The 144,179-nt window shown below is 42.2% G+C and overlaps 1 protein-coding gene across 4 annotated transcripts; it reads right to left on the bottom strand.

Annotated features, from left to right (window-relative positions):
* Positions 1-51,885: 51,885 nt before the first annotated feature.
* ZPBP2 (zona pellucida binding protein 2) lies at positions 51,886-127,422 on the bottom strand. 4 transcript variants are annotated; one of them, XM_075215342.1, is made up of 8 exons: positions 127,294-127,422; positions 122,250-122,327; positions 104,704-104,829; positions 96,889-97,050; positions 95,527-95,745; positions 68,238-68,314; positions 62,561-62,738; positions 51,886-52,420 (listed from the first exon to the last, which is right to left on the bottom strand). In XM_075215342.1, the coding sequence occupies exons 1-8, from the start codon at positions 127,352-127,354 to the stop codon at positions 52,323-52,325; spliced, it is 999 nt and encodes a 332-aa protein (XP_075071443.1). In that variant the 5' UTR covers positions 127,355-127,422; the 3' UTR covers positions 51,886-52,322. The 4 variants fall into 4 exon arrangements, with proteins under 4 accessions (XP_075071443.1, XP_075071446.1, XP_075071445.1 ...); XM_075215345.1 differs by lacking the exon at positions 95,527-95,745; XM_075215344.1 differs by lacking the exon at positions 96,889-97,050.
* Positions 127,423-144,179: the final 16,757 nt, after the last annotated feature.

Here is a 144,179-nt window from a genome sequence, read left to right as displayed (position 1 = left end):
CTAATCGTATGCCCAAGGTTTTACAAAGGGCCCGCCAGAATCTGGAAACGAATTGTACTCCTCTATCTGACACAATCTCAGACGGACATCCATGGATGCGGAAGATTTCTTTAATGAAATGTTCAGCCAGAGTAGACGAGGAAGGTAAACCGGACAGAGGGACGAAATGAGCCATCTTCGAAAATCTGTCTACCACTACCCAAATAGTATTGTGATTCTTACTTGGTGGCAAATCAGTAACGAAATCCATACTAATATGGGTCCAAGGCTTGGACGGAATGGGTAGTGGTCGCAGCAACCCTGCTGGAGTTCTGCGGGAGGATTTGAACTGAGAACATAAATCACAGGAAGCAATAAACTCTTTGACGTCTCTCCTCATTGAAGGCCACCAGTAACTACGAGAGAGAATCTCAAAGGTCTTATGTTCACCGGCGTGTCCAGAAAAACGAGAGGCATGGAACCACGAAAGGATTTTCCTCCTCAGAGTAGGAGGCACGAGGGTCTTCCCAAATGGTAGCATTTTGGTGGATGAAGCAGCCAGAGAAATACATTTGGGGTCTAGAATAGCATGGTTGGGAACCTCTTCTACATCAGAGGACGTCACAAAAGCTCGAGATAGAGCGTCAGCTTTCTTGTTCTTAGCGGCTGGTTTGAAGGTTATAATTAATTCAAAACGGGAAAAGAAAAGAGACCATCTTGCTTGACGAGGGTTCAAGCATTGAGCAGATTGCAAATATGACAAGTTCTTATGATCCGTGAAGATCGTCACCGGATGGCGAGCTCCTTCCAACAAGTATCTCCATTCCTCTAATGCAGCTTTGATGGCCAGCAACTCCTTGTCCCCGATAGTATAATTTTTTTCTGCGGGCAGAAGACCCCGAGAGTAGAAGGCACAAGGATGTAATTTTTGTTGCTCCGAGCGTTGGGAGAGAATAGCTCCTAAGCCCACATTAGAGGCATCTACTTCTAGGAAGAAGGGGAGTGTCACATCAGGCTGTCGCAGAATGGGAGCAGACGAGAAGGACTCTTTGAGGATTTGAAAGGCTTGGAGAGCCTCAGATGACCATTGCTTAGTATTAGCCCCTTTCCGAGTTAGGGCCACAATAGGAGATGCAATGGATGAAAAGTCTTGAATGAAGCGTCTATAGTAATTGGCAAAACCTAAAAAACGCTGGATGGCACGAAGAGTAGTTGGCTGAGGCCAATGTAGTACAGCATTTACTTTGTCTGGATCCATCTTCAGGCCAACTCCGGAAACTATATACCCCAAGAATGGAATCTGGGGTAACTCGAATGAACATTTTTCCAATTTACAGAACAATGAGTTTTTCCGTAGTCTGGAGAGGACCTCTGCCACATGTTGGTGATGAGAAGGCAGGTCCTGTGAGAAGATCAATATGTCGTCCAAGTAGACGACGACACATACATATAATAAGTCCCGAAAGATCTCATTGATGAAACCCTGGAAAACAGCGGGGGCATTACACAGCCCGAAGGGCATTACTAAATATTCGTAATGCCCATCTCTGGTGTTAAACGCGGTCTTCCATTCGTCACCGGAACGGATTCTAATTAAATTGTAGGCACCACGAAGATCCAACTTAGTAAATATCCGAGCTCCCTTGATGCGATCAAATAGCTCAGTGATCAGCGGAATGGGATACCGATTCTTGATAGTAATGGCATTGAGTCCACGAAAATCTATACAAGGGCGTAATGATCCATCCTTCTTTTTGACGAAGAAGAACCCAGCTCCAGCGGGAGAGGTGGAAGGTCGAATGAACCCACGCTGGAGATTCTCCTGTATGTACTCAGAGGTGGCTTGAGTTTCAGGTAACGAGAGAGGATAGACCCGACCCCTGGGAGGAGTCTTGCCAGGTAGAAGGTCGATCGGACAATCCCAAGAACGATGAGGAGGAAGACGTTCAGACTGAGCTTTATCAAACACATCGGCAAATGAAGCATACTGAGGAGGGAGTCCCGGGGAGGAAGATGAGATGGAAGATTGCTGTACTTTAAGAGGAATAACTTGAGAGAGACAACGATGGTGACATTCAGACCCCCAAGACGTAACTTGAGGGGTGCGCCAGTCAATCTGGGGAGAGTGACACTGAAGCCATGGAAGGCCTAAGACAATCGGACTTGTCGTAACTGGAAGAATTAAAAACGAAATTTCTTCATGGTGTAGTACACCAATCTGAAGGGTTACTGGAGACGTACTCTGGGTGATGAGACCATTGATGAGGCGTGATCCATCTATAGCCGTCACAGTAATGGGTGTTTTTAAAGTGATCACTGGTAGGGACCATTGATTCACTAGTGATTTAGAAATGAAATTTCCTGCTGCTCCGGAATCAATCAATGCCTGTGACTCAAAGGATTTGGTAGCAAAGGAGATCGTAACATCAAAAGCGCAGACTTTAGATTTCATAGACAATGGAGAGGACTCCAGGGACCCTAACTTCACCTCTCCAGAACTAGTTAGGGCCTGGCATTTCCCGATCTCTTAGGGCAAGAGCTGAGCATATGCGTGGAATCAGCACAATAGATACAGAGTCTATTCTTTACTCTTCGTTTCCTCTCCTCTGAAGATAACTTGGAACGTCCTATCTCCATGGGAATCACAGAGGATGGAGCTGGACGAAATTGAGGGTTTGAACGAAGAGGTGCTTTGACAGCCGTTGTTTTCTCAGACTCTCTTTCACGAAATCTCATATCTACACGATGGCAAAGAGAGATCAAATCTTCTAGTGACGAAGGAAGCTCTTGGGTAGTCAGTGCATCTTTAATTTTATCGGAGAGCCCCTGCCAGAAGGCGGCAACTAATGCTTCAGTGTTCCACTGAAGTTCAGAGGCTAAGATCCTAAATTGAATGACATACTGTCCTACTGTATGGGAGCCTTGTCGCAAACGAAGAATGCTGGAAGCAGCGGAGGTCACACGACCTGGTTCATCGAACACACTTCGAAATGTAGCAATGAATTTGGCACTATCTTGCAATATTGGGTCGTTTCTTTCCCATAGAGGGGAGGCCCAAGCCAGGGCTTGTCCAGAAAACAAAGAGATAAGATAGGCCACTCTGGAACGATGGGTAGAAAAATTTTGAGGTTGGAGCTCAAAATGGACTGAACATTGGTTAAGGAAACCCCTACAAGTTTTGGGGTCCCCATCGTACTTTGACGGAGTAGGCAGGTGAAGCGTAGAAGCTGTAGACACCTGGGATGGCACTGGGGAAACGGAGGAAAGCACAGGAGCCTCAGTAGTAGCTGTCACTGTCTGTCCAGATGTTCCTTGGGAGGTTAACAATTGATAACACTGAAGTAACAGCTGTTGGCGGGCATCCTGTTGCTCTACACGGCTGACCAGATGCTGCAGCATCTCTTTAGCGGTAGGTTCCGTATCTGGGTCTGTCATGGCCTGATCTTACTGTCACGGGCACTAGGAGTCTTTACCCAGGGATCACCAGGTGATAGGCTTACCAGAGCAGTATAGGTGGTAATATGGTACTCTGGTAGCAGGGTGATCACGGAACAGGAAATAGCAGATGATGAGATGCTCAGGAAAGTCTATGACTAGCAGCACTGGCAATATGGAGGTAGTAATACACGAGGAACTGTATGGACAAAGGACACGTGAAGGTAGTCAGTGGTCTGCGGTAGCAAGTTGTACCACTGCTATAGTGAGGAGGAATGTCCAACAGAAACGAGGAGGTGATGAGAGTCAGCGGTCTGCGGATAGCAAGTTGTACCGCTGTCTGAGTGAAGGAATGGAATCCAAGTGGAGGTATCCGGGGAGTCAGTGGTCTGCGTTAGCAAGTTGTATCACTGCTATGTGAGAGGATACTGGAACAGGTGAAACTGGAAACAGGGGTCAGTGGTCTGCCACTAGCAAGTTGTACCACTGAATATATATGTGAGGAGGTGCACGGGGAGAGACTGCAACACAAGATATACACGGGCACCTTGACTTTGATCCACAGTAATATGCACAATATAAATGTATATATGACTGAACAACACTGCCAATATAGAAAGTCTCTTGAAGTAATCCAGCACGAGATAACACAGTCAATGATGGCAATAGACTCAGCGGATAGCAAACTCCAGAGGAGAACCAACACAGTCCAGCAAGGTATGCAATACACAGCACAGTCAATGAGAAGTATGCATACCGTGGTTCAGGAGAAGGCAGTCAGACAGGAGTGCAGAGATACCTGAACGGCAGGAGGCCGGCAGGATGCAAAGTCCCTGGATGGGTGAAGAGGTGGTCTAGTAGGTGCAGCGCACCGGTAGGTAGACCAGCAGGGAACACAGGAAAGCGTGGAGAGCGGATCAGCAGCAGATGGATGAGTAGCGCTGAGGAGTAGCAGCAGCGGGTCTCTGCGGGAACACGGAGGTAGCCAATAGCAACCAGCAGGTGCAGTAACGATGGAACACGGGAGAGCAGAGTTGAACTGGAACTGTTGATCACGGAGAGCAGCGGGTAGCAATAGTGGCAGCAGACTCAAGGAAACCCGGGAGAGTAGACAAGAACTGAAGACTGAAGCGCACAGAGGCAGCGGATAGGAATCAGCCAAACAGTCACGATGAAACACAGACGGATTGCAGGTTGAAGACTGTAGTGCACGGAGGCAGCGGATAGGAATCAGCTAACAGTCACGATGATGAAACACAGACGAGTTGCAGGTTGAAGACTGTAGTGCACGGAGGCAGCGGATAGGAATCAGCTAGCAGTCACGATGATGAAACACAGACGAGTTGCAGGTTGAAGACTGTAGTGCACAGAGGCAGCGGATAGGAATCAGCTAACAGTCACAATCATGAACAGGTGAGTGGATGTGGATGAAAGACTGTAGTGCACGAAGGCAGCGGATAGGCATCAGCTAACAGTCCCAATAATACATGGTAGAGTTGAAGTGGTTAGAAGACTGTAGTGCACGGAGGCAGCGGATAGGAATCAGCTCACAGTCACGATGATACAGTAGATGGTAGAAGTGGTATGGGAACCACAGTAGTAGAAGTGGTTTGGAAACCACAGAGGTAGAAGTGGTTTGGAAACCACAGGAATCAGCTGGGCTGAATAAACGAGGAAACACAGGAACACCTTCAGAGACTCATGGGGAATGAGACTCCAAGATCAGGCAACGTGGTGTTGACCACAGGTGCTTAATATAGGGAGGTTGCCTGATCTGCCAATTAAGTTAAAGGAACATACACTGAAGGTTTAGAAAGGGCTGCGCATGCGCAGTCCCTCAGGATGGAGGACGGCCACGGTTCCTAAATGTCCGGGAAGAAGCACTCACAGTCCGGTGAGTGACATCTAGCTACCAGTCCCACCTTACATGTCATGCACATTACATGCCAAGCTACCAGTCCCACCTTACATGTCATGCCCATTACATGCCTAGATACCAGTCCCACCTTACATGTCATGCACATTACACGCCTAGCTACCAGTCCCACTTTGCATGTCACACCTATTACATGCCTAGCTACCAGTCCCACCTTACATGTCATGCCCATTACATGCCTAGCTACCAGTCCCACTTTGCATGTCACACCCATTACATGCCTAGCTACCAGTCCCACCTTACATGTCATGCACATTACATGCCTAGCTACCAGTCCCACTTTGCATGTCACACCCATTACATGCCAAGCTACCAGTCACACCTTACATGTCATGCCCATTACATGCCTAGCTACCAGTCCCACGTTACATGTCTCACCCATTACATGCCTAGCTACCAGTCCCACCTTACATGTCATGCACATTACATGCCTAGCTACCAGTCCCACCTTACATGTCATGCACATTACATGCCAAGCTACCAGTCCCACCTTACATGTCATGCCCATTACATGCCAAGCTACCAGTCCCACCTTACATGTCATGCCCATTACATGCCTAGCTACCAGTCCCACGTTACATGTCTCACCCATTACATGCCTAGCTACCAGTCCCACCTTACATGTAACGCCCATTACATGCCTAGCTACCAGTCCCACCTTACATGTCACGCCCATTACATGCCTAGCTACAAGTCCCACGTTACATGTCACACCCATTAGATGCCTAGCTACCAGTCCCACCTTACATGCCACACCCATTACATGCCTAGCTACCAGTCCCACCTTACATGCCACACCCATTACATGCCTAGCTACCAGTCCCACCTTACATGTACAGAGGCCACATGGCTATATGAATGAAGGTAGCTTCCACAAAACAATAGTACAAAGTACCTTGGGCTGCCTTGGGGGCCATTCAGTGCTGGCTTATAGGTGGGTAAAATGGGTGATAATTATTTTGTCCTAAAACTGGTCCGTGTAACTGATTGCAGTTTCCTACTGGTCCATGCAGTCACACACCACCGCTCCCCCCAGCTTTAGCAGAGGGGGACAAGAAGTTACTACACCCGGACCCAAACTCTTTTTCAGTAGTCTTACATATGACATCTGCTAGCACTGAATCTAGCAAACACCATTGACTTGGGGAGAGGTACGCTGGTTCCCCTGGAGATGCAGTATGACATCAAATACAATAGTTTTCAGAGATACATCTGAGATTCTGAATAGAAATACACTCTGGTAAAAGTTTTTGAGTGTAGAAGATATATGTGCACAGCCGTACTGAAAAAAGAAACACTAATTTTGTAACATTTTGGAAGATAATAGGAAAGCATTCCAACCAATCTCTTATTATTAAAGTAATGGTGCCAAATCTCAGTTGAGCTTGTTAATCCCAATAGATGTAGATCCCAATATACAACTTTATTATTTCCACAAGAAGTTTGAGATAGTTTATCTTTGATACGGAAGTTGCTGTGTGCATTACAATTACCAGCTGTAGTTAGTTCATGGAGCATTCAATCCAGAATAGAAAGTGGCTTCATAACTAGTTACCGTGATGCAGTCAGATGACCAACGAAACGTGCAGAAAATACAGACTAACCAACAGCACAGAGCTGGTTTAACATTTCTGGCATGACTGGGGCCAATACTGTAGAAAAAAGAGATGGCAGCTAAACAAGTAGGACGACACAGACCTCATTCTGGAGCTAGGGAAAGGAAGTGTGACCAACACAGAACTGTGTGACAGGCATATTGTAATCTACTCATTAAGTGTATTTGTTTTACTATTTAGTGGCCTATTTTACAAGTGTTGAAGAGCCAAAATGCTGGCATAAATTTTATCAAAAGGCTCTTTCACCACCTTTTCTTATTTATCAGGAGCTTAAAAGGGGCATTAACCTAATTACCAGCAGTTACCACTGTCCCAGTAGACCTCTAAGGGGACAGCAGCATTAGTTAATTTATTAAGCTAAGAAAAGCTATGCCGTCTCAGGGTGGCATTACTGGTATTTTTCAATGGGATCCTCTCTGACTTTGCTGGATCCCTCCTGGGAGAAAGCAATACGCATATAGCACTTACTCTATTTGCTGGGTAAATTACATCGCTGAAGAGGGGTCTACACTGGGCTACATTGCAGCAGTACTTCATTGTGTGGCCTATCGTGCTGGGTCACAAATAGACTCCTTAATGCTGTGATACTTTGACCATGTATTGATTTTCTGTCTTTTCTCTATGAGATGGACACAATCTGCATGTGAGGTGGCAATGGTGAAAGGTGATAATGAAGAAATTTATTTAAACATAGTTGACACTGGAGACATTTATATCCACTTGAACTCACTGTGAGAAACAGTGAGTTTATCAAAGTACTGGTTAATATCTGTTAATATTGCCTCTGAATACTGATGTATACTAATGTTGCAGTGCCCAGAGAATGACCTGAGACATTGTTTCTGTATTTCTCTAGACATTGAGAGTTTGAAGCTTGGACAGACTATTAGAGTGAATCAAACTTCTACCCAGCTATTTTTGGCATACCATTAACTACGTGTAAAAGTCATTATACATGCTGTATCAGATTGCTGCTAACTAATCTTCCTTTGTTTGTATATAGGTAGCTTCCTCTGTTTGTGGGCCTGACATTGAGTGTATTAAGTAGAGATGGGCGGGTCCGGTTCCCCGAGAACCGAACCCACCCGAACTTTGCCTATCCGAGTACCGCTCGGTACTCTCCCGCCCGCTCTGAATCCAAATCGAGGCCGAACGTCATCGTGACGTCGTCGGATCTCGGGGCTCGGTTCTGGCGATACTTCAAGATTATAAATACACGCCTCCACAGCAATCCATCGCCATTTGACAGAGGGAGAGAGCAGGGTGTAGTCACAGGCTGATTAGAGCAGGGACAGAGAATCCAATATTCTTCTTGCAATTGCTGTAACAAAAATCGCTAGAGAAGAGAGGAGGATAGAGGTTTATTATTTTTTTTTTAATATTTGGCACTCCCCAGTGCTTTTGGGGTGTCCCCCATAATTGTGCATAAATATTTTCAGCTGTCGAAAATCATATCTGTCAGTAGTATCTACCAGTAACTACTTATTACTATAAGTGAAGGGTGTAATATACATCCAAAGACGATGGCTGCATTGCCAATATGCATAGATGGAGAGGAAGACAATCTGTTTTGTGTGTAGAATAAATGAAGGCCTACCTACCAGGAATTAAACTGTTTTTTGGATGATTTATTACCTCTACAATTAGATTACTTATCTATGAAACAGTTGGAGCACTAAATTGGGTTATTTTAGGCCCAAAAACATTGAATTTCCAACAAAATAGCAAACCAAAACCAAACAAAACCAAAACCAAAACCAAAACACGCAATGGCGGTTTTGCAAAACCAAAACCAAAACACGATGGTAATCCAGATCCAAAACCGAATCCAAAACCAAAACAAGGGGGTCAGTGACCATCTCTAGTATTAAGTGAGTTCTAATTGGAGGGTGGGACACTTCCCTTACACTCAGGTAATTTTGCAGCAAATAGGTGAATTCGTCATTGACAAGAGACTAGTACACTAATCCAAAAGTTGTTGTTTTGATGGATAGGTGATTTGGCATACCTCTTGGGCGGATTATCGCATTAAATGGTGTTCTGCTCTTTTTGTACTGTACCGCTCCCCAGCCCTTCAGTGATCAAACTGCCTTCTAGTACAGCCAAATATTTCAAAATTTGACTCATCAGTTCAGAGCACCTGCTGCCATTTCTGCACCCCAGTTCCTATTTTTCATGCATAGTTGAGTCACTTGCCCTTGTTTCCACCTTGAAGGTTGGCTTTTTGGCTGCAATTATTCCATGAAGACCACTTCTGGCCAGACTTCTCTGAACAGTAGATGGGTGTACCTGGATCTCACTGTTTTTTCCAATTCTGAGCCGAAGGGCTGGAGAGCAGTACAATAATGAATGTCTGCAGGCAATAGTAAAGCATGGTGGAGGTTCCATGCAAGTTTGGGGCTGCATTTCAACAAATGGAGTTGGTAATTTGGTCAGGATTAATAGTGTTCTCGTACTGAGAAATATAGCCAGGTACTTATCTATCATGCATTACCATAAGGGAGGCATCTGATTGGCTCCAAATTGATTTTGCAGCAGTACGACAACCCCAAATATACAGCCAATGTCTTCATTGCAAAGAAGAACAAGGAGCCCTGGAAGTAATGATATGGCCTCCACAGTGCCCTGATCTCAATATCATCGAGTCTGTCTGGGATTACATGAAGAGACAGAAGGATTTGAGCAAGCCTACATCCACAGAAGATCTGTGGTTAGTTCTCCAAGATGTTTGGAACAACCTTCCTGCCGAGTTTTTTCAAAAACTGTGTGCAAGTGTACCTAGAACAATTGATACATTGATGCTTTTTTGAAGGCAAAGGGTGGCCACACCAAAAATTGATTTGATTTAGATTTCTCTTCTGTTCATTCACTTTGCATTTAGTTAATTGATAAAAATAAACTATTAACACTTCTATTTTTGAAAGCATTCCATTCTTACTTTGCAGAATTTTTCCATACCTGCCTAAAACTTTTGTACAGTAGAGATACAAACACAAACACACACTCATTAATCCAAAACAAGAGTTTTATATATATATATATATATATATATATATATATATATATATATATACATATATATATATATATATATATATATATATGTATATATACATATATATATATATATATATATATATATGTATATATATATATATATATATATATATATATATATGTATATATGTGTGTATATATATATATATATATATATATATATATATATATACACTGCTGATAGGATCTATTAGTTAGATATTAACATGTTTATTAAATGTGTAATTGTTAATGATCAGGCCTATTACAGTATTGCAGGGGCTAATAATACAATATGGGTTCTCTATTAAATGTGGAGGCTAATAGCTTAATGGCGGAGTTCGGTGGGGGTCAGGAGGCCTATTTATTAACTATAGGTGCTATTGATTTAATGTTGGGGGAAGAAGTGTCCCTTTGATACTCAGCTTTGCAGGAAGTAAATAATACCTATACCGTTTCCAACAGGGTCCCAACATTCCAAGATCTGTCTGGGCAACAACAGAGATTAAGACATCAGCAGCAGGTTGTCAAAGCTTCAAGAGCAAGTGCAAGACATCTGATGGTGGCCTGGTCATAAACATGTAGCAATGTGGATCAACTCTTGTTTGGTTGCCATGGCCTTGGTTTGCTTATGCGGCATCTCCAATTAGATGACCTGAGAGAAGAAACCAGAAAGTAGGGTTGCCTTGATTTTTTTCAGTATGAATCAGCACTTCCTGTATACAAGACATTCCATTGGGTGCATAGGCAACATACTGCAAGAGAGCGACATTTAATCCCCATTATCATGTGCAGAACTGCCAAGAGGAATTCAGGACACTGGTACAGAAACTTCATGGCGCCTCCCTTATAGTTGAGCATGGTAAAAAAATTTACGCAGCTGCGCATAAGTATGAGTAGTCATGCAATTGGGCCGTGGCTAGCAGGAGAAAAGTGCTGGGCCACCCTCCTACAGAAAAAAACCTGCATTGCTGTGTACACCATTGGCACAAAAGACATCTAGCACCATAGTGTAGTAAATAAAGAATGCAGTGTGTACATAAAGAGTTCACAGGCTTGGCCTGTCCCTTACATTGGGCAGAAAAGTCACCAACAATTGGGATTGTCTCACTAGAATCACAACATTTCAGACTGTCCTGCTCTCTCCTACCTGTTCTTGTCACTTTCACCACCTGTGGCTGCTGGTTTCTTTAGTTGCAGCTTGTTTGGGTCCCTGAATGTTGGGGGCCCTATATGCAGAGCCGTAACTTAGAATTCTAGCGCCTGGGGCGAGAAAGACAAATGCCGCCCCCCAGCCCTCAATTTTAACCAAATGAACCTAAAATATTCCTAAACTGCGCCCTAGTTACGGCCCTGCCTGTATGGAAAAAAAATGGGAACATTTAGAAAATTCCAACCAGCTCCAGCGTTAAATCAATAGCTTCCACGATTAATAATTAGGCCTTCCTCCAGCCCAAACAATAAAATAATAGTAGTATTCCCATTTAAAAAATAAACCTATTTCCCTCCCTAAAAACAGCCCCAGCAATAAATTAATAGTAGTTACATTTCATATATATATATACCTATTTCCCACAACCATCACTGCCATTAAATAATTCATTGTCACATTTAATAAAGAGACCTCATTGCCACAAGCGCCCTGTGCCATCACATGCCCTCCATGCTGCTTTTCCCCCTTCACCTGGCCCTATTCATCACACTGTGCCATGCTGCCCCACCCTTCATCACTGTATGCAATTTTGTTCCCCCGCTTCATCACTCTGTGCCATGCTGCTCCCCCCCTCCTCTTCATCACTGTGCCATGCTCTCCCCCTTCATCACACTGTGCCATGATGCTCCCCCCCTTCTTCATCACACTGTGCCATGATGCTCCCCCCCTTCTACATCACACTGTGCCATGATGCTCCCCCCCCTTCTACATCACACTGTGCCATGCTGCTATCTCCAAATAAAGGAGAAAATGGATTTTTCCCATTAGATAATAGCAGGGGGCACCAAATAAACTTTTATGTAACTTAACTGTTGTTCTGCAAAATGAAATCTCATTTTTGCACTGTTCACCAAACACCCTCGCTTGACTCTAAATCTCCTTCCATTAGATGGTGCAAACTCTGTAAACGCACCATCTTGCTCCAGAAATGAATGGCCTTTGGTGAATATCAAAGTGTATCAGCGCAAATCAAGGAATGTGATATAACTAAAGAGAATTTACACTGTGCAATTTGCAATCTGTAAATAACCGCCTGAAATGGTGTTTTCTCAACCCTTATACAAAGTGTTATAAATATTTGAATTCAAGTTGAATTCACTGTAAAAGCTAAATATTGTGACTTTAATTATTAAAAAATCTACCAACATAGTGCAAAGCACTAATGTAGGCTTCTGCAGATAGAAAATATGCATTTTCTTTAAATGGGTGCTCTTTATCTAGCTGGCCCCCCAAAACTTGCTGCTTGAGAGAGCTGCCTCATATAGGAACATCCCTACACTCAACCATCAAGCTGCCACTAAACTCACTGGTCACACAGCAAAAGACTAAACATAAATTTAACCTGCATTTAAGACAAAAATAAAAGTAGAGATATTTGTTGGCTAATTTGCAGATGCATAGAGTGCTGCCTTCACTAACTGGCCAATTATTACCACTTAACTCCAAAATTTTGAACATGATCAATATATTGCAATGAAAAAACACCAAAGGGCCTGAGTCATTAAGAAGAGCAAAGCATACAAAAGGAGTAAGTTTGCACCTTGGCAAAACCATGCTGCATTGTAGGGGGAGGTAAATTAAAAATGTGGGGACAGATTTATATTTGGGATAGGGCATGTCCTAGATCAACTTTAAATTTCAATGTAAATAAAATATTTCAGTGTAAAAATAAAACTATCAAGTATTTGTGTGCTACATGGTTTGTCCAGGAGCAAACTCCATATTTTTGCTTTGCTCTCCTTAATAACTCAGGCCCCAAAATATTTATGTCAAATAGATATGTGAAATAGAAAAATCTGTCCCATACGTGTAGTGTATCCCATGTACACGAGGGGGTTAATGTCAGCTGTATGTTATGCTGTATTTCCTATCCCTCATATAGTATGCACATCATTAGATTTATTACCAACAGGACATAATTTGCTCTCCTCTCCCCAATGGAATCCTCTCCACCACCAGTGTATACTCTCATCATTAATTTTTCAGCTGCTGATAATATCACGTATATATAGAGACATGTGTTAACCCTATGCTACTAATGGGGTTGGGGTGAGTGAATCAGCTAGTTTCCTATAAGTGGTATTTGGCCTATGGGGTTGAAGTTAAAAAAGGGACACAACTCTAAAAAGTGAGATGGATTGAAGTATGATGATTTATTTTGCACAACTTTTTTGATATTATATTAGGAATTAATTATTAGTTCAATACTGACCCGACATATGTATTTAGAGCTGACACCTTTGCATTGTGAGTAAAAAATGTAATTACACACCCTTGGCCTGATTCATTAAGGAGAGCAAAGCAAAATAAAGGAGTAACTTTGCACCTTGGCAAAACTATGTCGCATTGGAGGAGGGGGGGTAAATTTAAAATGTGGGGACAGATTTATCGTTGGGGTAGGGCATGTCCTAGATCAACTTTAAATTTCAGTGTAAGAAAAGAGCTATCAAGTATTTTTGTGCTAGATGAAAAAGCAGCCAGTATTTTCCTTATGTGCAAAATAATAAACTAATTTGCACACCTTGCATTGTAACATGGTTTGCCCAGGAGCAAATTTACTCCTTTTTCTGCCTTGCTCTCCTTAATGACTCAGGCCCTCGATGTGCTTTTGTCCCCATCCCTCAATTATTCATGCTTACTTGGTAAAAATAGTTGCAAAAGAACATTGAAGTAGTTAATGAAGTCAAGATAATTTCTCTGCTCTTCACTGAATAGCATAGTTGCTTAATAGCAAAAGGGAGACTCCTGAATTTTTGGCAGCTCTCCCAGACTCCTGGGAGAGCAGGGCAACCCCCGAATCCTGCCCTGCTATAATAGACCGAAAATGGCATTGTATAAAAGGGGGCAGGGTCTAATGATGTGATTAGCGTGACCACGCCCCCACGCCACGGCCAACTTTGGAGATCTCCCGAAGGAATGCTCTCCAAAGTTGGCAAGTATGCTGAATAGGCATAGGCCTAGTTTGTCTATTTGTTAAATAAGAGCCTGGACCATAGGTTGTAAAACTGACTCTGCAACTTTACCTGCGTCAAAAAAGATTACGAAATATGCTCTTCTTCCATATCCAATCATTCTTTAATTCTTATTAACAGTTAAGTAAGTCACTGCTTGAATTTATGATCTGCATAGAAATCAGACTACATACTAAACCTCTTTTCATTGCTCCTTTTGGCTTTTATTGAATTAGTCTAAATAAAATGGTGCATTATAGACATCTTTTAGTATTTTTCATGTTGCCTGTTATCAATGTTCAAGAGGGGAGAAAATAATTTAGCAGAAGGAAAAGAAAGTGCAGATTTACCAGTCGGTGTTCCTGATAAATAGCATACAGTGGTCTGCAATTTAGCGGACTGGCTCTGAGATCATTCAATAATTGAGAGGGATTGTAAGACCAAACACTATCTCGCTCTACAAGCCTTCAGGCCCTGCTTACATCCATTTGTTTGCCTGCTGCCAGGCACTGTCACTTCTCTCCACATGTTATGGAGCATTTGCTATCCCGCTGGCTCCAGCTTGGCTGGGAGATTCGTTTGCAATTGACAATTTTTGAAATCTTCTAAAGCAATTACTGATTTGCTGCACAGCATGGATTTTCTTCATTTTCACGGAAATATACTTGGACAGATAGGCACCACAAAACATGAATAAAACGCGTTAAAATCTAAAGTAATTTAACACCACAGTTTAGTTCATTGTAAAAAAAAATAAGGAAGGTGCTTCTATTGATGCCATTACATATTTTTTAATACATTAACTAAAATATCCCAATAGGCAGCAAGAGCAACATTAAGAGCTAACGATAACAATACTAAATGAATGGTATCCAAAATAAATTTAATTCTCTAAAATGATTCAATATATATTTAGATAAAATTTCTCATTATTATGATCTTAAAAAAGAAAACACACATTTGTATTAAAATATATTTGCATACTAGTATTATTAACATTTCTGCTGATTTCTGGTAAAAAAGAAAAAGAGCATATCCTAAATTTATTTCTAGCATATCTACTTGTGAGCAGTAGATTTCAGCTGACATTTATCAAGTTAGTTTGAATAGATTGTAGTCCGAGCTTTGACATCACCCTTTCATTATGCAAGAGGGCCTAACAATTCTGTGACAGGTCCTCTTTAGTTATGTACAGTCTATTTAAAGTGTATCTGCCTAGGAGAGACTTAGGGGTATATTAAAGTAAACTGCGGGTTTGAAAATGTGGAGATGTTGCCTAAAGCAACCAATCAGATTCTAGCTGTCATTCTGTAGAATGTACTAAATAAATGAACTAGAATCTGATTGGTTGGTATAGACAACATCTCCACTTCTTCAAACCCACAGTTTAGTATATATACCCGTTAATGTCTTTGGTAATTAGCATGCTAATCAGGTTGTTTACATGCCTATCAACATAGCTTCTCTGCAAAACAACATCCCAGTCATTCTGACCATGATAGGAGTCTGGTAAATATATTTCTACAGGAGTGAAACTCATGTCCTGCTGCCCTATGAAAAGTATATGCAAGAGTGACTGTGATTAGTATGTGGGCTAGAGTGTCTAGTTTTCATACTAATCATAGCCTCCATGTCTGCATTAAACACCAGTTAGAAGAACCATAGGGGAGCAGAGGGCTGGTGATGGGGCATTGTGCTGCGCTGAATTAAATTAAAATACTGAGCATGCTTTCTCTCTATCCCTCTCCTGGGTGAGATTGGGGAAGGGAAGGAGTTAGTTATTTGTTTGCTACAGGCTTTGAATTGACTATACATAAGACCAAATAAAACCTGTTTTACATTAATATATATCAAAGACTGTGTATTACTAAGATTAATAATAAATATGATATGACTGAAATGTTTATATTTAACGAAATAATTGCACGTTTTTAACGCCTGCAGCAGGTTGCACATGTTAGAAGGAAGGAGCTTCTCTAACTGAGCAGGCAAGCAGTGACTGACAGTCTTTTGAACTTGTTGTACAGAATTGCACTGTGTGGAATGGTGGATTTATATATAGGGGCAGTGATGTCACAGCAAATGACAAATTATTATTATTATCCTATTATTTATAGGGTGTCACAAGAGGTCCACAGCTCCATACAGAGGTAAAACAACAAGACAGTACATGGTATAACAGTACAATAGTGTAAACAAATAACACTACAACTCTCAACGCAGCTACTGGGGTGCAAGAGGTATATTCAGCGCAGGCATAAACCTGTGTCCATTAGCGTGGGCATAACTAACAGATTTAGAGCCTCGAAAGAGGTGCAAAGACAATGGAGGAGCGGAGCCTATGGGTAGAGAGCCCAATGAGGAGGTGCGCAGTGTAGCTGGAGCACAAAAGTTATAAGTAATGGAGGATAAAAGAGGATGAGGTATACTACATGGTGAAATGGTGAACGGAAGTACTGGTAAGCTTTTCCAAACAGGTGGGTTTTCAATAGAGATGAGCGCACTCGGATTTTGTGAATCCAAGCCCACCCGAACCTTTCCGATCCGAGTCGGATCCGAGACAGATCCGGGTATTGGCGCCAAATGAAAACTTGAAACCGAGGCTCTGAGTCATAATCCCGCTGTCGGATCTCGCGATACTCGGATCCTATAAATTCCCCGCTAGTCGCCGCCATCTTCACTCGGGCATTGATCAGGGTAGAGGGAGGGTGTGTTGGGTGGTCCTCTGTCCTGGTAGATCTCGTGCTGTGCTGTTTAGTTCTGTGCTGTGCTGTTTAGTTCTGTGCTGTGCTGTGCTGTGCTTTGCTGTGCTGTGTTCTGCAGTATCAGTCCAGTGGTGCTGTGTGCTGTGCTCTGTCAATTTTGAGTTCAGTGGTGCTGCTGGGTCCTGTGCTGTGTCCTGTTCAGTCCAGTGGTGCTGTGTCCTGTGCTCTGTGCTTCTAAGGGCATAGTTATTTCCCCATTATTCCCAAGTGTTTAAAATTTTTTAAAAAAGTTATAAAAAAAAATACAGAAAAATAATTAAAAAAAATAATAATTACAACCAAATTTGCAAAACCAATCCTGCAGTATAAGCCCATTGGTACTGCAATATTAACAAGTTCACACATTCAACAGTAAAAGTCCAGTGGTGCTGTGTGCTGTGCTCTGTCAATTTTGAGTTCAGTGGTGCTGCTGGGTCCTGTGCTGTGTCCTGTTCAGTCCAGTGGTCCAGTGGTCCTGTGTCCTGTGCTTCTAAGGGCATAATTATTTCCCCATTATTCCCAAGTGTTTAAAAAATTAAAAAAAAGTTATAAAAAAAAATACAAAAAAATAATTAAAAAAAAAATCAATTACAACAAAATTTGCAAAACCAATCCTGCAGTATAAGTCCATTGGTACTGTCTGCAATATTACCAGGTTCACACATTCTGCAGTATCTTGTGCTACATATAATGGAGACCAAAAATTTGGAGGATAAAGTAGGGAAAGATCCAGACCCACTTCCTCCTAATGCTGAAGCTGCTGCCACTAGTCATGACATAGACGATAAAATGCCATCAACGTCGTCTTCCAAGCCCGATGCCCAATCTCCTAGTACAGGGCATGTAAAATCCAAAAAGCCCAAGTTCTCAAAAAAAAGCAAAAAGAGAAACTTAAAATCATCTGAGGAGAAACGTAAAGTTGGCAATATACCATTTACGACACGTAGTGGCAAGGAACGGCTTAGGCCCTGGCCCGTGTTCATGACTAGTGGTCCATCTTCACCCAAGGATCTTAGCCCTCCTCCTCCTCCCCCCCCCCCTACAAAAAATTGAAGAGAGTTATGCTGTCAGCAACAAAACAGCAAACAACTCTGCCTTCTAAAGAGAAATTATCACAAATCCCCAAGGCGAGTCCAAGGGTCTTGGTGGTTGTCAAGCCTGACCTTCCCATCACTGTATGGGAAGAGGTGGCTCGGGAGGAGGCTATTGATGATGTAGCTGGCGCTGTGGAGGAACTTGATGATGAGGATGGTGATGTGGTTATTGTAAATGAGGCACCAGGGGGGGAAACAGCTGATGTCCATGGGATGAAAAAGCCCATCGTCATGCCTGGTCAGAAGACCAAAAAATGCACCTCTTCGGTCTGGAGTTATTTTTATGCAAATCCGGACAACCAATGTATGGCCATATGTAGCTTATGTAAAGCTCAAATAAGCAGGGGTAAAGATCTTGCCCACCTAGGGACATCCTCCCTTATACGTCACCTGAATAACCTTCATAGTTCAGTGGTTAGTTCAGGAACTGGGGCTAGGACCCTCATCGGTACAGGGACACCTAAATCCCGTGGTCCAGTTGGATACACACCAGCAACACCCTCCTCGTCAACTTCCTCCACAATCTCCATCAGATTCAGTCCTGCAGCCCAAGTCAGCAGCCAGACTGAGTCCTCCTCAATACGGGATTCATCCGAGGAATCCTGCAGCGGTACGCCTACTACTGCCACTACGATAGTAGTCACCCTATTGCAAAGCGTTTAACTGCGGCTGTAACTGCAATGTTGGTGTTAGACGTGCGCCCGGTGTCCGCCATCAGTGGAGTGGGATTTAGAGGGTTGATGGAGGTATTGTGTCCCCGGTACCAAATCCCGTCGAGATTCCACTTTACTAGGCAGGCGATACCAAAAATGTACAGAGAAGTACGATCAAGTGTCCTCAGTGCTCTAAAAAATGCGGTTATACCCACTGTCCACTTAACCACGGACATGTGGACAAGTGGTTCTGGGCAAACGAAGGACTATATGACTGTGACAGCCCACTGGGTAGATGCATCCCCTTCCGCAGCAACAGCAACAGCTGCATCAGTAGCAGCATCTACAAAATGGCTGCTCGTGCAAAGGCAGGCAACATTGTGTATTACAGGCTTTAATAAGAGGCACAACGCTGACAACATATTAGAGAAACTGAGGGAAATTATCTCCCAGTGGCTTACCCCACTTAGACTCTCATGGGGATTTGTAGTGTCAGACAATGCCAGTAACATTGTGCGGGCATTAAATATGGGCACAGCCACCTACGACAATTGTGCAAGGTTCTCCAGCCGTTTGAACTTGCCACACGAGAAGTCAGTTCCGACACTGCCAGCTTGAGTCAGGTCATTCCCCTGATCAGGCTGTTGCAGAAGCAGCTGGAGAAAGTGAGGGAGGAGCTGGTAAAGCATTGCGATCCAACAAAGCATGTAGCTCTTGTGGATGAAGCCCTTCGTACGCTTTGCAAGGATCCGAGGGTGGTCACTCTTTTAAAGTCAGAGGAATACATTCTGCCCACCGTGCTCGATCCTCGGTTTAAAGCGTATGTTGTGTCTCTGTTTCCGGCGGACACAAGTCTACAGCGGTGCAAAGACCTTCTGGTCAGGAGATTGTCCTTTGAAGAGGACCGTGACATGCCAACAGCTCCACCCTCATTTTCATCCACATCTATGGCTGCGAGGAAAAAGCTCAGTTTTCCTAAAAGGACCGCTGGCGGGGATGCTGATAACATCTGGTCCGGACTGAAGGACCTACCAACCATTGCAGACATGTCTACTGTCGCTGCATTGCATGCTGTCACAATTGAAAAAATGGTGGAGGATTATTTTGCTGACACCATCCAAATAGACATGTCAGACAGTCCATATTGTTACTGGCAGGAAAAAAAGGCAGTTTGGAAGCCCCTGTACAAACTGGCTCTATTTTACCTGAGTTGTCCCCCCTCCAGTGTGTACTCGGAAAGAGTTTTTAGTGCAGCGGGGAACCTGGTCAGTGAGCGGCGAAGGAGGTTGCTTCCTCACAACGTTGAAAAAATGATGTTTATAAAAATGAATAATCAATTCCTCAATGAAGTACAGCACTGCCCTCCAGATAGTACAGAGGGACCTGTGGTTGTGGAGTCCAGCGGGGACGAATTGATAATGTGTGAGGAGGAGGAAGTACACACTGTAGGGGGAGAGGAATCAGAGGTTGAGGATGAGGACGACATCTTTCCTCAGTAGAGCCTGTTTAGTTTGTACAGGGAGAGATGAATTGTTATTTTGGTGTGGGGGCCCAAACAAACCAATCATTTCAGCCACAGTTGTTTGGTAGGCCCTGTCGCTGAAATGATTGGTTTGTTAAAGTGTGCATGTCCTATTTCAACAACATAAGGGTGGGTGGGAGGGCCCAAGGACAATTCCATCTTGCAACTATTTTTTGGGCATTATGTGACCATTCAACAGTCGTTTGCCATGTTCAAAAAGTAAAACAAAATGTCAACAAATTACAAAAATTTAATCAAAAGTTAAATGCCCTGTCATTATTTAAAACAAGAGGGTTTGACGTGCTAGAATTAGTGTAGTGTTAATATGTTATAAACACTACACTTGGAACTTGGAGGAGGTATTGTGGGCCAGGTATCAAACTTAGTACCGTGGCCACCCCACTACACAGCCCAGAATTTTTTTTGGGGGAAATTCAGACCCGTGGAGGGTTTTTTATTAATTATATTGTGGTGACCACTCCTCTACGCAGTCCAGATACATTTATTGGTGCGAATCATACAAGTTCAGGGTTTTTAAATTATATTGTGGTGACCCACTCCTCTAAGCAGTCCAGGTACATTTTTTGGTGCGATTAAGACCAGTTGATGGTTTTCTTATTATATTGTGGTGACACACTCCTCTATGCAGTCCAGATACATTTATTGGTGCGATTCATACAAGTTCAGGGTTTTTAAATTATATTGTGGTGACCCACTCCTCTACGCAGTCCAGGTACATTTTTTGGTGCGATTAAGACCAGTTGATGGTTTTCTTATTATATTGTGGTGACCCACTCCTCTACGCAGTCCAGATACATTTATTGGTGCGATTAATACCAGTTGATGGTTTTCTTATTATATTGTGGTGACCCACTCCTCTACGCAGTCCAGATACATTAGTTGGTGCGATTCATACAAGTTCAGGGTTTTTAAATTATATTGTGGTGACCCACTCCTCTACGCAGTCCAGATACATTTATTGGTGCGATTAAGACCAGTTGATGGTTTTCTTATTATATTGTGGTGACCCACTCCTCTACGCAGTCCAGATACATTTATTGGTGCGATTCATACAAGTTCAGGGTTTTTAAATTATATTGTGGTGACCCACTCCTCTACGCAGTCCAGGTACATTTTTTGGTGCGATTAAGACCAGTTGATGGTTTTCTTATTATATTGTGGTGACCCACTCCTCTACGCAGTCCAGATACATTTATTGGTGCGAATCATACAAGTTCAGGGTTTTTAAATTATATTGTGGTGACCCACTCCTCTACGCAGTCCAGATACATTTATTGGTGCGAATCATACAAGTTCAGGGTTTTTAAATTATATTGTGGTGACCCACTCCTCTACGCAGTCCAGATACATTTATTGGTGCGAATCATACAAGTTCAGGGTTTTTAAATTATATTGTGGTGACCCACTCCTCTAAGCAGTCCAGGTACATTTTTTGGTGCAATTAAGACCAGTTGATGGTTTTCTTATTATATTGTGGTGACCCACTCCTCTACGCAGTCCAGATACATTTATTGGTACGATTCATACAAGTTCAGGGTTTTTAAATTATATTGTGGTGACCCACTCCTCTACGCAGTCCAGGTACATTTTTTGGTGCGATTAAGACCAGTTGATGGTTTTCTTATTATATTGTGGGGACCACTCCACTACGCAGTCCAGAAAGATACCTCGTCGCAACGTTTTGGACTAATAACTATATTGTGAGGTGTTCAGAATACACGGTAAATTAGTGGAAATGCTTGTTATTGAATGTTATTGAGGTTAATAATAGCGTAGGAGTGAAAATAAGCCCAAAAACTTGATTTTTGAACTTTTTATGCTTTTTTCAAAAAAAAACGGAATCCAAAACCTTAAATCCGAACCAAAACCTTTCGGCAGGTGTTTTGCGAAACAAATCCGAACCCAAAACATCGCGGAAATCCGAATCCAAAACACAAAACACGAGACACCAAAAGTCGCCGGTGCACATCCCTAGTTTTCAATAACCGTTTGAAGCTGTACAGGCTAGGGGATAGACTGATAGAACGCAGGAGATCGTTCCAGTGGTAGGGGGGAGGGGCAGAGAGTTCTTGGATAAGGGAGTAAGATATGGTTACCAGAGGGGAGGAAAGGCGATGGTCACTGGCCAACCGTAGAGGACACAATTATGTAATTGCAGCTGATGAAGCCTTTGCACTGCAATGTAATATTTTAAAATATTCCCCCAAAAAACTGTCACACCTGAAAGGAGGATCTGTAATTACCGATTAGCAAGAACAAGGTGAATAGTGGAAAATGCTCTGGGTATATTGAGTCATTTAGTTAGGATTTTCCATGCCGCCATAAATCTTTACCTTGACAAAAAAGACAAGGTGGTGATGGCTTGTTGTGTTCTACACAACTTACTTAGGCCAAAAAAAACCAGTATGCACAGTACAGCTTCGACTATGGAGCATACTGTAGAAGCTGAGGAACTGGTGGGGTTGACACCACTGGAATCTTCCCAGATGAGAAATGACAGCAAAACAGCAAAGATAAACAAGGAGGAGTATTTGGAATATTTTAATGGTAAGGAAGCTGTGTCCTGGAAGAATGAGATGCTATAATGTATGTACATTGAATTCTGTGTTGGAAGTACTCAGGTTTACCAATATGTAAATAAATAATGTATGCATTCTTGATTTTGTGTTCAATAGAAAAAAATGTACAATTATAGAGCTTCTCCAAAGGCTGCCCAGCCCGTATATATTGGATTTCACTAAATCCAAATACTCATAAACTCATTTACAACTATACGTACATTAGGCGCTCATGTGATGTAAGACTTGGCCTTCTTATATGTTCACGTGATGTTTGAGGATTTACATGAAAAATACAAAATAAAACAATATAGTACAATAAATTCAACCAATATTGTCAAACACCACAGGTCCCAGGAGTTCCCAATAAAATTGGTTAAATAATCCAGTTCTTAGGGGTGAGAGAGAATGATGAACTCATCAACCATGTGCATGTGCCTAAAGTTCTCTTTCAATAATATGCTTAAAAGAAGCTTTCTTTAATACTTGCAATGTATTTGCAGATTACTTGTCCTCCAAATGGAATGTAGATGTGTAAGGATGATTTGATATCCTCACACCAGTGAGAATGAAGAAATGGAAAAAAATTTACTAGTGTATTATTATTTTTAATATCACAATTAAATTCTTAAAAACATATATTTGTATATACATGTAACAATTAAAAGAACCCCTATTATTAGGATGTGTACCCCCTACCTAAAGTCCGGATTTTAAAAGCTCTTAAAAGAAGGTATGGATCATCAAGATGTTGTAAGCTGTCCCTTCTACAATAGATGTGTCCAGCCAGGATAGGGGTCCAAATGAATAAACTTTCCAACGTGTTTCTACTCTTTACTGGAGTCTTTTTCAAGGCAAAAAATAGATTTCCTACATTCCTCCATCTGGCTCTTTATACCATCTTAGTCCAATCAAACCCTCTGTCACTCACCGGACCGTGAGTGCCTCTTCCCGGACATTTAGGAACCGTGGCCGTCCACCATCCTGAGGGTCTGCGCATGCGCAGCCCTTTTCTATACTTCAGTGTATACCCCTTTAACTCAATTGGCAGATCAGGCAACACTCCCTATATTAAGCACCTGTGGTCAACACCACGTTGCCTGATCTTGGAGTCTCATTCCTCATGAGTCTCTGAAGGTGTTCCTGTATTACTCGTGTATTCAGCGCTGCTGATTCCTGTGGTTTCCAAACCACTTCTACTACTGTGGTTCCATACCACTTCTACCATCAACTGTATCATCATGACTGTTTGCTGATTCCTATCCGCTGCCTCCGTGCACTACAGTCTTCTAAACCACTTCTACGTTATTTTACATCTATGTGACTGTTTGCTCATTGCTATCCGCTGCCTCCGTGCACTCCAGTTTTTACTTCACTCACCTGCTTCTCATCAAGTCTGTTTGCTGATTCCTATTCGCTGCCTCCGTGCACTACAGTCTCCTGCTGGCAACTCGCCTGTGTTCAACATCGTGACTGCCAGCTGATTACTATCCGCTGCCTCCGTGCACTACAGTCTCCTGCTTTCAACTCGCCTGTGTTCAACATCGTGACTGCCAGCTGATTACTATCCGCTGCCTCCGTGCACTACAGTCTCATCTCATCTTTGCTGTGACTTCCTCGAGCCTGCCGCTTTCATTACCATCTGCTACACTTCGTGATCAACAGCTCCTGCCCTGCGCTGCACTCCTGTTTCCCATCGCTGTTGGTTCCTGTGGTTGCTACTGGTTACCTCCGTGTGCCGCTGAGTCCTGCTGCTGTGGTCAGCGCTATCCTCCATCTCCTGCTGATCCACTCTCCACGCCTTCACGTGTTCCACTGGTCTCTACCCTCCTGTCAGCATTTGATTTGTATCTCATCTACTACCCTCTGCTGGATCATCTCCATTCTCCTGGGTCTCCTATGAGTCCAGTTCCACGTGTTGCTGACTCCTGTGAATTCGTGTCCCTGTTGGTCTACTCACCTGTGCGCTGCACCTGCTAGACCGCTGCTTCATCTATCCAGGGACTTCCTATCCAGGCGGCCTCCCGCCGCTCAGGTACCGCTGCTATTCCATCTGACTGCTACTGCTGAACCACGGTATGCATACTTCTCATTGACTGTGCTGTGTATTGCATATCTTGCTGGACTGTGTTTGGTTCTCTCTGGAGTCTGCTATCCGCTGAGTCTATTGCCATCATTGACTGTGCTGTGTATTGCATATCTTGCTGGACTGTGTTTGGTTCTCTCTGGAGTCTGCTATCCGCTGAGTCTATTGCCATCATTGACTGTGTTATAATTGTGCTGGACTACTTCAAGAGACTTTCTAGATTGCAGACCTGCTCAGTCATTTATATCTATATGTATATCTATATTGTGCATATTACTGTGGATCGTGTATAAGGTGCCTGTGTATATCCTGTGTTGCAGTCTTCCCCTGTGCACCTCCTCACATATATATTCAGTGGTACAACTTGCTGATGTCAGACCACTGATCCCTGTTTCCGGTATCACCTGTTCCATCATCCTCTCACATAGCAGTGGTACAACTTGCTGCCGCAGACCACTGACTACCCGGATACCTCCACTTGGATTCCATTCCTTCACTCAGACAGCGGTACAACTTGCTACCCGCAGACCGCTGACTCTCATCACCTCCTTGTTTCTGTTGGACATTCCTCCTCCCTATAGCAGTGGTACAACTTGCTATCGCAGACCACTGACTATCTTCACGTGTCCTTGTCCATACAGTTCCTTGTGTATTATTACCTCATTATTACCAGTGTTGCTAGTCATAGACTTTCCTGAGCATCTCATCGGCCATCATTTCATGTTCCGTGATCACCTAGCTACCAGAGTATTCGATTACCATCTACATTGCTCTGGTAAGCCTACCATCTAGTGATCCCTGGGTAAAGACTCCTAGTGCCCGTGACAGTAAGATCAGGCCATGACAGACCCAGATGTGGAACCTACCGCCAAAGAGATGCTGCAACATCTGGTTAGCCGTGTGGAGCAACAGGATGCCCGCCAACAGCTGCTACTTCAGTGTTATCAGTCATTAACCTCCCAAGGAACATCTGGACAGACTGTGACAGCTACTACTGAAGCTCCTGTGCTTTCCTCCGTTTCCCTATTGCCATCCCAGGTGTCTACAGCTTCCACGCTTCACCTGCCTACTCCGTCAAAGTACGATGGAGACCCCAAAACTTGTAGGGGTTTCCTTAACCAATGTTCAGTCCATTTTGAGCTCCAACCTCAAAATTTTTCTACCCATCGTTCCAGAGTGGCCTATCTTATCTCTTTGTTTTCAGGACAAGCCCTGGCTTGGGCCTCCCCTCTGTGGGAGAGGAACGATCCAATATTACAAGATAGTGCCAAATTCATTTCTACATTCCGAAGTGTGTTCGATGAACCAGGTCGTGTGACCTCCGCTGCTTCCAGCATCCTCCGTCTGCGACAAGGATCTCATACTGTAGGCCAGTACGTCATTCAATTTAGGATCTTAGCCTCTGAACTTCAGTGGAACACTGAAGCCCTAGTTGCCGCCTTCTGGCAGGGGCTTTCCGATAAAATTAAAGATGCACTGACTACCCAAGAGCTTCCTTCGTCACTTGAAGATTTGATCTCTCTATGCCATCGTGTTGATATGAGATTTCGTGAAAGAGAGGCTGAGAAAACGACTTCTGCTAAAGCACCTCTTCGCTCTAACCCTCAATTTCGTCCAGTGTCACCCGCTGTGATTCCCATGGAGATAGGACGTTCCAAGTTATCTTCTGAGGAGAGGAAACGAAGAGTCAAGAATAGACTCTGTATCTATTGTGCTGATTCCACTCATGTCCTCAGCTCCTGCCCTAAGAGATCGGGAAATGCCAGGCCCTAACTAGTTCTGGAGAGGTGAAGTTAGGGTCCCTGGAGTCCTCTCCATCGTCTATGAAATCTAAAGTCTGCGCTTTTGATGTGACTATTTCCTTTGCTACCAAAACCTTTGAGTCACAGGCCTTGATTGATTCCGGAGCAGCAGGAAATTTTATTTCCAAATCGTTAGTAAATCAATGGTCTCTACCAGTGATTACCTTAAAAACTCCCATTACTGTGACGGCTATCGATGGATCACGTCTCATCAACGGTCTCATCACCCAGAGTACGTCTCCAGTAACCCTTCAGATTGGTGCTCTGCATCATGAAGAGATATCGTTTTTAATTCTTCCTGTTACGACAAGTCCGATTGTCCTAGGCCTTCCATGGCTTCAGTGTCACTCTCCCCAGATTGACTGGCGCACCCCTCAAGTCACGTCTTGGGGGTCTGAATGTCACCATCATTGCCTTTCCCAAGTCATTCCTCTCAAGGTACAGCAAGCTTCCATCTCAGCTATTTCACCAGGACTCCCTCCTCAATATGCTTCATTTACCGATGTTTTTGATAAAGCTCAGTCTGAACGTCTTCCTCCTCATCGTTCTTGGGATTGTCCGATTGACCTTCTTCCTGGCAAGACTCCTCCCAGGGGCCGGGTCTATCCACTCTCGTTACCTGAAACTCAAGCTACATCTGAATATATACGGGAGAACCTCCAGCGTGGGTTCATTCGACCTTCCACCTCGCCCGCTGGAGCTGGGTTCTTCTTTGTCAAAAAGAAGGATGGATCATTACGCCCTTGTATAGATTTTCGTGGACTCAATGCCATTACTATCAAGAATCGGTATCCCATTCCGTTGATCACTGAGCTATTTGACCGCATCAAGGGAGCCCGTATTTTTACTAAGTTGGATCTTCGTGGTGCCTACAATTTAATCAGAATTCGTTCCGGTGACGAATGGAAGACAGCGTTTAACACCAGAGACGGGCATTACGAATATCTGGTAATGCCTTTCGGGCTATGTAATGCCCCCGCTGTTTTTCAGGGCTTCATCAATGAGATTTTTCGGGACTTATTATATGTATGTGTCGTCGTCTACCTGGACGACATATTGATTTTTTCACAGGACCTGCCCTCTCACCACCAACATGTGGCAGAAGTCCTCTCCAGGCTACGGAAAAATTCATTGTTCTGTAAATTGGAAAAATGTTCATTCGAATTACCCCAGATTCCATTCTTGGGGTATATAGTTTCCGGAGTTGGCCTGAAGATGGATCCTGACAAAGTAAATGCTGTACTACATTGGCCCCAGCCAACTACTCTTCGTGCGATCCAGCGTTTTTTAGGTTTTGCCAATTACTATAGATGCTTCATTCAAGACTTTTCTTCCATTGCATCTCCTATTGTGGCCCTGACTCGAAAAGGGGCTAATCCTAAGCAATGGTCAACTGAGGCTATTCAAGCCTTTCAAACATTAAAAGAGTCCTTCTCTTCGGCTCCAATCCTTCGACAGCCTGATGTGACACTCCCCTTCTTCCTAGAAGTAGATGCCTCTAATGTGGGCTTAGGAGCTATTCTCTCCCAACGCTCGGAACAGCAAAAATTCCACCCTTGTGCCTTCTATTCTCGGGGTCTCCTACCCGCAGAGAAAAATTATACCATCGGGGACAAGGAATTACTGGCTATCAAAGTCGCACTAGAGGAATGGAGATACTTGTTGGAGGGAGCTCGCCATCCGGTGACGATCTTCACGGATCATAAGAACTTGTCATATCTCCAGTCTGCCCAATGCTTGAACCCTCGTCAAGCAAGATGGTCTCTTTTCTTTTCCCGTTTTGAATTAATAATTACCTTCAAACCAGCTGCCAAGAACAAAAAAGCTGATGCCTTATCTAGAGCCTTTGTTACGTCCTCTGATATAGAAGAGGTTTCCAACCATACCATTCTAGACCCCAAATGTATCTCACTGGCTGCTTCATCCACCAGAACGCTACCATTTGGGAAGACCCTTGTGCCTCCTATACTAAGGAGGAAAATCCTTTCGTGGTTCCATGCCTCTCGCTTTTCTGGACACGCCGGTGAACACAAGACTTTTGAGATCCTCTCTCGAAGTTACTGGTGGCCTTCAATGAGGAGAGACGTCAAAGAGTTCATTGCTTCCTGTGAATTATGTTCGCAATTCAAATCCTCTCGCAGAACCCCAGCAGGGTTGCTGCGACCACTACCCATTCCGTCCAAACCATGGACCCATATTAGTATGGATTTCGTTACTGACTTACCACCTAGTAAGAACCATAACACTATTTGGGTGGTAGTGGACAGATTTTCGAAGATGGCTCATTTCATCCCTCTGTCTGGTTTGCCTTCCTCGTCTATTCTGGCTGAACATTTCATTAAAGAGATCTTCCGTATCCATGGATGTCCATCTGAGATTGTGTCTGATAGAGGAGTACAATTCGTGTCCAGATTCTGGCGAGCCCTTTGTAAAACCTTGGGCATACGATTAGCACTCTCATCTTCTTACCATCCGCAATCCAATGGACAAACCGAACGTGTCAATCAAGATCTTGAGACTTTTATAAGGATATTTTCATCAGCCAATCAAGACAACTGGGTAGAGTTACTCCCTTGGGCTGAGTTCGCCCATAACAACATGTACCATGAGTCATCATCCAAAACTCCATTTTTTGTGGTCTACGGTCACCATCCGTCTTTTCCGGAATTTCCTGCCCTCCCGCCCACCCAAGTTCCTGCGGTGGAAACTGTTTGTCAGACTTTTAAAAATATCTGGTCTCAGGTCAGAACCTGTTTAAAGAAGACATCTGTCAAATATAAATCTTTCGCTGATAAGAAGAGGCGGGCTATTCCACCACTAAAAATTGGAGATCGTGTCTGGTTATCCACAAAAAATATTCGTTTGAAGGTTCCATCCATGAAATTCGCCCCTCGTTTTATTGGTCCATATAGGATCATTCAAGTTATCAATCCAGTATGTGTGAAACTCCTTCTTCCTAAGAGTCTTCGGATTTCTAATGCCTTCCATGTATCCTTGCTCAAACCTCTTATTATCAACCGTTTCTCAACTCCTCCCTCAGCTCCGCAGCCAGTTCAAGTTCATCAGGAGGAGGATTTTGAGATTACCGAGGTACTAGATGCAAAAATTTCGCGAGGAGTCCTCCACTTCCTCGTTCATTGGAAGGGCTTTGGTCCTGAGGAGCGCTCTTGGATCAAAGCTGAAGATCTTAATGCTCCTGCCCTTTTGAAGAAGTTTTACTCCAAAAATCCGGACAAGCCCGGTTCCAGGCGTTCTGTGCCCACCTTTAAAAGGGGGGGTACTGTCACTCACCGGACCGTGAGTGCCTCTTCCCGGACATTTAGGAACCGTGGCCGTCCACCATCCTGAGGGTCTGCGCATGCGCAGCCCTTTTCTATACTTCACTGTATACCCCTTTAACTCAATTGGCAGATCAGGCAACACTCCCTATATTAAGCACCTGTGGTCAACACCACGTTGCCTGATCTTGGAGTCTCATTCCTCATGAGTCTCTGAAGGTGTTCCTGTATTACTCGTGTATTCAGCGCTGCTGATTCCTGTGGTTTCCAAACCACTTCTACTACTGTGGTTCCATACCACTTCTACCATCAACTGTATCATCATGACTGTTTGCTGATTCCTATCCGCTGCCTCCGTGCACTACATTCTTCTAAACCACTTCTACGTTATTTTACATCTATGTGACTGTTTGCTCATTGCTATCCGCTGCCTCCGTGCACTCCAGTTTTTACTTCACTCACCTGCTTCTCATCAAGTCTGTTTGCTGATTCCTATTCGCTGCCTCCGTGCACTACAGTCTCCTGCTGGCAACTCGCCTGTGTTCAACATCGTGACTGCCAGCTGATTACTATCCGCTGCCTCCGTGCACTACAGTCTCCTGCTTTCAACTCGCCTGTGTTCAACATCGTGACTGCCAGCTGATTACTATCCGCTGCCTCCGTGCACTACAGTCTCATCTCATCTTTGCTGTGACTTCCTCGAGCCTGCCGCTTTCATTACCATCTGCTACACTTCGTGATCAACAGCTCCTGCCCTGCGCTGCACTCCTGTTTCCCATCGCTGTTGGTTCCTGTGGTTGCTACTGGTTACCTCCGTGTGCCGCTGAGTCCTGCTGCTGTGGTCAGCGCTATCCTCCATCTCCTGCTGATCCACTCTCCACGCCTTCACGTGTTCCACTGGTCTCTACCCTCCTGTCAGCATTTGATTTGTATCTCATCTACTACCCTCTGCTGGATCATCTCCATTCTCCTGGGTCTCCTATGAGTCCAGTTCCACGTGTTGCTGACTCCTGTGAATTCGTGTCCCTGTTGGTCTACTCACCTGTGCGCTGCACCTGCTAGACCGCTGCTTCATCTATCCAGGGACTTCCTATCCAGGCGGCCTCCCGCCGCTCAGGTACCGCTGCTATTCCATCTGACTGCTACTGCTGAACCACGGTATGCATACTTCTCATTGACTGTGCTGTGTATTGCATATCTTGCTGGACTGTGTTTGGTTCTCTCTGGAGTCTGCTATCCGCTGAGTCTATTGCCATCATTGACTGTGCTGTGTATTGCATATCTTGCTGGACTGTGTTTGGTTCTCTCTGGAGTCTGCTATCCGCTGAGTCTATTGCCATCATTGACTGTGTTATAATTGTGCTGGACTACTTCAAGAGACTTTCTAGATTGCAGACCTGCTCAGTCATTTATATCTATATGTATATCTATATTGTGCATATTACTGTGGATCGTGTATAAGGTGCCTGTGTATATCCTGTGTTGCAGTCTTCCCCTGTGCACCTCCTCACATATATATTCAGTGGTACAACTTGCTGATGTCAGACCACTGATCCCTGTTTCCGGTATCACCTGTTCCATCATCCTCTCACATAGCAGTGGTACAACTTGCTGCCGCAGACCACTGACTACCCGGATACCTCCACTTGGATTCCATTCCTTCACTCAGACAGCGGTACAACTTGCTACCCGCAGACCGCTGACTCTCATCACCTCCTTGTTTCTGTTGGACATTCCTCCTCCCTATAGCAGTGGTACAACTTGCTATCGCAGACCACTGACTATCTTCACGTGTCCTTGTCCATACAGTTCCTTGTGTATTATTACCTCATTATTACCAGTGTTGCTAGTCATAGACTTTCCTGAGCATCTCATCGGCCATCATTTCATGTTCCGTGATCACCTAGCTACCAGAGTATTCGATTACCATCTACATTGCTCTGGTAAGCCTACCATCTGGTGATCCCTGGGTAAAGACTCCTAGTGCCCGTGACACCCTCGCTGAAAACCTGGAAGTGATTTCTGAAATCAAAGTTGACTGCAAGTCGAAGCGAGGCTTGGATATATGATGGGATATCTGAGACATCAAAACGAGGCTTGAATCCCTCACCATTAGACTACAATGAAAATACTATTGAGTCCATAGCGAGGCTTGGTTATTGGTCAAACTGAGGCTAAATATTCTCATCATAAATGAAATGTATAGCATATACTTTTTCTAAAGATAAACATGGTAAAAAAATCTAAATAATGATAATCAATTCCTATACTCTTCTATGTGATCGATTATACAGATAAGATTACAACCATATATAAGCTGAACAATATCTGCAGACTATATCATCTCACAAAATAAACATATAGATATACTGAAAAAATTATCTATTCTTCAGAGTAAAGGTTCTTAACAATTCAGAATAATTGCCCCAAGTCATGGTTATTTCCTCCATGGTCCTACAAATGAGTCATAGACTCCAAAGACAAACAGAGAAAGATATAATCAATACCAACATATGCATTTCAAAAATTACATTAGATGAACCATTTAAGCTCAATATGGGAGTTCAGGCCTCCAGGAATCATAGTACTTAATGTATATATCCAATGCATCTCTGCCTTGGCTAATCCATGTTCCTATTTCACCATTGAAAATCGAGGTTCACCCCAAACCGAAGCGAGGCTTAGATATATGATGGGATAACTGAGACATCAAAACGAGGCTTGAATCCCTCACCTTTAGACTACAATGAAAATACTATTGAGTCCATAACGAGGCTTGGTGATTGGTCAATCTGAGGGTAAACATTCTTGTCATGAATGAAATGTATAACATATATTTTTTCTAAACATAAACATGGTAAAAACTTCTTAATGAAGATAATGAATTCCAATACTCTTCTATGTGATCGATTATACAGATAGGGTTACGACCATATATAAGCTGAACAATATTTATAGACCATATCATCTCACAAATAAACATATATCTGTTTGGAGAACAAGTACTATGCATATACATCGCAAGTATTAAAGAAAGTTTATTATAGGCATATTATTGAAAGAGAGCAACATTGAGAGAGACCATCATTTATAGTGATTTAAAAAAATTAGACCAAACTATACAATGTGCTTTGGTACGATAAATCATGATCATAAGAGCATACACACTAATGCAATATTAGACCTACCAGTCGTTTACCGTATGACCTGTAGTATGTACCCAGCTTAAGGTTTGGCAGAGAGGGGAGGCAGATGTGGAGCATCGAGAGAGGAAAATAATTTTAGCTGCAGCATTAAGTATAAATTGAAGAGGAGCAAGATGGGAGCAGGAGAGGCCAGTAAGAAGAAGGTTGCAGTAGTTGAAATGAGAAATAATCAGTGAGTGGATGATCAAGAGTTTTGTTGGTATCTTGGGAGAGGAAGGGTCTGATACAGGCAATGTTGCGGAGCTGGAAGCGCCAGGATTGGGCAAGAGATTGAATGTGAGGGGCAAAGGAGAGGGAGGAGTCAATAAAGACACCCAGGCAGTGGAGTTGGAGAACAGAGGGGATAGTGGTATTGTCAACAGTGATAGAGAGGTCGGGAGGGGAGGAGACTCTTGATGGAGGTAAGACAATGAGTTCAGTGTTGGCCATGTTAAGTTTGAGAAAGCATAAAGAGATCCAAGAGGAGATGGCGGAGAGACAACAGAACACCTGAGAGAGGTGGGAAGGGGAGAGATCAGAAGATAAGAGTTAGAGTTGAATGTCGTCTGCATAGAGGTGTTTTGGAGGCTGAAGGAACTGATACACGCATACAGAAACTACAAACAGAAAGCGAGAAGCAAAGGGTCGGAGGAAGTTGGGAGAATGGGGGACGATATTTGTGGTCAATCTAGAAAAGGAGTAAGGGGAGTGCATGTGGAGTAAGTGACCTTCGATGTCCACCCACAGTCTAGTGCGTGAGTGCGAGTAAGCAAACACCGCCTGTGTGAGATGACAGCTGGATAGTACTTGTGCAGACAGGGGAGGCCCAAACCGCCCTCCTTCGAGTTCCTATAGAGGACCTTGATGGGTACTCTGGGTCTTCTGAATGCACAAACAAAGTGTGTAATGGTGTTTTGAAGGTCTTTGAGAACAATCGATGGAACTCTAATCAACAGGGTTGTGATGTCAGGGTTGTTACAGAGTGGGCCCGACAGGGGTTCCATCATTAGTGCAAAAAGAAGGGGAGACAACGGTCACCCCATGTCTGGTGCCGTTCTATATCTGGAGTGTGTTCGATGTGTAACCGTTGGCCAGGATGAACACTATGGTGCTCTAGTAGAGTACCAAAATATCCCTAAGGAATGGGCCGGTGAAGCCCATCTCCCAGGCCACCCCATCAAACACCTTCTCTGCATCAAGGGCCAGCACCAAGGTGGAGGTTGAGTTCACAGTGTAGATCATGTCGATGACTTTGAGAGTGTTGTCCGCTGTCTGATGGCCAGGTATGAATCCAACTTGTTCGGGGTGTACTAGGGTCGGAAAGACAGAGGTCAATGTTAGGTAGCAATTTAGCACAAATCTTAAGGTCCACATTTAACAGCTGGAGCATGAGAGGGGTTCTCGTCCCTCCTTGGGGATGACCACCATGTCCGCCCTGTTGGTGGCCCTGTCAAATTTTCTGCCTCTGGGAATGGAGTTGAATAGCTTTAGGAGAAGGGGTGAGAGGGAGGGGAAGAACTTTTTGTAGTATATGGCAGGGATGCCATGGGGGCCTGGGGTCGACATGTTTTTGAGTGACTTGATGGTGAGCTTCAGTTCTTCCACAGGGATTTCATTGTTGAGGGGCATTTTCTGAACTCAGGTGAGCTGGCATTTCTGCGAGTAACTTTTAACCCAGAGGAGGGTTTTGGCCGCACTCGTGGAAAGGAACTGATTAAGCTGACTGTACAGCACCTGGAATTTGTGGTAAATTTTGCGCTGAGGTGAGTGTTGGTGACTCTCCGTGAGGGTGGCGATAGTGGACTTGAGGTTAGCAATTTGTGCGTGCAGTTTCTTCTTTGCTCCATTAGCTAGCGCAATGAAAGTTCTATAAATAGTGGCCTTCCGCGCTTCCCTTACTATCCGAGGGAAACTTCTGGTGAGGAGTTATGGTTCCTGAACTCCTTGATTGCCTGAGCCACTTGGTCTCTGATCTCCTTCTTGAGGAGTATGTAGCCTGGCAACCTCCAGTTGAAACGTGAGGTGGCTGGGGATCTGAGATCCACATCCAGTGACACTGCTGCATGGTCTGACCAAGAGATAGGGATGGTACCTGCATATTAGTGTGTTTTAACATAAGTAAAATATTAGTGTTTTTTAACATGAGTAAAATCTTATTGACTGCAAAAGACTCCATACCCACTTCCAGCTGTGGTTGGGAGTGGCGGTGGTATCTTTTGGACATTGCTTTCTGCATTCATTGCAAGTGAATACAAGAGGATCAATTTAGTATCCTCCATTGACCCCACTGACCCCAGTAGTGGTGTTACTGGCCTGTATCTTGCTTTCAGCCATACGGATACAGAAAAGTATATAACATATCAGTGGTTGGTATGGGAATTTAGAAGTGGCCATAGGAAAAATGTAATGGGAATGTAAGTGAATGGAATTTGATAGTTTTACAATGAGGGCAGTAGGAGAAGTGGCAGTATGGCATACCACCGTATAGACCCCAACTTTGACCACTGCATATTATTTTAATATGTTCAAATGATCTGATTCAATTGGAGAGTGTCAATTTGATTACAAAAATGAGTGGATATCTCTTTTAAATGATTTTTAAAATTGAAGTTTTTTTTTTTTTGATCTATATTTTACCGCATGGAGTTGCAACAAAAAAATCTCTCAATTAAAAGAGTTTACATCTAAAATCTATTTTGCATTGTATAGTATCTCTTTACATCTGTTTCCTACTTGTATTTGTACTGTACATAGGTCAGCTTTCCTCAGTATATCTGGAGTGTCACCTTACCTTCTCTTGTAAAACAATACAGGGCAGCAAGACTATCTCTTAGCTCCTATCTCTAAAGTAGAACTGGCTCACTGTAGCCATTACCATAAAGCAAAGCTGTAAACTGCAATACTGAGCAAAAACTGTTCTAGGACATCACATTTTATTTGATTTGGTATGTAAGCACACTATTTCATCTATTTTGCCTGATACACCTCTTTGTAGCCATGTCATTTATAAACAAGCTCCAACTATTGGACTTCACTTAGGGGCTGATTCAATTAGCAGTGAAGAACTGCAGTGCAAACCATGTGATGCTTTGGTAACGCTCTCCACTCTAATTTTGCGCATACCTCAAAGAAGTGTGAGCAAAAAAGAGCAAAACTTTCTTTACTGTAAGTGTCATTAATTTCCATATGAACATATCCGTGTAGTTATTACAGAACCTCGCCTCTAATTGAATTGGCCCCTTAGCTTTTAAAATGCTTAGGAAACACACACACATTGATATAAGGATGATCACATATAATTAATTTTTTCCGTACTTCTCTTTTCCTCTTTTCACAATGTTAATTATGGTCTAGGATATGCCAGCATTGTTCCAGGGCCTGGGAGACATTATACTGTACAGGGTTTCAATAGAATTATGTTGAATGTGTATGAACTTTGTTTCATACAGAGGTGCATTTGACACTACAATCTGCTTGTCTTTTCAGGAAGTGAATGGTACCCATCCTTTTTTGACTGCAGCTGCTGTCAATCACCAAAGTTAAACTCTCAGGGCCCGATTCATCAAGGAACGCAAAGTGAACGCAATTTGCGTTTTTTTTAATTGGACGGGATTTGCACGCAGGAACCGCCATATTCCAGTACAAGCAGATCTCAAGAAACATTTTTAGTTGAATACAGGTATAACCAGGTTCTGATTATCCAATAGGCTGACTAGTCCTGAGTGTACAAAACTGTGCCAAGGAGAGGCATAAACTGCAATTAAATTTAAAATATAAGATAATAGTTGTTCTCCAAAGTAAAAAGAAGACATGAAAGAAAAATTTAGTAAGGTTTTAATCTTGACATATTCCCCTTAACATTGAAGACAAGTAGTTAGTAATTCTTGGGTTTGAGAATAAGTGAGTAGGAAAGACAAGGGCGGCGACAGGCAGGGCCGCCATCAGGGGGGTACGGGGGGTACTGTTGTACCGGGCCCGGGCTCACCAGGGGGCCCGGTATAACAGCTCAGCACAGACTTACCTGGGGCCCGCCGCTGGTCTCCGCTATTCTGTCTGCAGCCTGGCTGTCACCGTGACAGACTCAGAAACCCCCCCTGCGTGCGCCACTGAGTAGCATCTGATAATAAGTGCAACCGAACGTGTTGATGTCTGATGGCTCATTACGGGATTTGAATTCCCCCCATAGACAATTATCTTCACTAAATCATACCTCCCAACATTTGGTAGGCGGCATCTGGACAGGGGGAATGGCCACAAAGAATTCAGAATCCTCTACCATCGCCAGAATTAGCAGAGCCACATTTACTTGTGCAATAGTGATGCATCAATCAGCATGTAATGGCAATGACACAGGAAGCATCAACAGATGAAATCAGTCTTGGTAAAGGTGGGTACACACTACAGGGTTTTTGTCCAATAATCGGCTCAACCAGCCGTCATACGACCGCTCGTTCGAAGGCTGGGTCAGTGTGTGTAGTCACACGATGGTCGAAAGTCTGCCCAAATGGATGATTGTCGCCTCATGTGATTGGTCGTACCATTCAATATTTTCATTCCAATCTCCTTTCCATTGTGTATTGTGTATAAATTTCCGACCGATCCACGACAATCCTCCGATACTTCCTAAACCTTAGGGGCGTGTGTATGTAAATTTGTGATGTCTGTACCAGTCCCACGTACTGCGGTATCCACACATCACAGACTTGTGTTTTGTATAGATGTGTATTGCACCTGTCTGGTTGCAGACCATTAAATTTGTGTAATTACCCTTTGCATCTATGTTGGGAACCTATTCATATTTACCCTTTATAAACTTATACCTTTAAAAACTAATAAAGTTATATTAACCTTTATTAACTAATATTTGTAAAATACCCAGAATAAACTACACAGTGTTCATGCAACAGTTTTAGTGCAGGAAAAAAAAGTACAAAGATTTTTATTGCAGAATATGAAAAGTGACAAGTGAAAAAAATAGTATTACACTTTAAAGGTGCTAGTGGTTTGTGGCAGAACAGTTCCAAACAGCATACACATTTAAAAAAAAAAATTCTCAAGGTTTTTAATTTTTTTCTTGATGTCACTTGGGTTTCTATTCCCTTTGATTTCTTTACCTATGAAACAAGGAAATAAAAATTATTTGCCATTAAACTTCTATATCTGTAATTTATATCCAACACCAGAAATACTCTAATTTCCTCACCTTGCACACTGCTCGAGATCAGTTTATGTTGTGGTCCCTGTGGTGCAATCGCAATAATAGCGGGCTTAACCTCCATATATTCTGGAATACAGGTGCCATTTTGGTTATTATAACGGTACAGGTATGTGCCCAAAGTATTTAGTTGTCTACACATGTTCACTGAAATACCTTTGTGTTTAACTTCTTTGATATCTTGGTATTCAACATCAATTTTTTCTTGTTTGATAACAGGTGTTACATTAGTGGTATCAGTGGTATCTAAACAGGCCTTCTCACCGTTAATTCTTCGTTCTGACAAAAAAAAATCTGTTACAAATTAGGCGTTTGCATTGCTTCGTGTGACACTAGAATGAAATAAATTCTTCAAACAGGTATACTACATGTGCTACTGACCTTTTTTAATGTCGTAGTTGTACTGGTCCAGTGCTTTCACCATCATCTCCACCTCTCTTGGGCTCATTGGCTTTGCTCTTTGCTCTTCTTGAGCATCTCCACCCCCCACCTTAACCTTTTCAAATTTTTTGGGCCCTTCCAGCACCATCTGACACCTGCAACCCCCACTGACACCTTCTCCTCACCCACAACCCCCACTGACACCTTCTCCTCACCCACAACCCCCACCGACACCTTCTCCTCACCCACAACCCCCACTGACACCTTCTCCTCACCCACAACCCCCACTGACACCTTCTCCTCACCCACAACCCCCACTGACACCTTCTCCTCACCCACAATCCCCACTGACACCTTCTCCTCACCCACAACCCCCACTGACACCTTCTCCTCACCCACAACCCCCACTGACACCTTCTCCTCATCCACAACCCCCACTGACACCTTCTCCTCACCCACAACCCCCACTGACACCTTCTCCTCACTTGCAACCCCCACTGACACTTACTCCTCACTCGTCATATTCTCACGCTCCGGCACCAGACAGGCTCCTGTCATTTTATACACTCAGACATGGGCGTTTGTTTCTGCTGTGGACCAATCAGTGCTGATGCCCGCATAGAATGGAGCATTCCATTACATACTGAGGGATTTTATTATTAGGGAACAATTATTGCATTGCACTTTACAAGTTAAACGTTTTTTCTAAATTTTATGTATCGTAATAAACTTCTATTTTATAGTAATGAATGAAGAAACAGCGTTGCCTTCTCTTTTTATGCGGCTTTGGGTGTTAACTATAGAGAAAGCTCCGCCCCTTTATGCCAATGTCTTTGCTATATCTTTACATGCCCCTGCAAATGTTGCTTTAGTGCATGGCTCAGGGAACTTTTTTACCTTTTACCCCCAAATATATTTAGATACGCCGACGTTACCCCCTTGATTTGAAAGGAAGGAAATCATATATTATTAATTATTGGAATTCAAAATTTTATTGAATCTAAAGTTGAAAGCTTCAACTTCAAAACTTCAGGTTTTGGAGAAATGATGTTGCTTCATTTTTGATACGAGAGCATCAATATTGGGGCATTTTGACGTCAGAGCAATTTGGATACAGTCTTCAGCATCCAATCGATTTCTCTGCTTTGTTTTTATGTTCGTTAGAGTGGAAAATCCTTGTTCGCAAAGGTAGGTTGTTGCAAAAGGCAGCAACTTTTGACTGCCTCCTCATGGGCAATTTTGAATGCCTTTGCAGCTGTTGACATCCAAAAATATGACAGATCTGCTATGTTTTCAAATGTAATACGTGCTTCAGTATTGTATCGAAGCTCAAGAAGTGCCTCTGCCAACCCTTGAGGCTCTTCTGGTACAACAGCAATTTCACATTTAAAGGGGTCTACAATCCAACTGACAGCATGTGAATCGGCAGCATTACCCCCAGGAATTTCATTTTTACCACATTTGGGGTAATTTACCCCTGTTCCTTGACCACTGCTTTAGTGTGTACAAAATTAAAATCATTGCTCATGACAACATTGCTGTAAAAAGTCGCTAACGGGACGGCCGCTCTTCCCTTTATCGTCTAAAACAAGGCTAGTGTGTATGCAGTCCATGGACCGAGCGATCGGACAACCATCGATCGGATGTAAAATCGATCGGCATAAAAAGTTGGAAAATTCTGTAGCGTGTACCCAGCTTTAGTACTTACAAAATGCTTATTAAATGCTTTGATGGACTTTCCCTGTATTTTTAACGCTTCTGAACACAACAGGCTATGTTGAAATTGACATGAAGCAAAGCACAACGAAGTAAACACTTGTCATAACGTGTGTGTGTACAGGTTCATTTATCTAAATCATACTTGCCAACTCTCCCGGATTGTCCGGGAGACTCCCGCATTTTGCGAGAGTCTCCCGGACGAGTGTGGCAATCTCCCTGATAGGAAGGGGGAAAAATTTAGTTTAAACGCCGCGATTCACCCGGAATCGCGGCGTTTAGCCCCGCCCCCCCTGTAAAATGACGCGATTTGCGTCATTCCGTCACGGGGGCGGGGCCAAAATGACGCGATTTCGCAGCCCCGCCCCCTGCACGCCCACGTCCCAGCCGGCATCTCCCGGAAACAGAAAATAAAATGTTGGCAAGTATGATCTAAATATATTCTGGGACTTTCAGTATCAGAGTGCATTTAAAGCTGCATTATTAGCTAATCTTAAACGTTACTAACGTGATTCTTGCACCAGAGGCCCGGGGGCTGATCCAAGCATCTGTGGTTCATCTCACAGCCAGAAAACTGATTGTTACTGTGGAAGGAGGGAGATAGTTTAGCAACTAAAAGCTGCAATCACACAGATTGCAGCTTCTTATTGGTCCTCCCTCTCACACCCTCCACCCCCACTACAGCCTATATAAATGTTAATAATAATAATTTTAAAGTGATATTAAACACTTTACAATAATTCCAGTGTATATGTGGCCTTGTATGCTAGCTGTTGCAAAACATTTTTCATACTTTATATGGTACAACATAAGTGCAGACATACAGGCAGTGAGGACAAGGTCATGTACAAGTGCAGAATTTAATCTCCACATGTTTTGTCTGGCTTTTACAAAGTGTCTTTACAACACAGATAATGCTTCCAGATGTGCTCATAGTATTCAAGACACAATAAAGACTAGTTGAAAAATTCACTAGAATATATTTAATATTAGGCATACAATATTTTGTATAACAATGCCTTTATAGCTCAGCTCCTTGCTCAGAGATATATTACCAAGGTCAACAAACTGACATATTAAGCCTTTGCAGCCTGTGACTCACCTATGAAAAGCAGAGGTTTTAGGACACTCCTGCTGGGCTCTGTGACGAGAAAAGGCTTTACCTCTAGAGGGTCAACAACTTTTACTCAGATATTCTGGGAAAAGGTCAATTTGGCATTAGTTGAAATCTTTCTGCACAGAACAGGCGAGACTGGAGCCCTTGGGATCTGGAAATGCACTGAGGCTGCTGTTATAAGTCTTGCGTGATTTATGTTGACACATGTGAGCTTTCATTAAATACACAGGGCTTTATTCCTACAGTATACAGAACCAATGAACAGGGTAACATTCTACAGTAACTGTCTTAACCCTATACCAAATCAAATAGTGACATATTTGTGTTGTGTAAGATAAACTGTTTTTTTAGTGCCCAAATCCAATTTTAATAATGCTTTACCCATGCATATATTGAATGATTGAGACTGGCAAGAAGTGCAAATTAGTGTGTGCGCGTGCGTGTGTGTGTGTGTGTGGAGGGGGGGGGGGGGGGTGTTAAGATAACTGATAAAAGTATAATGGAAGAGACACTGATTATTAGAAAAGCAATGGAGTTAAGCTTGATATAGTATACAAGTTTACCCGTGCATGGTACTCATGCATTCTAGTCAAATCAAGCTACTTAAGGTCTTAAAAAGGTTCTTGTCATGCATTTGGACCTAGCCCAGGCCTCCTCAGGGGAAGAGCGTTAGTTCCCGATGCAAGCGGCCTTTTTAATGTGTGTTCATGAGGTAAAATTACCTCACGAAAATGAGTTTGACCCCTCAACTCGTAAATTTAGCCTTTACTACCCCTCCAACGGGGGGAAGGGGGGGATGATGGAAGTTAACTGACTTGACTATTCTAATTTTTTTGTCAAATAATGTCAGTATACCAAATTTCAGGTTAATTGGATGAGCCCTTTCTGAGAAAATAGTTTTTTCCACACACACACACACACACACACACACACACACACACACACACACACACACACACACACACACACTAACGCACGCCTCTACACATGTGTGTTCATGAGGTAAAATTACCTCACGAAAATGAGTTTGAGCCCTACCAAATTTCAGCCCTTTTTGAATTTTTTTTCCCACACACACTAAGAATTTAGTAGGTCAGTGTATAACTCTGCCCAGCAGGTGGCGCTGCAACTTGTTTTTTTTTTTTCCACACACAGACGCCACTAAGCATTTATATATTAAATGTCAACAATAAGGAACATGATTATTCCTGCCTAAATAAGTCTAAAGTAGTGGGGCCCTTTTAGTAATGTAGCCGTTAATAGGGTTGACCCACTGATAATATTTGCAAAACCTGGAATCTAGACCAACTGACTTCTATCTACTGTGTTTGTCTATAGAGAATCTGCTATGAATAGATTTAGATATCAGTAATACAGATGTCAGTGTTGCTCCTGCAGTTTAGGGAGCAGGATTGTCAAATTAGGGATAATGGTGCCCATTTACCAGACCATTCCCTCTTCTGATGTCATGCTGCTTCTTATGTGCTAGAATTTACACTGTATCACACAACTTTTTGGCAATACTGACAACTCACGTGAAGTGGAAAATTTTGCCTTGGATGATGAGCTGTTTTTTTTATTTTTGTCGCTTCCGATGGACATGTGACCGGTCGCACAGATCAGAGCTCCCTTGCAGCCACAACGGTAAAAGCCCGTTAAACACCGCATTGCGGTCTATTACCGTGGGGACAACATATATCCCGCCGCAGAATTCACTCCTACGATGGATGGAGATGTTTGTGACGTCCTCCATGCCGTCCAAACAACAGTGCACCAAGGCAGAGAAAAACGTGGAGATCGCAATATGGCCGCCTCGACCAGCATACCAGCTCCGCAAGCAGAAGAGACGATGGAACATCGCCTAATAACGAATCAGTATGTATGACTGCCTCAGGCAGTCACCCCCATTTCTTATGCTGAAGTTGTAGAGGCAATGCAAGAGACAATGGGACCCCTCATGCAGGCAAACTAACGGAGCCCATTAGGGATATGAACGAACAATTATTGCAAGTATCACAAAGAGTATCTGCAGCCAAATGCCAGATTGGAGAGCTGTTCCAAGATGTAGCCTTACTTAAGAAAGGTTTGTCTACTCTATATAAAATGCAAAAAGAAATACAAAACAAACTAGACAACCTTGGAAACCGATCCAGAAGAAACAACTTAAGAATTGTGGGTTTGCCTGCAACCCTGAAGACCCAGATTTACACAGCTTTATTAATGATACTTTGCCTGATATATTGTATATTGCGAAAGATAATATCAACTTTGCTGTAGAACAAGCACATAGACTGGGTCCTATGAGAGATAAATCTGATTCTAGACCTTGTGTAGTCATATTTAAATTCTTAAATTATGTGCATAAAATGGCTGAAAATTTTAGATTGATTCTCTGTGCGTAACCCTCCGCTTGTTTCCTGGATTTTTGATTGTTGCCCTGTCCTCTGCTTAGTTATCTGGACCCCCTTTGATAGCTGCCAGCCCTGACTGTACCTTACCATGTTACTGCTTCGGATCCTAGACCACAGCCTGTTCCTGTCCACGCTTCCCTTGTCATCACCCGCTATCTCGTGCTGCGCTACATTCATACGCTTGTACTAAGCTGAGTGCAAAATCTGGGGGCATCAGAGTACCTGTTAGTGCAACAAGATGTACAGGAAAGGCGGCTGCTATAGGTGAAGACCTCTACATCCTGTTCTATAACCTTATGATAGTAGCTGTTAGCCATAACACACCACACATAGGGACATATTTAATTAGGTCCAGATATCGCGGTTACGCTCCGGAATGGCCAGCGAAGGTACTACCTGTTACTGCAATAACGCAATTTCCGCATTTTTGAGGTACCATATTATCTTATGTAATCACGATCTTCGGACCTAATTGAATATGCCTCATACTGTATAAAAAATGATATTGCATTAACACAAGTTAATGTCTAGATCAAGTTACTCTGTTTAAGAATTTGATAGCTATTAACGTAGAAGACAAATTAACTTTTGTCCGAGGTATTTACATAGAGGTTTGTATTTAATTAATGAATAAGCATTAGAGGACAAATGCATCCATGAATATTTTACAACTGAAACTAAGAATATATTATGTTATCATGTAAATAAACTTCATTCTCTTTATGAAATAATTAAGATACAATATTTTTATGGAAACAAACTTTGCCCCGTTTACCATATAACTTGATTAGTTGAGATATGTAGGAATAATTAGATCTAAAGAAAAGGGTGATATCATTACAACCGGATCAAAAGACACCACCGCTCTACCTACCATGTAACTGGTTTGATTTAGACAAGGAATAATAGATACAGAGGTTGACAGTATAATGGCAACAAAGGTTGTGATAGGCTGAGGTACATGATAGGCTGAGGTACATGATAGGCTGAGGTACATGATAGGCGGAGGTACATGATAGGCTGAGGTACATGATAGGCTGAGGTACATGATAGGCTGAGGTACATGTCAGTTTGCTTAAGAGGAGTGCTGACTGGCAGACAAATTTTGAAAAAACTAAATTCTGACACAAACTCTCTCTCAAATTACTATCCCACCTCTCAGCTCCCATTGCCCCTTCAGAATAGCCTACACTCGCCTAACACGCTTCCGTTCCTCACACAACCTATTGGATCCTCTTCAGTCAGGCTTTCTCTCTCAACAATCCTTAGAAGGCAATGACTAAAGTTGTCAATGATTTGATCCCTGCTAAATATAAAGGCCATTTCTCACTTCTAATTCTCCTGGACCTCTCTGCTGAATTTGACACTGTTGACCACTCTCTTCTCAAATGTTACAAACCCTAGGTTTCAGGATACTACCCTATGCTGGTTCTTATCCTACCTATCTAATTACTTTTCAGTATGTTTCTCTGGATCCACCTCTTCAGCTCCTTTATCAGTTGGAGTACCAGAAGGTTCAGTCCTAGGTCCTCTGCTCTTCTCTAAATCACTTCTCTTGGAAACCTAATAAACTCCCGTGGATTTCAGTATTATCTGTATGCGGATGATAATCAAATGTATCTATCCTCTCCGGATCTCGCGCCATCAGGTCAGCATAATTGAATAGCTTTCTACTATTTAATCTTTAGATTCGCTCTCGCCACCTTAAATTCAGTCTTTCAATTACAGGGCTTACAATATTCCCAACAGAAGTTACCTACCTCAAGCTCACTCCCATGTGAGAACCTTGACTAAACAGCCGTAGCCAGCTTTGACCATGCAAACTGAATTCATTGGATAGAAAAGCAATGCGGGCAAAGCAACTGATTGGTGGCTTGTTCTTTAAATATCCCTGGCTTTATCTTGCAATCTTTTGAGACTCCAGTAAAGTGTACAGTAAAATGCACATTGGTGTGTTTTGCTATGTAGTCGAATCAATTTTAATTGATAGCAATACTTGAAATAGAATGAAAATTTAGATTCCATAAATAGATGATATTAGGGGAAGAGACCGTTAGATAAGATAATGCGACAAATGTAATAAAATAATCAGGACTCAGGAAACATTAGAGGATAGAACTGATTAAAATTAGTTTTATACCCCATGGATATTATCAAAATAAGCCGTATCAGATATTCTCAGAACAGGGTTTTGCCTATTTAAGCCAGTGAAACAGAGACATTCAGTACAATAGACTAATGCATATTTGGAAATAATGTATCAAGACAAATAAAGATTGTAGGTCAGATAAGGGAGAAAAGGGTTACTTACAGTATGCATCTCCTCTTGAAACAATGTACATCCACTTTATAAGATAGTTCAATTGAACTCTAAACTATATTTTCATCAATATAATTAGGCATCTATATATATTAATATATATATATATATATATATATATATATATGATAGGGTACACATCTGATTTTAATTTTACAATGTTGCTATACTTTCAACACTATTTTTTTATTTTATTTAGCTGTTTTTAATTATTTCATGCAGAAAAAGTTATTTAGAATTTATTTTAATGTATAATAAAAGAATTAAGTTTTGGAAATGAATGGTCAACAGTGCACTTCTATAAATAACCTTATTTCTCTGTGAAATAATTGGGGCTAATCAGGTTAAGGGGTAGAACTTCCTTTTGATAAAGAAATATTGATGATGATTGCAAAATAATTAAGGAGATGACCATAAGTACATATTAATTTATTATGTGGTGTAATTTGTACACCCCTTTTGTTAAAATTAATTAACGTGCTAACTTGTTGTGTACCATCCAGTGCATTACTGAATCTTTTCCCTAAAAACCAAGTTCTTTCACAAAACGATACTCATTATCGGAGAGAGACTAGTAATTACATGGTCACAATTACACGGTCACACCAATTGCAGAAATAATAGCAGTAATTGTCTCATGGATATTTATACATATTTTGTTTTATAATTGCAAGAGCAGCTTTTAGTATTATAAAATGAGTTTGCTATATTGAAACTATGTATGTGGATAAAGTTAGTTTACAAAATTGAGCAGAATCTAAGTAACTACCTCCACCAATCTGGTTGGACAATCCCAAAAAAAGAATGCACTGAAGTCACCTAGACATGGTAATAATGTCACCTGTCTTTTTTCTTGCATAAAGACCTTGGTCTTTACATCAAATTATTACAAAAGAATGTGTCTGGCAACTGAAATATTTCAACCTGCTTTGAAACTTATTTTCTAAACACCCATTTTATCATTTGGGTAGCTAGAACGCTTTACTTCCTTGATAGAAGGGCACTTGTATTCAAAACATAAAAGGACATGTTACCTAAAAAAAAGCTAATTATAAAGGACTTTAAAAACCACCTATACAATATATTTTGTCATAGTAGACTTCTACATCCTGAGTCAATATGACAGTACACATTGCTGTAAAACTCCACCATACCTAATATGTAAAAGAAAAGAATAGTGTTAGTTGCCAAATATTAATATAGTAACTTGGTATTATTGGAAAGTAGTTTCCAATCACCGGTGAAATTACTGTCACATTTTCACCCACATAGAGATCAGTAAATATTAGACCCCCTTCTTAAACGATTAATTAATTAAACAGAACTACTCAGTGTTCTTGTAGCTAAACACTTAACCCTTCACACTCTGGTTTCTAAAGAGTTAACCCCAGTCAAGCAATCTCTCTCTTCTAAATAGGCAATGGATTTGATTAAAACAATAAGGACAGAACTATTAAATTGTTGTATTTAATATACAAAAGGTACAATGCTTACAAATAATAAAAAACAATTAAAGATTTGACATACAAATAAAAAATTGCAAACAGTTATAATAACAAATGGGATGAAGTACAGAGCATAACTTATGTATAATAATCTGTATGCCTGGGTGGAGGCAGAAAAGCTGGACAGTCCTTCAAATAGATTGATCCCCAAGAAGCTGACAATTTGCTGTAACTGGTCTCCGCTTTTTAAAGACACCTTTCCCCACCTCCAGAGGGGTTGTGGTCTGTAACACTTTTTACAATCAAAATTTGCATGTTGCCAAATTTACTACTCAATTCTACTATGTGACCTAACCTTTCTGTGGAGTCTCACACAGACCAAATTTTATTAATAGATGCCCTATGAATTTACCCATCTATTGATACCAAACAGGCCTAGGTACTGGGTATCAGTTGAGCTTATACTCATTTCCTCAACTCCTCTTTGTGGCAGAATTCTTAATTTGACACATAAGCTGCCCTTCAACACGCTATTGAGGAATATGTGGTTGATCACTACTTTTGTTGATTTTAAGTGGCATATTTGAAAACTTAATTATTTTTGTCTATATAAAATATAGCCAAGTCAGCCCATGGTTTCCTTGAGCCAGACACCATGCAGAGCGGTTCCTAAAAGTATATTCAGGTGTCAAAACTCCATCCTACGCCAGGATATAGCTCACTGCAGGAGCCTTTGAAGCTGCCACAGGTGACACTGCTATCTTCTAACACTGAGATGTGCAAAGCCACCAAATAAACATACAACAGTCCTTCTGACTTCGCATTTTACACCATCGTAGTTCAATTTATCAATGGATTTAGTTGATATATCAAATAAACACTGCAGTTATGATTTAGGCCTTATTCCCCACAATTATGTGATGGGTTAACCCTTAAAACTAAAGTTGTCTATGTCCACGACAACTCAGTATGCAGAGTTGCACATATTGCGTATATTTCAGTAAGATTATCCCTAGGGAAATCAGCCCCATGCTGACTGATCTAAGCCTGGCACTATGGCAGTGGGACCCCACACTGTGTTTTCCTGCTATAGTGCTATCAGCTCTCTATCTCTCTCATATATATATATATATATATATATATATATATATATATATATTGTCCTTGATGATGATCATTATCATTAACACATATTTTCACCAGGAGAAAGCAGCCACATCAGATCCTAAGAGACATATCATGCCTTTACTGTACTTGGCCCTTTCCTCCCCTGGAAAAGGGCATTTTGGGTGTCCATTTTGAGCTTGCATCCAACTCTACATTGGCCTCCAAATCTCATTTTTGCATACTGGCACAAAAAGGCGCACTCCGTAAGGTATGTCTCAAACCAGATTTTGGAATCTGATCCCCTTTTACACTTTTTTGGATATTACAACAGAGGGATGACCATCAGCCTGAATATTAATAGGCTGAAGTTTTGGGATCAAGTCTAGTATAGGCACCAATACATGACAGGGTTAAGAAAAAGGGGCATGACAGGATTACTTAGATACTCCCATGTTGTGTCACAATGGGAGTTGTTTAGCTGACCTGGTCATAACTATCCTGTGAACTGATGAAATCCTCTTTGATCCCCTGCAAGTTTCCCACCCTCCCATGCTTGATGTGTTGTGGCTTTGGTAGTATCTCCTAGTTTAAGAGGGTTTTCTTGGTTTTATCTCAGTCAGTTCTGTTGTTTGCTGGTCGATGAGCGTTTTGGGCGTCAACGCCCGTTTGTGGTAGATGGTCTATCAGGTCAATGTCTGGTGGTTGCACTGATTGGATATTGCAGGTAGGCCAGTGCGCCTTCGATGTTGTGGGTTTGGCGAGTCGTGTAGTAGACCGAAAGCATTGGCAGCCAGAAGCCAATACCTGATGGGTTATTCAGCTGAAGAGTCTGCATCCCTTCGAAGTGTCATGCTTTAGGGTCAGCTACAGGCACCGCCCTCAGTAGGGGATGTGGGTCCTCTAAGCTTGTGGATGGATACCTTGTAATTTTAATGGTGTGCTCCTGGCAAGAAAACATTCCCCAGTTGATTTATACCAAGATGGTGGGTGACCCTCATTGTGGTATTTTAGTACTGATTTTAAATAGCTTCTTGTGCTTTCTCCTCCACCATACATTTACTTCCTATTAATAAAACTGATTCTCAGTTGCCAAAACTTGTCTGTGTGTTTATTTTATGTTAAGGGGAGTTATGTTTTGGGGAGTTATAGCATGGATGAGATGGAAAGGGATCTAGGAGTCACTATTTCAGGTGACTTAAAGGCAGGTAAGCAATCTAACAAAGCAATGAGAAAGACAAGTCAGATGCTTGGTTGCATACAGAGAGGAATCAGTAGCAGAAAGAAGTAATAATTATTCCTGGGGTAATGCTGCCGAGACACACCGCCAGCGGTCATGTGATTTTTTTTTCAATCACATGACCGCGCGGCGGCTCCCAGCAGTCTCCTCTGCTCCTCTCTCCCACTCATGTTCAGTGAGGAGCAGAGAGGAGCAGCGACAGAAGAAAACAAAACGAGGAAAACAGAGAAGAAGAAAAAAGAAGAGAAAAAGAAAAAAGAAGAAAAAAGTCAATAGTAACGTAAGTAAAATAACAGAGGCAGAGGGTGAGGGAAGTAAGAGAGGGGAGGACAAAACTATGGAGGCACATAAGGTGAGGGAAGTAAGAGAAGAGGGAACAAAACTATGGAGGCACATAGGGCAAGGGAAGTAAGAGAAAGAGGAACAAAAGTATTGAATGCCAATAATTAATAATATATGATTTCCTTCCTTTCAAATCAAGGGGGTAAAGTTGGCGTATCTAAATATATTTTGGGGTAAAAGGTAAAAAAGTTCCCTGACCCCTGACTTATGCCAAAAGAGTAAGTCTATGTGTATTCTAGGTCTGCACAAACAATACATCAAAAATTATATTATCAGGTAGACCAGACTATTGTTTAACAGAAGCTATCTTTGTTCACCTAAACAACAGGAGATCTAGCTAGGGGTAATGTCCCCTCCTCTGTTAAAATCCAGTCAGGCAAGTGTTATGTTTAAAACACAATGGAGTGAATAGTCACTATTACATTATGCTGTAACCATTTATCTAGATTGTGTATATTTGACCCTGCTATTTACATTGCTAGTTAACCAGGTGTCACAGGCTAAAAATGAGAAACTGTAATATTGTGCTTTTAGTTACATCTGTAGGCAAATGAGATAATGTTTAGTAGTGTATTCATACGCCAGACATAGTGGCTTTCTTTGTCTGATTTAAGCACCTTAATTAGGAAATGTGTATTGCATTCCTATGCCTTAATATCCTAAGACACAGCAGACAGTCAACACACCCCTACAGCCTAAGGCTATTCTGTGGGTATAAGAAAGAGCAGTGGAGTGTCAGGGGGTTGATGGAAGAAAGATCAGGCTGGTGTAGGAGGTATGGTTCCTGCCAGCTGACGGAGATTGGGAGAAGGACCACGAGGACCCTTGTTCCTCTTCCTTTGGATAAATTACCACAGATCTTGTGAATCTGTGTGCTCGCCAAAAGTGAGGTGACAGTGAATCCGTACCACTGCCCTGCTGGCAGTAACTGGGGCTTCGCACACTGGTGCATTGTCTACAGCCCAAAACTTACCCGAAAAGACTAATAGATCATAATGTGTATAATTTGGAGTAGAGAAGGAAATGGAGGGACATGATATAAACTTTCAAATATATCAAAGGTTATAACAAGGTATAGGAAGGAAACATTCTTCAAAGGAAGAGAAATATTAGAACACGAAACTGTAGTAGGTTGAAGGGAAATTTGAGGAAAAACTGTTTCACAGAAAGGGTGGTGACTAAGTGGATTAGCCTCCCATCAGAGGTGGTTGAGGCTAATACAGTAGAGCATTTTAAACATGCTTGGGATGGACATAAAGATATCTTAACAAAGATTAAAGGATCAAATAGAGTTTGAGGTTACCATACATTAAAAATTGGACAGACTAGATGGACCAAGTGGTTCTTATCTGCCCTCATTCTATTTCTGACCATCAACTGTTAAGCCCTTTAACCACATTTAGTATATTATTGCCTATCACTAGAAGGCCAATTTAGGGATATCTAAACTAAACAGCTACAATGAACACAGGAGATGCCCAGGGGAATAAATGGACTGGAGAACAAGTGTTATAAAAGAAAGGGTTTTGCTATCCAAATTTCTACAGTTATCAAAGGCAATACATGTTAACAAAGTAAATGATTAACACAAAGTCAGAAAGAGATTGCTAACACTTTAGTTAAACAGTCATCACTTAGTCATTCTCAATAGACAATAATCACAGTTAGGTGTAGTTCCCTGTAAAATATATTAATTTAAGATTATTCTGACTCTTTGGCTCTGTGAGGAACTGATCTAGGAGCACAGTACACACCATAAAATCAGTACACAAGTTGACTTATTCTGCATGGCTGGCAGTATTGACAGAAGCCATGTTAGATATAGCCGTGGTTAATTAGTCCATGGATGGTACTAATGATGCTTTGGATTCTTATGTAGCAATTGCTGAGAAGACATGAAGTGTGATGTATATTGTCATCTGTCAGCAAGCTGTTGCTCCAAAGTAGGTGATTTGGATGTCCTTACAAACCTCACACCGGACACTGTTGTCTGAGCTGTATGTTCCTGGATCACAAACCACTGCCAAAAAATATATAACACAAAATGAGGCATTAACAACTAGAACAGATAACTGTAACTCTATGTCCTGATATTGAAGCTACTTAGTTAAACCTGTCTAATATTACTATATTTTATTATTGTATAAGACCAGCCACCCTGAATGAATGTGCAACAGCCACTACCAACCACTGCAGAACATTCAAGCCTCATTGTTGGTATACAACAGGGGTAAGAAACCCTTGGCTGTCTTCCACAACAGCTGGGTAGCCACTGGTTGGCATGCCGAGACTGGAGAGCCACACGTTGGCATACTGGATAAACAGCTGGAGAGCCACAGGGTGGCAAACTGAGGCAACAGCTGTAGAGCCACAGGATAACAGCTGGAGAGTCACAGTTTGGCATTGGGGACAATAACTGGGTAGCCACTGGTTGGCATACTGGGACATACTGGTTGGCATACTGGAACAGCAGCTGTGGAGACAATAACTGGGACAATAGATGGAGCCACAGGTTGCCTAACTCAGCTATGCATATTCAATACAGTACTGTTAGTGGAGTTTTCACTTATAAAATCTCTGGCACTGAAATTATTAACATACAAAGGAAGTAATGACAGGAACATAGAATAAGCAACATTAACATCTTAAAAACTCCAGATTTCTTGAGAACATGACTAAAAATTTAGCGATGATTTTAATAGTTGTTTTGGATAGGCATAAACTATTTTACATCACATGTCCACATTAGGAAAAATCTCTATTTGTCTATAATACAAATATTTATTTTCCCAGTTCAGACTCTATTCAATCCAAATATACGACTGTTAACAAATATTAACGAACTACAACTCCAAACATCATCACACCATAGCTCTATAGCTCTTCTGTGAAAAACTTACAATTTCATCCAAGCTGTAAGTTGCTGTTTCCACCCTGCCTTGATCACTGTGCTTCATACTTAAAACGAAGTCATTTTCTTTGAACCCTGAACGCTTTAGGCATAATTTATCTACAGAACAATGCTGTCACCAATCTTAACCTCATTACTCTACTCTCTACACTACCCTCTCTCTCTTCACTCTGGCCTGTTACTGAGGAAAAGTCCACTATCTTCATCCTACAACCTGAAGTGTTGTTCTGCTTCCCTCATACGATACCAGTTTTCTTACTTACAGTACCTCGTTCACCGCCTACTTTCTACTGTTATGCTCATATATTCCATCCAAGACAACAGTCACACCACTCTAAAACTCCCTTTCCTTGGCTAAATTATACGCCTCTGCCATATCCTTGTCTCTGTAAATATATTTAACCTCTTCAGAGCTGATGACCAGTGTGAAGCGTCCTGCACATGTATCTCAAAAATGTGGGGTAGGGTTATAAAGCCTACATCTTTCCCATGTTGGCTCCAATAAACTCAGGGGTGCTCTCGTTTGATGCATTAGGTTGTCTATTTTTAATTGTGGGATATCCATATTATTTCTACATAGTTTATGTATTTCATTTAATACAGTGCAAACTAGCAAAAAAGGGCACAATCATTTTCAAGTGCAGATTTTATTTAAAAAACCTATGTAAAGAATGCTGCTTTATGCTGTTTTGGAAGGTGGATTGATACCAACGCTAGAACCACAACATATTCATTGGTGGTGCTTTGAAAAAAATGTCACACATTTGCTTAATTTCATTTTCTATTCAGTAAAACATCCCCACTAGATTATCTTTGCCATGTCCGGATGTATAAGCAGACTAATGGTATATTCTGAAAATCCCAAATCTTCTGGAAAAAAACAATGGTAGAATTTGTGTGGTTACTGCATACACATATGGAAGGGGGCAGACTGATTGCATCATTTGCTCCCATCCCCGTGATGGAATTGACATTTTGTTGCAGGGGGCAGGGCCAAAATTACACGATTCCCCGCGAATCACGTCATTGAAGCTCACATCCTGCCACTAGGAAGTGGGCAGGATGTGGGAGAATTGCCTGCACTCCCGGGAGACATACCTGGGTTCGGGAGTCTCCCGGACATTCCGGGACAGTAGGCAAGTATGATATATTATTGTCCATATTGTCATTTGACTTGCCTATGTATAACATCATGCATTACTACAGAAGGCTGTATAAAATCTACTTGGACATGTATTATGGGCTGAGAAGCTTTTTCACTGAATCGCTGCATGAAGTTAATGAAGTCAGCATGATAGAAAGTCTATTCTGCTACTTGACAATTACACACAGGAAATAGGTACCTGAGCCTCAATTGTCTTCCCAAGCCTCAGCACCATCACCGTGGCTGGTTCATAATCACCAGACACATGCCCTTATCTGTCCTGTCACTGCTGCTATTGTCCAGTGAAGCTTAGCTGTCAGAGAGATGTATTTCAAGGTTAACCCAGCTCGCTGTTGCTCAGTATCACAGCTGAGCCTTGCCCCTGGCTATGCTTGCTGTGAACTAGCAAGGGACCTGATTACCATTTCGGACAAGATTCAGTTTAAGGATGCATATGTTACTGTCCAGAAGATGTACTTATTCTCAAATGTACCTCACTCCCACGCTTTGCTCCAGTTCCTTGTCAATAGTTTTCAATCCAAATGTGGCTAGACACTGTCTGGAAGTTTAATTAGTTGGATGAACTTACACTGCCCCAATCTCTTCAATGCTACAACTGAATTACAACATTTTTATAAAAGAGACACATGCAGTTCAGTATGTACTGACAGCTACCTCTGTGATAGTTTCATCTTCTGTCCCAATGTTATAATATAGATTGTGTGTTATTTGTACGGCTGCTTAGGACTTAAATTAATTCAAGATTAACATATGTTGTTTTTATATTTAAGACTGAATAAGCCAGATGTGACTGACAGCCTGGAACCTGATTGTTAGGAATAACACACATAAATATGTAGAATCTATTCGCCATGTTTGTACTCAATACTTCTGAGTAGGTTATAGCTCAAAGGGTTGACCACTAATGTTAGGGCATAAACAACTAGCAGGCATCTCAAGGTTCGAACGTTAATCATGTTCAGTGAAATAACACCTAGTTCTCTTTCTTACAGCACTCCCCAGTGCCTTCTGGCTTGTGAGCTAGGCGATCTATGTTATGTGCATGACAGGTTGATGGACCTGAATTTAGTGCAAAAACTGTTACCTAGTTGTAGACTGATATATTTGTGCCTTAAATGAGTTTTCCACCTTTACATGATTTGTCATCCTGCAAATTTTCTAAACACATTGCCCTTTCTTCCGAATGTTCTTCTAGGCTTTTTAGAAATGATGTCACCAGGCAGATTACACAAAGTCGCTTTCTGGTTACAGTTGTAACAAACTGTACACAATGTTATAAAAACACAGCAGCACAGCACAGCAGGAAGGCAGAAAAATAAATAACTGATATCATAAAGACATGGCAGAACAACACAGAAGGAAGACAGAAAGATAAATAACTACATAATATTATAAAGACATGGCAGTACAGCACAGAAGGCAGACAGATAAATAACTGATGTTATAAAGACATGGCAGTACAGCACAGAAGGCAGAAAGATAAATAACTTATGTTATAAAGAGATGGCAGTACAGCACAGAAGGAAGGCAGAAAGATAAATAACTGCCTGATGTCATAAAGACATGGCAGTACAGTACAGAGGGCAGAAAGATAAATAACTGATGTTATAAAGACATGGCAGTACAGCACAGAAGGAAGGCAGAAAGATAAATAACTGATGTTATAAAGACATGGCAGTACAGCACAGAAGGAAGGCAGAAAGATAAATAACTGCCTGATGTCATAAAGACATGGCAGTACAGCAGAGATAGAAGGCAGAAAGATAAATCTGCATGATGTTCTAAATAGTGGTACAGCACACAAGGAAGGCAAAATGGAAAAATTATCTTTTTAATAAAAATTAGTCTGCATTTTATATTTTACCCTCACAGTGTACTCACCATACATGGATATACTGTCTCATTGTACAGAAATCCTTAAACTGTAAGCAAGTTGGAATAGGGCCAGGTTGGGAGGGCACATATCAGTGTACCGGTACCATTTGACAATTTTGATTCTGTGATATTCATGTAATTTTGCATGACAAATGATAAAAGTGGTTTCATTAAGCTGGATAGGGTGTTAGAGAACAACTTTTTTAATTGTTGATCAACTTTTTTTTATTTGGGAAACCCTTTCTAGTGAGAGGAGGGTCTGATGGACCTCTGCTGCTCATGTACACTGCTAGATCTGGGGGTAAATGTATTAAGCAATGCTTTTTGCAATTTTGCCTTTCAAGATATTGACGTGTGGAGGACTTACCTGGATGGGGTCGTCGTCCGTCTTCGGGCGGCGGCGGTCCCCGCTGTTCGGCTGGGGCGGTGAGCCAATCAGGGCTCACCTCCCGGCCGTTTGAAGCTAGGCGGTGGCGGGCCAATCAGGACCCGCGACGTCATCGCGTAGCATCGCGTCGACGCTGCGTGATGACGTCAGCGCATCGCCGACTATTTAAGTCGGCGCGCGTGCCGCCATCTTTAGTTCGACGGCAGAGAGAGAGCAGAGAAGACGTCCCCCGGAGAGCTGCAAGCAGAGAAGACAAGAAGCCGGCGGAGATCATCAGCGGTGGCAGAGAGCCCTTGTCAGGGCTAAGAGCGCCTCTGCTTCCTGAAGAACGGCGTGATCAAGATCAGAAGCCGGCGGCAGAGCGTGGAAGCAGCGGCAGATGGGGAAGGAGTCCAGGAGAAGCTCCCCGAAGACTTCAGAAGTGGGTAAGGCCCCTGTCGGGCACCACCTCTACCGGGCCCCCGCCCGCAGTATACCCCTGCTAAAGTCGGGCACTAGGCCCGTTGCCACGGTCGGGCACAAGGCCCGTGGGGACATTAAATTAGGGGCACAAGGCCCAGGGAGCTGGGCACTAGGCCCCTATGAAGTAGTGGGCCAGTAGGCCATATTGATAAAGGGCACAAGGCCCTGTTAGTTAGCTAGGCAGGGGGCGTGAGGGCCCCAGGTGCAAGGGCACAAGGCCCTTAGGTAGGTAGTGGCCAAGAGGCCATAGGAAAGGCCACAGGGCCTGGTTAGGGGGCTGAAAGCCCATAGACTTAGAAGGGCACAAGGCCCGAGTAGAGAGTTAGGTAGGCCACAAGGCCTGAGTAGGCAGGGGCTAGGGCCCCTAGTTAGTAGGGCACAAGGCCCTAGTTAGGGGGCTCAGAGCCCTGAGTTAGACAGGGGGCTGAGGCCCATAGTCAGAGCACAAGGCTCTGTGGGCAGCTGTGCTCGAAGCACATGGTGTGTAGGGCATAAGGCCCTGGTGGTGTGTTAGAGGCGTGAGAGCCTTGTGAGTATAGGCACGGTCCTGTGTGAGGTGAGCACACGGAGTTAGGAGGTACAGTAGAGCGGAGACTCTTGTGGTGCTGTAGCAACCGGCTGGTTGGCAAGCAGCGGTGTGCTCTGGTGAGTAGTGTACAAAGTACTGTATTACTGTATCCTGTCTGTGCGGCGAGTATTGTCAGTATTACTGTAACTTTGGGTGTGCTACATAATTGTGTCCAGGGGCAAGACGTCAGGCCCCCATTAAAGGTAGGCTCTTGTTTCTTGTGTTTTTCCTGTGCTAACCCGTGTTGTGGGGACAAGTGTAGTTACCAGCTTACACATAGTCAGGGAAGAACACACGTAGTTTTCCCGTCCCTTAGGTCCCTGGGGTCACGCTGGTTCCCAGAGGGGGTGACTGAGTGAGTCAGTGGCAGTGCAGCACAGCTCAACGCAGTTCCAGGGGGTGTCCCGTGGTTCTGGTTGAGTGTCCCAGTCCTCAGTTCCGTGCAGGTTTCCTGGCGGTTCCGGAGTGGGATACGTGTTCGATATCTGGGTGCAGGCAGTCGGGCGGTTCAGTTTCGATCGGCTGTTCCGGACAGCAGTCTGTACGCAGGTTAGTGTGCTGTTCCAGTGAGCCTCAGTCGGGCCTGGTGCAGCCGGTCCTTAGGGTCCGTGGGTGACCCCATCGTAAGGAGACAGTCTCCTTGGTTAGACCTGGGTGAGGGGTTTAGGAATCGCCCTCCGGTATAGTCCGTGAACACCGGCTGGTGTTACCCATAGTGGTTAGTGAGCAGTTCCGTTAGTGCACCACACCTAGTTAGTCATAGTTGTTTGACTTAGTTGCGTTGCCGACCATTAGAGTGTTGTTAGGGTCGGGTCGCTGTTGTAGTCAGTTTAGTTTTGTGGGTGCCCATATTAGTCTCACTGAGAGTGCAGAGGGAGGCTGTGTGTTTCTTGTCATCCGTGTCGGGGAGTTGCAGGAGAACCGGATCGGAAGTGGGAGTGTCCCGGTGAGTATCACGCTTGATTCCCCCTTTTGGTTAGGCCCTCACCGGGTGGTGTGCAAGGTTCTTGAGGCGGGACTAGTCCTGGTCTCAAGTGCCTGTAGTCCCCCGTGTCTTGGCAAGAGCAAAGTGAGGAGGCGGCAAGGGGGCTTGGACTGAGAGTGTCCTTGTTCATTGCCGTATTCTCGGACAGCCCTTACCTGGTAGGCTCGGTTTAATTCTGTTTCTCCTCTTAGGTGTTATTCGTGAGCGTACGGAGAACTTCCCGATCCGGAATCGAGGTAGGATCCAGTCATCCACGCGAATCGTGGTAAGGTTTTAGGAACTAGGAGTTAGTCGCCCCATGAGGCACATCTCCTCGAGGGTCCTTACAGACGTTTTAAATTTGCCCTGCAAAGTCACCATATATCGATTTGCAAAAAGCGCTGCTTAATACAATTACCCCCTAGTGTTATATGCAAGCTTCCATGTGCGTTGCTATGAGGTCAAGGATACATTTGATCAAAGAGTGTTAGGGGGATTGGATCTGGACTCTCCTAACACCTAATGAAATCCCAATGTCATAGGTACTACTGCATTTTTACAAAGGATGTTTGGAAAAAGGCTAAAGAGATTGCCTTGAAAATATTAGACAATAGCCTGCGAAAGCAGTCATGTTTTTCTAAAAGTTTAATATTTGCCTGTATGAAGGGGACAATTTCCACCCCCAGCGAGAGTAATGACAGTGAAATGAGACAGCTCCAGTCCCCACTTCCCTCCCTTAGTGTAGGCAACAAATTATTCTAATTGCTGGGCTAAGTCAATATGCCTGACAAGGAGGAGATTACATTATTCCTTCATGGCCGTATAATCAATTCACACTGGGTGCTTGGCTGAGGAGACAATAAGATATGAGAAGTTATTTCCGATCTTTTCCCGCAGCCCTTGATATTTGGTCTTCAGAAGGAAGGATAAAAGCGGACGAGGGCTTGTTACAGAATATAAAACATTTACTGGATTGTGATGTAGATACAAAGATGTCAAAAGCAGACTTTTAGAGAAGCACAGTATTGAGGTTCATTAGAACTGCAATAGTAAGGTCAACTTTTACCTTCCAAGACAAATTAAAGTTGTTCGGACTTTTCTTTGTATAAAACCATAGCAGAGTCACTGTTGGCTGATGGATGGCTTGTGACTTATATTAAAGTGTAAATCTCTGTCACTATTCACAGTGGAGAATTACAATTTTTAGGCTAAAACAATACATAGAATGCAGCCTAGGAACTAGTCACTTTGTCAAACATGAGGAAGATTGTGCTCCTAATACCAATATAAGTCATACTTGCCTACTTTCAGCAGGAGACGTCCGGGAGAGGGGCGTGACTAATTGGCGGGAGGGAGCGGGGCGACTTGAATCGCGTCATTTTTGCCCCGCCCCCATGAGTAAAATGATTTTGTTTTGTCGCGGTGTGGCCAAAATGACGCAATTCTCGGTGAATCGCATCATTTTTACAAGGGAGTTACGGCATGCGGGAGAAATGCCAGCTCTCGCGGGAGCCCGGGAGACTGACCCGAATTTCGGGAGTCTCCCGGATTTCCGTGAGAGTTGCAAGTATGATATAAGTAGCAGACTCCTTGGCAATATGCCTATTACATGACACTACAGTCAGCCTTTCTCAGTTTGAAATGACTGGTAATGGAGAAAGATTTTCTCAGCAAAATGCAATCAAATGTAAAGGATCTCATTATCATCATCTACTTATAGAGAGCCACCAATTCTGCAGTGCTGTACAGAGAATATTTGTTATTCACAGCCCCATTGGAGCTTACAGTCTAAATTCCCTAACATACACGCACCGACTAGGGTTAATTTTTAATAAGCAACAGAACTGCGCACCTAACCCAAAAAGAAATCTTATGTGCTGTCAAAGCAGCTAGATTCAATTTTGCAAGGTGATCCAAACTTGCATTAGGTACATAGAAATATTGGAAAACTAATGCTAATAGGTAGTCAGGTAAGTCAATTAATATGTATGCATATAGTATATTAAATTAAAAGATTCCTTTAATTTTTAACTAAAAAGGTGACAGATTAGACATATTAGTATAGAAAAAACAATATAATAAATTTGTGATAAAAAAGCAGAAACAAAACAGATGCAAATAATTTCCAAGCTCAATTTGGCCTAGATAATGGAATAACACATGAAGTCCTAAAATTTGTGATGGAAATGAAAGTTTCAAAACTTAATACTTCTCTAAATTCCACTGGAAAGTCTCATACTGATCTGATGTCCCAAAAATTGAAATGACAAGAGTCCTGAAAACTGTGAATTTTGGGCGCACTGCCGCCCACAGTACTTGCGGTATGGCTGAGGCAGGGGCTGGGGTTCCCTGTGTGCTGATCCTAGTGAGGTAGCCGAGCCTTAATCTCGCCGCTCGTTAGAAAACTCTCCTTGTGCGATATAGTAATGGTGTACGTTCCTCCGTGGAACGCACACTATTTCCTACTTCCTGTTAGGCGCTGTAATGTGTCCCGACCGGTTTCATCACTCCTGTGACTTTTTCAAGGGATATCTAGTAAATATCTGATGGTTGTGTGTTATAACAGCAGTGAATGGTTCTGATAGCCGGGATTGGTCACCATATTTGGGTGTTTTACATACACAATCGGATGATAATGAAAGCTTCTCCTTAAAGTACAAATATGTCCTTTTACCAATGAGGATTATAAGGATGAATAATCGATTGACTCATTTGAAATAACTGAATAAATCGATACATGCAGTTGCAGGCAGAAAATTTAATTTTAAAGGGATTTTAATAAAATAAATATAAAAATAAGAATAAAAATAAATAGTGCATTGTGTCATAGAGGTCCATTCCATTTAAATGATAAGAGAGTTGGGGGTAAATGTATGAATCTCCGGATTCTTCATCTCCGGCGTGTTCAGCCTCTTCAGCGCTTAAATTTAAAGCGGCGCTGCATTGTAAATGGAAGTTTACAATGCAGCGCCGCTTTAAATTTAAGCGCTGAAGAGGCTGAACACGCCGGAGATGAAGAATCCGGAGATTCATACATTTACCCCTTGGTCTCAAATTCAGGAGCCTATCACAAATGAGAGATAAAGTAGTGCCTCATTCCTCAATGATGTCTGTAGTTTATAATGGCTGCCTCCACTTTGAGAGGCAGGGGCGCACGCAGGGGGGGTTTCTGGGTCTCAAGAAACCCCTCCCCTCCGCTAAAGAAGTGCCCCTAGATGGCGGCACTGTACTATATAGCGGCCACGGCGCTGTCAAAGAAGCGTCCGAGGAGGTGCTGTATACAGCACCGCCGCGGACGCTTCTTTGACAGCGCCGCTGCTGCTATATAGTACATTGCTGCCGAAACGGAGCTGCTCTCTCGCTTTTTTTTCTTTTTGGGTGGGGGTTAAAAATCCTACGTGCGCCCCTGAGAGGGTGACAGATACACACTAATTTGTAAGAGACACTGCATGAACCATTTCAAGCATTTCTACACTTAATACACTTGTTCAGTAACATGGTTCAAATAGTACCAATGTGCTGTAGGTTCTAGACTTGTCCACAGGTAGCCCCAACAGTACATTTTTTTAAGTTCTCCTATCAGGCGACTCTGACTAAAAGGTCAAGATGTGCCGTTTATTATTATACCTGTGATTTTATGAGGACGATTGGGTAATCCACAGTAACTAAACAATGGCTATGATCATTTTAGTGCAAGTCAGACTAATAAAAGTGGATATCGGCTGGTTGCTATGATTTACAGCATATTAATGCAACTTTCACCATGCTATTAAAAAAACCTTGTTAGTTGTGATTCTAAGCTTTGTGAGTAAAAGAGATGTTGTTACCGCAGCAGCCAGAACAGTCGTTATGTGTGATCTCATTTTTCCCAAATCCTGGACGGCAGGTGTCAACACGCACAATACCCAGGCTATGCTCTATATAATTTATCTCTGGGACATCTTCAAACTCTTCTTCCAACACACGAGGCTGCAGTTTAAAGAATTCCTCAATCACGTCTCTAGCCTGCAGCACGGGGGCAAAACAAAAAATATTAGATTGTGAAACAATGAAGCTCTGGTTACATCATATTTTTTAGAGACCCATCAACTACCTAAAGTTAACACAACCATTTTGTGGGATGAACCAATATCAATTCACTAGGAGCTAATGCAATTACAAAGTTCCTTATAGCTCAGCGTTGTCACTAGATCCTAATGAACTTACAGGCTGAACATTATTTAAACCCCAAAAATTGCTGCATGCATTGTGTGCAGGTGATGGATCCACTTTCATATTATGAGCAATGTTGTTTGACAATATCAACAAAACAATAGCAGAAAAGGAGCAGTGAACAAAGTCAAGATAAGGTTATTCCACATTGCTAAAAACTATAATACCAGTTTTTGTAAATGTTGTGCCAGGTGAGTACCAGGCACTACCAACATTGCTGTAAGTTAACATTTTAGTGCCTGGGGTGAGAAACAAAAATACCCTCCCCGCCCTCAATATTAACCAAATGAGCCTAAAATATTCATAAACTGTTCCCCCCACCAGCATAGCGCCCTGGGCGAGGGAGCAGTTTATGCCCCTATCGCACAGTCCTAATTACTGCCAATAAACGTGAAGTCCATCTGGGACCCTCTTTCATCGGTAGCAGGGTCATGATCTTCATGATTCTGAAAATCCATTTGGGAAACTCTGATTAATTGGCCTGTTAGCTGTTTCTGTGTAAGGTTCAATATGCACCTAACATATAAATGTTCAACTGTATAAATGTTCTTTTAAAAAGAAATGTCTCTGTTATGCAGAGAACTATGAAATGAGTGTATTTTCCATGTTCCTACCAATCTTTCCACAGAGCTAACATGTTTACACAGACCCAATCGCATTCCCTTCTCTTTGATTACTCTCTGCAGTCACATAAGCCAACAAGTACTGTGCAGCACAAGGTAATATTGCATCAGCAAAGAATGGAGGAGGCGCTAGAGACTGACCCAAAAAATAAGAGCTATGGTTTACTATAAGGGATTAAACTGGGGGTGGTTACCCATCCCACCCCTTTCACATTATTGTTGTTTTACCTAGTATATTAATTGTGGTGTTTTTTTTGTAGCTGCCTTGTTAAAATAGTATTGAATTTATAATTACCTGTTTTACTAAATTATATTATACCCATAAAAAAGTATTATTTGTTCTGCATGCAAATCTGGCTGGGACAGAGCAGCTATAGTCACTCTTGGACAGAATGCGAGAGATGTGCTTACTCCAGGGTATTGTGTTAGGCGCTATACTGACAGTTTTTATTATTGTTCTCTACAGGTGCATTGAAGTAGTTCTATGGCAGGTTTCACCTTTCATCATGGAAAAAGTGCCCCAATTGTGATTTAGCTTTTAGATACATTTGCTGATTACCTTTAAAAAAACATTGTGTTGTTTAATAATGCACTGGAATCTTGATGAATCAATAAAAATAAAGTTTACATAAACTACATAACATATTTTTTGGATTATAAGACAGACTTTTAGGACCCACAATGGGGTCTTAAAATATGTCTGTCTCTGTTGATCTAAAAGTACAAAGGAGTTGCTGCACAATTACTATAATTGAGCTGCCTTATTTGGCTATATTTCGTTATTTAAGGGGCATATTCAATTGTTGTTTTTCCGCGGCACGGAAAAACTATTACAGTTAATACGGTAATATGTAGCTGGATTTCAGCTCGCGGCTCAGGGAGCTGCGAGCTGAAATCTAGCGAGTAAATTACCGTATTAACTGTTTTTCCGCGCATGATTACTGTAATAATGGTAATCGTGCGCGGACTGCGAGATTTTCGGCGTTTCCGCCGAGAATTGAATATGCCCCTAAGTGTTTATACTGCAGACACAAAGCAAAGAAACCAATCAGGATGCGAAAGAAGCGAATTATAAGTGGAGAAGCAGACTGTGTGCCACTATAGTAACTATGGAGGGGCTTTCTAGTTTCCTGGAAATGCTGGGAAATGCCATCAGTTTTGTGAATAATAATCACCCAATCCAGGCAGCAGGATGAAAGTACAAGAGAAGCACTGAATATTTATTTTATTGTGCCTGTTTAGACCAGTCTCCTTGAAAAGGCTGGGGTTAGCAGGATCCAGGAGGTCCAGATCCTAATGTGATTATGCCCTTTTGATGTGACAAGTGTGAACCACTTCGATAGCCCCCGATAGCTCTCTTAGAGTACCCTGAGTTGACCACCATATGGGGGGCCTGCTGGAGCATGTTATGCAAGGGGAGTCGAAGGACCAGCTCTCCGATATGAAAGTACCCAATCCTTTGGGGAAACTATATCCAAAACCTGCCCTGTGGAAGTCAATTCACCATACAAACCAGAATTGAGTTAAAAGGGGTCCTCACCCATCAGCTCAATGCTCTACAGGGCAGTACTGACAAGGGGTCACACTTACTTTTCGGCCTGGGTTAGGACTGTACCCTTGGTACTGGGTGTCCTAAGTTTGCACATAACAACCTAACATAGCAAACCAGCTAATCTGAGCAGCAAAAGAGCTATCACTTACCCGGTATACTCACAACAACTTTATTACATCTCTTTCTCCCTCTCCAGCACAGTTCTTAGTTGAGTTACATATAAATACAATGGCTCACCAGTGGTCCGAACAGCTACATACTATCTCCATTTGGACTTTGACTTTCAACTGCTCACCTCCACACTGCCTGTCTCTGTAGTTTACTCTTGCAGTCAATCAGCACTGGGACTCACTGCTAGGACAGCTGCCCGCTTCTCCTCCCAGCGCGTCTGGTTGCCAGGTAACCAAACGCGGAAGTTCCGGCTGCCCGGCGCCGTCATCTGCTCATGCGCTGGGACGCTATTCAATAGTCTCGGCGGCAGCTGAGAACAGCGCTGCTGCCCACTATCATCCCATTGGCTCCTCAACCTTTATAAGGTGCTTCCTGTGCACACACCTGTGCCAGAGTAACAGGTCTAACCTGCCTCCAGCATTTCCAGTGTTCCAGTTCCTAAGTCTTGTTCCTGACCTCTCTTGCTTGCCTGTGACCCTTCTGACTCAGACCGTTTGACCACCTCTTTTGGATCTCCCTGTTGTACCATGCCTCCAGAACGTTACCGACCCGGCTTGTCTCACCATCCCTCCGGATATTTCTTGTGTACCTCTACTTACCAGAATGTTACCAACCCGGCCAGTCTGACATTTCTTCTCTTGTATCTTGCTATTCGACTCGTGGAAGGACCGCGACCTGCGTGTTCCTGCAACGGAGCCCATACCTCCTTGCGGGGGTCCCTGGTGAATACCAGGGGCATGTTAAATTCCGTACCTTCCTCTGAGTAGTGCCAACAATAGCAGGTATGCTAATATAGTCGTGACACGTATCATGTGGGCAGACTTAACTCACATGTCCCTGCTACTGTCCTCCATGGCTCGGCTTCTCAGTTCCCGCTACTCGATTTCCTAACAGGTCAGGTTTATTATCCCTGAACCAGACTGCTGCTTTGAGTTTACATATACTCTGCACCTCACTCCATTCACTGGGTTCCAAAGCCTCACTCTTGGAACACACTCGCTTTACACTCAGCTTTCAACTCCCTCAGTCAAAACGGGACATTGCACGATATTACAGCCAATCAGAATGAAGGAGGGGAGTGTGTATGCTAAATTGCTCCCCTTCCCTAAAAATAAAGAAAAATAAAGTTTAAGTCTGCCCCTGATACACATGACACTTTGGTGTGTAAAGATTTTTATTACAATGCTCGAGGCGTGCCTAGAAAAGCACTTCTCTGCCAATAGCTTATGTTTGTTTTTCACATGATGTTTCCAGCTTGGGGCTTTGGGAAAAGGGTGCACACTGCTTCGTTTTTTTGGAGAGGAATTACCTGTGAATAGCATGGGACAACCTTAAAAATAACCCTCTACACCCCTTTATCTCATTATAGTAATCTTACTTCACAAAAGAAAATCTAATTTTTCACTGCTCCACAAAATGAGGGGCAGCGAAGCATTCACTCCGTCCTTCACTAGGTATGCCTTCATTAATGAGTGCTATCGGACATGGAAGAAAATGTATTTGGAAGAGGACCTCTCTCTGCGTTTCTGTGTGGTCATCATTCAACTGCTCTAGCAAGCTTCAGTGGGGCTAGAAGGGATAATTGGCTGGATTTCATCCAACTTGGGCATTCACGTGCGTGGCCAAATTGAATGGTACTCCTGATACTCCACCCTTGGATCTGTCTGTGTGTAATCAGCTGAAGGCTGGTGACACAACTGAGGTTTGGAAGTAGCGTTTTATCTCCCAGTATAAGGCAGGATCTACTATTAATTCATACAACTAAAATATAGATCAGTTATTTGCTGGCACACTTAGGCTAAATTTCTAGGGGCATTTTAGAGTTTTTAATGCATGTTCAAATGCAAGTAAAAATTCCCATAGACCACATATAAACCGCATTACGGTTGCATCAGAAACAGTATAATGGAGCAAGCAGCATTCACATTAACACAACCCAGCAAAAGTTAAACGCACGTAAAAAAAATGTATTTCATTTACTACAATTTTGTTAAAAGCATAATGTTAATGTTGAAAATATAATTTTAGCACCAACTGGTATGTAACCTAACTGTTCTATGGCTTCTAATGCTCAATAAGGATACATAGAGTTGTAACCTATAGTGAACAAAAAAGATGCTGAAATCCAGATGACTGTAAAATGCTTTAGTCACACACAAGATGTAAAAAACGATTTTAAAGCATCAAAGACACGTTTTCCAATCAGATGCAAAAGTGCTCAAGGAAAAGCTTTTAACATTTTACAGCATCAAATTAGGTACAAAAAACTATGTAAATTCCTTTCGCAGGGAATAAGCAGAGCACCAATTAAAGTAATGTAAGCTTCATTAAAAGTATTTTTTTCTGCCTAGTTGAAGAAGGTGTAATTTTTCACTGTAATTTAAATTGTATTTAAAATGACATTTTTGCCTTAAGCCTCTGTAACTGCACTATTTCCTAGTGAATTGTCAGGCTGCTTCCTCAATGACTCAGTGCACAAAATGGCGGCATCCACTGTGTGCAGGCAACAAATACATAGTACATGCAATAGTTTGACAGGATGAAATTTGACAGATGTCCATAGACATGCCAGATGACCAAATATGAATTTCCTTTTTATGTCATAACTGCAGAAAAAATGTCACGCATTAAAATGAAAGATCAATAAGCGTCAAAGGAACAAGATATTGGGGGGAAAAATTAAAAATGTAAATAAATTATGGAATCAGGCCAAATGCAATTGTAAGTTGTGCTAAGTAGTGACATCATCCCTTGTGCAAGACATGTGGAGTCTCACCTTAACAACAGCAATGATGGACCATGACAAAGTAGGCATAACTGCACATACATAGATGCACTCATATAAATCTTGGTCTTAGATAACCTTACTGGTTCACTGATCTCACTATAACTGGATACACATAGGGATTGCTGCATGTTTACAATGCAGTGCATGAATCATCATACCTTTAGTGTATGTCTATTTGTTTCCTCTTCACAGTCCCCAATACATTCTTTTTCCCAACTATGGGGAAATGGATTAACTGGGGAAGAAAATATTAAAAGAGCTAAATAATGATACTATACCAAACATCTGTGAAATGAAAGTTATAAGAATGACACAATTAGGTAAGCACATGGGGTTTATAATAGTCACATTGGAACACAGCATGAGTGATGCAGACACTGCATTTGGAGTAATTGCAAGGAGTCATGGAGACACTATATCTAAAAGTAAGTACACGTAGCACACAATAGTCATGGAGTCACACAGGTAGGGTGTTGGAGGACACTACAGCTAAGTGTAGGAACATTAGGTCTATAATAGTCACAGTGGAATACAGGATGGGTGTTGGAGGACACTAAATCTAGAAGTAAGTACATGGGGTACACAATTGTCATGGAGGCAGAGTAAAGCTAGGGCAAAGGTTGTATGACAGTGAGAGAAAAACCCAAAATGTTAGATGGAGACACTCAACTACATTTACAAAAATTTCTTTGGAGTTGTATATATTTTATTTTGGTCCACATTTCCCAACTGACCTATGACATTTGTTTTTATTTCCTGATAATTGGAAGGTTGAAATTCTACCGTCACAAGAGTGCAAGAACATAATTGTGACATTTACACACAGAAATGTTGCACTCTTAGAACAGAAAAAAATGTTATTCTGATTACAGTTGTAGAAGGATGCCTTAAAAATGTAAAATGACACTAAAGTGTATTAATATTGCATACAAATACTTTTTAAAAATGTACCTTTCTGTCTCTATGAAAAAGTACATGGGTTACAAAGTAGTCATGGAGGAACACAGGATGGGTCTCGGAGACAATGAATATAAGAAAGAGAACATGGGGTGTAAAATAACACTTAAATAAGGTTGAGTACATGAGTACAATAAGTATAATGTAGCGTATCTTGTGATTCCGCATGCCCAAATACGGACACCACGACAATGACCCCAATTGCAGGTAATTCATGTCTGAATGCTAATGACACTAATGAATTGAGAAGCGGAACGGGGGAGGGAAAGGGTGGTCTAACATTGGCCACATATAGTAAGGACGCTCCAAAGCAGATACGGATGATTCAAGCCCTGTGTTTTTCGTAAGTACGCTTGTTTTCAGTCGTATTATTTGTACCCGCCACAGGGCAGGTGTAACTGATGGACGATAATGATTCTTTCTTCAGGTTATTCAACTCCTTCCTCATCCTCACTCTGAAACGATTCTTCGTCATACACAGCTCTCTTAATGGAAAAATTATAAACACATCAAAATCATGTATGTTTTAGTGCATTCTAATTCTTTTACATTGATCACAAAAGTTTGAATCTACTTCATCCAACATTTGTATGGAGATTAGTTTAATAGTACACTTCATTACACCCATTTATAATTTTACATGCAAACTATCATGTTGTGCCTTTATACCAACCGTTTTAACGTGTATTCTCCAAGGGATAATCACTGAAAATATAGAGTAAACATGACAGTGTTTTATTTTTAATGCATAATAACTACATGACTGTATGGTGTTTTTATTAAGCATTTTATTTTCCTAATTATTTTAAAATCATGACTTGACAATGTATTATCTCTTGATGACATCAAATACTATTACATATTTTACCAAGTATTTACTAGTGTAGCTATATTTATTCACATCAGTTTTTGGAATAGTTCATGTATTTATTATGATATGATATGTTCCTGATGGTGTTTGTTTTGTGGCTTACGGGAGACTTTCTGAGATGTCAAAATTTCCCACAACCAGTACTTATTGGCTATTGCTTCATGGCAACCAGAGGTGTTAGGTCCAAAGACACCATGGGTCCATCATCTGTCCCCCTTGCATGCCTCTGTTTTTCCCTGATCTTATCTTTTAGGCATCGTTTGAAATCCTGCCACCTGTGTGAAATGTGCAAATGTTAGAATGTTGCAATCGATATATGAAAACTACTGTTGCAGACATACATATAGATATATATAATTATACACAAATTAATTAGAGACAGCTACACAGACATAAACTGTTTTACAAAAGCAAAAATATAAAAAACATTAAAACTATACAAGTTGGTAGCTTTTGACTTGTTTTGTAACTATTCCATATTACTTAGGAAGAGATCATAAGACAATTTAAAAATCACATATTTTCTTAGGCCACATTTGACTCTAGTAAAATAATTAAATAAAGTGGCCATTGTCTAAGTGTATTATGTATATACAATTTATTTTGGCCTTATTAGTTAACTCACCTCTTTTTTATATCTGCATATGGGAGCCATAGTGTTGACCCATTGAGTGAGTTCTTCTAAGATGTGTTGTTTAGCCTAGTTATGTTATGCAGCTTATCCACCTCGACCAGCTCCACTTCTTGATGACTGAAGTTTGGTTGGCGCTGCTGAGTGGACACTTGGCTAGGCCTGGGCGCTTTGCCCTCTGGGACATGATTTTCCAAGCAAAATATAGCAATATAGCTGTTTACCAAAACTGCCACAAAATAGCAATGCAAAATCCACCTCTTCTGCCTAGTCTACAGAAGTAGTATACCGTGTCTGAAGATGCATTTATTTGCACTGGTACCCTGCATTTGCCTTATGGTTAAAGGGGATGAGACGTATACTCCAGTATGAGTAAACAAAATGTATATAGTCCATTTTAGACATGGTATAGAAGAGAATTGCAGCTTACATAAAATGTTGAAAAACGTCATAAACATGTGGTCGGCAAGTTTCTTCCGCGCGAGCACCGGGCCTGACACTTGTGATGGACCACTTTTTGTCTCTGGAACCCAATATGTCCGTAATATGGACAACAATACAGCCTATATGGTTGCAAAAATCCAACTGCAGAGCAGTGTGGTCAGCAGGTGGACAGTGCTGCAGTTACAGTGACCGCTGTAGGAAATTAGGAGGGAGAATACCAAGAGTAAGTTTACTATATATATATATATATATGCTGTTATGTACGTTTAGTCGCTATCCAATAACGATTGTCCACTTCCTGCGATGTGGTTCCAAAGCACAATGTGATTTAATAGCAAAAAGTAGCAGAGTAACAATCCAAATAAAATAAGTGCAGCCATTACTTAGCAGGCGCCCTGGATCCAGTATACAGTCATTCAGTCCTGAAGTCTGTGGTCAGAGAGTCTGAATACTGGTCCCAGAACCCCTGTTTATATACAGTCAGTGATACAGTGAAAACAATACAGATGATTTGGCATGTTTCCATAGTTTCAGGCTTCAGGAAGGTCCAGTGTAATGCAGGTCATTGGCCAGTTCAAACAATGCCATCCAAGGGTGGGGGTCAGCTCTCCAGAAGATGCATAGTAATCTTCCTGCCAAGAACTAGTTCAAACTGGTCTATTTACATTACACAGACAATACGATTTCAGATAATTTATTCCTATCATCCAGAACTAGCTGTCACGACTAGTATAGCGTACCTGCTATCGTTGGCACTACTCGGAGGAAGGTGCGGAGTCTAACGTGCCCCTGGTGTTCACCAGGGACCCCCGCAAGGAGGTATGGACTTAGCTGCAGGAAACACGCAGGTCGCGGTCCTTCCACGAGTCAGATAGCGAAGCACGAGAGGAATGTCAGACAGGCAGGTTCGGCAACGGTGCGGGCAATGCAGGTACACAAGGAGAATCCGAACGGGTAGTGAATCAAGCCGAGTCGATAACGTTCTGACAGCGAGGTACAAAAGGGAGATCCAAAAGGGGTAGTCAAGGCAATCCGGGTCACAATGGTCACAGGCAAACGGCAATAAACTGGAGGAAGGCAAGGGTCAGGAAACAGATAATCACAGGAACACTGGAACGCTGGAGGACAGGAAAGGACCTGAAACTCTGGCACAGGAGGTGTGGTCAGAGGGACTTAAATAGTCTGCTAGCCAATGCCCTCAGCACTAGTAGTGCTGTCATAGCTGCAGCGCCGTAGCGCTAGTCATCCTTCAGCGCCGTAGCGCTATCTTCATGCAGCGTCCCGTTGCCTAGCAACGGGAACGCTTCTAGGTCTGTAGCTGGCCGGCCGGGCGGAAGGGGAAGTGACGGGTCTGGTTGCTAGGCAACCAGACGCTCTGTGCGGACGGGCGGACGGCCGCCGAGCGGCGCCTGACACTAGCATATGCACCGTGCAATCCTTTAGGTGAATGAACCGGACGTCTACGAATAAATAGGGGATTAGAATGATACCAGACATGACATGTTTACTGTTACCTGAACCTTAGATCTCACTAACGTGTACATTACATTATTATATTTAACTATAACCATTGCTACATTTCATTACAAATAACTATGTGTTGCAACTAATGTTAATATGAGCTAATTCGAAAAGAATGTGTTTGTGTAAATGTGTGTATAAGTTGCGGTTGATTACGCTCCTCCACGCCGTAGCGTGCTATTCGCATAATTTCGGACATAGACAATCAGATTGACAGATATTAATTTGAAATGACCAAATCCAATTAACTGACTTCGACAATGTATATATATATAAAGAATAGTTAAGGAGTATTACAAAGACCACAGAGTGTATCCCTGCTTACAGTGGAATTAAGTTAGACACAGTCAGATATGCTCACAGAGGTTTAGACAAAAATATTACCCTAAATCTTTTAAAGGTCTTAGAGTAGCTTTAATAAAGGCTACACATCGGATGCGGTTTTCAGGCCCCAAACCTCAGGATTTACTTTTGTTTGGGAATTCCCTAGAGGACCAGCCTCAATGCTGAGTAACCTGGTCTTTTAGGAAATGGAGGGGAGGGTTTTTTTTGTACTTTTCAATTATTTTCTTCCCCATTCTACCATGCAAGGTAGCTCAAACCGCATGTGGCTTGAGGTATCTCGTCTGTGTGAAACAAGTCTTTATATTTTTTTTTTCTTACCAATATGCCGCGGTTGGCAATACATGCCAGGTCTAAAAATTGGAATTGTGTTTTTAAACCAGGCGAGGTTGACTCATGTGTTTGATGGGTGGTTTGGCCTTTACTAATTGACAGTTTACAAACCGCACGTCAAATATATAAAAAGCATGTGGTTTGTCAAAACCGCTACTTAGTAAATCTATTCCTTGACTCACATGCCTTGTTGAGTGATTCTGATAATTTTCATGCAACTTTTACTAGTTTTTTAAGAGGGGACACAGTAAATTTCAGCAAGCACATTAAAAAAAAACAAAAAAAGAAATGGAGAAATGGAGGTCGCAATTAAAATTTGGAGTTCATGAGAAATGAAGGATGCCCGATAAACATTTCACAGAAACCGAAAAAGAAATAGATTTCAATTTATCAAATTATATTCCTTCCTGGTCTGAGATGTGTGTTCTAAGTAGTGGGGTTTCTTTTGCAAAACTTATTATTAGTTTCCCTTTGATTGGGAAGCTAATTTATAAAATTTCCATAAAAGTATCATAAAGATCAGTCTCCAGTGACATAGCTGTGTGCTATTGCTCATACAGAAACAGGAGGGGTGGCAGTGTTCTTATAAGTCTCCAGTGACATTGCTCTATGCCACTGCTCATACAGACACAGGAGGGGTGGCAGTTTTCTTGTCACTTTCCAGTCACATTGTTCTTGTCACTCTCCAGTCTCAGTGCCATTGGTCACACAGAAACAGGGGTAGCAGTGTTCTTGTCACTCTCCAGTCTCAGTGCCATTGGTCACACAGAAACAGGGGTAGCAGTGTTCTTGTAATTGTCCAGTCTCAGTGCCATTTGTCACACAGAAACAGGGATAGCAGTGTTCTTGTCACTCTCCAGTCTCATTGTTCTGAGACATCGATATGGATTCACATTAGTCCACAGAAGACCAGGAGCATCAAGCAGCCGCTGGTACCAGTCATGACATAGCTTTTAAACCTAGGATCAAGGATCAAGCACAGTTGCCAAAATGTAGTGATCCAATTTCAAAATGTTGATAACTTTAGGATCCTGGCGAAGTGTATGAAGTACTTGATCTAATAGTCCGACATAGTTAGCTTTACTGTACTTACTTCACAGGTGACTACTTTGAGTGGTTTCAGCACCTTGCACAAAACGGAACGTATTCTCCACTGTGCTGGACTAAAGTACATCCCCCCTCAAATTCTATTCTTCTTGCAGCTGCTGCAATCTCCTAAATGCTGTTGCAGAATGCCAAAAAAGACCCGAAATATTTTGGGACACAGACAGCATCTTGTGCATGTCTCATTTTTTAAAAAGCTCTGTACCACCAATTTGATTGTATGAACAAAACAGGGAATGTGATGGAATTATCCTCACTGTAGTGCTCTAACAATATTGGTGGTGTTATCAGTAATCACATATCCTCAGGAGAGTCCAAACAGGATAAGCCATGTTGCAAGGACATCCCTTAGTTTTTCAAACAAATTGTCAGCAGTATGCCTCTTAGTGAATCAGGTGATACACAGAGTAGCTTGCCTCTGAAAGATATGGCATTGTTTGTTAGATGCTGCTGCTGTCTCTGATGGTGAAGGCGATTCACCAACCCAGTGTGCTGTCACAGTCATATAATCTTTAGTTTTGCCAGTTCCGCTTGTCAACATATATGTGGTTAAGTGTACAGTGGGTAGAATGGCATTCTGTAGTCCAATAATTTTCTTTTTTGAAACCTCCTAGTTCAGGTGAGGAATTTCTTGTCTAGTAAAATGGTGTAGAGATGGAATTTAGTAGGGACACAGGACCTCAATTAACTGTCTAAAACCTGCTTCATTAATGGTGGAAATTGGACGCAGATCTAATACTAGCATAGTTGCCATGGTGCTTATAATCCACTGTCCGACTTGGTGATAGCTGTCATACTTGCTTCCTCTGGCAAAGGATTGTTTACCAGTCAATTGTTGTAAACTACTAGTAGTCTTCTTCTTCGTCTGCTTCTAGGTTGAAGATCCACCCCCAGCAGCAGGAGCAGCAGGAGCAGCAGCAGCGGGCCTAATGTTCAAGGATTCTTCTGAGGAATCCTGGATAGTGGAGGAGTCATCTAGCCTTAGCAACTTGGATGCAGGACTAACTCCGATCACTAATAAGCATATTGATGAGGACGGTGTTGTAGGGTGTAGATTGCAGGTGCTGGGATCTAGATGAGAGAAGGGATCTAGCTGATGCTGCACTGCTTGTTGTTGTTTTTTTAGCATAAGTTTCTGATTTTCACAAGACCTTGCCATGATTTACTTCAAATTGCGTAACATGAATAAGGTTCCTAGATAGTTAAGTTCCCTACCTCTACTGACTGTGGCTTGCAAACATTACAAATGGCTAGACAACTGTTGTCAGGATTTGGGTAAAACGATTCCACATATAAGAGGTGGATTGTTGGGTCTTATGCCCAGGCATGACAATGCCCTTCTTCTTATCACTGGCAGAACTGCTTAGACTGGTGCATGACCACAGTAGAGTTCATTAATAGCACTCCTTGTAGCTGAAGTGCTTGGTTTGTTAATGTGTGCATGTCCTTTTTAAGATCCAAAATAAGGGTGGGTGGGAAGGCCCAAGAACAATTCCATCAAGCACCACTTTTCCTTTCAGCTACGGCTGTCTGACAATGTTTATTAGATGGCCTATAAACTGCCATGTGCTTTACAAAACTTAGCATTCCCAAAAGACCCATTGGTGATGCAGATGAGTCAGCACAACATTTTGACATCTGGTCTAAAAGATTTGCCCAAAAATTGTGACACCTCTGCTGTAACACCAAATGATTCTACTATCAACATCCAAAGAATGGTGGATGATTATTTTAATGACAGTGTACAAATAGACATGTAATACAGTCCCTTTACATACTTGGAGGAAAAAAAGGCAATTTGGAGATTCATGTACAAACTTGCTTTGCAATACCTAAGCTGCCCACCCTCCAGTGTGTATTCAGAAAGAGTTTTAAGCACAGCTGGACAGGAATCAGTGTAGGAGGCTACTTCCTAAAAATATGGAAAAGATAATGTTCATCAAAATGAACTACAAATTCCATGAGGAAGGCCTTTACCACCAATTACATCAAAGTAAGAGACTTCTGTAATGGTGGATTCCAGCAGGGATGAATTAATATTATGTGAGGATGATGTAGATACTGATGAGGGTGAGGATGTGACAACAACATCTTGCCACTATAGAGTTCATTGACAGCACTGTTAGGCTTAAGGCAGCTAACGTACTGGTAGCTTGTTTTGTGGGGGCCCAAACAAACCAAGCACTTCAGCCACAAACGTGGCACTCCTTGTCCTTGAAGTGCTTGGTTTGTTAAACTGTACATGTCCAACATAAGGGAGGGCCCAAGGACAATTCCATTTTTCTCAACTTTTCTTTTCTGACACTGCTGTGTGGCAATGTTACCTAGATGTGCTATGAACTGCCATGTGTTTGTGCTGTTGCTCTGACGCTTAGTATCCAGCCAGCTCACTGGAGTCTTTGCCTGAAAGTGGATAAAAAAAATATTGTGACCTGTGAGGTGGTCAAAATTGATTGGAACTTAGTGCTATTGAGGTTAATAGTAATGTAAGAACAAAAAAGAGCCAAATTATGTGATTTTAGCATATTTAAGCAATTTTTCAAAAAAATTTAGATCCAAAACCAAAACCAAAACCCGTGAGGACGGTTTTGCCAAAACCAAAACATGAAGTTAATACAGATCCAAAACCAAAATACGGGGTTTGTGAATATTTCTAGCCTTTATTAAAAACCTCAATTCCCTGAATACCTTTATACATTTTAAATTTTAATATAGTTTATTTGCTATTAATTGTCTGGATGTCAGTATCATGTTATCCAATTTTGGTTTTTCCACATATATTTATAGAAAGCAGTCTGATAACAATACATCACTGATGGTTGGTAGTTTTCATCCTATACCTCTAAAAACAGGTCTCCCCCATCTACAGGTTGTATGTATCACCACTCATAGGAGTACATTATTTGATGATTTGACTGAAATGAGCAATACATTTCTGGATATGGGCTATGATAAATTTGAAATTGTTAATGCCCTTGACACAATTCAGAGCATCTCTCGGATCCTTTCGATCTGTTTGGTTTAATGCTATCATTTTGGGAGGGCAGAGTCTACAGAGGCAAAGGTGTTCACCAGGGACCCCCACAAGGAGGTATGGCCTTAGCCTTTCTGTCCCACATGTTGCGGCTCTCCAAGTGAGTATCAAGCAAAACCAGTTAGAAATAACGAAGGAATCTAGAAACAAGCACGCCAGGTACATGAGAAGACTGTATGCTGGTGGCAGGATTGAGACAGGATTGATGACATGGAGAATCTTGAAAGGACCAATGATTAAGGAGTGAACTTCATGCAGGGGACCTTCAGACGAATGTTCTTGGTGGAGAGCTAAACCTTGCATCCTACTTTCAGCGCATGTGAAGTTTGCTGCTTTTGTCTGCAAACAATTTCTATTGGTCAGAAGACTTCTTGAGGCATTTAAGTACTTGAGCCCATATTGAGGTGAAGCCATGATGTAAGGCATCATCCGCAGGTTCCTAAGTGGGAGGAAGGGTAGAGAACTTGTGAAGGGTGGGATGGAGGCCATAGACAATGGAAAAGGGAGTTACTGAGGTAGATTCATGGAAGATATTGTTGTGGGCAAACTCGGCCCAGGGTAGGAGATCGGACCAGTTTTCTTGAGTGGAGGAAGAATAAATTCAGATGAATGTCTCAAGATCCTGATTGACCCTCTCTGATTTCCCGTTGAATTGAGAGTAGGCAGAGGAGAAACTGAGCCGAATGTTAGAGTTTATAAAGGGCTTGCCAGAATTTACAGATGAATTGGACTCCTCGGTCAGAGACAATTTCAATTGGACAACAATGTAGTCAAAAGATCTCTTAGATGAAGATTTTAGCCAGAACAAGAACAGAGAGAAGACCAATAAGTGAGGCCATCTTTGAAAAATGGTCAACTACCACCAAAACAGTATCGAACTTTTACGTTGGCTCCTTTTCGGGTAAGTACCACTATAGGAGCAACCAGGGTGGAGTAGCTGGGATGACCTGTCTGTAATATTTGGCGAATCCAAGGAATCACTTAATGGGCTGAAGGCCACAAGGTAGTGGTTATTCCAATATAGCACAGACGTTTTCCAGATCCATTCGCAGCCCTGAGCCAGAGACAATATACCCAAGGAAGGGTATCTGGGTAGATTCAAAGGAACACTTCTATAAAATGCAGAACAGACAATCCTGGCATCTAGAGACAACCTCGGAAACCTGGAGTCGATGAGAAGTGAAATCCTTAGAGAAGATCCGGATGTCGTCTAAGTAAACTACCACACAGGAGTAGAAAATCTCATTCAAATAGTTATTGAATGCAGTCCTCCATTCATTTCCCCTACAAATTCGGATTAAATTACCAGCTTAGAGAAGATCCAAGCACCTTTGATGGTGATGGAGTTCAGAACGTAGTAGTTGTTGCAAGGACCAGTCTTTCTTCACAAAGAAAAAGCCAGGACTGGCAGGAGAAGAGAAGGCACTAATAAAATCTCACTGAAGGTTTTTCTTAATATATTTGGCCATAGCCTGAGTCTCAGGAAGAGGCAAGGGGTAGACTCAGCCCCTCGGGGGGATCTTGCCGGGCAGAAGATCGATAACACAATCCCAGGGACGATGAGGTGGAAAGATCTCTGAATGAGATTTGTTAAAGACATTTTCAAATGAGGAGTAATAGAAAGACCGACTGCCCCAAATAGTGTAAGCACAGAGTGAACCAGTTTGATTTTAATAAGTCAATTTGACTTACAAACCGATCCCCACACTAGGATTTGGGAGGAGAACCAGTCCACATAAGGAGAGAGTTGTTAAAGCCATGGGAGAACCTAAATAATAGAACTGGTAATCTGAGACAGGATGAGAAAAGAGATATGTTCAAAATATAAGGCTCCCACCTCAAAGTTAAAAGAAGTGGTTCGGAGCAGGATGATTTTATTAGAGATGTGGCTACCATTTATTCCAGTGATAGCTACTGGGAAGTTTAGCAGAGAAGTAGGCAGGAACCCCTAATTCACCAAAGAAGATGAGATGAAAATCCCCGGAGCCCCAAAAAGGCTGAAGCATTTAACTGACCATAGGGGCAGTGGAGCGTTTCAGGGATGGCACAGATTGTAAGCTTAATCAGATTGAAAGAGGATTTAGACAACCCTAGCTTGACCTCCCAGGAACAAGTTAGAGCTTGGCATTTCCGAAGCATTTAGGACGGGAGTTGAAAAGGTGTCTGGATTCAGCACAGTAATTCCAGAGATTGTTATTTAGCCCTCTTTCTCATTCCTCTGGAGTGAGTCAGAAACGTCTAAGTTTAAACGTCTAACTCGTCGGGCAAAGTCGGATCTTAAAAGAGATTAGCCAGCTTGAAGGTGGAATAACAGGTAGTCTCTTTTGCTGAGGACCTTTCAAGGAATCGGCTATCTACCCGGATACACAGAGATCATAGCATACAATGTAGACGGTAACTCTTGGGAGGCCAGGACATCCTTGATACAATCAGAGAGGCCATATCAAAAAGCTATGCCTTATTGTTCTATTGAAGTTCAGATGACAATATATGGAACTGGATTACGTACTGAGCAACAGAACGAGACTCTTGCTGGAACCTTAGAAAACTGGAGGCAGCAGAGGAGAGTTGAACAGGCTCCTCAAAAATTTTGAAGGCACACTAATGAGAAAGGGGTTATCACTCTCACAGAGGGGAGAGGCCCATGCCAGGGCTTTACCAAAGAGTGGGAAAAAGATGTAGGCAACCTTCGAGAGTCAGTGGGAAAGCTTTGAGGTAGTAGTTTAAACTGAATTGACCGCTGATTTAGGAACTCTTGACATGTCCAGATAAAGCTGAGAAACTTTGACCAGGCGGTACCAATAACCTGCAGGCTGAGATTGTTCGGATATCCATGTAAAGCTGGGAATCTTGTTAGCTGGATACCTGGAGGTAGTGATAATCTGCTTGTAGTATGGATGTTCAGGTAAGCAGGGAAGCTTTGAACTGGATACTAGGCGGTAGCGATAATGTGCAGGCACAGGTAACATGGAGATCCAGGTTAGCTGGGAAGTATGGAGCTGGATAACAGGTGGTAGCAATAGTCGCAGGCACAGATAGCACAGAGAATAGATAGATATGCACACTGCGCTCAATCCCAGGCTAAGCGGTATTACTGCAGCAGCAGTGAGACAAGGTATCTCTCCCTGAACAACTAATAAACAAAACAAAGATGTCCCAATTGCGCTCGCAGTAAATATATCAAATATTACAGGACAAAAATGTACAGACTGTTAATTGCTTGTCCAAAATATAATAATATTGCGCCAGTATGAAGAAAACAGTAAGGTAAGACAACTAAAAAGAGCATATATAGTTATCCTAAAAAATGTTATATGGAGATAGTTGGCAAAAATACACTATACACAGCAAGTAAGTCAGTATGACAGAACGTCACTAAAACCTGTAAACGTTCTGTACGGAAACTAATCCAAACTAATAATGCACAATAAAAATATCACAAAAAAAAATCCTATTCTGCATTGTAAAACAATCCAGAATAGGTAAAAACCATCCTCGCCAGGGGGGAGAGAGAGAATGAAATGTGCTAAGTCCCACCTACATCCACAAAGTCCTGGAATCGATGATCTAAAATGTTCCAATGGCAACTTGATATCAAAATCTTTTGAAAAAGTTAGTAAGAAAAATTAGTAAAAAAATCAGTACAATGGCACTCACGACTTATCATAGAGATCACGGTGAAGGAGATGGGCGAATGAAGCCCCTTTCTAAATTCTTCTTGATATATTCCGACATAGCCTGTGTCTCAGGAACAGATAGAGGGTAAACCCGTCCACGGGGTGGAATCTTTCCTTGTATTAAGTCTATGGGGCAGTCCCAGATCCAGTGAGATGGAATATCAGGAGTCTCATTGTTGGAGGTATTGCGATGAGGCAATATTTTCTGTAGACAGGTTTTAGTGCATTCCGGGCCCCAGGAGAGCACTTGTTGAGAAGACCAGTCGATACGGGGGTTGTGGCGTTGGAGCCACGGGAAACCAAGAACAATGGAATTGGTGTCCTCGGGAATCACTAGGAATTGAATGATCTCGGAGTGCAGAACCCCTACCTGCAAGGTTACTGGAGATGTTAGGCTGGAGATAGTGCCACCAGGGATACGACTCCCATCTACAGCTGTTAGAAAGATGGGTGTAGATATCTGGACCAGAGGAATGGCTAACTGCTTCGCTAATTGAGCGGACATGAAGTTGCCTGCAGCTCCTGAGTCCAAGAGAGCAGAGATGTACACAGAATTTTGAGACAGTCTCAACGTCATAGGGAGAACACAGTCTCTAGCTTGAGGAGGATGAACAGTAACTCCTAACCCAACCTCGTCACTGTTGTTTAGGAGGTGGCATTTCCCGACCTCTGGGAACAAGATTTCAGATAGTGGCAGTAAGCACCACAGTAGATGCAGAGTTTCTGGTTGACACTCCGCTCGTGCTCAGTGGGTGAGAGCTGGGCCTTGCCCAATTGCATGGGTTCTTCTTGAGGGGGAGAAGGAGACTGGATTCAAAGAGTCTGACATGGCTTGATATACTCTAAACCTAAATCTAAAATTCTTTCTCGGAACCTCAGATAAATCCGATTGCACAACGTTATCAGTTCATCCAGGTTAGTGGAAGTCTTATGTGGCTAACTCATCCTTAATGCGGTCGGAGAGACCTTGCCAAAAGGCTGCCACTAGTGTGTCATTGTTCCATCTGAGTTCCGAAGAAAGGGTTCTGAATTGGACCACGTATTGTCCTACAGATGATTGACCCTGTTGCAACCGCAAGATGTCTGCAGTGGTAGATGATGATCTCCCAGGCTCGTCAAATATTCTCCGGAATAGGGTTAGGAACCCCTTGATTTTGGACAGAATGGGATCACACTTCTTCCAGAGGGAGATGCCTAGGCTAAGGCTTGCCCTGATAGAAGGGAGATAATATAGGCAGTCTTAGTTCGATCTGTAGGAAAATTAGCCAGCTGTAGCTCAAAGTGAATACTGCATTGGATCAGGAACCCTCTACAGTTCTTTGGGTCTCCATCGTATTTGGCTGGCATAGGGAGAACCAACCGAGATGGTGGACCTGGCACAACATTGGCACTGGTACTCTCAGAAGATAGTTGTGTAGGTGTCTGTGTCAATGCGGTCTGTAGGTTTTCCATACAAGCAGATAGCTCTTGCAAATATCTAATCACTTGGTCTTGAGAAGATTCCTGTTTTTCCATACGTTCAATTAGGCTTCGGACTAATTCCGTCCTTGGGGTATGTTCCCCTGCCGGATCCATTGAGTCAGTGCAAACTGTCACGGCAATAGGGTTTCCGAAATCCGTCTCGGGACCCCTGGGACTAGCTATAGCAGGAGTGTAGAGGAAACTAGGAGGAGAAACCACACAGAAGATAGTAGCTGGAATCTGTACACAAGCAGTTGGAATGAAGGTGAATCCACACAAGGAATAAAACCAAAGTATTTATTTCAGCAGGCAGAATCAAGCTGAATTCACACGAAGGGTTAACGGTTTGCAGTACATATAACAGCTACTAGATGAAGCAGCTGAATTCTCACAGAAGGTTATTGGTTTGCAGTTAATATGACAACAAGATGAAGAAGCTGAATTCACACGAAGGGTTATTGGTTTGCAGTTCATATAAGAGCAACTAGATGAAGCAGCTGAATTTACACAGAGGGTTATTGGTTTGCAGTTCATATAACAATAACTAGATGAAGCAGCTGAATTTACACAGAGGGTTTTGGTTTGCAGTTCATATAACAGTAACCAGATGAAGCAGCTGAAGTCACACAAAGGGTTATTGGTTTGCAGTTCATATAACAGCCAGCAAGATGAAGTTGAACTCACACAGAGAAGTCCATAACACAGCTGCACGGTGTGGCTGAATTCCCTCAGAGAACAAATGGAGATCTGTATACAGCAGGAGGATAGAAGAAGCAACCAGGATGAAGCTGAATTCACAAGAAGGGTTGAGATCTGTATAGAGCAGGCAGCAAAACAGACAGCAACTGTGGAGATCAGGAACCAGAAAAGTGTTGCACTGACAATTTGCTGAGTGTAGGAGGAGACTTTTATAGTCTACAGACGAAGCCAATTGGTGAATGAGATCTGTTAGGAACAGCAGGTAACTGCTGTTCTCTTTTTGACTCCTGCAGTGTTGTTTTCAGCCTGAGTGTGATCACCTGAACTCCTCTCATCTGCAGCTCTATCTGACACCTGCACCGATTGGTTACTACTGGTTTAAATAACTGGCAGCTTCACTCTGCCTTTGCCGGTTATAGCGTTCACACGCTTGCTTCCTGATTGATACCCATTGTGACCTCTGCCTGGATACTGGCCTTGCCTGTTTGCTCGTGACCTTGACCTCTGCCTGTATACTGACCTTGCTTGTTTGCTCGTGACCCTGACTTTTACCTGGATTCGGACTCTGCCTTTTCATCTGAGAGATCGCCTCCCATCTGCAGGATCGTGGTGCCAGCTATCCGTTCCATCAGGCTCACCTGTGTCTGCAGTGTTTCACAGTACAGATTTACTGCTCCACCTTGCTCCGGCATTTTCCCGGACACTGTGATGCTCTCTAGCTCCACCTCACTCAGGCCAAAGCTGGTACTACACCATCCTCTACTCCACACTGCCAGTCTGTAATACTGGTGGAGGTTGGTACTGCATTCTGTTACTACTCAGTGTTCCTGCTTAATCTGGTCCAGGGGTATCTCTCCTCAGCATCCCACTGTCAAGTCCTCCGTGGTGCCTACCTACCGGAGTTATCACTACTTGAGAATAAATCCTGGGCACAACCGAGTACCGAACATATCCAGTTCTATGGGAAAGGGGGTTGCTATAGGTGAAGCTCTCGTCAACAACAGGTATTGATAACTCAACTCATAGGGTGATTTGTTACAAGATCAGGTTTTCAGACTAAGCAGGATGTTTAGCAAATGTCTCACCCAAGATGGCAGCCTCCAGTATTGCAGACAAAAGTCACGCTTGTCCCAAGATAGAATGCTGCATTCGACCAGGAGGGAGATGTCCGGTGATATGGTACCGCCGAGTGTTGTAAACAGGACTAAGACCCTGATTCGCTACACTGGGAAGCTTGAAGCTGGATACCAGATGGAGCGACAGTCAGCAGGCACAGTATATATGGAGCCACAAGGAACCACTTCTGAACAGGCAGTGAGACTTAAAGATGTGGCACCATCAGGGCCGGATTAACCATAGGGCTAACTGGGCTACAGCCCAGGGGCCAATGGCATCCAGGGGGCCCTTGAAAGTGCTCAGCCCCCAGCCCTATCAGTGCTGCTGAGCACTTTCCCTGCAGTACTTCCCCGGCGCGCTGTATTCTCCTTACTGAGGAGATCTCGTGAGTCTCACTCTCACGAGATCTCCTCAGTAAAGAGTGTACAGCGTGCCGGGGAAGGAGGAGAAGGAGGTAAGTGCCGGGGAGGGAGGGGCGGCTCGGATCACGGGGGGGCCTCACGAGGGAATGGAGGCCCCCTTAGCCCAGGGGCCTCCATTCCCTTAATTCGGCCCTGGGCACCATTGAAGGTGCTCAGGTGCTTTAAATAGTCTTGAAGGCTTAGTTAATTAGCTAATGGCTGGAAAACAAAATTAATAAAAGACTGGTTTGCGCATGAATCCAATATGGTGGATGCCATTAGTGAGATACAACGCTCAGCACCGGAAAGAAGGCGGACGGTGGGGGCACACAGGTAAATGCACCGGAACCCGATTGAGTGGTCTGCGGGTATGCTGCGTGAGAGCCCTTCAGTGTTGCTTGGGTTTGCATTGTGAACGAATGACACAGAAATCTAATGAACTTCATTTATCAAGGATTCATTTCATAAGCATATTTTCTTTTGTGTCAAGAGTTATTTAAGAAGCCATTTTGAAACATTAGTAAATTATTGGGACTGACCCTATTTTAGGGAGTCAACTAAAGGAACCACCACTTTTTTTGCTACAAACAGTTGAAATCCAAGGATGTATGTCAAGCGTCGTACCCTCTGGCTTATTTAACAGGTCTGGTACACAGGCCTCCTCTGTTGGGCCCTGCTACAGTGGTGACCTTCTATCTGTCTTACAATGGTAGCTGCCAAGTCTTTTTATAATTTTCCATGACCCTGCATTGGATAATTAATTTCTACTCCTCCTCATCCTGCTACCTATTTAAAACTCCTGTTCTGGCAATATGGTGCTAAATCTTCATGTCCTGTTAGCCTGTCTGCTGCTGGATCACTCTGACTCCTGTTTCCTTGTGAATCCTGGTATTCAGTTTCCTTGAGCTTCCTTGTGGCATTCAGCATCCTGTACTTCTCAGTTAATCCTGGTATCCTGTATCTGGTGCTTCTCTACAGATCCTAGTATCCAGCATTGTGTGCTTCTCAGCTAATTCTGGTATCACATATTCAGATCTTCTCTTCTACTACCGGTCTCCTGTGTTCAGATCTGCTTTGTTTCTCTGACATCTCCTCTTGCCAAAGAACAGCCATCTCTCCTGCCTGTCTCACCTGGTACCCGTCCAGAGAACCGTGGCCTGTGTGGTTTTAGCAGCAAAGGCCAAACCTCCATTCAGGAGTCTCTGGCGACAACCTTTGCCGCTTAAAATTGAGCATCTCCGTGTTTGGTGGAGCTAAACCAAGCAGATAGTGAGACTCCTTCCACTTTTGTGTGTTTCGTGACAATGTGTTAGTAGAGAATTAAATATCTCCTCTGTAGTCTAAGAGTTGGCTGGTGTTAATACTTTGTGTTTACTGGTATACAACCAGTGTTAATTGACACTTTCTTCTAATGGGCACAAATTTGTGCATTCCACCACCTATATTACCTATAAGATTATGCAATGTTTATCATGTGAAAGTTGGCTCTTTGTTTATATTATTAATAACTCATACTATAAATTATACACTAGAAAGATATTAAGGTTGTTGACATAACGCAATGGTCGTCAATGAAAAAAGTCTTAAACAATGTAAATGAGGGATCTGAGTATACCTGCTATTTTGAAACATTTTGCTCAGACAGGACATACAATTTTGAACTTTCAAGTTTCTCCATTTTTTGGAGGAGGCAATCATGGTAAAACGTTACCTCAGAATGAAGCTGGAAATGGAGTTATTGTCACACCATGGCTTGAATGTGGACTTTTCATTATTTTTTATGACATTATAAGGCTGGTGCAGAGTGGGACGTACACTAGTTTGGATAGCATATCTTGTGTGAACTAACTCTGTGCATGCCCAAGAAGGAGGAGGGGGAGGAGGAAGAACCAGACGTGGATACAGAGAAGGAGCGATTACCAAGGTATGAGGCAAACCAGGCATGGACAGAGCCAGAGAGGCCGAGAGAGAGAAGAGTTTGCAGCAGGAGGGGATGGTCCACGGTGTCAAAGGCTGCAGAGAGGTCAAGGAGGATGAGTACGGAGAAGTGACCCTTGGATTTGGTTGATAGGAGATCATTAGTAACCTTGGCCAGGGCAGTTTCGATAGAATGGAGGGGGCGGTAGCCAGATTGGAGAGGGTCCGCGAGGTGCCTGGTTAGGCGGCTGCAAACAATCCGCTCAAGTAATTTGGAGGCATAGGGGAGAAGAGAGATAGGGCGATAATTAGCAAGAGAGGTGGGGTCAAGATTGGGTTTTTCTGAGGATAGGAGAGATAAGAGCGTGTTTAAAAGAGGAGGGTACTACACCAGAGGAGAGTGATAGGTTGAAAAGGTGTGCTAGGTAAGAGCAGGCCGTTGGAGAGAGAGAGCGAAGGAGGTGGGAGGGGATGGGATCGAGAGGGCAGGTAGAGGGTGGAGAGGAAAGAATAAGGGAGCAAACTTCTTCACCGGTTGTAGGGCTGAAGGAGCATCAGAGTTGGTTGATGGGGGAGGTGAAGCAATGAGGGTGGCGGGAGAAGGGGAGGAGGAGATGTTCGGTCTGATGGCCTCAATTTTGGAAGAGAAGAAAGTGTAACTTAGAATTCTAGTGCCCTGGGCAAGAAAGACAAATGCCGGCCCCCTAGCCCTCAATTTTAACCAAATTAACCTAAAATATTCGTAAATTGCGCCCCCCTTCAGCGTTGCGCCCTGGGCGGTCGCCCCTGCCGCACAGCCCTAGTTACGGCCCTGCAAATGACCCTCCTCTACATATTTTGTATTATTGGTGGTGGAAAATAGAGTTAGTGTCCATGCATGGGCTCTCACAGCACACTCCAAAAGCACATATTTTTGGTAAGCATGATGCTACTACCTGCTCTCATATACAGTAATGAGCAGAGCTTTTAATACCAGGGACAAACTATAAAATTATTTATACATAACATTGTTATTTGATATATCTTCCAAAACATTTTTTTTACAAGACAGTAGAATTAACAACTGCCATTTGTGAGCACCATGAGCCCATATCACTAAATAAGATTTATAGCTGGTATCCTGGGATGCCTCAGAGAAATACCGACTATGTCGTAAAGATATGATTAGTGGTAGGGGTAAGCAGAATGCCACTCAATATTATTGACACTGTTTTTAATGGATGGAGCAGCTTCACAGAACGACACCCTTCTCTGTTACTGCTAATTTCCTTCCTATAAGCATTTGTATGCTACATACAGTATTATTTTATGAATTAATTGACTTCACTTGACATTTATCATCAAGTTCTTGATGACTGACATTTTTAATCCATCCACATATATTAGATATATTTTGAGTTGCCCGTATCCTTACATAAGCGCAACTCACAAAACAAACATAATGCTGCAATTTGCAGCTGAAATTTTATGCTTTCTATGCAAAATTTAAAGACCTACTCTTAATCAAATTTACTGCAATTTATAGGAACACTATAGACAATAACTGAAACATTTAGAAGTACTCATTCACTTTTTCCTGTGCAGCAAGAAACAGTTAATTTGCCGTTGCTTCTACAATACCTTCCCTCGAAAGCTTAGTTGAGTTCAATTCCCGACTATGGCCTTACCTTATCAGTTTGTATGTTCTCCCTGTGTTTGCATGGGTTTACTCCGGGTGCTCCGATTTCCTCCCACACTCCAAAAACATACTAGTAGGTTAATTGGCTGCTATCAAAAAAAATTGACCCTCTCTCTCTCTCTCTTTCTCTGTCTGTGTGTGTGTATGTTAGGGAATTTAGACTGAAAGCTCCAATGGGGCAGGGACTGATGTGAATGAGTTATCTGTACAGCGCTGCGGAATCAGTGGCGCTATTTAAATAAATGGTGATGATGATGATGACTACTAACTGAAAGCCACTAATGTAGAACTCTAAAAGCATACCCAGGCCTATATTTGGTGACATTTACAGAAATAATGTGCAAAAACAATTTAGCGGAAAATTAAAGGGCAGAAATTCCCTACATATATAAAAAGTACACTGACAGGTCTAACATGCCCTAGTCATTAGGGCACTTTTTAATTGCAAATGCTACTCACCTTTCATAAATATCGTACAATGGAATGCAACCAAAACTCAGTTTCAGATAAGCATTGATATCTTTTTGCAGTGACTGCATGCATAAGAAGTTTTTAGTTTTGTTTTACAGAGATGGCACTCTACTGAATGCCATTATTGCAAAATATTTATTTTGCAAATTACTTTCATAAATGCCTCTAAGTGTAAATGAAGTGTAAGAGAATACAAGAGAAATAATCCTTGAAGCTCTATGCCTTCAGACAGGGCATATTATAAAGTTAGCGGGCCTGTGTGCAAATGAAGTGCTTGTGAGAAGACAATGGTGGGGAACATATGTAACATATACCCTTCCTACCCCTCTTGCCATGTGTTATCCAGACACCCCACTCCCCAGATTCCTACCTGCTGTTGTGTTCAGTGGAGGGCAGCCAACAGCCAATACCACTGTGTTCCATGTGTGAATGTACAATGTGCAGAGCATCAGTGACTCCCTCACCAGAACTTTGCACACATTGCCCACATCATGGTGCAGCAGCTCAGGTGTAGTGAAATGCAGCAATCTGTCCCCTCCTCCACGGGACACAACAGCAGGGTAAGATCTTCTGTTTGGTATAGCAGCGTAAATTGGAACACATTACTTCTGTTCGGGACGACTAACACTGCAGTCAGGACAAAGTCTCCCCCAAAATAGGAACTGTCCCACCAGAATCATGACAGTTTGCAAACTGTGTTGCTCTCTCCTACCTGTTCTTGCAGCTTTAACTACCTGCTGCTTCTGCTGGTGTCTTAACCTAAGTTGCTGTTTCTCCAGACCCTGAAATGTTGTAGGCTGTTTGAAAAAGAAAGAGGTAATATTTGTCTACTGGAAAGCTGAACACTCTAAGCTTCCCTCCCTCAAACATTAAATTAACAAATCCACACTTATAAAGAGACCAAAAATTATATGAATAGCCCACACTTCTTGCAACATTATATGATTAGAGCTCACATTACACAAATAGCCCCTATTATTACACTAATAGACTGCACATTACATAAAAAGCCCCCACCAGCAGCAACATTACATTAATAGCGGCACATCATTACACTGATCGCAATACAATAAAACCACCCCCCCAACACATATTACAAAAATGCCATCTTTCCCAGACATTATATTAAAACCACAATCCAACATTCATCAGTATGTCTTACTGCTGAAACCATGTAACCAGGGTGCAGTGACGTAGGAAATTCACCCTCCATTCCAGAGACTGACTTCAGCAGCAACTAGCTGCCAGTATCGGAACTGAGAGGGGCCTCTGCTGACATATGGAAAAGATCCAACCTCCACCTCAGAATTTTTGTGAAATACATATGATGTTTTTATAGAGACTTTGTTTAAATACATACGGAGACTATAATAAATAGTAGGTTATATATAGACTATGATATTTATGTGTAGAATGTGATTTACACCGATCAGCTACAACATTAAAATCACCTGCCTAATATTGTGTGGGTTGTCCTCTTGCCACCAAAAAAGCTCTGACCCGTCAAGGCATGGACTCCACAAGAACTCTGAAGGTGTCCTGTGGTATCTGGCACTAAGACATAAGCAGTAGATCCTTTAAGTTCTGTAGTTACGAGGTGGGTCCTCCATGACTCAGACTTTTTTTACACCAAATCCTACAGATGCTCGACTGGACTGAGATCTGGGGAATTTGGAGGCTAAGTCAACACTTAAACTCTTTGTTATGCTCCTCAAAGCATTCCTGAACCATTTTTACAGTGTGGCAGGGAGCATTATCCCGCTGAAAGAGGTCACTGCCATCATGGAATACTGTTGCCATGAAGGGGTGTACTTGGTCTGCAACAATGTTTAGGTAGGTGGTACATGCAAAGTAGCAGGTCCCAAGGTTCCCCAGCAGTACAATGCCTAGAGCATCACACTGCCTCCGCCGGCTTGCCTTCTTCCCATAGTGCATCCTGGTGCCATCACTTCCCAGGTAAACGAAGCACACGCACCCGGCCAACCATAAGATGTAAAAGAAAAGGTGATTCATCAGACCAGGCCATCTTCTTCCATTGGTCCATGCTTTTGTTCTGGCACTCGCGTGCCCATTGTAGGCACTTTCGGCTGTGGACAGACTATGCAGGGCCACTATGTGTTCTGACACCTTTCTATGATAGCCAACATTAACTTCTTCAGCAATTTGTGCTACAGTAGGGGATTGGACTACACGGGCTAGCCTTTGTTCACCGTGCATTTATGAGCCTTGGGCGCCCATAATCCTGTCACCAGCTCACTGGCTGCCCTTCCTTGAATCACTTCTGGTAGGTACTAACTACTCCATACCTGGAAAACCCCATAAGACCTGCCGTTTTGGAGATGCTCTGACCCAGTTGTCTAGCCTTCACAATTTGGCCTTTGTCAAAGTAGCTCAGATCCTTACGCTTGCCCATTTTTCCTGCTTTCAACACATCAACTTCAAGAACTGACTGTTCACTTGCTGCCTAATATATCCACTCTTTGACTGGTGCAATTATAACGAGATAATTAATGTTATTCACTTCACTTGTCAGTGGTTTTAGTGTTGTGGCTGATCGTTGTATATGAGGTTATATGGAGACTGAGATTATTATCAGTTAACAATAATGCAAGTTTTGTTTTTATTTTCTTGTGCATTCTTTTGCAAATTTATAATCCACATAAGAATCTGACGCATCCTGCTGCGTCCAGTGTAGTATAGCATGGTAGACCTGCCCCCAATTTCAAAAGCACAAGTATCTTGAGATACTGAATTCGAGCACATGCAAAGTCTAAATATGTGCTTATAATGCTGATAACAAGCGCCTTGATGAATTATTCCCAAGGTTATTGTGAGATATATAGGAGTGAGTTAGTGATATATTTGCTAGTAGTGGTGGTGGTCAGTCATCATCATCATCATTTATTTATATAGCGCCACTAATTCCGCAGCGCTGTACAGAGAACTCATGCACATCAGTCCTTGCCCCATTGGAGCTTACAGTCTAAATTCCCTAATATAGACACACACTCACTCACAGACAGACAGACAGAGAGGGAAAGACTAGGGTCAATTTTGATAGTAGCCAATTAACCTACCAGTATGTTTTTGGAGTGTGGGGGGAAACCGGTGCACCCGGAGGACACCCACGCAAACACAGAGAGAACATACAAACTCCACACTATCTGTGTGGAGGCCATTGTCGGGAATCAAACTCATGACCCTAGTGCTGTGAGGCAGAAGTGCTAACCACTAGGCCACTGCATAGTAGCAATGGTGTTAATAGTTATATACTGACAGCAGTGATATATGAATCTGGACAACAGAGTTGAGGCAATTAGGATATCGCTGCGCTATATGGGAAAACTGAGCTAATGCTGGTCACATGCTGAGATGCACATATACTTATATGATTAATGTACTTACACACATATATAAAAACAAGCAAATAATTTAGAGCAACATAAAATTTATACTATATTGTACCATCTTTGCTAAACTGTTTTATATTATGTATAGTAATAATATAACTTAGCTTACATGGTTATCAATTCATACTGTATAAATGTATAGCAGAATCTGTAAGTGGCTGGAAGGAAATTATATGCACCATATATGAGTATAAGTCCAACATCCAGGTTGTCTGCTAAGGTGTGCATGTGAATGATATATAGTGATACACTGCATAGTTTAATGCAATTATTTAATTCACAGCAGAAATAATATTTCTTGGCTAAACTTTGTTTTGTGAGTGGTTAATTAAGGAGATTAGTTATTAAATGGTAATAAAACATTTGCCATGCCATCAGACACTCTTTTGCACCTATGTTACATGTCATCATAATCTAAATGGCCTATCTTGTCGGCTGGAAAAAGGCAGTCTTGTGGGACTCAATGGCTCTACTGAACAGAGTTTATGGCATCACTCCCAGCTCCTCATGTTATAGCATATAGTCATTATATGCTCTGTGTGGTGTACTTGAGTTAGAACTTTGCTCTGCTAATGTAAATAAAAAAGTATATTTATAAACTATTTCATATATGCTACATTATAGAATGTATTTCTTCTTTTTTTTCATTTCCCATTGAAGCTGAGCTTCAGCTTATTTTCGCAGAATCACTTGGCAGATAGTAGTGAAAAAATAACTCTGTTTGATATCTCAATCTTCAATGGAGTTCAGAATTTTTCTTCCATTTCCCAGGATCCAATAAAATCTCAAAGAAGCAGCAGAAGAAAATTACTTGTAAAGATAACTTCCTCTGATTTAAGGAAAACCTAAGAGTATTTTTTTTACACTTATAAATATGAGAACAGCATTTTAGGATTGTATTTTTAATATAATTCCAAGCATCATCCAGGAGAATATTAGTTTTAGCGGTATGCCTTTAAATACTACCCTAGTGAATTGGTAATAGGACCAGTATGAAGGGCACTATACTGATTTTACTATTTCTCTCAATAGAGGAATTTAAGTATTAAAAGATGGTGACTTTATAGGAAATATTAATACATATTATACTATATTGCCTAATCACAGAGAGTTCTATAGTTCTGAACTATGAACTTCTGTGATTTTGAGAGTCAACTATATTAAATCGCAGTTATACGTCTCCAAGAGTTGACTGGGAGTACTCCCTTAATACCTAATAAGTCAGATAAAAATTCCCCGCATTTTTCTTGCAATCCACCTCTGGCTACCAGAAAGAGAACGCAGTAAACATCCTGTAATGATCCAGGACAGGGCAGATAAATAATCATAGTGTCCAGTAAGAACTTGGATCTTTGAGTAGAAAGACATACTAAGCTGTTGTTATCGCAGTGCTTCTGCTATTTTCTAGTTTATATCATGTGTGCATGACCCAATTGGTCCTGAACCGTCAAGCAGGAGTCTCCAGGGGATGCCCCATAGAACCTAGCTCTCCATAGGTTCTTTTACCACATTGAGGCTACTGTTCCTGATGACCACAACCTTCAAATGTCAAACAAGGTGTTCGCGGGCCCCCGAGTTGAAGTGCACTGCAGTATATTCCAGTGTTAAGGAAAACTGATGTAACGAATGCAAGGACTGGTTATGCGGCAAAGCTCTGCAGCAGTGTCTAGCTGAACCTCACCTTAACAGGACAAGGGAACACATGATTTTTCACTCAGACAGGAGACAGAGGCTGGAGTGAGGGAATCTTGTGATAGGGCAGTAGGAGAGGATAGAACAAAAAGGCAATGCTTCTGTCACTCTCCAGGAGAGAGCTGAGGCTGTACCTTAATTTGTAAAAAAAAAAAAAACTCCTATGCAGGGCACTAAAAAAAAGCAGCAGGGCGGCAGTGGGGTTATAGGAAGCAGGAGTTTATTCCAGTGCTCCAGTGTTTATGGGACTATGATCCTCTGGGAAACAGCTTTGAAAGCTATTGATGATGAAGATAGCTCAGATATTCTAAAAGTCCCGAAAGGTGTAATCTAAAAACTTTGATTTGTGGAATAAAGTCTATATGCAAAAGTCAATAATAATTCTTTGAAAAAAAGGACCAGTATATTATGTGTGCACATGCAGACTGATGTAGACTACAATGTTTAGGACAGATGATCAGTAGTATTATGAGAATAACACTCAAGTTTATCAGTCATACATCATCTATGCTTAACTCAAGTACGTATGACATATGGTGAGCGCCATCTGGAGGTGAACATGACAAAAGGCAGAAATTGAAAGATTAAATACATAACTCAAACAAAGGTATTTTGCTATTTTATATAAATGAAAATGTAAAAAACAAATATCAATTAAGGACAAAGAAATAAGGGTTGTTGCTAGATTTAGGCAGACGTGGCACAAGCTCAGAGCCTCCAGTAGTATGCCATTTGTTTTATTATTTATTTAATAAACAATAGCAACGTATTATAATGTACTTACTGTTTGCATGTCTCCCACACCAATAAAGGTATAATAAACAGACAATTCCTTTTTGGACTAAAAAAAGAAACCCTACACATAAACAGGGCTGAATTTACCATTCATATTTTGCTTTAGATCTGACTCCAATGTTATCTTGCCAATCAAGTATGCTTTATTATTAGCTTTTATTTATAAACATATAATGCAGGTCTGTACAGAAGCTAAAGATGTTACGGAATAACAATTGTAGCTGTTAGCGGGGAATTCAATTGTCCCCAAATTTGTGCGGCGTTAAAACTATTACCATTATTACAGTAGTTTTAACCCGGCTTTCTGCAAAAAGCCGGCATTGAAACTACTGTAATATGGGTAGTAAAGCATATTATTACCGTTATCACGCCGCGTTACTTTTACCTGTAACGCGGCCAATTGAATTCTTCCCAGTGTGTGGTTACATGTTCATGGATACAGTGCATGGATCTGCTAGTTCCTGCCTCTGGGCAGTCAGTGATTACAGGTACAGCAGTAGTTCCCGGTTCTGTTATTTTGATGGAACTGGTGCAATATGGAACATCCACGTTTTTTAGTAAACCTAGCAAAACTATAAATTTACCTACAGCAAATGAGACGGTTTTAGTGTTGGACTATGTCAGGCATCATACAGTACACACATAAAGCCATACTCCTTTTTAAGTCAACTCTGTCTGGTCTTCTGGTAAATTATATTGCCCTGCAGAAAACAATGGCTTCATGTGGTATGTAATTGTAAAACATAATTTAGGATGACTGGGCCACCATTAAATCACTGCTAATCACACTGATCACTGCTAGATATCAATTGGAAAAGACACCCGATTGTTAGTGTTTGAAGTGAACAAGAATCAATTTCATTTTCCCCAACTATTGCCCACTTGATATTTACCTTTGAAGGATATAAAGAGTTCGTTTTGAAGAGAGTGCTCCGGGGCTTTAATGACATGGCATTTATGAAATGTGTTTTTCATCTGACAGTTCAGGCTTGCAATGATTTCCGTGATTATCCTGAGGAGGTTCTCGATAAATTGGAGATTGGCTGAATGGTGGCAGGGCTTGGCCCTGTACCGTATGTTTACCTGATACATGTAGTCAGGTTCACGGTAAGCTGCAAAGATAACATATTCTTCATTGAAGTCACTCTGGTAAAACCAATTAAACTGTACCTGTTGCCTACACATAGTGGAAGCAGTCATTCTGTGGGCTGAACCAATATTCACTCCATCAACAAACTAGGAACTAGTGGCATCACTGAGACATGAGGCACAAAGTGCCTCAAGTCTCTCTGATGTCATTTGTAGGCTGAACTCTCATGAATATTGGCTCAGCCAGAAAGTGGCTGCCTACACTGTCTCTAGATGATGGTTACACTTCATACTCTAAGCTGCTCTGTTACTAGGTACAGTAGGTGGACATTGAACTTCATATGAATTTCCATTTATATGGTCTAGGCCACCCTACAGGAAATGTAAAAGGAAGGGTGAAATTATTATGTCTTGTGAATATGTTTTGGCAGTGTGGTGCTTGGCTACATTCACGGTAGGTGAACACATGTAAATACTACCTAGAAGCCATAGTAAAAATATTGTTGCATGGGGAAGGTAAATAACTTTCAACAGGACCTTCAGCATCAATTACTTTGAAATATATTATGCAATGCTATTATCTGACAATTTACCATATTTATATAGTCAGTATTGTAGACAGTATTACACTGCATTACTGTCACTAAGCAGTTTTTCATTTTTTGATAAAGACAGGAAAAGCACCTACTATACTCGCAGAGACATGGGTGCTCTAATAGACTGAACTCACCACTGACTACTATGAACACATCATTATAAAACTGTTCCACAGTGAAAAGAGGATTAGTGGTTTTACAGCTGTGATCTACTGCTGCCACCCAACTAACTACAACTGATACCCAGTGGCCTTATCCCTCCTGGAAAAATCTTGCTACTTAGCACCACCATTAAGTCCTTTGGTCCTCATCTGCTAAATAGGGAGATGGTGGAATTCAGTGTCTCCTGATGTTCTGCTAGTTTAAACAGGATCCTATGAGAATTTACTTGTTAATGGACTGCTTTCATTTTATAATATGGAGGGAACTGATTTTCTAGATAACAAAGTATTGTTCAAAAAGAACTATTGTGGTGTCAGCTAAGTATTTTCAGACTTATGTTCATTATTAAGGACACTTGAGATATGCAGTATGTCCTTGTGAATTGCTAACATAGATTTGCATTCTTACCCAAGACCTCAAAATTGTAGCTTCTAAAGTTTTCCTTTTCGTGTGTAACATCGAGCTTGATGGTTTTATAAGAAAGGGTGCAGCTGTACGACCCAGACATGGATGTGTCAAAAGCCATCAGCATGAGCTTTCCTGTTTCGGTTAGATTCACGTTACTGTGCCCTGAAACAAAAACAGGAAATGACTTGCCGCTGACAGCTGGAATATACTGATGCATGATATGTAGAGGAGGCTATGCAAAGAGTTCCAGTAAAGTCACACAATTTGTAATATGTCTTGACTAGTCAGCCATGAAAGGTCACTTGTAGCTGGTGGAATCAAAAGCTGTAAGTGATGTTAGCTGGCAGCTGTGAAATGGAAGTCAGATCAATCCCACAGACATCAACGTGGTTGGTACTTAAGTAACCTACTTAGGAAGGTCCTTTTATATCTGAAGGTGTTAACCAAAAGTTATTAGTAGGCACACCCTGGTGGTCTATAGGCTTATTTGTGGTATTACTCTATGTAGCCCATGTAGATGGAATATAGGTCTCCAGCTTTTAAGCAACTATTTCCAGCAAACAATGCCAGCCAGCCGCCAAAAAAATCTACTGGAAGTTATCATTCATCAACAGGTGGCGAACCACAGAATGTCTAAGTGTATTAGCACAATGGTGATTTCTGTATATCAGTGACAGGAACCCAGTGAGGCTCTATTCATAAAGCATACCAGCACTACTCTGACAGGAACCTAGTGCACACTTCCTGCTATATGCAGGCAAATGCAGTAGATAAAAGCCAGGATCTTATGGCTGGTATACCCAGGGACACAGAAAGCACCAATCAGCCGCTACCCCAAGCATGTACAATAGGTGATTATCTACTTTTTGAACTCATAGGATACTAACAAACTAACCTAGAGCCTCCTATAACACTTATTGGGCAAAATATTGTTATTTACTAACTTGCTTCATTATCTGCTAAAAATATGCAGAACAATGTCCTTTCCAACTGCATGGGGAATAAGGCCTAAGATATGAAGATTTTCAGGACTATTGGGAGAAACGTAGCTAGCCTTTAAAAGATAAATGCTAAAATTCCCAATTGGGAATTCAGGGGGGAAAAGCCACACCTCCAATCCACACTCAGATTTCACCCCTTCCTGAACATATATGGTTGCTACAGTATAACAACAATTGTCTACACACAGTGGAGGTCAATTACACAGTGCACCTGGGGTGCATGGGAGAATACATTTTTTGCATCTGTGTGCGTTGATGGTTCCACCCAGGGCCCATCAAGATGCATGCCTCCTGTCTGCAAGGCACAGGAGGGAGACTCTTTAGAAGGTGGACTGTGTAAAAGGTCTACCAACTCTTTCAAATAAATAAAAAAAATTCTGTTGTTCTTAGAAAATACTGCTCGGTTTAGCCTCATGCATGGCTTAAATAAACATTGAGAATGAGGGATCATTGGGAGTATTTTTCTCCTCTATATGGTCCCTAAGACATACTGTATATCAGCGCCGTGGCTCCCAGGGGTATCGCGGCGCTGTCACAGGGGTGCCGTGGCCAGGGGGAAAAAAAAGAATCCGAGACTCAACATCCTCCTCCCTCCTCGCTTCTCACTGAATGTCGGGTGTGACGTCATCACGTCCGACATATTCAGTGAGCAGTGGCAGGAGAGAGGAGCCGGAAGAAAGAAGACAGAAGAAATAGAAGAAAGAAGGCCAAGTATGGTAAGTAAAGAAACAGAAGTGACTGGTGATAGGTAACAGCAATGGAAAGGGCAAAAGAATGAAGGAGTGCACAGAGTGTGAGAATGAAGGGGGGTACAGAGTGTGAGAATGAAGGGGGGCGCACAGTGTGAGAGTGAAGGAGGGCGCAAGAGTTAGGGTGAAGAGGTGCACAGAGTGAGGATGAAGGGGCGCACAGTGTGAGGATGAAGAGGCGCACAGAGTAAGGATGAAGGGGCGCACAGAGTGAGGATGAAGAGGCGCACAGAGTAAGGATGAAGGGGCGCACATATTGAGGATGAAGAGGCGCACAGAGTGAGGATGAAGAGGCGCACAGAGTGAGGATGAAGAGGAGCACAGTGTAGGATGAAGGGGCGCACAGAGTGAGGATGAAGAGGAGCACAGTGTAGGATGAAGAGGCGCACAGAGTGAGGATGAAGAGGAGCACAGTGTAGGATGAAGAGGAGCACAGAGTGAGGATGAAGAGGAGTACAGTGTGAGGATAAAGAGGCACACAGAATGAGGATGAAGGGGCGCACAGAGTAAGGATGAAGGGGCGCACAGAGTGAGGATGAAGAGGAGCACAGTGTAGGATGAAGAGGAGCACAGAGTGAGGATGAAGAGGAGTACAGTGTGAGGATAAAGAGGCACACAGAGTGAGGATGAAGAGGAGCACAGTGTAGGATGAAGGGGCGCACAGAATGAGGATGAAGGGGCGCACAGAGTAAGGATGAAGGGGCGCACAGAGTGAGGATGAAGAGGAGCACAGTGTACGATGAAGGGGCGCACAGAGTGAGGATGAAGAGGAGCACAGTGTAGGATGAAGGGGCGCACAGATTGAGGATGAAGGGGCGCACAGAGTGAGGATGAAGAGGAGCACAGTGTAGGATGAAGGGGCGCACAGAGTGAGGATGAAGAGGAGCACAGTGTAGGATGAAGGGGCGCACAGAGTGAGGATGAAGAGGAGCACAGTGTAGGATGAAGGGGCGCACAGAGTGAGGATGAAGAGGAGCACAGTGTGAGGATGAAGGGGCGCACAGATTGAGGATGAAGGGGCGCACAGAGTGAGGATGAAGAGGAGCACAGTGTAGGATGAAGGGGCGCACAGAGTGAGGATGAAGAGGAGCACAGTGTAGGATGAAGGGGCGCACAGAGTGAGGATGAAGAGGAGCACAGTGTAGGATGAAGGGGCGCACAGAGTGAGGATGAAGAGGAGCACAGTGTAGGATGAAGGGGCGCACAGAGTGAGGATGAAGAGGAGCACAGTGTAGGATGAAGGGGCGCACAGAGTGAGGATGAAGAGGAGCACAGTGTAGGATGAAGGGGCGCACAGAGTGAGGATGAAGAGGAGCACAGTGTAGGATGAAGAGGCACACAGAATGAGGATGAAGGGGCGCACAGAGTAAGGATGAAGGGGCGCACAGAGTGAGGATGAAGAGGAGCACAGTGTGAGGATGAAGGGGCGCACAGAGTGAGGATGAAGAGGAGCACAGTGTAGGATGAAGGGGCGCACAGAGTGAGGATGAAGAGGAGCACAGTGTGGGATGAAGGGGCGCACAGAGTGAGGATGAAGAGGAGCACAGTGTGAGGATGAAGGGGCGCACAGATTGAGGATGAAGGGGCGCACAGAGTGAGGATGAAGAGGAGCACAGTGTAGGATGAAGGGGCGCACAGAGTGAGGATGAAGAGGAGCACAGTGTAGGATGAAGGGGCGCACAGAGTGAGGATGAAGAGGAGCACAGTGTAGGATGAAGGGGCGCACAGAGTGAGGATGAAGAGGAGCACAGTGTAGGATGAAGGGGCGCACAGAGTGAGGATGAAGAGGAGCACAGTGTAGGATGAAGGGGCGCACAGAGTGAGGATGAAGAGGAGCACAGTGTAGGATGAAGGGGCGCACAGAGTGAGGATGAAGAGGAGCACAGTGTAGGATGAAGAGGCACACAGAATGAGGATGAAGGGGCGCACAGAGTAAGGATGAAGGGGCGCACAGAGTGAGGATGAAGAGGAGCACAGTGTGAGGATGAAGGGGCGCACAGAGTGAGGATGAAGAGGAGCACAGTGTAGGATGAAGGGGCGCACAGAGTGAGGATGAAGAGGAGCACAGTGTGGGATGAAGGGGCGCACAGAGTGAGGATGAAGAGGAGCACAGTGTAGGATGAAGAGGCACACAGGATGAGGATGAAGGGGCGCACAGAGTGAGGATGAAGGGGCACACAGAGTGAGGATGAAGAGGAGCACAGTGTGAGGATGAAGGGGCGCACAGATTGAGGATGAAGGGGCGCACAGAGTGAGGATGAAGAGGAGCACAGTGTAGGATGAAGGGGCGCACAGAGTGAGGATGAAGAGGAGCACAGAGTGAGGATGAAGGGGCGCACAGAGTGAGGATGAAGAGGAGCACAGTGTAGGATGAAGGGGCGCACAGAGTGAGGATGAAGAGGAGCACAGTGTGGGATGAAGGGGCGCACAGAGTGAGGATGAAGAGGAGCACAGTGTAGGATGAAGAGGCACACAGGATGAGGATGAAGGGGCGCACAGAGTGAGGATGAAGGGGCGCATAGAGTGAGTAAGAAGAGGAGCACAGTGTAGGATGAAGGGGCGCACAGAGTGAGGATGAAGAGGAGCATAGTGTAGGATGAAGAGGCACACAGAGTGAGGATGAAGAGGAGCACAGAGTGAGGATGAAGAGGAGCACAGTGTGAGGATGAAGGGGCGCACAGATTGAGGATGAAGGGGCGCACAGAGTGAGGATGAAGAGGAGCACAGTGTAGGATGAAGGGGCGCACAGAGTGAGGATGAAGAGGAGCACAGAGTGAGGATGAAGGGGCGCACAGAGTGAGGATGAAGAGGAGCACAGTGTAGGATGAAGGGGCGCACAGAGTGAGGATGAAGAGGAGCACAGTGTAGGATGAAGGGGCGCACAGAGTGAGGATGAAGAGGAGCACAGTGTAGGATGAAGGGGCGCACAGAGTGAGGATGAAGAGGAGCACAGTGTAGGATGAAGGGGCGCACAGAATGAGGATGAAGAGGAGCACAGTGTAGGATGAAGAGGCACACAGGATGAGGATGAAGGGGCGCACAGAGTGAGGATGAAGGGGCACACAGAGTGAGGATGAAGAGGAGCACAGTGTGAGGATGAAGGGGCGCACAGATTGAGGATGAAGGGGCGCACAGAGTGAGGATGAAGAGGAGCACAGTGTAGGATGAAGGGGCGCACAGAGTGAGGATGAAGAGGAGCACAGTGTAGGATGAAGAGGCACACAGGATGAGGATGAAGGGGCGCACAGAGTGAGGATGAAGGGGCACACAGAGTGAGGATGAAGAGGAGCACAGTGTGAGGATGAAGGGGCGCACAGATTGAGGATGAAGGGGCGCACAGAGTGAGGATGAAGAGGAGCACAGTGTAGGATGAAGGGGCGCACAGAGTGAGGATGAAGAGGAGCACAGAGTGAGGATGAAGGGGCGCACAGAGTGAGGATGAAGAGGAGCACAGTGTAGGATGAAGGGGCGCACAGAGTGAGGATGAAGAGGAGCACAGTGTGGGATGAAGGGGCGCACAGAGTGAGGATGAAGAGGAGCACAGTGTAGGATGAAGAGGCACACAGGATGAGGATGAAGGGGCGCACAGAGTGAGGATGAAGGGGCGCATAGAGTGAGTAAGAAGAGGAGCACAGTGTAGGATGAAGGGGCGCACAGAGTGAGGATGAAGAGGAGCATAGTGTAGGATGAAGAGGCACACAGAGTGAGGATGAAGAGGAGCACAGAGTGAGGATGAAGAGGAGCACAGTGTGAGGATGAAGGGGCGCACAGATTGAGGATGAAGGGGCGCACAGAGTGAGGATGAAGAGGAGCACAGTGTAGGATGAAGGGGCGCACAGAGTGAGGATGAAGAGGAGCACAGAGTGAGGATGAAGGGGCGCACAGAGTGAGGATGAAGAGGAGCACAGTGTAGGATGAAGGGGCGCACAGAGTGAGGATGAAGAGGAGCACAGTGTAGGATGAAGGGGCGCACAGAGTGAGGATGAAGAGGAGCACAGTGTAGGATGAAGGGGCGCACAGAGTGAGGATGAAGAGGAGCACAGTGTAGGATGAAGGGGCGCACAGAGTGAGGATGAAGAGGAGCACAGTGTAGGATGAAGGGGCGCACAGAGTGAGGATGAAGAGGAGCACAGTGTAGGATGAAGAGGCACACAGGATGAGGATGAAGGGGCGCACAGAGTAGGGATGAAGGGGCGCACAGAGTGAGGATGAAGAGGAACACTGTGTAGGATGAAGGGGCGCACAGAGTAAGGATGAAGAGGAGCACAGTGTAGGATGAAGAGGCACACAGAATGAGGATGAAGGGGCGCACAGAGTAAGGATGAAGGGGCGCACAGAGTGAGGATGAAGAGGAGCACAGTGTATGATGAAGGGGCGCACAGAGTGAGGATGAAGAGGAGCACAGTGTAGGATGAAGGGGCGCACAGAGTGAGGATGAAGAGGAGCACAGTGTAGGATGAAGGGGCGCACAGAGTGAGGATGAAGAGGAGCACAGTGTAGGATGAAGAGGCACACAGGATGAGGATGAAGGGGCGCACAGAGTAAGGATGAAGGGGCGCATAGAGTGAGTAAGAAGAGGAGCACAGTGTAGGATGAAGGGGCGCACAGAGTGAGGATGAAGAGGAGCACAGTGTAGGATGAAGGGGCGCACAGTGTGAGGATGAAGAGGAGCACAGTGTAGGATGAAGGGGCGCACAGAGTGAGGATGAAGAGGAGCACAGTGTAGGATGAAGAGGCACACAGGATGAGGATGAAGGGGCGCACAGAGTAGGGATGAAGGGGCGCACAGAGTGAGGATGAAGAGGAACACTGTGTAGGATGAAGGGGCGCACAGAGTAAGGATGAAGAGGAGCACAGTGTAGGATGAAGAGGCACACAGGATGAGGATGAAGGGGCGCACAGAGTGAGGATGAAGGGGCGCATAGAGTGAGTAAGAAGAGGAGCACAGTGTAGGATGAAGGGGCGCACAGAGTGAGGATGAAGAGGAGCACAGTGTAGGATGAAGGGGCGCACAGAGTGAGGATGAAGAGGAGCACAGTGTAGGATGAAGGGGCGCACAGAGTGAGGATGAAGAGGAGCACAGTGTAGGATGAAGAGGCACACAGGATGAGGATGAAGGGGCGCACAGAGTAGGGATGAAGGGGCGCACAGAGTGAGGATGAAGAGGAACACTGTGTAGGATGAAGGGGCGCACAGAGTAAGGATGAAGAGGAGCACAGTGTAGGATGAAGAGGCACACAGAATGAGGATGAAGGGGCGCACAGAGTAAGGATGAAGGGGCGCACAGAGTGAGGATGAAGAGGAGCACAGTGTATGATGAAGGGGCGCACAGAGTGAGGATGAAGAGGAGCACAGTGTAGGATGAAGGGGCGCACAGAGTGAGGATGAAGAGGAGCACAGTGTAGGATGAAGGGGCGCACAGAGTGAGGATGAAGAGGAGCACAGTGTAGGATGAAGAGGCACACAGGATGAGGATGAAGGGGCGCACAGAGTAAGGATGAAGGGGCGCACAGAATGAGGATGAAGAGGAGCACAGTGTAGGATGAAGGGGCGCACAGAGTGAGGATGAAGGGGCGCACAGAGTAAAGATGAAGGGGCGCACAGAGTGAGGATGAAGAGGAGCACAGTGTAGGATGAAGGGGCGCACAGAGTGAGGATGAAGAGGAGCACAGTGTAGGATGAAGGGGCGCACAGTGTGAGGATGAAGAGGAGCACAGTGTGAGGATAAAGAGGCACACAGAGTGAGGATGAAGGGGCGCACAGATTAAGGATGAAGAGGCGCACAGAGTGAGGATGAAGAGAGTCAAAATTACTTAAACACACCCTTACTGTACTTGAGCTATCGTTTTGCTCTCCAGGCGTAAAAAGACATAAGTAAATAAATCTTGATACGGATGTATGCTCGCACATTTTTTCTGCACATGCAAAATGCAAAAATACATATTTAACGCACAAAAAACAACAACACATGCACATCAATGTACCTGTAGACTTTGGGTAACATGTATAGATAAAAAATGTAGACTTGTCTTTCATATTGTATAGATTTTGTAACATGTGCTTACCTTTCAGGTTCCTTCCATCAGGTCCTATCCAGAGGTAGAATGGATCTATGGTCTCTTTCTGTGCAATATCTACATCCATACAAACAAGGAATGGGCTGTTGTTCAACACCTTCACGTACACCTTTACTGCAATACATCACAAATTGCATTAGAGTTGCATCTTACTATTAAATCTTTTCCAACTTTCAGCATGTCAAACCAATTTAAACAGTGGGAGATGAGAAACTAATCACAACTTCCATTTTACAGCCTGCATGTTCAATAGTATTCTATAGAAAGTTTAAGATAGTGACCAAATCTCTGCAATAACAGTGACTTATCTAACCTATGGAGTTAAGCTGGGTACACACCTATGCAATTATAGTGCAGATCACACGATTCACGACCGTTTGTTCAGATATCGCAAGAGTGCATTCTCGCACGATTATGTTTTAGTGTACCAAAATATATTACATCTTTTGATATGGTTTTCTAAACTTCCTAAAAATCCCTATCAACTATGGAACGATGTCAGGCAAATGTGGAAATGTGTAAGCACTTACGACCAGCAGGGTAGGTAGATATCTGTAGACTGTATACAGTCGCGATCTTTTCAGCAGATGGTTATGAGAGATGAAGATCACAGATTTGAAGGTAAATTGTTTAGGTGTGTACACAAGAATTGGCATGCTCATTGGGACTTTCAGTCATTGGTGTTGCCTAGGTGTGTACTCAACTTAACATTGCACCTAAATTAAAAAAAAAAAAAAAACACATAAAACTTCAGCTATGGCTTTTGCATAATCCATCACATTCCCTGAAGGTAAACATTGCCCTGTCTGAAATTGCTCACACAAACGATGCGGAGCATTTGTAAAAAAAAAAAAGTTGCACAGAAACACAGCAGTTTGTTTTTTTTTATAAATGTCTTACATCCAGCGGTTGTCCTTTTCATGGGCTGACCTCACATAGAAAAGTGCCTTTATTTTAGTTATGATATCTTAAGTGCTATTCACATTTTGGGAATGTTGTACCATGGCTCCCACAAATAAAGCCAACTAAAAAAAATTCTGCGCACCATACTTTACTTGTAAGGCTCTTTATTGAGTGCCATTATTACAGATTATTTTATAGGAAAATTGCCTTTATAAGTGCCAACTAATGATTTTAACTTGCAGTATGATCATATTGGATGACCGCAGATATAGCTAAGTGTGTGGCACACAATTGAAAATAATGCAAAAAGATACATTTAGAAACATTGTCATCCAAGTTAGATATATCTGTTTCATAATTAAGTAATCTATTTTCTACTTATACTCAAAAACTCATGTATTCATGCAACATAACCAGTTTATCCACCCTTTCATGACCAGACCTGTGACAACTTCACCCAGAGTATGTTACTTCTATCTTAGATGATTCAAATGACAAATAAAATTGTGCTTGTCTCAGGACTTTGTTTTGTAGCATGTTCGAATAAATATTGTTTATTGTATGGGCATTACATAGGGAGAAATTGGCTAAAATAGGCAAAAAGTCTTCAGTGTGCTAAAAATGAGGGTATGAACAGGCGTGGTAAGAGAAATCTTGGTTGAGGCTTAATCTAGGTGGTTTCATGGCAATCTACATTCCATGTGCTATTTGTGAGTTTTTAAAAGATTTTACGATACTCCTGCAGAAACTGTGACTGGGTCAGAAAAAGACATTTTTTTATTTTTTTTTATATATATTGATTAATTTGTTAAGCATTTTTTTTTTATACCGTTTGGTTCTAATAATTTTAGTAAATCTAGACTCCCCTGGTAATCCCCAGTTATGTCATCATGACATCACTACTTTTCCCAACATTCCACTGCCTCTGAATATGAAAATGATTAGTCCTTTCATATACAAGCACAAAGTGGCTGTATTCAATTTTATTGAGAAATATATTACAACAATATTACATTTCGCAATGTGTGTGTTCAAATCGATCAACGGTAATATTGTTTATGAATTAGACTGTTCACTTAAAAATTATATCCAAATCCCAGTTGCTTGTGTGGGCAGCTATAAACATAAAGGTTTTAGTTTTATATTGTGTCATTACAAAGAAACCAAAATTAAGAACATTTTGCATGTCACACAATGTTTCTCTATAGGTAGGTCTATAATTTTTTTCATGTGTTAGGACTTGTATACACAGGTGTAAAAGAAATATGGCGATTAATGTGTAGACTATATGAGGACTGGATTGACAGCTTTTGCTAGAAGGACGTGATCCTTGAGAGCTCTTTCTAAATAGCTCTCAAATCTATCGCAATCTAGCACTTATATCACTTTGATTTAAGCAAAAATGAGCAGTGGTCTCCCTCACTCAGGAGCCATATTAAGGCAGATACCACACTCAATGAGCCTTTTTGAGGCACACCTCTCTATCTATCAAACCCTCTCTGTGGGCAACCTGGTGTATCACGCTCAATGAGCTAGACACTTCTAGTTAAAACTGGTTTAGAGGATGTAATTACAGGCCAGAGCAGCCTCCTACCTATGGGGTGCATGTGGCCCAAACACATTTTTTGCAGCCCAGCCCGGGCTCAGAAAAAATTAAATATAAAAAAAAAAAAAAAAAAAAAAAAAAAGGGGTGCATGTGGCCCAAACACATTTTATGCAGCCCAGCCTGGGCTCAGAAAAAAATAAATATGAAAGAAAAAAAATAAAAAAAAGGGGTGCATGGCCCAGACACAAATTTTGCAGCCCAGCCTGGGCTCAGAAAAAATTAAATATAAAATAAAAAAAACCAAACAAACAAACTTATCTGACGCTCCTCCTCCCCTCCTGCCTTCGCACTGAATTTTGGGTGTGATGTCATCACGCCCAGCATTTGCTTACTGCAAATGCTCACAGAGAGAAGCCATGAGAAGAAGAGAAGAAAACAGAAGAAAATAAAATAGAAGAGAAGAAGGCAATAGAAAGGTATGTGAAGGGGAGCAAAAGCAGCATGGAGGGCACAGTGTGAAACAGGTGAAGGGGAGCAAAAGCAGCATGGAGGGCACAGTGTGAAACAGGTGAAGGGGAGCAAAAGCAGCATGGAGGGCACAGTCTGAAACAGGTGAAGGGGAGCAAAAGCAGCATGGAGGGCACAGTGTGAAACAGGTGAAGGGGAGCAAAAGCAGCATGGAGGGCACAGTCTGAAACAGGTGAAGGGGAGCAAAAGCAGCATGGAGGGCACAGTGTGAAACAGGTGAAGGGGAGCAAAAGCAGCATGGAGGGCACAGTATGAAACAGGTGAAGAGGAGCAAAAGCAGCATGGAGGGAACAGTGTGAAACAGTGGAGACAGGTGAAGGGGAGCAAAAGCAACATGGATTCACAATGTCGCCAATCATAATGCCGACATTAAAAGAACAATGCCCACATGTACCGGTACTATGGCAGGGGGAACACATGCTGCAGGTCTTCCTTCTATAGTGTCACCAGCGCTGGTTGGCATAGTCTAGTGCTGGTTTTTGCATTTTCAGTGGGACACCATGCTTTTTTCCTGATTTTGCCAATTCCAGTCTAGGCTGGTGGAACTAGAGTTGGTTTGGCTTTTTATGGAGGGAGGGGCATGTAACTCTGCATACTAAGCAAATTACGTAGTTTCATCATACATAATTTATGCCTTCACTTCTGGAGTAAATTATGTCTGACTCTGCATAATGCCCTCTATCTCCAAATTGCCCTTAACAGTAACCAAAACCTCTCATCAATATCAGCTGACTTTGGGAGCGTGGTCTGACAGCCATACTGTGCAGACGGAGTATTTCTCAGCTCTCCCCTAAGCGACCAAAAATCGGTAGCCACCGCTGTTAGTTTGCCTGCATAAAGGCATCCGCTTCTAGCCTCCACTGGGGCGATACCCCCTCAAGAAATTTGAGGACATAAATTGTCCTCCTAGTTGCTGTGGTCCGCCTGAACGGTGCTTGGGCCTAACTGTGAGGAGATCCACGGCCTGGAGTGACCCGCACCTGGGATCCACACTGTCGGAACCTGAGAAGCTCGCAACCCTCCCTCTTCGTGAGCATCAAAACCAGTATCGCTGGGGTTTTCCAGTCAAACTTATTATCCAGCGCAATAATTCTACTCATGTGATAGCTACAGTAGAAGATAATATCCAACTATTACAATCTTGGGACATTCAAGCTTCAATTGCAACTTCGGCCTCATTGTCTCGACCTCAGAAGGACTGGTCGAGTGTAGCTGGAGAAGACTAGTTAATACCTTTACTATTTCTACTACTTTCACTTGAAGGTCTACTTCACTCTGTAGTGATTCAGCTCTACTTTATAACTCCTAGACTCTGTGGGGTCACTACTATCACGGGTTTCGAGCATCACTTGTACAATGATGTAAGATCCATGCTAGAAGCTGGATTGTGGACCTCCGGTCGGTGAGCAGTTTAAGAGCTGATCGGGACTTTTTTATTGTTTCTATGTAGTGTTTCTTGCTGGTAATTTCTTTTTTTTTTATTTAGATATCTTTACATAATAGGTTCGTTTATACTTTGCATATCTTTTCTGAAGTTATAGCAAGATTTTTTATGTTTCTAACCTTACAGGTGATAATCTTTTTTTTTTTTCTCTTTCCACTCAATTGTGTTATTTTTTGGGTGGGTACTCCATTTCTAGGGCCATGTCCCTATAGTTACTGATTTTGCTGGACGATTTCCCCCTCTGGCAACTACTTTAATCCCAATATTGGGGTTGTTTATGTCCTGCTATCCCTTCTCCCTTCCTATTCCTCTCCCTTCCTTCTTGGTCCCCTCCCCTCCTTAGGAAAGTAGTTATTTTTCCTTTATAATCCCACTACTTTCATGAGGTTCTTAAAGGTCTCTATTAAGCCAAAATTGTTAAGTTCTTATCATTGAATGTAAGGGGACTGAACTCCGCTGCTAAAAGACGTTTAGCGTTATTATTTTTCCATAAACAAAAAGCTGATATTGTCGCAGTGCCATAAACGCATTTCTTGGCTAAAGCCCCCCTGGTTTTAAAAACCATAGATTCCCGCTGTGTTTCACCACAAATGCCGATTTAAACATAATGGGGTGGCTCTTTTGTTTAGCTTCAAATCCAAATTTATTCTTAACTATAGTTTCAAAGACAAAAATGTGAGATATCTTATTGTGGTGGGATTAATAGAGGGTAAATTAGTTACTATTGTTTCTTTATATGCTCCCAACTCGAGACAAGTTCCTTTCCTTAGAACCACGTTACGAGATATTGATAAACATAAACAGGGCACTCTTATTCTTATGGGAGATTTTAATATTGTAACTGATCCCAAATTAGACAGATCGTTACAGACATCTTCCTGTACAATAGACAATATAGCTAGTCCCTCAGCTGCATTTGCTAGATTGTTGGCAGAGTTTGGACTTTACGATGTTTGGAGGACTCATGCCCCACTGGAGCGAGACTATACGTATTACTCCTCGGTGCATAATTCTTATTCTAGAATTGACCTGATTCTGTTGGATAAATGGTCTTTACAGAATACCAGGTCAATCAAGATCCTCCCGATATCGTGGTCTGATCATCCCCCGGTAGTCTGGACCTGGCAATTTCCTCAGCAGGTAATTCCCCCTGGTACATGGCGAATGGTCCCATACCTCCTGACGTTACTAGAAGCAAAGGTCGCTCTTCAAGAAACGCTTGATATGTTTATTGCCACTAACTCACCAGGGGACACGTCCATATTTAACTTCTGGTGCACGCTCAAAGCTGTAATGCGGGCACAGCCATCCAGACTGGAGCCAGACTTACGCGGGCGAATCTTAGCAACCAGGTGAGGTTGGAGGAGGAATTGTCCTCCCTTGAGTCTCTGAATAAAACCCATCCTTCAGAAGACCTCAAGTTCCGTATATCTCAAACTAGAAATCAATTACAAAAACTATTACTTATCCGCACTCAACAAGACTTGAGTAGACTTCGCCAGAAATACTATGTATCTTGGAATAGAGCGGGGAGACTGCTTGCTAGAAAGTTGCGAGGCCAGAGGGCCCAAAATCGTATTAAGTATTTGATTGACGAATCAGGTGCCAGGACATCTAACCCGTGGGATATAGCTAATAAATTTGTGGCATACTATTCCAAATTATATAATCTCTATGACTATGATTCCTCTCCCCAACCGACCCCAACCCTGATCGAGGAGTTTTTAAGCGAGCTAAAACTACCATCCCTAGAATCTTCTTGAATGCCGCTTGGACACAGTCTGAGATTCTGCATGTTATTAAATCCCTTCCCAAAGATAAAGCTCCGGGACCTGATGGATTCATTAATAATTTTTATACTACGTTTCAGACTGAACTCCCCCCACTCTTAGAACAGTTATTTAATGTCGGTACTCACCAGGGGAATTTTCCTTCGGATATGTCACGATTCTGAAACTGGGCAAGGACCCAACTCTATGCCAGAATTATAGACCAATTGCCCTTCTTAATACAGATATAAAAATTTACGCCAAACTGATCGCTAATAGGATTAGCCCCCTTATCCCAGTCTTGATTAATCCGGATCAGGTAGAATTCATTCTTGGACGACAAGCATCCAATAATACGCGTAGAGCCATCAATATTAGAGAGCAAGCTAACAAACACCACCACAAATTGTTAATTATGTCATTAGATGCGGAAAAAGCCTTTGAAAGGCTGCATTGAGGCTATATGGGTGGGGTCCTTGCTCGGTTTGGTTTTAGTGGTGAAATACTCAAATCTATATTAGCTCACTATAGGGGCCCCTTTGCATCGGTCTATAGCAATGGCTTCACATCAGATAAATTTACACTCTCCAATGGTCCTCGACAAGGTTGCCCCCTCTCACCTCTCATTTTTCTTTTGGCTATTGAACCTCTGGCCGAGCGAATTATGCAACATCCTCAACTTCCAGGCATTACTTTAGCATTGAGTACAAAGAGTGGGGTCCGTGCTTCTTATACCTGTGTGTAGGTGCAGCCAGTGGGATATGTAAGGAGCTCGTCCTATTTCCCAGAGTGACAATTGATAATTAAATAAAGCAGTTTCCCAGGCGCTGAGGTGAGTGTATATAATGAAGTGGAATATGGTTGAATGTAGAATGACTGTAGGCCAGAATTTATTAGTAACATAGGTTGATATCAAAATAGATGGAGAGTAAAATTACATGCATCAGACATAAGCAATGGATACAATTGACATCATGCAAAACGGAGTTGCAAGATGGTATAAGCAGGCGTATTGAATGAATCATAACATGTCTGCAATCGTAATGATACACACACAGAGAAATAGCAAATAATGGCAATTTAGCTCAATAAACAATGTGAGCAGAAGTACAAAAAGTTGGTGTAATAACACAGTGAGCACCGGGGTCCACTGGATCCAAGATAATGTACCCAGTAAGTCCAAAAGTCCGGATGGACACTTGATAATAAACTGAATCCACAGGGTAAGACACTGTGAAAATCCCGTGGAGGTTGTCTGATGTGAATTGTCAGTAGTTGTACTGCTTAGTGTGATCAGAAATTAGTGAGTTTATAAACATGGTACCAATATCGGTGTTGCCGATATAAAGTAAACTGGGAACAACAGGGAGTTACTAACCTAAATCCGGAATGAATGCCCAGGGTGATCCTTGTCCGGTAGTCAGAACTCCACATGTTCAAGAACAGCTGTCTCAGGTACTGTATCGACCCGGAGTGGATTTCCCAGCCGACCACCCCTCCTCTCTTGGCAGATGTGTATCCACATCTGTGAGTGTTGCCGGGGTCGGTGCGCGTGCGCAGAAGCGCAATGATTGGCGGTGAGAGAATAAGTTGTAATGTTGAGCTCATGAGCTGAAAGTCGATATGGCAATAGAACCTACGCGTTTCGCCCACGTGGGGCTTCTTCAGGGATTATTAGTGTGTAATGGCAGCGTCTCTTCAGAGTGTTTTATTTATGGCAGGCGGCCATGAGTTACAGGCTTCTAATTGGGTCCTCCGCTGGATTGACATCTGTATGGGGGCGGTTCTTTTGGTACATGCTTGGTTAGAGGTAATGGTCCCAATAAAGATAATTAGCAACAGAATAACCGATGTTATTCCTCAATAGTGGTGACAGATCCTCTTTGCAGTCTTACAATTACAATAAAATAATCAGCAATATAATAAAGCATGTTAATGCACAATAATGACTCTTCTTTTGAACAATTGAGTGATGCCAGAGAAATTTCAGTAGTTCAGAGAGTGTATATATGTGTGTATAAGTGGTTACTTTAGAGGTTCCATCATCATTAAGTATAAATGGCTAATGAGTTGGGTAGACCATGTTGTATAGCGCAAGACATCCTAAGCAGGGGGAATAGGATGTTACAGAAAGCTATTGATGTCGATGTCAATGTTAAGACCATTTGGTGCCAGGGTCTTCAAGTTGAAAATCCACTTAGTCTCGATTTGCGAAATGTGCTTAATGTAATCAAAAATTACATTACAGCCATTCTACATTCAACCATATTCCACTTCATTATATACACTCACCTCAGCGCCTGGGAAACTGCTTTATTTAATTATCAATTACTTTAGCATCAACCACCCACAAATTATGTCTTTTTGAGGATGATATTTTACTGTATGTCACTAGTCCGGAGATCTCACTACCATCCTTACATGATTTGCTGCAGAAATTTGGAAGGGCTTCTTACTACAAATTGAACACATCCAAAACAGATGCCCGCTATATTAATATAGCGGGTTCTCTCCTGGTGCGCGTGAGGGCGGCCTTTCCATACTCTTCTAGGTCCCTCTCCATGCCCTATCTAGGAATTATGATCACTCCCCTTCTAGACTCCTTGCTGGAGGCTAATTATACTCCATTATTGATACAATTAAATACTTTAGCAAAATTGTGGCAACATCACGAGGTCTCCTGGCTGGGCAGGATAGCCGCATTTAAAATGTCTCTCTTACCCAAAATGATGTACCTATTTAGGACTTTGCCTTTTAAGCTGTCCAAATTCTATATAGATAAATTACGTTATATACTTACCTCGTATGTATGGAAGGAAAAGCCACCTAAACTCGCACATACGATTATGTCCCGTTCAAAAAAGACAGGGGGTCTTGCCTTTCCGGATTTAGTTAAATACCAGGAAGTGGCCATTTTAGCTCAGCTCCGAGATTGGTCTCTTCCAGGTTTCCATAAACCCTGGGCTGACCTGGAGAAAGGCCTTAACTATGTATTCCCATTGACTGATCTTCTCTGGATTCCCAAACCCTGGAGGCCTCCTCAGGCTGCCTTACCACATCTCACGAGTGATGCTCTTATAATTTGGGACACATTTCTAAAGATCTATATTGTGGTCACCCTTCCTACTTCTAATCTCTCCCTTGCTTTAGTTAAACTCATACCTAATCTTAGTCTCTCCTTGTGGTATTCAAAGGGCATCACCAATGTCAAAATACTTTACTCTGACTCATCTCTATTACCCTTCTCTTTTTTGAGGGAAAAATTCCAAACCCCTAACCAAGATTTCTATAAGTATCTCCAAGTTAGACATTGGTTAAATTCCCTGTGCACACAATGCCCCTCCTTACAACACCCTCCAGCCCTCCTCTTTACCAGATTGTCATCTGGAATGAATAAGGTAGCTATCTCCTTTTGATACACTCACCTTAACACAAGTCATCAGCCGCTGAAGGCCTCCTCCCTACTAGCCTGGGAGAGGGATCTTGAACCAAATCAATGGGACAGTATCTACCAGAATGTCCATCGGATGTCGAATACTGGATATTACTTTGATTTGATTTACTACCTTCTTACTTATAACCGTTTGCTTAACTGTTTAATTGTTGTTACATCCTTCCCCCAAAACAACCTAACTTGTCCTCCTTTTCCTACCCTTCTTCCTACACCTCTACCTTTCATCCTGCCCTTTGCAGACACTTCTTCAAGTGATACCCCACCAACAATGATGCTGTGTAACCTCCTTACCTTGACACTCCCTTCCTACCACAGATTTTAACGGTCGTTAAGTAAAAATGACTTCTATTAACGCCAAGATACCAAACCAGTCAGAGGCTACAACCCAAAAATAATCTATAGAGTCATGGCCCCTCAGACCTCCTTACATGCCCATCAGACCACCCCATATGCATGTAACATTCCCATAAGACCACCCCACATGCCATCAGACCTCCCTATGACCCTTGCATGACCATGAGACTTTCCCACATAGCCTTTACATGCCCCTTACATGCCTATCAGACCTCCCCACATGCCTTACATACCTCCCCACATGCCCATCAGACCAACCAAAATGCCAACAGACCTCCCCAAATGCTGCTTACATGTCCAAAAGACATTTCCACAAGCCATCAGACCTCCTCCACTTGCCAATCATGCATCCCCAAACATTCCCATCAGCACCCCCACATACCTTCTCAAAGAAGAAGAGATTACGTTACCATATAGAGGCCACCGTGAGTATTTCAATATTCTTGTATATAACTTACAGCTTAGCACAAATAGCTCTCAAAGCCAGACTATTCCCATATGCACAAATTCATTATATTCTGCTTCACATCTGTCTGAAAAATGTATCTCTTGCTGACATATTTTGTCTGTACTCACAGACATTATTATTGCCCACGTCCTAACGTCCTAACACAATTCATTAGCAGACTAAACTCAGGCTGCCACAACCTTATAGTTCCGTGCCAAGGATGAAAGTTTGTAACAATCTATGCTTCTTAGGAATAGATAAGTCATTAAGGAGTAATATGACATTTATCACCTACTGTAATATTTGCTGCCAGCAACCAAATAAACTATAGAACCATGTAAGGTCTTCACTAATAGCACCCCCACTATGTGCTCAACGGCCATATGAGACCTAGATACACAAGACATATTGTAAGGAATTACTTTGACATTTGCCCCTCCGACCACTAGAGGTCTCTGTATTTACAAACTTGCCCTTAGATTTGCCCTTATCCAAGATGGCCAGTTTGGAATCAAAGAGAAACCATCTTGAATCCTGTTTCCTGTTTGGGCCTATAAATGGCACTTCCTGGTTCAGACATATGCTTGAGTATTCTGCTTGCTCAGCTCTTGCTACCTGCTACTCTACCTTGCATCTGTGACTACCCGCTTGTGTACCGACCCGGCAAACGTCTGACTACCCTCTAGTGTACCTACCCGGCATATGTCTGACTACCCTCTAGTGGACCGACCCGGCAAACGTCTGACTACCCTCTAGTGGACCGACCCGGCAAACGTCTGACTACTCTCTGGATATCTACTTGGCTATTGGGCTTCAGATAATACCACCAGTATCGTTACACCTATTGCCCCTAGGTCTTGTGTCTTAAGCAAGCAAATCGCTGTACTCTGGGCAGACTATCTAGGCACATGGGTGCAAAACCGTTTTGCAGTATGTATCCTATACGCTTTATAAATGAGGTCCACAGTTGTCTCTTGTCAGATATGTGTAGCTACAGGAAGAAGACCTGTTTCACTATTTCCAGTTATTTGTAAAACTGCAGTGCTGTGCATACAAATATAACAACATCCTGCCTCAATAGTGTATGTTATCCAAATATTCTGGACCTGATTCATTAAGGAACGTAAATGCCGATATATGCCGTATTTTGCGCAAAATCGCTCTGCACATGCCCAGAACCGGACCATACGCCACAGAACAATTCATTTTCGAGCGCAAAGGACACTTACTACACTCTATGTTGGGCAGAACGTGGAGGAGAATGGGCGTATGCACGTAGTCAATATACAGTGAGGGTGTGCCAAGCTCAAGTGCACACAGCAACGTCCGATTCAAGCTTTGGGCATCACTAAGGTACATGTTTTTCTTTTGTATCAATTACACCAGCTACAGATTGGGAGTAAGTGCCGATTACTAGTGATGACAGTTGTGTATGCATGCTATAACATGTGTTTGCAATCAGGAGCAACTGTAAAAATGCATTTTATGTACAGTAGACAATAATAACATCCTTATAATTGCATTTTATGGGGCGGGGGGGGGGTTATTAATGACTATATTGTTAACAGGTTATAGATATTTTTTTTCCTAAGCGTTCTTTTATATTCCACGTTTTGGACATATCCTGCAGTGTTACAACATAGCGCACATAGACCCGTATTCAACTAGAGACGTATCTTCAGAACCGCTCCTAGTTTAATACAGACATATGCCCAATAATGTGCGTTTTTCTTTAACTAAAAAATGCAATTTACGTACATTTTGTGTGCCTTAATAAATCAGGCCAAGGAGTCCCAAGAGTGAGGTATAACCAAGTCTGCATATAGAGAGTTGCAGGAATCATTTTTGTGCACGTGCTGTACGGAAACGCGTGTTTTGTACATGAAAGAACACATACGATAAGCTCTACATGAGATCCTGAGTGTGCTTTGTAAATAACCTCCCCAAGCCATGTGTGGATAATGACTGTCCGTATGCAGCGAGATGTAAGCTTTCATCCAACATATCTGCGATCTACGAATGTTACTGTAACTGACTTACTCTGTGAGAGCCTGATATCACACATCAGTAGGTGCTGTCCCTAAAGTAGGAACGCTGAAAATGTGGCATGCATAATTACACCTCCAGCCTTTGAACAGTAAAATGCAAGCCACAAGGGAAATTTGGGAGAAATTTGAGATTCTTTGTTTTTGTTTTCACAATTTGCAAAATCAATTGTAGAAAACTATTTTGAGTATAAGGCTTAATAATCCAGTTACCAAATTTCTTGTCAAAGGAAACATTTAGATACAGTAAATGTGCTTCGGTGTCACCATATATTATTGTGCTTGCCTCAAATTCAGCATATACTGTATTTGTGTCCAATTTGTGCAGTCCTTACCTTCTTATTTCTTGTCAAATACCCCTAATATTATATCAAGTTCTCCCTGTATGTATATAGATTCATCAAGTAGAATATGCCAAGTAAGGCATTGTGGTTGTAAAGGTTTGGTTTAAGAAATTCCCAGATTTTGATTCTTTACTATTACGTTGCTCTTATTTTAGGTTGAAATGAACACTAGGGGCCTGATTCATTAAGGATCTTAACTTGAGAAACTTCTTATTTCAGTCTCCTGGACAAAACCATGTTACAATGCAAGGGGTGCAAATTAGTATTCTGTTTTGCACATAAGTTAAATACTGACTGTTTTTTCATGTAGCACACAAATATCAACTTTAAATTTCAGTGTACAAATAAGCTATCCAGTATTTGTGTGCTACATGAAAAAACAGTCAGTATTTAACTTATGTGCAAAACAAAATACTGATTTGCACCCCTTGCATTGTAACATGGTTTTGTCCAGGAGACTGAAATAAGAAGTTTCTCAAGTTAAGATCCTTAATGAATCAGGCCCTAGATCAGTATGAGAAGGAAAAATAGCAGTACCATTCAATGATGCTAATAGATGTAACTTTTTAGTCATCTAAATTGTAGTGTTTTCAGTGTGGCCGTATATACTATGCAAGCCTGTGTTTAATATGGCAGCCAGAAGTCTCTATCATTCAGTTTAGACAAATACAGCAGGACTACTATGTTAGTTGTCCACAGTCATTGCTCACAATTTAAACTGGGTTTCCTATAGTAAACCAATGTGCCCAAAGTATACACAAAGCACTAGAGCAATCTTCTCACAGCAATATAGAATGACTACCTGTGTAAATCAGTTCTGTTGAGGACAAATAGGAGGTTGGAAGAAGATGCTACGCACGACTTGATTGCTGCTTTTTGCTCCAGCTTTGCTCAGGTACAGTTGAGCCTATTCCCATTAGAACGCTTTAGCATAGTCTTCATAACAAGTAAATGTTTAGAATAAAATCCCTTTAAGATATTATCCTAGCCTTCCGTTGGCACTGCTATTGCTGTAGTGTTTAGCAGAAAAATAAACCATGTCTATATATGTTACTGCCAATTTATGTGGGGTCAATGGGCCTGAATCATTAAGGAACTTTCGTAAGAATTTCAATTATTTTTCTTACTTAAGTTTTCTGGACAAAACCATGTTATAAAGGGTGCAAATCAGTTTATAGTTTTGCACATAAGTTAAATACTGGCTGTATTTTAATGTAGCGCACACATACTTGATAGCTTATTTGTACACTGAAATTTAAAGTTGATATTTGTGTGCTACATGAAAAAACAGCCAGTATTTTCCTTATGTGCAAAATAATAAACTAATTTACACCCCTTGCATTGTACACATGGTTTTGCCCAGAAAACTTCAGTAAGAAAACTTACTCAAATTCTTGCTTAAGTTCCTTAATGAATCAGGCTCAATGTGATATGCATCTATAGTGATGACAAAATACAGAAATAAAGCTCAGTGGGAGATATTAGTGCTATATTAATAACTGTAACAATCATTAAAGCACATTAAGTTTGAGGCAGGGTAGTAACAGAAGGTAAGTCAGTAAAACATCAACATCTGTTTCTAAAGATGAATTTTTGAGGTGTACCAGAAAGGATTTCAGATTTTTGGTGTAATGTGTTGAGCATTGTAATAACGGTTAATCTCACTTGAGTCCCTGATATTGTTTAATCATCTAAGGCCACATAAAGCACTTTGACAGCAGAAATACTATGGTTTGAGCAGCCTTCCCCGATCACTTCCATGTTACCCTCAGTGTGCGTTTCCTTACGTTAGAAAACCGCAGTTTCCTGGTCAGAAAATCGCAGTTTTAAAACCTTGCGCTTACTGAGAAACGTTTTGCCAAATTTATTATTCTACAGCCAACACTTGGCAAATCTTAGAGAGCAGACTGATCTACAAGACAAAAGTATGGATTGCAACAATACAAATATTAGAGAGATGTGACATACTAACTGCTTACATACTATCTCTGAGCATACATCTTAAAGTGCTAGACAGACAGACATACACTTCTGGTAGGGAGAATATGCCACCATCTATGGAAAACTACATACTGTACAGGGGCAAATGCAGGATTTGTAGAGTGGGTTTCCACACCACAACGCCAGTGGGCGTGACCAGAATGCATGTGGGCGTGGCTATAATTTTAGACAGTACTTGGCTGCTCTCCAACTCTTCCTATCCCCATAATATACATGGGCACTGCTGCGTGCACTACTGTTAAGCAGAGCTGTGTTAAGCAGGAGAAGGGTCCAGCCACCTCAATTATACAGTGCCCCAGGCTTGGAGGGGGGTTTCCAGGCACTAGGTACCCCCCCCCCCCTCAGTTTGCCTATGCTGTAAACTGTCACAGTACCTTTTAAGCATGCATCTATTAGTAATTTTTCTTACCTATCATTCTACAAATCATTATCTCCATTTAAAAATCTCTCAGGAGGGCAGGCAAGTATGGCTATGCGTATTACACACAGACTAACAGCTCTCAGTCATGTGGTGGAAGAGGATGGGAAATTCTTCTTTGAAAAAGTAAAAATAAAACTTCCAATAAAATGAATAAGGAAAATGTTTTTGTATGCATAGCCCCCACTTTTTTTTTACTTTCACTTTTTAAAATTCGTTTTAAACATTTTGAGAAAAATGTTTTTGGTATATCATGTAGTAACATGCAATACCGTAGACATGGGCATCCTAGAGATACAACTGTATGATAAGAGCATGCTGTTACTCTGGAAAGCTCTGGCTAAGATGAGCTGGGGTCATATTAGACCTACATCATCTTCTTCATGCAAGACAACAGTGATCACATTCCCAATGTTTCCTAACTGTTGTCTGTGGAACATTGAGAAACAAAAGGATAGCCATCTACCAAAAGTCATGTTGACTGCAGATTTGAACAATATAGGTCTCCTTTAGAGTTAGGAGCAACTACAGATTTGCAGCGTGATATACCAGGCTGTGATCTCAGTGGTGCAATACATTTTCTTTTGCACGCTAAAAATATACTACCTGCTGTCGCATGTAGCAGACACATACCGGTCAGCTTTATTTCTACACTGTGATTTAGAGTTGTGCTACGACATGCCCCCCATTTAAAGCTCCTAAATAACTACAAATTTTCATATGAGGCGGGATTTACAGTGATGGTATGCTAAGGTATGGTTTATAGCGATGCCATCCATACATTGATGGCAGTGAAAGGGTTGAAATGCAGACAGCCCACGTATGACTGTGAGGAGGGAGATGTGAGAGCAAGGTGGAGACAGAGTGTGAGAATATCACAAAGAGAAATGTTAATTAAGTTAAATTGTTGTGGTGAGCTCCTGGCTGTTATTTTGTTAGAAATGAATCATCGGTTCTGCATGTAAAATAACACAAAATGTCAGGGATAAAAGAACAAAAGGCAATTTCACTGTACTATTGCTAGTATCCTCTAGTATAAAAAAAATGTTGATGCATGGATCCATACATTTCCCATATAAACAGGAGTGTGACATCACAAACAATGTCTGCACTCAGAGCCTGCAGTTTTTAACCTCCGTAAATGTACTTCACTGACTTATTTAACAGTTTACTCTTCTTCAGTGCTTCATTGGATTATCTGCATTGAACAACTATGGTCCTATATGATGCTATTTGTGGAGAGCATCTAATTGCAAAATGTCTTCATTGACCAAAATGTCCTGCCTGGTACACGCATGTCAGTGGCGCACTCAGGGGGGGGTTTCTGGTTCTCCAGAAACCCCTCCCCTCCGTGAACCAACGTACTGTACAGCAGCCGCGGTGCTGTCAAAGAAGCGTCCGCGGATGCTGCTTGACAGTGCCGCGGCTGCTGTAGAATTCAGACTCGCCGAAATGGAGCTGCTGCGCATCTTGCAATATTTTTTTTTTCCCGGGGGGGGGCGGAAACCCCCCCTTCTAAATCCTGCGTTGGCCCCTGCATGTTATAACAGAATAAACAAAATAAAACGAGTATCACAACATCACATTACATACATTTTTTCTAATAAAGGGTTATATTTTTTTTCTGGTTCTGTGTCCTATTTTGTTTCCTGGATTAAAGGCAGGGTAAAATAATTTTGTCCCAAGCAATATACCTGGCCAAACTGATGGTCTAATTAAGGGGTCAGCAACCCCCAACACACGTGGCAGTCATGGCACACAGACCATTTCTGTCTGGCTCCACAGCTGCCTCACTAAAGCAGCAGATGATGGCCAAAACGGTGCTTCTGCACATGCACAGCAGCTCTTACGGACATCAATGGTTGCTTTAGTGAGGCAGCTGTGGATCACCAGCGTGCCAGACAGAAATGGTACAACAGAACGTTTATTTGTTAATCCCATTACCATTATGATATTAGCATTATAAAATGAGACATAACTAAATGTAATATATATATATATATATATATATATATATATATATATATATATACACACACACACACATATACATACACACACCCAACTGGCACTCCTGGGCTTGACTAGATTTTAGCTGGCACACTGATAAAAAAAAAAGGTTGCCAACCCCTGGTGTAATGTTTTGTATTACTTCATGTTACTTTCAAGACCAAAGTTAGTAGAAGAGGACATTTTTCTTTCTATTAGTCTCCAGTGGCAAAGCATATTTATCTTCTAGTCACTAAAATAAGTTACCCAGCTTAAGTAAAAGAAATCACCTTTGTGGTCTAGTTTGCCATAAACAAAATGCTTTGTAACCATGTGGGGAGCATCATTTTCAGTGGTTTTAACTGGAACTGTTGAGACAAAAACACAAAACAATACATTTACTATAATGACATTGCTAAATATCTTTAAGAAATAGGGACCTGTAAGTGTTCTCTATAAGTACAGGACATAAAAGAAGGGCTCTTTTTCTAGTGAAGTATGTGGGGCTGTTGGCTGAACAAAAATAATGAACCCTGGCGGTAAAATACCCTTTGTGTGTAAAATAAACCCAACTATTTGTTGTGTAGTATATATATATATATATATATATATATATATATCAGGATTTATCTACAAAATTGAAACTGTTTACATAAACTTAATTTTCCTGGATCACTTACAAGTGGCCTGTAGTAAGCAGTGACCTCTTAAGAAGCAAGTAAAGTAACTACTTAAAATTATATATATAGGCTTTCTTTCACTCCTGAGGCTTCAATAGTAGGAGGGGAGGGGGTGGTTTTTCAAATCTAAGTGATAGCTCGACAGTCTTGTTGTGCAGAAATGCACAGGGCAGGTGATGTCACAGCAACTCAGATGACTGAATACTAAAGATTTTGGACTTGTATGACAGGCCATTAGGACTTGGTCCTATAGATATGGGAATGGTTCCAGCTCTCATTTGTGGAGTGGATGGGGTCAGAAAGCTCATCCCCAATGCAGCAGAGATAAGGCATTGTGCTAGGAGAAGAATGGGTATGTCAATGGCAACTAGCTATAGTAATAATGCTGGCTATGTCAATGGCAACTAGCTATAGTGATATTGCTGGCTATGTCAAAGGAAGCTAGCTATAGTGATATTGCTGTGTGGGGAGGATGAGGAAGCTATCAGGCCCTCAGATCCTGCAGTTACATAAGCTGTTCAATGACAGCATGATGTTACCCACACCAGAGTATAACAAGCTTTCAGTGAATGTAGACAATGACATCTTTCGTCTGGCCAAACTATTGCATCTTGTAAATATTAAGTGAAACTTGAGTGGCACAGAAAGGTATAATTGATCCCTAGAACTGCAATATGCAGGTCTATGCTACAGGGATTACAGGGGCGCATGCAGGATTGTTAAGGGGGGGTTTCCCCCCCACCCAAAACAAAAAAAAACCAAGAGAACTGCTGAGCATGCGCCCGCGCTGCAGCTCCGTTTCGGCAGCACTGCACTATACAGCAGCCGCGACGCTGTCAAAGAAGCGTCCGCAGCGGTGCTGTATACAATACAGCACCGCCGCGGACGCTTCTTTGACAGTGCAGCGGCTGCTATATAGTACAGTGCCGCTATGTAGGGACACTTCTTTAGCGGAGGGGAGGGGTTTCTGGAGACCCAGAAACCCCCCCTGCGTGCGCCCCTGGATTAAGGGAAGGCAGACTTAATTTAATACAGCATGTACATGAAACAGCAGTAACCTGTAGGACTAGTTGATGTAACTCCCAAATGTATGTCTGTACATAAGTAAACAGACAAAATAATTTTGTTATCAGAAGGATTATTGAGATCATTTCTTAAGTTTAACTGTTTGTACAATGTTTTTAGCGTCAGTAGAACAGATGTAGTAATGCAATGTGAAGTACTGTAATGTTTGTTGATATTCATATTTATTTTTTGAAGACAACATTTGAGATATTCTCTGTTCTGTAGTTCTTTGGACCTGAAGAGGGGGATTTCTTAAAGGTTTTCCACAAAAAAGAGAATTTTGGAGTAATCCTATTCGCCTCCGTTTTGTAGAAATACCCCTTTACAATGCTAAGAGAAGTCATTTTACTTCAGAAAAATATACTGCAGCCACTGGATGAGGTGATAGCCCCAATGCAAAGTCAGGATAATGCTGAACACAGTCATTTACATTTATGGTTCATATCTGAAAACGTCAATTTTAGTGGCGCATTAACTCTCTAAACATTTTCATCATTGATATCTAAAGGCTAAATACAAATACTACTCTCTCTCGCTCTCTATAAATACATAGTGCAAGTTGCAGCTCATTACTAATTTCCCTTAGAGAATTATGTCACAGGGTAAACTGTGTGCATGATGGTATCTGCTACATATCCTGAACTAGGGTGTGACTTTTCTCAGCCTCAATGGAAAAAAACTTCATCTTGTAGCATGTTAGAATTTTTCTCAACACATTCTTTTTCAGTGCCATTGTTTTTATTACTATTATTAAGATTTTAAGCTTTATAGAAAAATTAGGTTTTGCAATGCCATGAATTTGTTGGTTTGTAATATACCTCTCAACAAGCCCATAAGCAGTGATGGACAAATTAATGTAGAATTCAAAAGCTATGCAGTCAAGCATAGGGTCACCAAAGCCTCTAACTTAATGCAAACTGCCTGTTCAACAAATATGTAAGGGTTTTGCATAAACAAAGCAGCAGTTAAGGATGGTGACACAATCAGGCCATATAGTTGAATGGCTGGGAACTGAATGAAAGCAATAGCAGAAATATTGTGTCAAAATGCATGGCTTTGTTTCAAGAACTAATATCTCAAATTAACCACGAGGACAGACAGAATATACTTTATGCATTCCCATAAGGGGAGAAAAGCTACAAGACTTTTCGGACTACATTTTGGAGTAAATGTCCAGGGGTGCACAAATGGCTGAACAGTAACCATGGGTGGAGTCATAGAATGTGTGTCCGACCTCCTTTTGTTCTCCAAATAATGCACATATTGGGCCTGAATCATTAAGGGCATAATCAGCGATTATGTCATACCTGCCTACTCTCCCGGACTTCCCAGGAGGTTCCTGAATTTCGGGGAGTCCTCCCGAACTCCAGGAAGAGTAGGCAAAACTCCCGAAATTTGGAGAAATTAACGGCAGTGAATGGAGGGGGCGGGGCTTAATTGTGGCCATTAAGCTCCGCCCCCTCCATTCAATGCCGCAAAATTCTGCTTTTTTAGAGTGGGGGCGGGGCTATGGTGACGTGAAATGTCACCACGCCCTCCTTCTACCCATGTTACATGACTTCTCCCCCGGATCTCTTAAAAGTGGGCATGCATGTTATGTGCATATAGTCCACACAATTTCTCTGCGCATTCTCAGAACTGGATCATACACCACAGAAAGCTGTCACGTTCAATTCATCTTCAAGCGCAAAGGAGATTTACTACAGCCTACAATTTCAGGGAGGGAACACGGCGGAGAAGGGACAGATGCCCATAGTCAATGTACAGTAAGGGAGTGCCTAACTCAAGCACACGCAGCAGCGACCGATTCAAGCTCTGGCCATCTCTCAGGTACTTGTTTTTCAGGCATATCTCTTGCTCCAGGTTTAGGTCTATTCTATGTGATGATTGATGCCGGCTGTGTATGCATGCTATTACATGTGTTTGCAATCAGGAGCAACTGTAAAAAAGTATGCACAGAAGACATTCATAACATCATAATAAATGTATTTCATGGAAAAAATAAAATCATTAATGTCTATCTTATTAACAGGTGACATTATTTGAATAGTGTTTTATTCCGTGCGTGCCTGCAGTGTCTTGTAGAGCAGAGCAGACCTACACCCATATTCATCACCGCACATACCTGCTCCTTGTTGAATCTGAGCGTACGTATTCCCGATTTACGTGCGTTTTAGAACAATTGCACATTGCGCTCAGTATGCGTCTCTTAATGAATCAACCCTTATCCTTAATGATAAAATATGTAGCACATAAAGTGAACTGCACTTCTTAATTGACTATGACATTATACAGTATCATATATGAACCCCTCAAAAAATGTAGAGCAGCATTTCTCTTTTTGATGTCTGTCTGTGCATACACTTCTGCGTGACATTTTTCAGGCATGTATCTGTGGGCAGAATGCATATGTGGGCAAAAGTAAAACACCACCGCAGCCCTGCCTCTAACTTCCTAAATTATTTAAAATGTTTCCTTTTCTTGTAAAATACTGCTCGTCTGAACCTCATTTATGTCAAAAATAGAAACGCACAGCCTTCCTTTAAAAGTTCATTAAAAAGTCTAAGTTTGCTTAAAAACAATTAGGGCACAGAGCAGGCACACTGCTGCATTCAGTATAGAATCACCTATCTGCCCATATCCTGCAAGCTCATCCCACCAGACCCACCCCATTAACTGACAACGTATTGACACTTATGTAGGTCATACTTGCCAACTCTCCCGGAATGTCCGGGAGACTCCCGAAATTCGGTTCAGTCTCCCGGGCTCGTTGGCATTTCTCCCGCATCCTGGATTTCACCGAGAATCGCGTCAAATGACGTGATTCTCGGTGATTGACACCATTTTGGAGGGCGAGAGGGGGCGGGACGAGGCCAATCGCGTCATTTTGGCCACGCCCCTGCAACGTAAATTACGTTTTCGCGGGGGGCGGGACCAAAATGACACGTTTGGCCTCGTCCCGCCCCCTCCCGCTCTCCAGTCACGCCCCCTCTCCCGGAAACTTGTTTCCGAGAGTTGGCAAGTATGATGTAGGTGCTCAAAATAACTAGTGCAAATGTGCAATAAGAGATTCTCTGCAACTTTCTGTGTTCAAAAATAACCATTACTAGCTCAAATGAATGGTCATAGAACAGATTTCATTATATGGCTTCAGGTGAGAAAAGTAATAACCATGACTACCTTGTTGCAGAGTACAGCTGTCAGACCATTACTGCTAGCCCTGCATCCCTTCCCATAATAATGGTCTGTAATTGTATGCATTTGACACAATACTATGGGCCCACTTATTGAGCATCCCTAAACCAAACTATGGAAGCACAGTAGTGCTGTGCAACTGTTAAATATTTCAAAAAGTGACATTAACAGGGACAAAATTGAAAACTTTCCAAAGACATATTTCTAAAATTGGGATCTATCTCATAGGTGGCGCATCAGTATAATATTTAAGATCTCCTGGGAATACATCAATTACCAGCCATGCTGTCATGGATTCCGGCTATCGTCGTCGCCCCAGGTTTCTAACGTACTCCTGTACATATTGCACAATACATGTAAACAGTAGCATGACAATAGATCTCTGACTTCTCACCTGCAACACAAAGTAATAAAAATGCACATATCACAGACTGGATGGGACGGCGCCATGCCATCCCTGCCCGCAGCCTCACACACGTTTAGGAGACCATGGCCTCAGTGGGCACCTCTGATCCGTGGCAGACGAGGCGGCAAACTGTCACTTTCAACCGGTAAAGCAGTTATCCAATCAGCGGATGCCGTGTTCTTACCAGCCAATCGGTAACATGCTATCACAGACCTGGGCTCCCCTCCCGGCATCCAAGGCACATAGTGAGGACGGTACTGTCACTTAAACAATATTAAAGAAAGGAGTCTGAAGTTCGCTTCTTATTTTCTTTATTGTTTTCTTACCGTGCTCGGGCAGCTTATCCACAATTATTTTTCAATAATTAAATCAAATTGGATGACAGATCTCACAGTGGAGGCCCTCAGAGAGAACATTACAACCCGTTTGTGCTCGCAACAAGGTTTGGAGGGGACATACTAAAAGGAATGACAGCTTCAGTCTGCTAAAAGGAATGCCAATAGACTTCTATGATAGCAAATTGAAATTTTATGTATATTTTAATAAATATTAGACTTCTTAAATATATCTTCCACACACTTATTGCTAAGGTACATGGTCATGTTTTACATGTGGAATGACGGACTATTACTATGGAATGACAGCTGTTTTATACACTATGTCAAGTCAGAAATATCAGTAAAAACTTGCATTTCTCCCCAAAAAACACCCCTATTTCTCCCATATCCCGTAATCCCACACACTAATCCCTTTGCTCCCCCACACCTGTACCCCACTACACAAGTCTCATAATGTGGAATGACGGATGATTACTATGGAATGACAGCTGTTTTATACGCCTTCAGAATGACACAGGAATATATTGGAGACAATAGTCAGTATCGTCAAAGGAATAAAATACACGGAAATGCAGGTACTCACACAATTCTGGAATAAGGTCCATTGTTTAAAAAGCTCTCTAGTTGGCAGCAAACCATAAATGGTCAATATCCAGTTGAAACGTTATTACCGGGGGCCATCCAGAGAATGGTTAGATCCAAACGAAATGGTTAAGACAGGCAACGAACCATGAACAGTCTGAGCCAGGCAAAGTTCAGACCTGGCAGCATATAAAACCAATACTAATTTGTCCAGCAGCAGCAGGATCAACCACTTTCATAATAAGACATGATACACAGTAAGTATACGGTCTTCAGTTAAATTCGATTATTGTTGGTCTTTTTTAAAAAAAAAAAAAAACGATTGAAATAAGCTCTACTGTTCCTCCAATGCTGTGAAGTGAAGTATAATAAGTATCTACCTTTTCCAGAGTTGAGATCTCCCTTCAGTTACACTGAGTGAGTATGTAGATGCACACTAACCCATACTTGCCAACTTTTCCTCGTTGGCTTCAGGGAGATCTCGGGGGAGGTGGGTGCTTGGGGGCGGGGCTTGATGAATTGCATCATTTTGGCACTGCCCCCTAAACGATTGTCACAATTTTGGCCAATTACAAGAGGGGGCGGGGCTAAGATGATGCCCCTCATTAAGCCCCTCCCCCTTCACTTATCTATTGCGGGAATCGGGAGGTTGCCCTGCTGTCCCAGGAGTTCTCCCAGAAATGTGGGAGTCTCCCTGACATTCCGGGAGAGTAGGCAACTATGCGTTAAAGAAAAGCAGCAAATGGATCTCTACAGACTGAAGTGTCTTTTACATTTCTGTCTCCATTACTGAAGTCATGTTGTCTTACCTGTCAGTCTTTGATTAAATCTTCGTCTCCATGAAAATGGCCACCTACATAGGCATCAATAGATGGACATAGGACACAATTTTTGAACTGTGTCATCATGCCACAGATGGCGAAGACAACCACGTCTTGTACTGACTCAGCATCAGGGAGAATGCCAGACTCTTCAGGGAGTGAGGGAGATAATCCCTATTTCAGGGAGTCTCCCTGACATTCAGGGAGAGCTGGCAAGTATGCACTAACCTTTTCTGTAGAGTAAACTGAAGTGTAGAGGTAAACTGTGAGCACAGCAAAATGATAAAAAGTAATTAAGTGGCCCCAGAATCCTATGCTTATCAGTTTGTGTGAAGGTGATCTTCTGACCATGATCAAATGCTTTTTTCTTTTTTAAGAAACGCAAAGATTTGAATGGGACTTCTGAATCTGAACTTCTAAAATCCTCACATGTATACTTATTGTTTTTTTGCAAAAATCAAAAGAGTAAAAGAAAATTCATGGTTAACAATAATTTTTTAAAATCTCATAACTGTCCTGTGATTTTAGCAGACTTGCCAGCCATTAGACACAGTCCTGACACTCAGGGGGTATATCATGTAGAAGTTGTGGGATGAGGGGGTTGTAGAGCATTTAAGTGCTTCAAAAGCACCAGGCATGCCCCTTGGCATGACCCACCACGCCTCTGGCAGTTATGGATTATAGGTGCAGTATAAAGTACAGCTTAGTTTTATCATTGAAGGTGCTGAAATGTCTATGCAACAGAGGCAACATTAGCGATGTTACTTACATGAAATCTCAATAGATAATAGAGAAAATGTAATGTCATGGGGGTCTTAAAAAGGCAACACCTAAAGATGGTCCATGTTGATATGCATTACATACTTCTTTTATTTATAAGCAATATTTTTTATTTATTTTCACAGTATTAAAAAACAAGTAGCAGACAATAGATAACAAATCGGAGTCATGTACAGCATTATGCATAGGGACATCAGAGTCATGAAAAGACCCTAATAAATAACATTTATTGGGTCAGACAGTCAGTGGGATTATATTACACTTGGGTAAGGGGTCTTATCTAAAGTATCAGATTCTTTATTATATATCCAAATATACTATGTGTTGATGAATTCAGAATATTTGTCACTGGCAAGGGATGTTAAATCTTCCATATCCATATAAAAATTGATTATCTTGAACCACTGAGAAATCGTCGTAGGAGAGGTAGATCTCCAGTTACACAAAATAATAGCCCTGGCTGCGTTCATGAGGTGTTTCATGAGTGACTTGTCAACTTGGGTCATTGTCACCATACATGAAGAGGTATGTCAGAGGCCTGACTACACCTTCAGCAGAGGTAATAGGTTCCAGGTATCATTCTCCTGAGGACACTCGAAATCTATACCACCTACTAAGAAATTTAAGTTGCGTTTCTATGACCACAACCAAACTGGAGCTTGCATGAGCAAATCGGAAGATCTGATGCCACTGACCTACGTCCAAGTCCACCTCCAGTTCCCGGTTCTAGGATAACTGCTGAGTTATAAGGAGATCCATAGTTTCTAAATTTGTGAAATTAGATTTCTTGGAGGGCTTGTAGAGAGGCATATAGTCCCAAATGGTGACAATCCTGTATGGACTATTCGGTTATTACAAAGGCTAATAAAATGCTTCAATTGAAGATAAATCCAGAGAGCATAACTTGGTAAATTAAGAGAAGTTTGTTAATCAGGAAAGGATTTCATGCCTCTGAAGTCTATCAGCTGGCCCAGTCTGAGAGTCCCCCCTGATGCAAATAGTTTGGGATAAAGTCCAGTGGAAAATTCCAGAATGAGTGTTAAAGAGACGAGTGGAGAAACAAAAGGAGTAAATTGCGAGAGCGACTAATACCTTTTCCAGCACTGTATCATGGGATGTCGAATCCTAGTTTTTTTAAAAAGTCAGGGGAGAATGTTTTTCTCTGGACAATTCCAAAACTCATGATAAATGGATTGCATGATTGTAACTTAGAAAATGTGATAACTGGAAACCATCTTCTTCTCGGCTCCTCACCAAATCTCTTGTTTAAATCTTGTGGCTTCTGCCCTTCAGACAAAGCCTCCAACAGCCCTCTGAAGCACCCTGAAAAAGGCATTTGGGATACGTATGGGTAGGGTCTGAAAGAGATATAGGAGCTTTGGCCAGCAAGGTTTCAGGGACAACCATTTCTGAAAGAGCAAATTAAAGTTATCCAAAAGAGGCAAGAAGTTAAGAGAGATTAAGTTACAGTTATTTCTGGTTAAGGTAACCCCAGGTAATGGATATGCGAAGGGATGCCATTTAAATTAAAAAGCAGATTGAAGCCCTTTAATAGAGACCTTTGTAGTAGAGAGATCTAATTCAACTGACTTGGTGAAGTTGATTTTAAAGATAGATAAGTGTCCGAATCTCTGAATTTCTGTCATCAGATTAGGGATTGACTACATCGACAAGAAGGTTGTCTGCAAACAGGGAGAGCTTGTGCTTTCCCTGCTCAATTTTCACTCCATTGATATCCAAATTGGCCCTAATGGCTTTCACTAAAGCCTCCATGCAAAGAACTGAAAAAAATGGGGAGAGTGGGCATCCCTGCTTAGTTAAATTTGTGAATTAAATAGTGAATGTATCTGAAATTGCACCATTTATCCTAATCCTGGCTAAGGGGGAGCTATATAATGCCAAAATCCTATGAAAGCAGAGAGGACCCAATCCCAAGTGTTCCAGCATGCTTGAAATATATAGCCATTCGACTCGATCAAATGCCTTCTCTGGATCCGTGGACAAGAGGACCACATGGGATCTGTTGCTTTGCACATGATGAATTAAGTCAATCACCTTTGTAGTATTATCTTTAGCCTCTTTGTCCATCACAAATCTCACCTGGGGGTAAATGTATCAAGCTGAGAGTTTTCCGGCGGGTTTGAAAAGTGGAGATGTTGCCTATAGCAACCAATCAGATTCTAGCTATCATTTTGTAGAATGTACTACATAAATGATAGCTAGAATCTGATTGGCTTTTCAAACCCGCCGGAAAACTCTCAGCTTGATACATTTACCCCCTGGTCCTGATGTATCAAGCCTGGGAGAATGTTCTTCAGGCGACTAGTGAGTAGTTTTGCTAAGAGTTTTGGATCCACGTTTGTGAGGAAACGGGGTGCTACTGGACTGTGTACTTTTTATTCATCACCCGTTTCTCACGGTTTAATGTACTATTTACTCCTTGGCCGCTTTCCGGTACGAGCAACATGTATTTGTATTTTATTTGATGTTTTTATAAAAGGTAATGCATCAGACTGTTTTTTATTCTTTTTATTTTTGAGTGAAAATCGCCAAGAGCATTATTTGGATCAAGTGAAACATCGTTGTATCCTCTGAGGGCCTGATTATTTCTACTATTGAGTAAGCGCATACCCTATAGGGGGCCTCCACAGAGTGAAAACACGGGTGTCATATGTACCATCAATATCTGGCACGGGCATATAGTCATAAAGGAGTGTTAAAGATTTATCAAGATCCTACTTTTGCCAACATACTTCACCATCAAAGTTTTCTTTCTGTGTATTATGTTTCATATTCTAGATTATTGAAATTTGGACATTGTTCCTATATGAAATATACATTCTTCTTCCCAGTGTGTGTGAAGACAGCGCCTAGTGTATGTATCGATCTATATATGTCCATGTTATTGTAAAGTTGTGGTGAACTTTTTCTGATACAAGCAGGGCGGCATATCTTAGTGGAGCGCCACGGACACAGCTCAACATTGTAACATTTACTACATAAATGATAGCTAGAATCTGATTGGCTTTTCAAACCCGCCGGAAAACTCTCAGCTTGATACATTTACCACCTGGTCCTGATGTATCAAGCCTGGGAGAATGTTCTTCAGGCGACTAGTGAGTAGTTTTGCTAAGAGTTTTGGATCCACGTTTGTGAGGAAAAGGGGTGCTACTGGACTGTGTACTTTTTATTCATCACCCGTTTCTCACGGTTTAATGTACTATTTAATCCTTGGCCCAGTCAAAGTATATACTCTAGAGCATCGGTGTATTATATGTATTATTAGTTCATGTTATTAGGTACATTTTGCCTTTGCTATTACCTGCAATATTGTGTGTATTAGAAATAGAAAGAATTTGCCATATTATGTGAAAATAACAGGACAGCAGAAGTCATTTTGCTTTTGTTAGCTAAGGTAATTACCATTTGTCTTAAATGTCCATTGTCATGAGGTGTGACTTAGATCTAGTTTGTAATCAGAACGATGTCTGAGTGACTTGACATAGCTAGCTGGCAGCCCACATTGATTATCTAGGTCAACAGATAATCTGAGAGGTAATTAGGTTAGAACTTCTAGATGATATGCAATGTGCCTCCACAGTAATATACTGGATGAAATAGGATTGGGAAATATATTAATATGTATCAATATAAATGTTATTGTATCAAAATGTAACACAGACTCAGATTGTGTAATGTTGCAGATACAATGTGTCAAATGTCTTGTTGTTTTACGCAAGCGTGTAATGTCATTCCTTGATGTTATATTGTAACCCTTTATTTTGTGTATTCAGCCAAATAGCTAATTGAGTCAAGCCATTCCATTGTATAATCAAGGTAATAGAGACAGTATGTCTAACAGTTAAAGTATCCACTGGTAGACCCCTGCTGTAAGGGTGAGGATTGAGACATTTGATCCTACTCCCTGTGTATACAGCCAAAAATATAGGGAGAGAAGAATGCAAGAGAGCCATTCTAGCTTGGAGGATACTGATGTACAAGACACCAGCGAAAAAAGACTATGGCCAGGCATCATGGTGCCGCTGGAGGAAACCCTACCAGGACAGGGTCTGTGTTAGCCAGTATCTCAAGCTTGTCGACATAGTAACTGTCTAGCTAAAAGGTAGTGGTAATATTGCGGGAGGATAAGACTCTGAAAGAGACTGAGATTATTACTTTGAAGTTCTGACTGCAAGAGGCTGCTGGAGGATACATGCTACCATTACCCTGTACCTTGTGAACGTCTTGTGGTGTTGTGCTGTCATAATAAAGCCTTATTTTGGATATACTCTGGTCTACCTGAGTGAGTTGAATCCCACAGAGGGTAACTGCTATTCCAGCTAAGGGAGGTATTCTCACAAGGTTTAACATGGATATCGACCTATAGCTCAAGCAATGGGATGGGTCCTTCAGCTGTTTAGAATAATCGTTATGTGGGCCTCTAGGGACTGAGGGGAGAAAAGTGTCTTCACCAGATATTTCATTACAGGCTTGTAAAACAAGAGAAATAAGAGTGTCTTAGAAGGTTTTATAGCAGATGAAGGGGAACCCATCAGGGCCTGGACTTTTCCCAGTGAGGGTTGAAGCTAGACCAACAACCAGCTCCTCTTTTGTGAATGAATGTTTGAGGTACTCACAAACTTTATCGAAAATCCATGGGTACTTCACGAAAAATAATCCTTAATTTGAGTTATGAAAGAGTCGTCATCCATTGGTGGAGAGCTTTTTTTTTAAATTATAAAAGGTGTAATATTTATGGAAAGCCTGTGCGATTTTGTCAAAGATGAAGACGCTTGTCCTCCTGTCATCCTTAATGGAATGTACATAGGCTTGTTTCCTTTGAGCCCTAAGCGCTTTGGTGAATATTCTGTCTGGTTTTCGTGCCCCAATATAGAATTAATGTTTACCCTTTTGTAACGTCAATTTTGTTTTATCATTCATCAGTTTATTGTATATAGTGCCGTTCTGGCTTCTGTGAATTCTGCATAAGTAGCTGTGGAGAGTCAGACTGTCTCAAGAGTTTTGATTTATTATAAAGGCTTTTAGGGCCTCTTTCTGTTTTTTGAGACGCAAGCTTATTTATATGCACTGATCACGCAGTTATGCGCCTCCCAGATTATGATCTTGGAAGTGACTAGAACATCATTCAGGGCTATGTATTTGCCTATGGCTGCTCCTAATTAATTTTTTTTAAAGCAGGTTCTTGGAGGAGGAGTTCATTAAGCCGTCATGAGCAATGCCTGGGGAGGGGACAGAGTCTAACCTAACCATCAGTTGAACTGGGTCGTGGTCAGACCAGGTAATTTGGCCGACAATATTTTCAGAGAACAAGTGTAAATGTCTGTATTCTACTATAAATAATACACTTTATAGACAAAAGTATTTGGCCACACCTGTTAATTATTTAATTGAGATATTTCAATCAGAATCATTGCCAGAGGTGTATAAAATCAAGGAAGCATGGAACAGCTAGGGACCCTATGACATCACAAAGTAGTGTAAGGGGTTAATTTTAGAAGGGGCTGACTGCTACCCTATCTTTGGAGGTGGGGGAAGCCAATTAGTATCCATTGTTCTTCATAGGACTAGTCCAGACATTTTGTCTGCGTCCCAGCAGGGGGCTTCTGTGGAAGCACAGCTCATCTCCACTTCCCCCTCCAAACCCATGATCCAGGACCTACCAATGTTTAAAGAGAGAGAGACCCAGGGGTTTGCCAAGGGAGGGGAAAGCACTGTGTAAATGTGACCCTCGATATAAGGAGCTTCTCCAAGGAGAAGGTGGTTTTCATTATGAGATTTCATTCATGGAAGGTGCAAGGTCTGGTTGTGAGTTGTCGTTCTCTACCAGAGTCTACAAACGCAGCTGAGAAAGATCCATCGGTCGTCAAGTCTGAGCAGCCAGATGACTGTAATAACTTAAACTAGTAGGGTAAAGGATAGATGATGTGGTAAACCTGCCTGGCATTTATTTATTGTGTGTACATAATAATCTCTAGTGATTGCTTTTATTACAATAAATGTATTGCATTACTTTCTAACTGCATTTGCCTGAGTGACTATAGGAATCCTATAAGGTACTGGGTAGACTTGCCTGGCATAGGAAGGCACCTGTGGGTGTCCAGCCAGTGTGAAGTGGGTAAAATTGGGCCAGAAAAATTGGTATATTCACACCATGGCTGAAGAGTTCCGAACTTCCACTTGCATTAATGTAAGCACAAAAACTGTGCGGCAGGAGCTTAATAGTGTCAGTGTCACTCTCCTGTGCCCATCTGTCACTCTCCTGTGCCCCTCTGTCTGCCCTGCTGTCACTCTCTTCTGTGCCCCGCTGTCACTCTCTTCTGTGCCCCGCTGTCACTCTCTTCTGTGCCCCGCTGTCTGCCCCGCTGTCACACTCCCTCTCACTCCTCTGCCCCGCGCCAGACATAAAAAAATAAACCAAAGAACAAATAAACTTACCTATCCACCGGGCGCCGGGACCCAGCAGCCTCCTCTCTCCCACAGCTGTCACTGAATATCGACATCAGTAACAAACTGCTGCGGGGGAGAGGAGGCTGCTGGGTCCCGGCGCCCGGCGGATTGGTAAGTTTATGTGCTCTTTGTTTTTTTTTTATGTCTGGCTCGCGGCACCCCAGTGACAGCGCCGCGGCACCCCTGGGAGCCGCGGCGCACAGTTTGGGAACCTAGGGGCTAGTGGATTAGTCACAAAGCCTGTAATGATCTGCGGATAGATGTGCTGGAGACTTCACAGAACAGGTAGCAAAAATCTGCAGAGTGTTACCACAGGGTAGTGAAGTAGTCACAAAGGCTGTGATGATTTGCGGATAGGTGTGCTGGAAACGTCAGACAACAGGTAGCAATAATCTGCAGAGCGTTACCACAGGGAACAGCTAGTGCAATGCTTGGGAGGAAGATTAAATTGCTGGGTTTGTGTTGTGGTTGGTGCGACTGATACCAGCATGTGGCCAGTATCCAGTTAGGGGACTAACTGTTTAACCAGTGTTAGGGCTGTGGGACTTTGTAAATATTTTGAATATGTTTGGTGTGATTGCTAAAGCCACTGCAGAAGCTGTATGATCCATCCTGACAAGAGAATAAACAGCAAAGTGGTTCAGCAAAATCTGTGTGAGGGAGCATTTTGTTTGACATGCTTATCAAAATATATATATATAATTAATGCCACCAGTTAAAGATAAAGGCATTAATAACCAAACAGTAAAAAAAATAATAATAATACTACAATACTATCCACCCTACATATTATAAAACAAATACACCCCACACATGACATTAATTCCTCCATTTCACTTATCTTCCAAAGCAACAGGAGTCAGCCAAACTTCCATATGTAGAGAGTAGAGAGAGGAGGAGAAGTAGCACAGGGGATGACTGGGATAAGAGAAAAGAGATGGAGGACAGGAGACAGATGGGAATGTGCTAGAACAGAAATAAAGGAAGCTCATTGGTTGCTCAGCCCAAAGAATCCAACCACCCGAAAGTTCAACAATGATTGGGCCTGTCCTCCTTAGGACAGGGCTGGCCCCAATAATACTGCACAACCTCCCTTCTTCAAACCTAGTGCCCCACTCAGAATTATTAAGGGCCTTAACAGTGTCAGGGCACGAAAAAGTAGATGGTGCCTACTTGCTGAGATGGACACTGCTGCACCTGGAGGTGCGGAGTCTAACGTGCCCCTGGTCTTCTCCAGGGTCCCCCACAAGGGAGTTTGGGTTTTGCCTTAAGGAAGGTGGCGATTCTCCAGGGCAGCTCCCAGCAAAGTAGAGGAGACATGAGTGATAAACAGTCCGAGATCAATCCGAGTCGGGCAGTGAAGTACCAAGGGGGTTTCAGTGGGATAGTCTAATGAAGCCAAGGTCAAAGCCGAACCAGACAGCGGAGTACCAAGGAGGATCCAAAGGGAAATCAAGATAAAGCCGAGATCAGAGCCGTAAGATGTGTCAAAAGGAATGTCCAGAAGAGTAGTCAGTGAGCTAGGTCAGGAAGCCAAAAGAAGCAACAGGAAATGCAGGTAAGTGCTGGAGATACAGGGAGGACTAAAACAAATGTACTTACCAGAGACACAGGACTTGAATTGGCTACATCTATGTAGGAAATCACTCAGCATGCCATTACTGTACCTTGCTTACGTCCATCCGCTTCTTCCAACCCCTGTTCTGCCCTTAACGTCGTAGGCAGTAATAAGGGTCATGTGCGATCAGACATGCAATTGCATTCACTGGCATAATGTCAGTTTTGGAGCATGCGCAGAGCACGCAAATGGACTTATGTCTGAACATGAATCAGGCCCATACTGTACAACGTTTTATACTGACTAAAAGCACGGTACAACTTTTATTGTTCTGTATCCTAGATAAAATTCTCAAGTTAAGAATAAAGTTATTGAAAGTTAGTAAAATCGCATTATGTTTCTGTCTTGTGGTCATGACTTGGGGGGGAGGGGGTGCATTATTTTCCTATATCAAGGTTTAGCTGTGTGACATGTACAAGGCAATACTAGAATATTACCTGAAATGTATTCATGAAATTTTCCAAGGAATAATATGTGTGAAATAGGATGGGTAATAGCAAGGCAAATATTTATGACCATTTAATGATTAAACTCATTAGTTAGCCACTCAGAAAGACAGTTTACAGTTTACCTAGAACTACCGTTCCTTTTCACCTCTAAATCAACTCAATTGTTTCACTATATATTACTATATATTATTCAGACACATATAATAGCAGATATTCTAGATGTGGGACTTATAATCATACACACAATATGCATAATCTTCCAGCCACTTACATAAAGATACATTTATACAGAGATAGCTCTACCTCGCAGATTGTGGTCCTCTGATCTGCCTCTGGGTGTGGCAAGCTGGTACTAGCAATCTGGGTGGTAAGAGAGCGAGAAAAACATTCGGGAAGAATGATCAAACAAGCCAAGGGCTAAACTCAGAAGACCACAGAAGATCTGCAACACAGGAAAGTACAAAAAAAACTAATAGCGTGCTGGAGCAAGGATGAAGTGCTCAGAGTGCGCTATAAATACAGGTGGTTATTTGACTTTGGCACCTGATGATGTCAGTGGTCACCTGATTGCAACTCAGAGGAAGAGAATATCAGAAGCTTAGACCCAGGTGCGTTCTTTGGGTCCATACCACTTCCAATAAAGAGGAAACTGTAAAATGCTTTTAGATACTTGAAAATCCAAGATTTGAATTATCATGTTGTCCTCTCGTCCTGTAATGTAGGAAGGTGAAGAACTGGAGGAATATATTTGTTAAAGATCAACAGTTTCAACAAAGAAACATCAAATACATTGTGGATACCAAGACCAGATATCAGAAATTTCCCAAAAGAGAGAGTCAACCGCAGGAAGCTCGGATGGTGGAACAACTGACAAACTAATGAGACCAGGTTGCTAACCATGTGAAAATAAAGAAAAAAGACATGGCAGTGGATTCATAAGACTGATTGTTATGAGTACATTCTACCCATGGTAACAGAACAGGCCAATTATCTTGATTACCAGAAATGTATATCCTTAAATAATTTTCTAGTTCTTCATTAGTCATTTCTGTTTGCCCATTGGATTGAGAGTGGTAGGCTGTGGAAAAGTTAAGTTTAATACCAATATTCTTGTAGAACATGCGCCAGAATTTGGCCCCCACATTTAGAAAATATCTCAAGAGAACATCCATGTAGATGGAAGATCTCTTTAATGAATAAGGAAGCTATTGTAGGCAGAAGGTAAAGCTTTGAGGGGAATAAAATAAGCAGCTTTGGAAAAGCGATCTACTACTACCCAAATAATATTGTACTGGACAGGGGAAGATCTGTTATGAAACCCATTTAGAGATGAGTCCAGGGTTTATCTAGTATTGGCAGAGGTAGCATAGCAGTAAGTTTGCACAACAATAATTTTAAATTTCTCATCAGTAAGTGTCCTTTCCAAGTCAGGAAACCTAATTTGTTGCAAACGAAACTTAAAGCTTCATTGATAAAGAACTTTTAGATAAACATCATCTAATAATGAAGACAAAGAAAGAATGAAAAAGCAATCACAGAAATTCATAGCAAGCAAAATATCCAATAGGGCAAGTTGGGCACAGATGGTACAGGCCAGAACGAATCCCTTGACAGCCTGACACAGTAACATCCACCAGTAGCTCTGCGAAATTAACTACAGTGTTTTATAACACCTACATGTCCAGGAAATTGAGAAGAGTGTGCCCAAAGTAGCAATTTGGGTCAGAGATTGAGAGTGATATATGTTTTCCCATGAAGGAGCGCAGATTGAGCTGAAGGTGTTATAGCCAAAATGCAATTTTGGTCCAGTACAGGTTTGAACTCAGAGGAAGGCTCAAATTCAAAGGAGCGTGATAATGCATCAGCTTTAACAGTTTTGGTGTCCGGACAATAGGTGACCAAGACATCTAATTGTGTGAAGAATATTGACCATCTTTCTTGTCTGGGATTTAAACATTCAGAGGATTGTAAATAAAGAATATTGTTGTGATCAGTTTATATAGTTACAGGGAAATGAGCACAAGCTCCATTCCTCCAGAGATAATTTGAGGGCCAAGCGTTCTCTATCCTTAGTTCCTTTAGGTAGGATGTAACTTGTGGGAGAAGACTCCATAAGGGTGGAGTTTCCCTCAAGGAAGAGAAGGTGAGAGAATGGCTCCTACACTGATCGAAGAGGTGTTACCTTCAAGAATGAAGGGGTGAGAGATGTCAGATTCTTTAATAAAGAGAGATGATTTAAGAAAGAGCAGAGACAAACACTTCCCTTAATTGAATGAAGGCTTGAGATGCCTCAGGTGGTATAGAAAATGTAAGTGAATGGAATTTGACAATTATACAATCAAAGCAGTAAAAGAAGTGGCGGTATGGCATACCACTGTATACCAGTCCACTTCCACCACTGGGCACAACCCTCACACAGTCTGAACAAAGCATACACCACCGACCTAACCAGTTCCTTGCCATGTGACTTGTGGAGGAGAGATGTGTGTAATGGAGGAGAAGATGCCTTAACACTGTGTAACGTTTATCAAGGTCTTAGGGAGTTATAGGGAAGGAAAGAATTATGTGTTTTAGTTTGTTTTGGTTTCTTTTACATTTCTTTTTCATTTTTTTTCGCAAACAACAAAACAATTCTATGCGCCTTCATCATACATTGGCAGCTACGTTTTGGAGATGGGGGTTCATGGAGGAGGGCAATCTTTTCTTCACCATTATGATGTGACATTTCTAAATATCATATTGTATCAAAGGAGATATGGACAATTACTAGATTAGAAAAAATATATAATTTGAAAAACAGACAGTGTGAGGAGTAAAAAAAAAATACCATTCTAAAAGTGAAACCTGTCATATGATAAATCTAGTTAGCATGACTATTATGCCTAGTTAGATCCTTATCGTAAACATAAAGATGATTTCCAAAGAGTTTCAAAAATTTCATGTTATTTATCTTACAAATTAATCTGTGGTTTATAATTATGGAGCTGATTCACTAAAGGTCAATACATGATACTACACCGATTAAATGTACACTTGTTATTTTTAAAGCCTAAATTATATTGTCTAGGTGTATTGTTGCTAACCAAAAATCATGATAATGTCTAAGTAGAAAAGAGGAGTAAAAACAATGTAGGAGTTAATGATTCACAAAGACCTGAAAAAGCAAAATAATGCAATAAACCATCTCCATGCTGGCATGATTAGTTATAATGTATGCTAAAAAATACTCATCCGGTAGCTCTTGAAATAAAAAAGTGTAGGAAGAAGATGAAATATTCAAATAGCCCCTAGAATTTAACCCTATCCCAACAGGTAGATTTACACTAGTTAGGATAGCACTGGTCACGATGAGCACTAGTCTGTTAATGACTGATGTGAGTGAGTTCTCTGTACAGCGCTGCTGAATTAGTGGCGCTATATAAATAACTGATGATGATGATGTACCGTGACTTCCCAAAGCCAAGAGTGTTCAAGAGGGCCCAGTGTACTAAATTCCAGCCGCTATATGTTTATTATCTTAGCCCCCCACAGCAGAAGAGGGGCAGATAAGTGGTTCCACTGAATTGGTGCTATTCAAGTTTTATACCTGCCATCAATGTTTCTTTTGAGACTGATTTGTTAATTTTCACTCTCTGTGGAAAATTATTTCTGTGATTGGCTGAGTATTGCAAGAGACCGCACCTGATTGGCTACCTCAACATAGCTTAATTCATTATTTAATTATTAAAACGGCAATGTTCATTTATTATTTTATAACAGAGGCACTGCTATTTTTTTAACATGTTTTTATTGATGAAATAGTAAAAGTAAAAGTTTAAAAGTTCTTCTACTAGCATACAAGGCCATCAACAAAATTTCACCGACATACATTTCCTCACTTGTCTCGAAATATCTCCCTACTCGACACCTCCGTTCTGCACAAGATCTACGTCTCTCCTCCACTCCCTTCACATCCTCCCATTCTCGGTTACAGGATTTTTTCCAGGCTGCACCCACTTTGTGGAATTCCCTCCCACGCACAATAAGACTTTCCTCTAGTCTTCAAATCTTCAAGCGTTCACTGAAAACCCACCGCTTCAGACAAGGTTATGATATTCCTCAACCACCATCTTAATTTCCCTAGATTGCACTTTTACCATCCTCTACACTGCTAACGCAAGACAACAACCCTCTGACCAACATTGCAACACACACAGTCCACTCAATACTTTTACCTTTGCATTCCAGCTGGTCCATTGTGCAATATGATGTAGCACATGCCCTTGTGTTTCTAACTCCCATTGTCCTATAGATTGTAAGCTTACGAGCAGGGTTCTCTTACCTCTCTGTCTGTATGTATTACCCAGTATTATCTTATCAATGTTTGTTCCCAATTGTAAAGCGCTACGGAATCTGCTGGCGCTATATAAATAAATGTTGATGATGACGATGATGATGATGATGAAAAGTGCCGAATCGGTAAGATACCACCTCAGGAAATGCACAGATGTGTAATGGTTCTCCTGGGCACCAGACAATAAAACTTATAACATATAGGGGCACATTCAATTCTAAAAAAATCGCCACGTAGTTACTTGCGGCCTTTCTGGGACACTACGCAGCAATTCTTTAAGTTCTCAGAAACATCATGACCAATTTAATCTGCCCCATAGTAAATAATAAAAAATATTAGATATGCAGCTGCTCTCTTAAGAGGTATGGGCAGACCACACATTAAATGTAAAGACAAAGAAAAAATTAAAGACTGCACTAGAAACCTGAATATCACAACAACAATCATAAAATAGAATCAATCATTTTACCTTTTCTCTAAAAGATTTATCACATTTATTAATACACAATTGATATACAATATAAAATATAATACACTTAAACAAACTACACATAGAGAACAAAGTCAATATGATAGTCAATAATCTCTGACTAAACTACATAGATTTGAGGATATGATCTCAATATGAATGCTAGTAGAAATAATACGTAGTAAAATATTCTTCAAGTTTTTGTGTAGGGATATGAACAAAAAAGTGCCAGTTATAGTCTCCAAGGGCCTGATTCATTAAGGAAAGTAAAGCAAAAATAATGAGCAACTTTGCACCTTGGCAAAACCATGTTGCATTGGAGGAGGAGCTAAATTTAAAATATGATGGCAGATTTATAATTGGGGTTGGGCAAGTCCTAGATCAGCTTTGAATTTCAGTGTAAAAATAAAGCTATCAAGTATTTGTGTGCTACATGAAGAAACAGCCAGTATTTAACTTCGGTGGTAGTCTTAACCCCGATAACCGTAACCCTGACCACAGATAACATAACAGGAATACGCTTGGAAGACAGACCTCTAACAGTGGCGACGAATGAAGAAGCTGTCAGCCAGCAATTACGTCACTTTCAAGGTGCACACTCTGTTATCTGCTGTTAACCTGGTAATTTAAGGACGCACCATCTCTACAATGTACTAGGCTTTTTAAACAAATTGTAGAGACAGCGCATCTTTAAATTACCAGGCTAACAGCAGGAAACAGTGTGCACCTTGAAAGTGACATAATTGCTGGCTGCCGGCTTCTTCATTCATCCATCACCACTGTTTGACTTCTGTCTTCCAAGCTGTCAGTATTACCACTCTGTTAAGGAATACACCGGAGGCGTTACGGTCATTGCTAATAGGTAACCAGCCCTTTAACTTTTGTGCAAAATAATAAACTAATTTGCACCCCCTAGCATTGTAACATGGTTTTGTCCAGCAGAAAACTTACTACTTTTTTTTACTTTGCTTTATGAATCAGGCCCCAAATGACCACATATGTGGCTCCACTTTAAT

Source organism: Mixophyes fleayi, chromosome 6, assembly GCF_038048845.1.
Source record: "Mixophyes fleayi isolate aMixFle1 chromosome 6, aMixFle1.hap1, whole genome shotgun sequence".
Lineage (NCBI taxonomy): Eukaryota > Metazoa > Chordata > Amphibia > Anura > Limnodynastidae > Mixophyes > Mixophyes fleayi.
Note: the sequence above shows the minus strand (reverse complement) of the source record. Positions and strands in the feature narration are given on the sequence as shown.

What these genes read in the sequence shown, in the direction of transcription:
- ZPBP2 (XM_075215342.1), bottom strand. Translation starts at nt 127,354, where the DNA reads ATGGCATGGCGCCGTCCCATCCAGTCTGTGATATGTGCATTTTTATTA. An exon ending in TTTATTACTTTGTGTTGCAG is followed by an intron (nt 122,328 to 127,293) that starts GTGAGAAGTCAG and finishes TTGTCTCAACAG; the next exon opens with TTCCAGTTAAAACCACTGAA. An exon ending in CGACTGTTCTGGCTGCTGCG is followed by an intron (nt 52,421 to 62,560) that starts GTAACAACATCT and finishes ATTTTTTGGCAG; the next exon opens with TGGTTTGTGATCCAGGAACA.